Below are 144179 nucleotides of genomic sequence, written 5' to 3' on the forward strand. Positions count from 1 at the left end.
GATGGAAATTTTGGTAGAGATCTCCGCAAGAGTGAAATTCGCGAGATATTTTCCGAAAAATCCGTGTTTCTCGACTTTCCTGACGATTCCCTGAAACGAAAATCGCTAGCAAAATACAAGCCCCTAACATGCCGGATTTTTGCAGATTCCCTGACGTTTTCCCTGATTTTCCTGACAAATATAATATTATATATATATTTTCCTGACAAAATAATTTCCTGACATTTCTCGGTTCTCTCGGTTTCCTCGCGGTCGCTAGACACTCTGTGTTACGTCATTTTACTTGGGCGACGACTAATTGGACCGCGTTAAACAGAAAGGAACCAAGACACATCAGCTACTGCCAAATTTAACAGGGAAATTTTATTTTTTACGAGAACACATCTAGGCAGATTCCTTTGAGAATTTTAAGGAATTTACCTTGTATTATGGAGAAAATTCACTGAAATTTTCCCAAAAATCCGCACAGCCGTTTTCATGTAAAAAATTAAATTGCCCGATTACATTTGGCAATAGCTGATGTGGCTTGGTTCCTTTCTGTGTAACGCGGTCCAATTTTGACTAGGTCTCCGGGGAATGTTGTCAGACAACGCGATTTCCCTATTTCCCATTGTCACTTCCGACGAAAAATCGCTGTTTCCTGCGGAAACTGGCTACAGCGGCCGCATGTGAAAGATGAAGTCTCTAATTATGTGCAATTACCCCTTTTCCTCGTTTTTCACCCCCTTCAGCCCCTCAGACTCTCTTGGCTTTGTCGCCTTCTCCGACGGCCAACTTGCGAAGCTCTCGAGTTTTCTTCCGCGATCTGCAGTTTTGGCAGGGTAATGAATAAGTTGAGCCTTCCCGCGAAACTCCACGGCGCACAGTGGATCGAGTCAATTAGAAAGGTCGGATATGAAATTTTTAACTAAAACTGCAAATTTCGATGTTTATTTCGTCACATTTTAAATTTCGAGGAGTGCTTCTAGAAGATAATTTCACGAAAAAACTAACGAAACTACTTTTAGAGCCTTAAATGACCGTATAAACGGAGTTATAAGCGTTTAAAGTTTTCAAATTTTGTCCGACCTCACCTATTGACTTGATCCACTGTGCGGCACGGGAAATAAGGAAACGTGGCAAATCTACGACCACGCAATCATAACTCAACACCAGTGGCGTGGCGTGCTTTGCGATATATCAATTGATCTGCCACTTAAACCTATGAAAAAGATCGATTATCAGGGTGTTCGCAGCGAACGCCTTAGTAATCGATTCTTTACCATAGCTTCAAATGGCGAGATATCGATGATCGATTATTCACGCCGCGCCACTAACTCAACACGGAAATCCTACGAGAGGGGGAATGAGCGGGGGCAAATTTGAGATTTTGGGGCTGGGCCTCTAATTTATAAAAAGGGGGAAAACAACAGCTGAAAACCTTGGCAGTGGATATGCGAATTTTCGTAATTTTATTGATGACATTGCATGGGACGCGACAATAGTACTGCAAAGGGGCTTGGAGGACAATCCGCAAAAGTACAGTTTCTGCTATTTCGATAAAGTTTTGAAGTTTCGAAACGACATGGATCCTCATGACGGAAAGAAAGTTCAAACTGATTTTTTGATGCTTAAAAATTGGAATTGGGAAGCAAATTTTTGTCGAAGTCTGCATTGGAACTAGTTTCACTCGGATTCATTGATATCTCAATTTTTTCAAAAACTGCACTTATGCGCGCCTTGTCTTCCAGGCTCCTATACTGTGCTCGTTATTAGGATAGATGAATTCACTGACTTCCTGTCACATTTCCTCAACATTCCTTGATTTTTCATTGATTTTTCCCAGTCGTTGAAAATTCCCTGACAATGGACCAGTAGACAAGGCATGAATTTCTGCATTCTGATACACGTTTCATAACCAACATTTCACGTAGAACACGATGCACACAACGAAAATTACCGAAACCAACTCCTCACGAAGATACTTAATGATTCTTGATGCGTGAATTCAAACCACCCGTTCATGAAAACTCAATGCATTACGTGATTCACATCGCGCGCTAAACGTTATCATGACAGTCTCTGCGATATAAAAGTTTTGGCAACCTCAATCTTGACGCTTTGGCCTAGCTATAGCAAATTACTTATAGGTTGAACAACATATGGTGGGAAATGAACATTGCTCTATTGAGAAGCTTGCTGAAACCGTTGTGGTCTACAATTTGACTCACGGAGAGCTTTGAGTTTCTTGTGAGCGGGCAGTCCAAATTCCTCGTAACCAATGTGAAAAAAAAACCGTTAATATCTTCGTTAGGAGTTAGTTTCAGTCATTTTCGTTGCGCGAATCGTGCTCTACGTAAAATTCTGACTAAGAAACATGTATCAGAATGCTTAAATTCGTACCTCGTCTTGTGATCCATTGGAAACAAACACAATATGGAAATAGTGCAAGAGAAAAGAAGCGCTTTGATGACGGCGCAGAGATACAACTATTCGTACTTGATGGATGTCCGTATTGCATTCGCAAAATTGAAGGCACGATGGCATGATACGTCTCAGTTCTATTCGTACCATGTCTAGTGGTCCATTCCCTGTTCGCCAGACTCTTGCCTGGTGAAGATAAGGTCGCGGGCACAAAGCTTCCTGCCTCATAATCTCGCTGAGGTCGCAGGGACCTTTTCAATCGTTCCTTTCACAGGCGAATTCCTATAACTTATTAACACTGCTTCAGAATGACGTCAAATGAAGGCCTTTCTCGTTTTGTTACTTTCTTTTGTTCATCAAAGAACGAGCTCCGCTCGCAAAGCCTCTTGGTTATTGCCAAGGGCGTCTTGCTCGCCCAATCCCCAGGGATTCTTTCTCCGAATCTCAAGACCGGGTTATACTGCCGTGCTAAGGAAAAACGACGTATGAACCTTCAGACGTTGCCAAACTTCCTTTGATAGAACACGAGTGTCCTGGTAAGCTTATGAATTTTTCCCCTCCAATTTTTCAGATAATTTTGTTCGCAATGGAGATGTTACATGTGTGAGGAATTTGCGATTTGACCATTAATTCTTATGTAAAAGTTTGCGAGAAACACGATGGTGCCACTGGTTTTCTCTGAAATCATCTCCCATGCTCAAAAAAAGCTCTCAAAGTGAGGCCAAAATGGAGGGGATATCCCACGCTATCCTGAGAGTCCACCTCTACATCAAAACAAACTCTCCAAGCAAAGATAGGGAACAAATACATTGACAGGGCTGCCACTTTATTTGGGACTCCAAGACTGAAAACACGGCAACCCTGCTAATGTATTTGCTCCCTATCTTTGCATGGGGAGTTCGTTTTGATGTAGAGGAAGACTCTCAGGGTAGGGTGGGATATCCCCTCCATTTTGGCCTCACTTTGAGAGCTTTTTTTGAGCTTGGGAGATGATTTCAGAAAAACCAGTGAGACCATCGTGTTTCTCGCAAACTTTTACATAAGAATCAATGGTCAAATCGCAAATCCCTCACACACGCAACATCTCCATTTCACCTGAAGTTCCTGGAAATTTCAAGGGAAAATATTCATAATTTGCCTCAAAATTAAATATTTTATCCAACGAAATTTGGCAACTCTCGAATGTTCATACGGCGTTCTTCCTTAGTACGGCATTCCGCGTGGAGTTTTCGGGACTTCATATTTCCCTTGATACTAGCAAAAGGTATCACAGAACACGTCGCCGTATTACCTTTACGCAGACCTTAAACCTTAAGAGCGAAGAAAGAGCAGAGGCGTTTCGTGATGGAAAATTTAAGAGATGCTGAATTGACGCTCGGAGGTATGAGGGCCATACGCACATTTTCATTTCGCCTTCAATTTCGAGGTAGACAAAATAACATACCCAGTATAGCACTAGCTCTCCACTCAAGGATCTGTGCCTGTGAGCATCTTTAATTTATCAAGCTCAATTTGCATCCAACGAACGAATCATACCTGTGTTGAGAATTTTGTAAAATGATCTGTGTCCAATACTGGTGCCCAGATCGAAAACTCCGTTTTAATTCTCTCCCGAAATCGACTCTAATGCGCTAAACAGGTAGGCTATTTTTAAAACTATATAACTGCTTGCTTAACGGTACACAGTAGGATAAAGAAACCAAATTTTGTGTTGATAAGGGAAGAAAAACACGAAGTAACACAAACTGTTGGTTTTTTTTATGTGATAGTTTGCCCTAAGTCAATTCGACCAAATCGTTTTGTTTCCGCATCAGCTTTTCCACCTGAAATCCCGAAATTTTTGTTTGATGTTATGTTCTATTGTTGTGAACCAAACGACACATCAAACCACCATCAAATGCGGTCCATAATAAATCACTCTAGATAATTAAAATTCATATGGATTTCTTTTTGCAATAAGGAACCAGAAGCATTCCAATGTTGTTAAGATTGTGCAGCTTTCTTCATCCTGGAAGAAAAACACGATGATCTATAAACAATTTCTATTTTAATCGCTAAAAACTGTAAATTTAGGATAAAAATTATCATGTAAATTTCGTATTTTTTCACGATTTCAATAGTTACATTGAAATGGATGAAGTTGTACAATCTTACCAACATTGCATTGCCAGTGGCGTGACGTGAATTGCGATATATCGATTGTTACGCCATTTAAACCTATGGTAAAGAATCGATTATTAAGGTGTTCGCTGCGAACACCCTGTTTATCGATCCTTTTCCATAGGTTTAAATGGCGTAACAATCGATATATCGCAATTCACGCCACGCAACTGCATTGCTCCTGGTTCCTTTTTGCAAAATGTAATCCATATGTAGTCTGGCCATTTGGGCCCTAAAAGCTGCATGACCAAACCTCAAAATTACCGACATTCCTATATAGGTACTCTAGATAGAGGGGTTTAAAAATCTGAAAAATGACCCCACATTTTTCATCGACGGCCGGGCCTTCTCTATTTCTGCCGTGCTAAGGAAGAACGCTGTATGAACATTCGAGAGTTGCCAAATTTCCCGTGATAAAACATGTATTTTTGATGACATTCTTGTACAATTTTCTTTGAAACTTTCAGATATTTTAGATTGAATTGCGTACAAAATAGTCTGAAAATTTCGACAAAAAATATTCACATTTTTCCCGGTAAATTCGGTTTTTATCGAAGGAAACTTGGCTACGTCCGAATGCTCATACGCCGTTCTTCCTTAGCACGGCAATATTGTTCCAACACACTGAAAAAAAATTCTCGACGTTTTTACCAAGGTCCATTGATACCTTTACCATCTCACTTGTTTTACCAATTATAGGTAATTTTACCAAGACCGACTGGTAAGCTTATACCTAAAAACCGGCATTTTTACTGTTTTTTCATGTTAGAATACCACTTTTATCGGTAATCAATTCCCAGTAACTTTGCCATTTTATCTCGGTAATTCTACCACAGTCAATAAAAAATATTGGCGTTTTTACCGAGATCCAGTAAAATTACCGAGAAAGTTCGATAATTTTACCAAGATTTCTCGGTAAAACTACCAATTCCATAAATGGTAATTTTACCAAGAAAAAACTGGGATCAAATAGAACCCTGAATTCTTGGTAATTTTACCCTTTTCTTGGTAAATACACCGAGATTTTTTTTCAGTGTAGCGCAGCAATATTGTTCCAACACTGCACCGAGGTTTGCCAACACCGGCGGCGGGGCTACGGATAGCGTGCAAGCTCGCTTTCATCCATGCGTGATTAGTCAAAATTCCAATTAACCGGAGCTTTTTCCGACCCTTTCCCCGCCCACCGGCCCCGCAGCACAACCTCAAGGCAGGAAACCTCCACTCCCGGCCGTCGAGGGGCACCCCCCCCCACCCGCCCCCGCCCCGATGGAAATGTCACTGAAATATGTGTCAATGTCACGTGCCCGCTGACATGCCGACTTCCGTGGCCGGTTTCCGGCATCTGTGTTCCCACTTCCCGGGTATAATTTGGACGTACAAATATTTCTGCCGAACGGAACTAAGTGCATCATGACGTGAGCCCTGTTATGCATGTATTCTTATGGGTCTCAGGGCTCTTGTCTTAATGCACATAATTCCGTTTGGGGGAAATACGTAGGTACATTTCGGGGGCATAGCCGCCCCCGCCCCCACCCACACTCCGCCGGGGACGAATCCCCCCTCGCACCCATGCCCCCCCCATCGGGGCGAATAGATTTACTAGGTAACGACCTGCAGACACCCTCGAAGTTGACGAAATTAGAGACCGCACGAAAGTCGTAATGACAACCGCTGGTGCCGTGCTGAGGAGGAACGCCGTATGAACCTCCAGGCATTGCCAAATTTCATTCGATAAAACACGAATTTCCTGGTAAACTTATGAAAATTTTCTTTCCGAGTCTTCAGATGATGGACCACTAGACAAGGTGCAAATTTGAACAATCTGATACATGTTTCTTAACAAGAATTTCACGTAGAGCTCGATGTTTCTTTACAAGAATTTCACGTAGAGCACGATTCGCGCAACGAAAAATACTGAAACCAACTCCTCACGGAGAGATTAACATTTTTATTTCACATTGGTTACGAGGAATTTGAACTGCCCGCTCACAAGAAACTCAAAGCTCTACGTGAGTCAAATCGCGCACTACAACGGTTTAAACAAACCTCTCTATCGAGCAACATACATTTCCCACCATGTGTTCCGCAAACTATAAGCAATTTGCTATAGCTAAGCCAAAGTGTCAAGATTGAGGTTGACAGATTATTATATAGCAGAGACTGTCATGATAACATTTAGCGCTCGATAGGAATCACCTAGAGCATTGAGTTTTCATGAGCGGGTGGTTTGAATTCACGCATCAAGAATCATCAAGTAGCTTCGTAAGGAGTTGATTTTTGTAATTTTCGTTGTGTGCATTGTGTTCTACGTGAAATTTTGGTTGCGAAACGTGTACCAGAATGCCGAAATTCGTACCTTGTCTAGTGGTCCATTTTGCTCGCAATTTCACCTAAAATTCCTGAAAATTTCGAGGGAAAATATTCATAACTTGCCTCGAAAATGAGCATTTTATCTGAGGAGATTTGGCAACTCTCGAAAGCTCGTACGACGTTCTTTCCTAGCACAGCAGCGCTGGTGGTTTGCATGGAAAATTGCCCGACGGACGTGGATTCATGACCCTCGATGGACATTGATAATGCATCTACTTGGACATCATGGGTTGGACTGCATTTTGTTGGAACTGTAAATTCTAGCTCTTCTGGAAAAACACTTATGTTCACAGGGAAACTAATGACACATACGTTGTTTTAAAACCGGGGTAGAATTTATACTGCCTTGCTAAGGAAGAACGCCGTATGAACATTCGAGAGTTGCCATATCTCTTTCGATAAAATGCTTATTTTTGAGGTTTGCTATCAATATTTTTCCCTGATATTTTCCGATATTTTAGATTAAATTGGGAACCAAATAGTCTGAAAAATTGGAGGAAAAATATTCAGAATTTTCCCAGTAATTTTTTTGGTTATTAAAGGAAATATGGCAACGCCTGAAGGCTCATACGGCGTTCTTCCTTAGCACGGCAGTATAGTTCCAAATTGCAAAATGCAGTCCAGTTGGTATTCTGCCGTGCTGAAACGCCTCATGATCACTCGAGAGCTGCCAAATTTACTCTGATAAAATGCTCATTTTGGAGGAGAGTTGTGAATATTTTCTCTTCGGATTTTCAAATTGTTTAGATCTGGTGCGAATGAAATATTCCGAAAATGGGAGGAGGGGTTCTTCACAAATGAAAAAAAAAAAAAAAACAAACACTTAGAACTGGCCCAAACTGTATTTTACAAGGTGGAGGAATGGTGCTGGGTCCACACCATTTCGCGAGGGAACAAAGCCAAGAAGTTCCAAAAATTATAATTAGAGAGACTCCAACTTAATATTCCAATGCAAACTGCCTGAGCTGAACACTCTTCCCCCCTCAATGCTGGTTTACCTTTTAAAAGGAAAGGTCTATTTTTTATTGGTCTCATTTGCGCGTGGACTTTGGGGGGAGGAAACTTCCTATATTTATAGGCTGTTTAAAATTGTCCACGGTGAGTTTACTCTCTAAGCGGGCTCCATCATGACTGCGCAACTATGATAATATTAATATCCCAATTGCTGTGTTAAATAACTCTGTTTGTATAATATTCCTTTGAAAGGGTGCAAGGTGAAACAATACTTCCACATTTTCAGTTACTTACGACTTACGAGAGCAAATAATAGTAATAATATTCACGAAAGAGGCTCAAAGCTGTAAAATTAACTACCTTGGAGGATTTTGAACGTAGTAATTGTGGGGACTTTTTGACTCCAAGCAATTTGGATAAGGCTTAATAACTTAAGGGGAATAATTAGTCACGAACTGAAGCCAAATTACCTAAAATTTCTCTGCCAATTAACCGCTTTGGGCAGGGGTATTGCACAGTTCACAGTTCAATCTCCGCCAAATTCACGCAAGAAAATGGCGGGAAGCTTCACTTTGACTGATTTGCATAAATTACCAATCAGTAAGTCTTTCTCAGGTCGGCAATTATAAACAAATGGCCAGTGAGTAATAATATTCCGGAAATAATTTTGAAAGGCCAAACCTTGCTTTTTACGAGTTAGCCTCGGGAATGAATGGGAAAAGTCTACTAATTTTTCATAACATCGTTGGCTTAGACATTATCTTGTGAAAATTTCAAGCGAGTAAGTTGGTACGTTGCCCTTAAAACCATAAAATAGGAGCGGAAATTAAGAATGGCCACATTAGAAATACGCAATTTTTGAGTTTTGATATAATTGGTTTGAAACCGACTTCTATATCTTAAAATCCACTGAAAAATTGGAAGAAAAATGTTAATAAGTTTACCAGTAAATTTGTGTTTTAGAAATGGAACTTTGGCAACGCCTGAAGGATCACACCGCGTTCTTCCTTAGCACGACAGTACAGCGGGCTGATTATCAAAATTGATAGACAAAGCTATAGATGAAGAGGAAAAACGGAAAATGGATCGATCCTATTTGGTTGTTATGGACTGAATCATAAGAAGGCCGTCCCTAAAAATGACGTCAGAATACATTTTTGGACTGTTTCTCTCCCATTTTAGCGGGTTGATTGTTGAATTTGGATCAATCCGTTGTGGATTGAGGTCCCTACTTTTATGTGCTTTCACATATTTTGAGACTAAGGGCGGATAACCTGCTGTCATTTTAAGAAGTGGATTTTAAGATATAGAAAATCGGTTTCGAACCAATTATATCAAAACTCAAAAATTGCGTACTTCGAATGTGGCCATTCTTAATTTCCGCTCCTATTTTATGGTTTTAAGGGCAACGTACCAACTTACTCGCTTGAAATTTTCGCAAAATATTCCTCGAACACATAAGCAAATATGACACATAAGCAAATAAACACATAATCAAAGCAATTCCTTGCTAAAAAGCAAGGAATTGCGTTGATTTGGCATCAGTGTCATCGTTTGACAGTGCAGCCTGGCCGTTTAACTCTGAAACATTCTGTATTTCAGCCTTTGTCCTTCGATTTGTGAACTTTTTCAAACCTTTATTTCCTCAGATCAATCATACCTTTCACTGCTCGCCTCCTGTTCACAGTTTCACCCCACCGTTTTTCATGTCAGTGTCCTTGTCGATAAGTCGAGTTAAAACGTATCCGCAATTCGGATCCGTTGCCGGATAAAACCGATATACTGCCGTAGTAAGGAAGAACGCCGTATGAACCTTCAAGTGTTGCCAAATTTCCTTTGCTAAAACACGAATTTCCTAGTAAACTTATGAATATTTTTCTCCCAATTTTTTAGCTAATTTTGCTTACAATCCCACCGAAAAGTTCGGAAAATTTCAAGGAAAAATATTCATAACTTTCCTCAGAAAAGAACATTTTATCGAAGGAAATTTGGCAACTCTCGAATGTTAATACGGCGTTCTTCCTTAGCACGGCAGTATACCGATGCAATCCACGCGTGGTGCTCATTCGGTGATTTACACGGAGAGTCGGCAACGCTGGGCCTCTCATGAAAAATGAACTGTTTTTACAGTGAGAGACAGGTGGGGACAGGTTGGTGTCATGAATGCATCCCCTTTTTAATTTAATCATCCCTCGGTTCGACGCCGGAATCCCACACTCGCGTATCGAACTGGGGTCGTGAGGAAGAGGACGCAGGGGTGACCGTATTTTCGCTCTGATTGACGCGGGAAATTGGATGTTGAAAATTGAAATGGACAGACGAGTCCCCGAACTTATACGGTCAGAGAGGGCGTTTTTCAGGGTTGTGATCTCTTAGTTCGTAAATACAGAGCTTGATATGGAGGACACTATAATTTTTTTTAAAACTTCCTTGAATGGAGATGTTACATGTGTGAGGAATTTGCGATTTGACCGTTGATTCTTATGTAAAAGTTCGTGAGAAACACGAAGATGCCATTGATTTTCTCTGAAATCAACTCCCAAGCTCAAAAAAAGCTCTCAAGTTGGGGCCAAAATGGCCGGGGATATCCCACACTATCCTGAGAGGACACCTCTACACCAAGACAAACTCTCCATGCAAAGATAGGGAGCAAATACATCAGCAGCGATACCGTGTTTTCAGTTTTAAAGCCCCAAATAAAGCGGCAGTCCTGCCAATGTATTTGGGGGCAAATAGGCAAAAATTTAGCAAATGGGTGGTTTTTATACGAGGATTGAAAATAAACAAGTGGTACGGAATAAAACTAAAGAATAGGAACTATGCAAAACGATAATCCGGGTATCGGAACTTGGCTGTTTTGAAAACGCCTTCAATTGCGGCGTGATACCTCACGCATCCCGGAGAGTTCAAATAGTTGTATAATTGCGCCTTAGGAATGTGACTTAAGATCAAAATTGAAACCGCCTTCATACACGCTGGCCTTTTGATTTCCTTTGTCATTTTAGCAGTCGTGAATGCATAGCTAAAATACGCTCCAGCTCCAGCCAATTGTATTCAGCAAATGAGTAGTTTTTATACGAGGATTGAAAACAAACAAATGGTAGGAAATAAAACATAATAATAGGAACTATGCAAAACGATAATCCGGGTATCGGAACTTGGCTGTTTTGAAAACGCCCTCGATTCGCAAATCTTCTGGAAAAATTATTGATTTACAAATCTTCCGGAAAAATTATTAATTTGCAAATTTTTTGGAAAAAAATCTCGATTTGCAAATCTTCTGGAAAACTTCTTAATTTCCAAATATTCCGGTAGTTTATCTGGGAGGGAAGAAATTTCCCGATTCCGGATGATGGAGATGTTGCATGTGTGAGGAATTTGGGATTTGACTGTTGATCCTTGTGTAAAAGTTCGCGTGAACAACACGATGGTGCCACTGGTTTTCTCTGAAATCAACTCCCAAGCTCAAAAAAAGTTCTGAAGTTGAGGCCAAAATGGAGGGGATATCCCTTCCTACCCTGAGAGTCCACCTTTACATCAAGACAAACTCTCCATGCAAAGATAGGAAGCAAATACATTGACAAGGGCTGCCACTACTGAAAACACGGCATAACTGCTAATGTATTTGCTCCCTATCTTTGCATGGAGAGTTTGTCTTGATGTAGAGGTGGACTCTCAGGATAGTGTGGGATTTATTTTGGCCTCAACTTGAGAGCTTTTTTTGAGCTTGGGAGTTGATTTCAGAGAAAACCAATGGCACCATCGTGTTTCTCGCGAACTTTTACATAGGAATCAAAAGTCAAATCGCAAATTCCTCACACATGCAACATCTCCATCCCGTCTCTGTTGGCAGAATATTCTCTATAAATTTCGGGGTATTAAGTTGGCTTGTTTCTCTACGAAAAAATAAGATGGGGCCAGGAATTTTGATGCACTGCAATGGAGATACGTGGTTTCTCACTTTGGCCATGGATATACTGATGTACTGGAAGTTCTTTCTTTTAATACGGTCCATTTTGCGCATGAAAGAGAATTTTATATCACCCCGTCGCATAAATTATTCCGCGGTAAATACGTGATTCGATGGATAATAACTACGGTTTTATAACTTTGCATAGCCCGAAATAACCGACATTGTCTGGCTCGGTTCTTCAAACGTAAGTAAACGACAAAGAGACTTCCCCTATTCAAACTTGATGTTAAAAAGTGGAGAATGGAGGAGTCTCACAAGGAAAAATGTCTCTATTTGTGGAATAGCGTTACATGATTGTGGCCGCGCTGAGCTCCACTAAGAGTAGAAAATTAGGTTGGGTAATTTGAATCCGTTTTGTATTCAGGAACCACTAATTGGACCGCGTTTACAGGTAGGAACCGCAAGCTCCATCAGCTATTACCAAAGACTGGGCAATTGAATGTCTTAAAAGAGAACGTTTGTGAGGATTTCTTGGACAATTTCAAGGGAATTCGCTTCAGGCTATGCAGAAAATTCACTGAAATTTGCACGAAAATCCGCACAACCGTTTTTATGTAAAAAATGAAATTTATCTGATGTGGCTTGGTTCCTCTCTGTGTAACGCGGTTCAATTCTGGCTCATCCACACTTATCTAAAAAAAAAAAAAGAAAAAAAAGAAGAAAAAGAAAATAAGAAAAAAAGAAAAGTAGTAGTAGTAGTAGTAAAATAATTTTATTTTAAAGCGGTGCTTTAGCATCTAAGGCCATTTACACCTCTAAAGAGGGCAGTAACAGTAATAAATTTACATGGAAATATCAGTAAAAATACAAAAGGGTTGAGGGGAAAGGTTACATTTTGAGATTAGTGGAGCGCATAAATTCAAAAAGAAAAAAATGAAAAAAAGAAGAAAAGAAGAAAAGGAAAAAAAGAAAACGGGGATGGCTTCATATCGTGACTTTGAACTTTCCACCGCATTCCCGCAGTCATGCGAACTCGGAGAGAGGAAAACTCCGGAACTTCCTAAGATCCGCACTTGCATGCACTTTTGCGTATCTGCATGACCGCGAAGAAAGTTGAACGTATTTCTGCCAAACAGCACGATGCGCATCAAACATGAGCCCCGAGACCATAAGAATATACGCTTAACAGGGCTCGCGTCATAATGCACATAGTTCCTTTCCAGTAAAGGTTCCGCGAGGAGCTCGAGGAGTGTCTCGCTGTCAGATGCCGCCCGGCACGAAGCCTTGAAAAGGCAGAGATTAAATCACGACGGGAACTGGCCGAACTGGAGGGGGCATTGCTCGGGAAAGTTCGTTACTGGGGAAAAATACGCCCCCCATTCTTTATCGCGAGGGATCGTCCATGTTCGTGGCAGTTTTTCAAACGTGTATGAGAGGGGGCGGAAAAGTTTGTAAAGTTGCCAAACGGCGGCGTTGCCACTTCGGTCAATTAAAGTTTTACTGCATCCGCGCCAGAGGATCTATATGGACGTATTTCTATTAAACGGAACTTTGTGCATTAAGACATGAGCCCTGAGACCCATAGGAATGCACGCATAACAGGGCTCACGTCATAATGCACATAGTTCCGTTTGATAGAAATACATCTATATGCCACAGGCTATTAGTCGAATCGGGCATTTTATCAAATACCTAGACAGATAGTCAAACGTTGGCAGTTTATGAAAATTTGTAAATTTTTGGCGAAGTGCTAACGGGTTTTCAATATTTTGAGAAAAATAACTCATCAAATATACGAACTCTTAATCTTGTTTCTTCCTCTTCGAATGCCTCTCATATATTTAAATGTTAAAATGTTAAAGAATCTGTCTTTTATGACATGCTGATAACTTTAAGATGAATGTTCATTCAGGAACGAAAAATTGTTTAAAATATTATTGCACGATCCAAATTTTTACAGAAAATCCTTAATTACTGGGAAATTACATATTTTTCCTAAATTCAGGAAAAAAATCAGAATCACATTCCACGGAAGAATATTTGACTTTTTTCTTGGCGTTTGACAAAATACTTGATTTTACTATTTGCCTGCGACATATATAGGTAAAGTACTGCAGAAAATAAATGATGATAGAATTTTTGTTATATATAAGGTGTCACCAATACTTTTAAATCGTGGAAAAATAGAAGGGAAATAAAGATTGGTGAATTTACTTCTCTTCTTGATTTTAGATACAGTGATTCAGTAATGTACGTCTTTTGCAAGTAAGTCTACGCATATTCAAAGCATTTCACTGTCGCATTAAAGTCGTCCGTTGAAATAAGAAAACTATCACGGATCGAATAAAATCTCCTGACAGTCACAAAACTTTGCTGAAGAAATACATTACTGAATCACCAAAGTCTAAAATCAAGAAGAGGAGGAAATTTTACCAATCGTCATTTCCTGTGAAAAAAGTAACTCAGAATTCCTTTACTTTATCATCCTTGAGACTCTTCGAAGACGTAACAGGCATTTTAGACGTCCAAATTCTGGCTTTTCCGTGAAAGTCGCACAATGCGACAGCTATGGTCGAATAAATAATCACAAAAGCCAGACACTGCGATACCAGTTGGGAATGTTTGATTTATTTTTAGACATTACGAACGGGTGTATGAAACTGTAGCGATGAGTAGGGGTGAGTACTTAATGGAATCAAACCCGAACCAAAATAGGAGAGTTATTGCACTGCCAGAAGTCGAGATAAGTGATATTTCCGAGGAATACGCTCGAACGATTCATAGCCACATTTCTGGAATCAATTATAAAGTTTGGACCGTCCACGGAAAAATTAATCTGACCGAATTCTTCAAAAGAGCGATTATTTTTTATTTCGCTATTTTTGTTGCAGGCGTAAAACGCTTGTCGGTATCCGAAGTTGGGTGTGTTTCAAGCGCTTAATGGTGGAAAGAGCTTTTTGATTTCGACCTGCCTACAGAATTTTAGTGGACTAGTACGTGAAATAAAACTGGTGAGGTTTGCGATTGAAAAGATGCCGTTTTGAGGAAAATGGATTTTAAGTTTTAATCCAACACTAGAAAAAAAAAAACACATTAGATCTAGAGTCCAGACTCTTAATAACACCGACAAGAAAAAGTACTCTTGATTCGATAAGAATCTAGCTCAAATCAAGAACCAAGCCTCTAACGATAATTTAAGCGGATTTCGTTTTGAATCAAGTAAAAATCCGATTGAATCAAGAGTATTTTTTCTTGTCAATGTTTTCAAGAGTCTGGACTCTAGATCCACTGTGTTTTTTTTTCCAGTGAACATGTTCAGGGTTGAAATTGTTGAACTAGAGTGCAATTATTTTCAATTCTCATCGGCACAAAAAAGTACGAGTGACGTCATTTGTTACTTATTCTTTGAGATAATGAAGAGAGTTTTTTTTGACCAAAAACTCAAGCTCCGTTTTTTCATATCCACTCGAAAAAACTAGTTATTTTTAAATATGTGCTTCGCTTTACTATAAACAATATTTTTGGAGGTAGACGGTCACATTTCATTTATTTTCTGCTTTCACAAGGCGATTTGTGAGAGTTGTTGTAAATATTTCCTGTAAGCGTAGAAATAATTCAAATGATTTTTATACAAAAAAATTCCTCAAAGATTTTGTTTACACAAAAAATTAAATTTAAATTGGACTTAAAACATTTTTTTGCAATTTAGTTACATATCATTCCTAAATCCGGCGGTTTGAATAATGACAGCGAGACTTCAAAATCACGGGCAACCGATTCTACTGCTTCAATATTCCCGTTAAAAAACTCTAATTGGTATGCAAATAGAATCTTATATCGGAGTTCGCAACTTTGCGAAACAAAATATGCCAGAGGCGTGGTAATGATCTATTATCGATATTTCCCCATTTGAAGCTATGGTAAAGAATCGATTATTAAGGTGTTCGCTGCGAACATCCTGTTTATCGATCCTTTTCCATAGGTTTAAATGGCATAACAATCGATATACTGCAAAGCACGCCACGCCACTGAAATATGCGCTTCTCTTGTTTTATCATCGATATTTATGCACTTCGTAAGACGGGCAGATGTTTTCAAATTATACATCCACCTGAGACCTTTGATTTGCATGTGATCAATATGCACGTTAATTTGCAAGTAAGACGAGAGCTTGGGCAATGCGATGCAGCATTGCAAATCGAGCATGAGTTTCGAAAATTAACAAAAACTGTCAGAAATTGAGCTCACTCTTCCATGAAATAATGTAGATCTCCGTACAAGCTTTTCGAAGGTGAACTAACCGAACCACCTACCTCGACGTCGCACAGTGGACCGAGTCAATTAGAGAGGTTGGACATGAAATTTTTTACTAAAACTGTAAATTTTGATGTTTGATTCGTCACATTTTCTATCATACGAGGAAATTTTACGAGGAAACCGATGGAACCACTTTTAAAACCTCCAAGTTTTTTTATGAACGGAATCGTCAGCTTTTAAAGTTTCTAAATTTATTTAAGTTTATTTTCTCTGAATTTGATGTTAAGGTGATTCGACGGACGCCATATTTTGTGTCAGAACGGCATGCGATATATCGCATCAAGTGGTTCCATTTTTTCAGCTACTCGTCATTTTTCTCCAATTTTGAGATCGCAATTCTGTCATCAGGAGACTAAAGCACTCACTTGCCAATTTTAACAAAGGAATTCAACATAATAAAGGCGTGGTTTTTTTTAGAGAGAAAATATCGCATTCGAATGCAGTTTCGATATCAGCATCGAATGAGATGTTTTCTCTCTAAAAAAACCACGCCTTTATTACGTTGAATTTCTTTGTTAAAATTGGTAAGTGAGTGCTTTAGTCTTCTGACAACAGAATTGCGATCTCAAAATTCGAGAAAAAACGGAGCCAATTGATGCGATATATTGCATGCCGTTCTGACACAGATAAAGACCGATCAATCGATATATCGCAAAGCACGCCACGTTACTGAGTCCGACGTGCCTCTCTGATTGACTCGATCCACCGTGCGGCGTAAGTTTTTTTTTCGATGAGACCCGAGGCGGAACGGGAAGAGGAACAGGGTGGAATCAAACTCACCGTTGTTTTTTTATTCCGGTGCAGGGGTCCGGAGCAGTGGAAACCGGAACACTGGAACACAAAACAAAACAAACGTGTATTACAATTACGCCGGGATGCAGCGCCAACGCGACGCTCAAAGAATGAACGGCCGCCGAGGTTACGCTTACTAGTTTTTATGTCCGGATTTATATTTTGATAATGTGGGGTACGGCAGGTTGCGCATTAGATACCTCCAGGTTACAAGAAAAAAAACAGGCAAAAAAACATGAACATTCTTTCATGGGAAAAGGGGCTCGCTGTGGGAACCAAGGGGGAAAATTTTGAAACCGTATGGAGCCCGAATGTTCAAGGGCGATACATTGATAGACAAAGCTACAGACAAAGAGGACAGATGGAAAATAGAGCAATCTAATCGGTTAAAACAGGTGATTCTTTTATAGCCTGAGAGGGAAAATGATTGCTGTTTAATGAAAGGATATCTTGTGGGTTGCCGTTAGTTAATCTATTGCTTACCTCCTTTGTCGATTGCATCCACCCGCATCCACAAATAGGATCGCTCCGTTATTTCCTAGTCTTCTTTGTCTATCAATTTGTCTACCGATTTCAATAATCAACACGCAGGCTCATTTTCCTGAAAATTTTAAGCTAGTCTATCTCTGCAGAGAATGGTTATGTAACCACACATGAACCGCGTTTACCAGAGAGGAACCAAGCCACAACTGTTATTTCAACATTTAACCTAGCAATTTAATTTTTCACAAGAGAACGTTTTTTCGGATTATTTTGAGAATGTCAAGGAATATGTTTCGTACTATGTGGAAAATTGATGGAAATTTGCACAAAAATCCGCACAGCCTTTTACATGTATACAATTAAAGTACCCGATTATTGGCAATAGCTGATGTGGCTTGGTTCCTTTCTGCTTGACGCGGTCCAAATGAGACTCGAGTCTCATGAAATTCTGAGTTACTTTTTTCATAGGAAATGAAGATTAGTAAAATTCACCCCTCTCCTTCATTTTAGACTTTGGTGATTCAGTAATGCATTTCTTCATCAAAGTTTTGTGACTGTTAGGAGATTTTATTCGATCCGTGATAGTTTGCTTATTTCAACGGACGACTTTAATCATACAAACCTACTTGAATGAAACATTAAAATAATGTTTCTAGTTTCATCGCGGGAAAATAACGGCAGATTACAGTCAATGTTCACATTGGTTTATCCGAATAAGACAGGCAACGTCGCAAATTGAAGTATGAATGTTTTTAACCTCACCGTTGGTGATGCGAACATGTGTAACACGTGCAGTGAGCACTCGCTAGATAATTTCAATGGAAATCGTTATCCTCCGCCATGAAGTCGAAGCGATAGCGTTGAAGGCGCTGTGAGCAACTATTCCGCCACGGAAGTGTTGCACAGTATCAGACGAGATTGAAGGCGCACTAACGTGTGTGACTCGACTGGGATCGTTTACCAATGGGTTGAGTCCTACTTATCGTGCGATACGCGGCTCCTGTTCAGAGGCGTGGCGTGAAAAGATTAAAATCAGTAGAAAATGGCAACCGGTAAAGTTTGGCTCCTTTCTGAGGAGTTCGATCCAGGCGCCTTTAACGAGGATAATCGGGTGCAATAATCTCACCCGACAAAAAACGCGGTGGGGCAGCTGGCGATAATTTTTCAAAATTTCGGCCGGCGCGCCAGTTGGCCGGCCAAGTCGTCGAGGCGCTTTTATTAAATTTCTCGACGCTTTTGACGCGCTGCCATCTCCCACTTCGCATGTCCGGTAAAACCACCTAAACCAGAACGGAAAACCTATGTAGGTATGCTGTTTTAGATAGTGTTCTTCGGCGCGGTAACAACTGGCCTGTTATTGCACCGCCCCGCCCGCAACTTTCCTGAGAGCTTGGAAACGAGGACTTTCAGATGGGTTTCCAACCATGTGCTGTAAAAGTTCGCATACGTGTTCGGGGTTCATTATTCTGTCGGGATCAGGGTGTAATGTGAGACGAGTCAAGCAAGAATATGCATTGATCTGGAAACTCAGATTGTGCGGTGCAGCAATACACACTGAACAAAAATTCTCGGCGTTTTTACCAAGGTCCGTTGGTACCTTTACCATCTCACTTTTTTTTACCGATTATTGGTAATTTTACCAAGACAGACTGGTAAGCTTACCTAAAAACCGGAATTTTTACTGTTTTTTACAGGTAAGAATACCACTTTTATTAGTAATCAATTCCCGGTAACTTTGGCATTTTATCTCGGTAATGGGCCTGTTGCATGCAAGAGATACAGCCGCGCGAATAGACTTTATAGATGTTAAATGACACGAAAATTACGATGGTCACATTAAAAAAGTCTGAAATACACTCCTTATTGCGCAATTTGCGTTGTTAGGAACGCGCTTTTTCAAATTTCCCGCGTCTGGGGGCAGTTTTCTAATCACCGGAAACGAGCAAACGGCGGCTCGGTGATTTCCGGAAGATGCCGAATTATTGTTGCTGTTGTTATTTTTTTCTTCAGTTTGTTCACAAACCCAACGTGATCTCTTATTGTGGTCCATATACGCTTTTTACGGTCACCAAATCGATCAACTTTTAAATATCCAACGCAATCCTACTACATTTCATTTCACGATATCACGAGCTCCGATTTTTAGGTTATGTTGTCAGTTTTAGTTGACCGGAAATAGCCGCGAGTTGCCGTTAATTGTTTCCGTAAGAAAACTGCCCTCCGACGCGGGAAATTTGAAAAAGCGCGCTCCTAACAACGGCAAATTGCGCAGTAAGGAGTGTATTTCAGACTTTTTAATGTGACCATCGTAATTTTCATGTCATTTAACCTCTTAAAAGTCTATTCGCACGGCTGTATCCCTTGCATGCAACAGGCCCATTCTACCACAGTCGATAAAAAATATTGGCGTTTTTACCAATGTCCAGTAAAATTACCGAGAAAGTTCGATAATTTTACCGAGATTTCTCGGTAAAATTACCAATTCCATAAATGGTAATTTTACCACGAAAAAACTGGGATCGAATAGAACCCTGAATTCTTGGTAATTCTACCCTTTTCTTAGTAAATACACAGAGATTTTTTTTTCAGTGAGTGGCGATTTGGCAAGTTAGCAACCCAGTTTTTCCTCCATTTACATACATCGGAAATATCGGGCTCCAGTGAGGCAAGATGCCTCACCAAGAATCGCTTGCTTTTCAGACATTTAGATAGAACAAAAACTGCGTTGAGAGCAATTTTCTTCGGACATTATTTTGACTTAAAACGTGGTTTCTTGTCGACAAAATTGGTTTTTTTTTTTAGTTAAATCCGTGCGAATTCAACTCAATGTCGTTTTTTCAAGTTCAAAACCGTTGGTATGTTATCGTTAAGATTAAGTTAAAAAAAAAGGACATAGCTAAACACCATTTCTTTAAATAAAATACGCTGACTTTAAGTTGACTCAAAAAACCAAATTTCGTCGACAAGAAATGACGCTTTAAGTAAAAATAATATCTCAAGAATTTTTTTTTTCAGTGATTGTTGCCAACTTTATAGAATCTCTGTATCCGCGGTTATCGAGATTAGACTACCGGAGCCACCGCGGATAAGCAAGATTCGCGGATAAGCAAGATTCGCGGATAAGCAAGATTCGCGGATAGTACGGAAGTAAGCGATTTGGCTGGAAAAGGAATTGGAAACGATAAAAAAATCTACTAAAACACTCGTCAAATTATAGATAGAAATTAGTAGCGTGGCGTGCTTTGCTGTGTATAGATGGACCTATTTTTTAAACCTATGGGAAAGGATAGATAAACAGGGTGTTCGCAGTGAACATACCTTAATAATCGATTCTTAAACACAGTTTCAAAAAAGGAAATGTCGATGGTTGATCATTACCGCCTCGCCACTGACAAGAATGTTAGCATCGGTTAAAAGAAATAAATGCTATCTCGAGGAAGTAATAACGTTAAAAATAATTTTAGGTCACATCCATCATCTTGGATTTTCGAACTTTCAAAGTTCGAGTTGAAATTCAAGTTGCTCGTCGGAAAATGGCACCTAGTACCAAGTTTCCACAGTGGCGTGGCGTGCTTTGCGATGTATCGATTGTTATACCATGTAAACCTGTGGAAAAGGATCGATAAATAGGGTGTTCGCAGCGAACACTTTAAGGATCGATTCTTCACCATAGGTTTAAATGGCAGAACAATCGATAAATCGCAATTCACGCCACGCCACTGAACAGGAGCCGCGTATCGTACGATCAGTAGGACTCAGTCGAGTCACACACGTTCGTGCGCCTTCAATCTCGCCTGATACTGTGCAACACTTCCGTGGCGGAATAGTTGCTCACGGCGCCTTCAACGCTATCGCTTCGACTTCATGGCGGAGGATAACGATTTCCATTGAAATTACCTGGCGAAAGCGCCAGCACGTGTTATTACACATGTTCGCATCACCAACGGTGAGGTTAAAAACATTCATACTTCAATTTGCGACGTTGCCTGATTTATTCGGGTAAACCATGTGAACATTGACTGTAATCTTATTTTTTCCGCGATGAAACTGGAAACATTATTTCAATGTTTCATTCAAGTAGATTTGTATGCGTTCGTGTTTTGTATACTTAGCTGATAAGGCTAGACCACCCTGAGCTTTCTAGGTCAAACATTGACCGAGTTACACCGTTTTAAAATCGAGCTGACCCCTCCAAATTTTCAGTAATTTTTCAAACAAGGAGACAAAAATGACATTTTTTACTCATTAGCTAGCGCGTGAAATTGCAATCCTTTTAAAGTACAGATGGACCGTCAGTTTTTAAAATAACTAAATAACTACGGCTACGAATCTCAAATGGAGGCTTTCAGATGTATACACGTTTTGTAAACCTTTCGTTGAGAAAATCCATTCGTCCGCGGCAAACTGATCAACCTGACGAATTCGCATCCGTGGCGGACAAATAAATTCATTTGTTTGCTCTTTATTGGGTTCGGTATCAATTGTCAAAGGACTATATCACGTATGTAGGTGTTGCTACGTTGCAAATCTTTGGTCACATTTTACTTTCCTGAATAAACCAGGGGGGTCTGGCAGTGGGTGCCGGAGCGAGAGGGGGGGGGGTGTCAAGCCAAGGATGATGTAAGCTTTCCTGAAAGCCGAGAGGCTGACGATGCTTGCTTGAAATATGACCATATCCACTAATATTTATCGATTTTCTGCGTTTCCCCCAAAGAGGGAGGGAGGGGGGGACCTCAAAATATATTCTATAAAAAGAAAATCTCAATAAAAGAAATGGTCATGTTCTTAGCGCTGCGGACTATACCTACGGATTTTTATCGATTTTTGCGTTTTCCCCCAAAAACAGGGAAGTATACACGGAGAAAAAACCTCGTGCGTGGGACCCGCAGTTTAGGTCATATGGATTTCTGAAATTTTTGGATTGAGCATCTGAACACTTTAGGTGTAGCTGTCGAGGTTCGGATCACACATCTGAAACTACAGTTCGCACATCTGAAGTACTTCAGATGTGAGAACCGAAGTTTTTTGGATGTGAGAACCGAAGTTTTTCGGATGTGAAAACCGAAGTACTTCAGATGTGAGAACTGAAGTTTCAGATGTGTGATCCAAACCTCAGCAGCTGGGCCTAAAGTGTTCAGATGCTTAATCCGAAAACTTCAGAGATCCATATGACCTAAAATTCGGGTCCCACGCACGAAGTTTTTTTCTCCGTGTAGTACGCTACGATTGACGTAATTTTTAGAGAGGGTCTAGCAAAGGAAATCAGTTGGATACGGTGTGGGGAGAGGGGGGAGTCGAAAAATTGGGGGAAAAATGGGTGACGTGATTCATGGACGGCCCTGTAAAACATTTCCCAACACCGAAATCAAGATCCACGTCTCTGTACTTTGACCAGCGGTACACTTCAACGTTTTCGCGCTGCAGAAACGAAGCTATCGATTCTGGCGCTGCGGTGGGGTGGCATCGGCGGAGGCGGGAAATTTACGGGTCCGCAGCCCGGGAGAGTCAGTCGATCGCCGTTCTGCACACACCGCCGGAGCCGATTAACAACCTCCCCCGCTCCCCCGCCCGGCTTGATAAGTTCATCAACGACAAGGAAAGTTCCGCAATTTATCGCTCAATCTCATCGGTCCCGCGCCACCGCCGGCCAAAACACACCGCTGACCGGTGCAGCCGGGGGTGGCCTGCCCCCCGCAAAATCCACGGCTGCCAACTTGCGGTCGATTGTTCGGATTTTGTTTCTGTCGATTGGACTAGAGTACCTTTCACTGGAAATAAAAACACATTGGATCTAGAGTCCAGACTCTTAAAAACATCGACAAGAAAAAATACTCTTCATTCAATCAGATTTAAGCTTAAAGCCCTGTGCCGTGGGATTGTTTTTGAAGCAAAAGGCGTTATTCTGCTGATTTCTTACGCAGATTGTGAAGTTAAGAGTGTAATTCAAACTTGCCCGATACGCTTATTGTGATTTTTGAGTCATTTTCTATACGAAACAAATCTTAATTTTGCTCTCGCAAAACTTTGCAACCGACTCACGAACACTGGAAAAAAAAACACATTGGATCTAGAGTCCAGACTCTTAAAAACATCGAAAAGAAAAAGTACTCTTGATTCAATCAGAATCAAGCTTAAATCAAGAACCAAGCCTCTTAATTTAAGCGAATTTCGTTTTGATTCAAGCAAGAATCCGATTGAATCAAGAGTATTTTTTCTTGTCAATGTTTTCAAGAGTCTGGACTCTAGATACAATGTGTTTTTTTTCCAGTGTATGGACAACTCGATTTATGTAGGTCTTAGGGCCCAAAAGGGCGACAACGTGAAAAACGAAAATCACTAGAAAAGTTCCGCTGCCAACCTGTGCATTTGAAATAATAATCAGTAGGACCGACAGCGCATTCTAAACAAGCGTTTAAAGGATCAAGACATTGAAGCTGAGAAAATTAATGCAAATTAAAGTTTTATACGTGCTTTTATAATTTTTAACCAGTGTAAATGGTTGAAATGAGAAAATTAGTACCACTGGATAACTCGGGTTCATAAGTTGGCTGCCCTTTGGGCCCCAAGAGCTACATGACCTGATCGAACCTAACCTCCAAATTTTCCAGTTGTCCATACTCTCGACAAAAGTGACACAACTAGAGTTCCTATGTAGGAGGAGTACGAACATGTCGGTTATTTTGAGGTTGAGTCATGGAGCTTTTAGGGCTGAAAAGGGCGAGCAACTATTGATGCAAGGCAAAATCCAATTAAACCGTCGAACGAGTGATACATTCAGCTTTAATGTGAGCTGTAGTTTATGAAATTTGAAGAAACAGAAAGCTCAGGAGATCAATTTTCCCGTGCCGCCTTCACCGCGTTTTCCGCCAACTCTAGGCGCCCGATAATTGGATTGCATTTTGCAAAAAGGAACCAATAGCATTCCGATGCAGCTAAGCTTTTGCAACTTTGTTTACCTTGCAAATATAAACTGATGGTCTGAAGAAGATTCATCTTTACTCTCAATAAACTGTAAATTCGTGACGAAAATTACCTTTGTAAATTTAATTTTTTGCATGATATCAGTACTTGTGTTGCAAAGCATGTAAGTTGCAGGATCCTAGCAACATTGGAATGCTCTTGGTTTCTTTTTGCAAAATGTAATCCAACTGTGGGTATAAGAGAGATCCTCTTATCCAACTTTTTGCCCCGCGATTAAACGCTGCTGATCGCATTATGGCGGCCAGAGGCGGATCCAGCAATTTGGCAACCCCGGATTTCCTCCATTTAAACCTATGCTAAATAATCGATTCTTGTCGGAGCACCTGGTCCCTCCAAAAATCGATAAATTTCCATAGGTTTAAATGGGAAAAAAACAATGCTGCCAATTTGCTGGATCCGCCAAAGATGGTGGCACGCGGTACGACCTAGTGTGCAAGGTTTGGATTGAATGACTCCTCCAACGGAATGTTCACCTGTGCCTGGATTGTTTTTGAAGAAAAAAGTGTAATTCTGCTGATTTCTTACGCAGATTGTGAAGTTAAGAGATTATTTCAAACTTTCCCGATGCGTTCATTGTGATTTTTGAGTCATTTTCTATACGAAACAACTCTTAATTTTGCTCTCGCAAAACTTTGTAATCGACTCACGAATTTGAATAGAGAGGACTCTTCAAGGGAAATTCTCCCATGAATAACCTTAAACCAGTAGAACGGTAGAACGAATTGTGTCAAGAAGTGAAAATTTATGGGGCGAGAGAGATTATTTGTTGTTGCTTCGAGATTAAGCAAACCGCACGGCGCGCCTTCAAATTTTTGCACGCAACGCGGACATCCATCGAGCATGAATAGTCGCATCCTCGCGCCGTGATGATACGACATCGCACTTTTTCACAACGGCATTATGTGTTATGTGTTGTTGCTCCGGAATTGAGCAAGCCAGCGCTCCTTCAATTTTTTGCACGCAACGCGGACATCCATCGAGCACGAATAGTCGCATCCTCGCGCCGTGATGTAAGATTGGACAGCGCTCTTCTTCATTAGAGCATTATGTGTTATTGCTCCGGAATAAGGCAAACCGGCGCGCCTTCAATTTTTTGCACGCAACGCGGACATCCATCGAGCACGAATAGTCGCATCCTCGCGCCGTGATCCAAGTTATGACAGCGCATTTCTTTACTGCAGCATTATGAGACAACTATTCTTTTCGATCTAGCTGAAGTTTGCGACAGGACCATTTTCGAAGCGCGTAAAGGGTTTATATTAAACGCACGAACTAGGAGTTCTAACGAATTCTATATTTTTTGCTGATCTATTAGCTTGAGCCATCAAAATGCAATTCCGCGAGCAACGCAGCTGAACCTCCTAGTCCTCCGAGCCAGATCCTTTTTTAATCTACAAAGCAACGCGGCTTTAAATTATTCACGAGCCATCAAAAGAGTGACATCATTACGGCGGCGAAGTAACTCGAGCGAAAGAACAGGACAAGTCAAAAGCAGCGACAGCCGGGGGTCCCAACAGGCCCTTGCCCGCTTTGAATACGTTCCGCGTTGCCAGATCCCCTCGAAAATTCGCGAGAGAGGCCTAGGTTTTCGATTTGGAGCAAAATTTGGCAATAGGCAGGAATGGTTTAAGTGACGGTCCTCCGGGATCCGTCAGGGATGAGCGTCACCTGCGAAATTCATCCGTTCGAGCACTCGCGCGCAAAATGGCGGGAAAACGTTCTCTTGCGACTTGGTTGTGATAACGAGCGATTTGATAAGCGGGTCTTGGGTATCCGACGGGCCTCCTGTTCTCGGGATAATTATCCAGAATCGGGAAATGGAGATGTTGCATGTGTGAGGAATTTGCGATTTGACCATTGATTCTTATGTAAAAGTTCGCGAGAAACACGATGGTGCCACTGGTTTTCTCTGAAATCAACTCCAAGCTCAAGAAAAGCTCTCAAGTTGAGGCCAAAATGGAGAAGATATCCCACGCTATCCTGAGAGTCCACCTTTACATTGAGACAAACTCTCCATGCAAAGATAGGGAGCAAATACACTAGCAGGGTTGCCGTGTTTTGAGGTTTCCCCAACCTTTTGTGGAGTGTCATGCGCTTTTATGGTGGTAATTTCATTCCGCATTTATTTAACTCGAAATTATTTGGTGACATAGACTCCGGCACCGAATTTCACTCCTTGATTTTTAAAAGTGTACTTTAATACATTATTTTTTTGGTGGAAAGTAAGTTCAAGCTGACTTTTTAATGGTTACGAATTGGAATTCGGGAGCAAATTTTTCCCAGAATATACATTAAGACTAGTTTCGCTCAAAATCATTAATTTCTCAATTTTTTTCAAAAACTGCTTTTTAAAATCAACTCCAAGCTCAAGAAAAGCTCTCAAGTTGAGGCCAAAATGGAGAAGATATCCCACGCTATCCTGAGAGTCCACTTCTACATTGAGACAAACTCTCCATGCAAAGATAGGAAGTAAATACATTAGCAAGGTTGCCGTATTTTCAGTTTTGGAGTCCTTAATTAAAGTGGCAGCCTTGTCAATGTATTTGCTACCTATCCTTTGCATTGAGAGATTGTCTTGATGTAGACGTGGACTTTCAGGGTAGCGTGGGACATCCCCTCCATTTTGGCCTCAACTTGAGAGCTTTTTTGAGCATGGAAGTTGATTTCAGAGAAAACCAGTGGCACCATCGTGTTTCTCGCGAACTTTAACAAAGGAATCAACAGTCAAATCGCAAATTCCTCACACATGCAACATCTCCATTATCCGGAATCGCGAAATTTTCTCCCTCAGCGGATAAACTATCGGAATATTTGCAAATTAAGAAGTTTCCCAGAGGATTTGCAAATTGAGAATTTTTCCGGAAGATTTGCAACTTAATAATTTTTCCGGAAGATTTGTAAATCAAAAATTTTTTCGGAAGATTTGCGAATCGAGACTTTTTCTAGAAGATTTTGAACAATATTTGCGGAGGATTTGGGACAGTTTCCCGGGTAATTTTGTTGTGACTTGCGGGGGCCTGTTGGGTAGGTTACGGCAAAAGACGATGCATTTCCGAGACCTTGCAATTACTTGCAAGAACTTCCTGCTTACACGAGTAGAAATCCTACTCATATCACTAGAATATTCTGCTCATAAGAGTAGAAAACTCATAGAGGAGTTCAACTCATATGAATTCAATTTTTTCATTTTTCAGAAGTGTGTTTGTGACCAGGAGACACCGACATAGCATGTAAATTTAAAAAATAAAAACATTTTGTTCTTATAATTTTTTTGATGCGGTGACTATAGTTTCTGGGATATCGGACACGGTAGATTCGACGCTGAACTCGTGTGAGTTGAAACCTCTCCAGTTATATGAGTTGGAATCTCTAATCATATGAGTTTGCGAAAACTGGATGGAGAAATTCTGCTCATATGAAGCGAATTTTCGCGATCGAATATCATTCACCGTTGAATGATATTCGACGATTGTGCATTTTCTTAAAATGATAGTCGACTTTTTCGTTGGTCTCCCCAGAGACCGTTGAAATTCATCAATTTGAAATTTCGAATTCACATCGGGACTTGAATTCGATTTTTGAATTGATGCAACCGATGCCAGAAACTTCATCCTTCACCAGAATTTTTGTTTCGTCATTTCTTTCTGTTTTTAAGTTTTGTCAATTCAAGTCTGGTGTTTTTGCAATTTGCTATGTTTTAGTGTTCCGCGTTTTCTTATTTTCTTAATTTCATTAAAAAAAAAAATCTGAACTCTGATTGGCTCCTGCTATCACCGAGCATCGGCATCACTCAGCAATTCTTTTGATGAATGATATTCGATCGCGAAAATTCGCGTATGAGTTAAATTGTATTCATATAAGTTGAAATTCTATTCATATGAGTTGAAATTTTATTCCTATGAATTTAAATTCTATTCACATGACTTTGATTTTCTTCTCATTTGTACTCACCATTTTTATGTAGCGGGGAGTTATATAATATGGTTTAGTTATAGTTCTGATACACTCCCGCAGTTTCACATGCATCCATGGATAATACATAAAAGTGAGTGCACCTGAGACAAGCCCGGAGCGAAATCCTCGTGGATGACTTATTACCGTAGCTAGAGTTTCTGTTTGGCCTGTTCTAATTCAGCGGAGTGGATTGAGTGTGACTAAGCGCATTCGTGCCACGGCGAGTCCCGCGTCCCGCGTCCCGGATTCCGGGATTGTGCGATCGGGAGCCGGAGTTGGGAAAGGTCAGGATTGCGGGTAGGACACGAGTACGTGCTTTTACGGTGGATGAATAGGGTCTCCAGCGTTGCCGCTCCAGCTTTCTTGATTGCATCCAGCTTGAATGGTTACGAGCCTGCGCCTTCGATAAAGAGAGATGCAAACATGTATGCGTACGCGAAATGGAACCGTTGCGAGCTACAATGGAGATGTTGCATGTGTGAGGAATTTGCGATTTGACTGTTGATTCTTATGTAAAAGTTCGCGAGAAACACGATGGTGCCGCTGGTTTTCTCTGAAATCAACTCCAAGCTCAAAAAAAGCTCACAAGTCGAGGCCAAAATGGAGGGGATATCCCGCGCTATCCTGAGAGTCCACCTCTACATCAAGACAAACTCTCCATGCAAAGATTGGGAGCAAAATACATTAGCAGTGTTGCCGCATTTTCAATTTTAGAGTCCCCAAATAAAGTGGCACTACTAATGGCTAAACTAATTAATTCAAATTATCTGAAAAATTGGAGGAAAAATATTTACAAATTTTCCCAAAAATTCTTGATTTACTAATTGAAATTTGGCAACGCCAGGAGGTTCATACGGCGTTTCTCCTTAGCACGGCAGTATACGGAGTTTCCAGGCATTTTGCCTCATTTAAACCACTTCAAGTTTTGTTAAAAAGAAACTACTCAGTTCACCAGTGGCGTGGCGTGAATTGCGATGCATCGATTAATATGCCATTTAAGCCTGCGGTAAAGAATCGATTATTAAGATGTCCGCTGCGAACACCCCGTTTATCGATTATTTTCCATGGGTTTAAATGACAGATTAATCGACACATCGCAAAGCACGCCACGCCACTGCAGTTCAAATTGCACTCTTCAACATTAGAGTAAAACGCGTAGGTAATGAATAACGGTATCGTTAACACGCAGCACTTCCTATTCGCTCGCAGCATACCTCGCTTTACAGTATCATTTGTATCATTCTCTTGAAACAATATTGCTCTTGGAGACAAAATGGACTTTCGCTACCCTTTGGCGACGCGTCACCACCCCGGAAGTCTCTATTTTAGGGACCTAACTATTTACTTTTGAAATTACTTCCTACGGTGCTGTTGAGTGACGTTTGTATGAACAATGAATTTAACGAACGAACACACAGTAGTTAGTTTAATTTGCCGAGTATCCTACGCTCAGCAAGCCGTTCAACACCAAGAGAAAGTAATTTTATTGGTGGGTATGCTGCCCACGAGGAAATATGGAATCCGCAAAATCGGCATTAAACATCAATGCCAAATTACTATTGGAAAGTCTGCATCTCTTGTTGTCACTATCTCCCGGCCATTCACCACTCATTTTTTCTAGGATGTCGTGCGATACACACTCTGTGCAACAACACAACACTTGGTTTTTTATCTACTTTGGTACCGCTCTTACCAGCTCTTTGGTTCTGGTTCTCATTCCTGGCGCCAGAGACTCCTTAAAGTTTCCCTGAGAAGAGGAAAAGGTTGTGCTGTTACGCGGCCAGGGAGCACACCTCCTATTATAATGGATCAATAAAATTTGTATTTTATACTTGGGTTTAAGAGTATCAGGTGAGTATATTACGTAGTGATGCATTTGCGTATTTTTGGAGCCAAAATCCCGCACAAGCCCGCTTTTGAAAATTTCATAGACTCGAAGGAATATCAAACACGCCGGAATGGCGGGGAAATGATGGAGAAGATGTACCACGGCAGTGAAATCGCTATCTCCTTTCAGAGGCGGATCCAGCAATATGGCAACACCGAATTTCCTCAATTTAAAACCTATCCTAAATAATCGATTCTTATCGGAGCACCTGGCTCCCAAGAATCGATACATTTTCATAGGTTTAAATGGAGGAAATTCGGTGTTGCCAAATTGCTGGATCCGCCAATGTCTCCTCTCATTTTCCACTAAAACTTGTTAAAATATAACTCATTTCAATGTAGAATAATTGCTTGTTAACTACATAGATAACATGAATGCGATCAAATTATTTGATTCTGAAGGTATACTCTCGGCTTCTCTGTTGTTTTCATATACAAGGAGTAGAGTGACATTTGACGGAGGTGATGGAAACCCGGGCTCGCTTCTGATTGGTGGCGGATGACATCATTCGGTTCGGCGCGAATCCGGGGCGTTTTAAATTTGCAGAAAAGTTGCGCTTTTGAACTGCGTGTTTCTCGGTTTCTGAGTTACTTTTCCGCGTTTTTCAAGTGCGCACCGTGTATATCCACCTTCGGAAAAATGTATTTGCAAGTCAAAATTCGTTCATGGTTTATATGGTGACCCATTGATTTGCACAGATTGGCAACTCACAGCGAGTTAATTTGGCGCGGGCAATAGGACGGGACGCGCTGGCCGACGGGTGTTTTCGTTGCTGGTGACCGGTGAGCGGCACACCGTGGATCGAGTCAGCGATAGAGTTCGGACAAAATTTGGAAAATTTAAAAGCTTACGACTCCGTTTATACAAAACTTTGAGGTTTTAAAAGTGGTTTCGGCTGAATGTATGTATGTATGAGCCGCTTTTACGGCGCGCTAGGGCGCTCTGCGACGCCTATAGACGCTATTAGTGCCACGTCACAGTCGGTATCGATTGTATCGAACTGGATCCAAACAATCAAACATAACCTCATCTTGACACCTCCCTCCCAGAATTTCACTGTCAAAAGCCAAGAAACTGGAGTGGCATAGGAGTGGCCTAAATCATGGTGGCCCTCGTGGGTATTTTCACCTTTCTGAAACTGCTTTATCCCGTCAACTTAACAATGCGGGAACGTTCCGCGATTAAAAGAGCTGTCTCTAACACAACTTTTTTCTCAAACTGGGCGAATTATCTCTGAAATTCTTTAGTTTCATATTGAATAGTAAGGTTATGTTTGATTGTTTGGATCCAGTTCGATACAATCGATACCGACTGTGACGTGGCACTAATAGAGTCTATTCTCCACAGGAATCTGTTATGGTAGAGATCCTCCGGAAGTTGGCATCTCTCCATCTCTTCGTGGATGCCCTCTACCCACCGTTTGGCTGGACGTCCTCTCCGTCGCCTACCTGGGGGAACCCACTCCAACACCTTCTTCGGCAACCTGGTATCAGCCATTCTCTGCACATGCCCATACCATACCAATTGCTTGGTCATGATATCGTGCACAATCGTCCCTCAACGCCCATTATCTCTCGGACACTTCTTCTTCGGCTGAATTCTAGGCTAATAACTTACAATTAGCCCTGGTAAAGACAAGTAAGACCCTGCACAATGTTCCTAGTATTTTTATCATGTCTCTTTATTTTTAGTGCCTCTCAATTGATTTTTCTTATCTCACTCACATAGTTTTAAGACGTTTGCATGTAGTCTGAGTGTTGTGCGTGAATGGGTTATACAAGTTAAAGCTAGAAATGAAAATTAGACGTTATTGAATTTTAAAGTTGTTATATTTGTAAAAAGAAGATAATTAACACTTCGTAAAAGGTGGTTGTATCATATTCTGAAAAATAAAAAATAAAAAAAAGTGGTTTCACTGGTTTCCTTGGGAAATTTTCTGCTAGCGGCACTTCTCAAAATTTAAAATGTGACGAAATAAACATCAAACTTTGCAGTTATAATTAAAAATCCTAAGACCGACCTCTCTGATATACTCAACCTACGCTGTCGTGATAGCGAAGAGAGCAGTAAGTGCAAAAAACAAGTTTTGAGAAAACGGGCTCAGAAGCTTCTGACCGAAAATTGTATTGAAATAAGCCTCCGTTCTTTGTCAAATTGCCAATAATCATGCGAAAGACTCCTAGAAAATCGTTTGGATGTTTAAAAATCGACCGATTTCATATTGATTACGAATACGGCAATGTTAGATCCTCCAAGACTACGTGAATACTTCTCGCATTGCGCATACTTCACGGTGCGCGCTATTAGTGCCTGCAAGACTGCATGGATACTTCACGCATTGCACGTACGCCACTGCGCTGCCGCGATAGCGAAGAGAGCAGTAAGTGCAAAAAACAAGTTTTGAGAAAACGGGCTCAGAAGCTTCTGACCGAAAATTGTATTGAGAGAAGCCTCCGTTCTTTGCTAAATTGCCACTAATAAGCCGAAAGACTCCTAGAAAATCGTTTGGATGTTTCAAAATTGACCGATTTCATATTGATTACGAATACGGCAATGTTAGCTCCTCCAAGACTACGTGAATACTTCTCGCATTGCGCATACTTCACGGTGCGCGCTATTAGTGCCTGCAAGACTGCATGGATACTTCACGCATTGCACGTACGCCACTGCGCTGCGCGATAGCGAAGAGAGCAGTAAGTGCAAAAAACAAGTTTTGAGAAAACGGCTCAGAAGCTTCTGACCGAAAATTGTATTGAGAGAAGCCTCCGTTCTTTGCCAAATTGCCACTAATAAGCCGAAAGACTCCTAGAAAATCGTTTGGATGTTTCAAAATCGACCGATTTCTTATTGATTACAAATACGGCAATGTTAGCTCCTCCAAGACTACGTGAATACTTCTCGTATTGCGCATACTTCACGGTGCGCGCTATTAGTGCCTGCAAGACTGCATGGATACTTCACGCATTGCACGTACGCCATTGCGCTGCCGCGATAGCGAAGAGAGCAGTAAGTGCAAAAAACAAGTTTTGAGAAAACGGGCTCAGAAGCTTCTGACCGAAAATTGTATTGAGAGAAGCCTCCGTTCTTTGCCAAATTGCCACTAATAAGCCGAAAGACTCCTAGAAAATCGTTTGGATGTTTAAAAACCGACCGATTTCATATTGATTACAAATACGGCAATGTTAGCTCCTCCAAGACTACGTGAATACTCTCGTATTGCGCATACTTCACGTGCGCGCTATTAGTGCCTGCAAGACTGCATGGATACTTCACGCATTGCACGTATGCCGCGATAGCGAAGAGAGCAGTAAGTGCAAAAATGAAGTTTTGAGAAAACGGGCTCAGAAGCTTCTGACCGAAAATTGTATTGAAAGAAGCCTCCGTTCTTTGTCAACTTGCCACTAATAAGCCGAAAGACTCCTAGAAATAATTTTGATGATTAAAAGTCGACTGATTTTATTTCTATTACATAAAAAGGGTATTTTTCATTTTCATGCTAGGTTATTGTCAGGCAAGACAGCCGTAAGTGCCATCTTCTGCATGCTTTCGTGGTTGCGTTTTGGACGCACAACAAACGCATTTTTAGGTTAGAAATTGGCAGAGAAGGGCGGCTCTTACTTCAGAGCACTGATTTCATTGAATCTCAGGAGGTATATTGTCACTTACTGCTGTCTTGCCTGAAACTACGTCATTGTTTGCGAACTTACGGCTTTCTCATTTGTCTCGTTTTGATACAATGGACCACTAGACAAAGTACGAATTTCAGCATTCTGATACAAGCTTCTTAACCAAAATTTCACGTAGAACACGATGCGCACAACGAAAATTACCGAAATCAATTCCTTACGAAGATATTCAATAATTCCTGATGCTTGAACTCGAACTACCCGCTCATGAAAACTCAATACTCTACGTGATTCACATCGCGCGCTAAACGTTATCATAACAGTCTCTGCGATAAAAAAATCTGGCGACCTCAATCTTGACACTTTGGCTCAGCTATAGCAAATTGCTTGAAGTTTGAACAACACATGATGGGAAATGAACATTGCTCGATTGAGAAGCTTGCTGAAACCGTTGTAGTGCGCGATTTGACTCACGTAGAGTTTTGAGTTTCTTGTGAGCGGGCAGTTCGAAATTCCTCGTAACCGATGTGAAATAAAAACGTTAATATCTTCGTTAGGAGTTGGTTTCAGTAATTTTCGTTGCGCGAATCGTGTTCTACGTGAAATTCTGGTTGAGAAACTAGTATCAGATTGCTTACATTCGTACCTTGTCTGGTGGTCCATTGGAAACAAACACAATATGGAAATAGAGCAAGAGAAAAGAGGCGCTTTGATGACGGCGCAGAGATACAACTATTCGTACTTGATGGATGTCCGTGTTGCATATGCGCAAAATTGAAGGCACGATGGCACGATACGTCTCAGTTCTATTTCATTGCAGATACACTGCAATTTTTATCGAAACGACCGAAATCCGATTCTTTGTTATATCTTCCTTAGGAGTTGGTCTCAGTCATTTTCGTTGCGCGAATCGTGTTTTGCGTGAAATTTTGGTTAGGAGTCACGTATCAGAATCCTTTAATTCGTACCTTGTCCAGTGGTCCATTAAGATGAATTGGACTGCATTTTGCAAAAAGGAACCAAGAGCATTGCAATGTTGCCAAGATCGTGCAACTTCTCTTGTCTTCGAGGAAAAACCTGGTCATCTATAAACATGTTCTATTTCACACACTGAAAACTGTAAATTTATACAAAAATTACCATGTAAATTTCATATTTTTGCATGATTACAGTAATTTTATTGCTAAGGGTGAAATCGCACAATCTTAGCAACATGGCGATGCTTCTGGTTCCTTTTTGCAAAATGCAATCCAATTTTCCTGTTTTAGCAATTTCAGCGATTTCATCTAAAATGGTCCAGACGAATTTCGAAGGAAACTTGATATCCAAAATTCGACACTTACTGCTCTCTTCGCTATCACGGCACTACTGTGCGGCACTGGGGTCCTCCGCGGAGCTCGCTCCCACATAAATTTTCGGCGCACAACACAAAGCTGGACCATTAAAGCGGATAGCGACACTGCGCGTGGTCCCTGCCATCCCTTTATCAGTTTCCAGCTGATTTACGGCTCAGTGTTGCGGGTTGCATCTCTCCAGGCGACCCCCGAAATACCGGACACGGTCGGTCCCCACTCTGGTGACTCCGCATGCAATTCGATGGTATCTGCTCGGCCGTTCGGAGGAGAATTATCTGCACCGATCTAGTTGACCGCTATGGATGGAGTAGCAGTGGCGTGGCGTGCTTTGCGAGATATCGATTGATCTGCCGTTTGAATCCATGGAAATGGATCGATGTGCAGGGTGTTCGTAACGAACACCTTAGTAATCGATCTTTTACCGTAACCTCAAATTGGGAGATATCGATATCGATAATCGATCTTTCGCGCTTCGTCACTGTGAAGTGGATGCATGAATGGTTCTCGAGGTTTGAAGAATGGAACAATGGACCACTAGACAAGGTGCGAATTTAAGCATTCTGATACATGTCTCTTGACCAGAATTTCACGTACAGCACGATTCGCGCAACGAAAACTAATGAAAAAAACTCCAAACGAATATGTTAACGTTTTTATTTCACATTTGTTACGAGGAATTTGAGCTGCCCACTGACAAGAAACTCAAAGCTCTACGCGAGTCGAATCGCGCACTACAACGGTTTCAACAAGCTTCTCAATCGAGTAATGTTCATTTCCCACCATGTATTGTTCAAACTATAAGCAATTTTGCTATAGCTGAGCCAAAGCGTCAAGATCGAGGTTGCGAGATTTTTATATCGCAGAGACTGTTATGATAACGTGTAGCGCGCGATGTGAATCACGTGGAGTATTGAGTTTTCATGAGCGGGTGGTTTGAATTCACGCATCAAGAATTATTGAATATCTTCGTAAGGAATTGATTTCGGTAATTTTCGTTGTGCGTATCGTGTTCTACGTGAAATTTTGGTTAAGAAGCTTGTATCAGAATTCTGAAATTCGTACCTTGTCTAGTGGTCCATGGACCAATTGATAAGTTACGAGTTTAAACATTATGATACATGTTTCTTAGTCAGAATTTCACGTAAAACACGATCTGCGCAATGCTAACACAAAGTAACACGGAGTGACATCAAACACGGAAATTTTAAACTGTGTCATTCTGGCGCTCCGCAACACCCGAACGCCACTCATGCGTCCCGAAAATTATCAGGCAACAATAAGCATTCTTTGGCAATAACCTCACTATTATCATACAGAAATTATGTTTAACCAAACTAGCGATACAGTCCTTCTCGCGGGCTGGTTGTTGAAATTGATGGACAAAGCGATAGACAAAGAAGACATGGAGAGTATGGTGCGATTCTATTGGTTGAAATGGGTGGTTGTTGTAGACTCAGTAGACATGGATTTCCACATGAGCAAGGCTACAAAAATTGTGTATCGTGGGGAATGAGAGCCCAATGTCTGAGCCTTTCTGCGGGCTGATAATTGATAGACAAAAATATAGAGAAAAATGGAAAAATAAAAAATAACGCAATCTTATTGGTTACACGGAAAAAATTAAATGTTGATTCAGCATTTTCATTGTTGAAACATGTCCGACAAGTTTCAAATTCTGATTTTACATTTGAAGAAATGCTAACTTAACTACGCCCACTGTAAAACGAACAAATTCAAATGTTGTGTTAGCACTTTTGTATTGTAAAATTAGCATTTGAAACTTGACGGGCTTTTTTTTTAACATTTTAAATGCTAAATCAGAATTCAATTTTTTTCCGTGTAAAATGGGTGGTTCCAGGTCCCTATCGACTAAGGCAGAAAATAATGGGCTGACTATAGGGCTAATATGGGCTACCCTCTCCTGGGTTCACGTTAGTTACTCTATACCTACCTCCTTTTTCCATTCCAACCATCCGCTTCCACTGACAGGATCGCTCCATACCCTTTTTGTCTTCTTTGTCTATAAATTTGTGTACAGCTTTGTCTATCGAGTTTAATAGTCAACCCGCTGTTCTCGAATCACTCCCAAGAGCGATAGTTCAGTTCAACCGTCCCGCTATTGATTTTCAGCGACTTTAAGACTCTCCCGAATCCAATATCTCAAAGCGATCGGATCCGAAAGTGATTGAATTAGCGGTCTTAAGTTGACGAGCGCCGATCACGGAAAAATCGGCCTCAATTGGCTCCATCGGGAACTCGCTGCGACCGGAGGGGAGTCGAAGGGGGGGGAGAGGGGGTGAAACTCCGAGTTGGTCAACACTGACCTCGCTAGCCCTGCTCGGTTGCGGTCCGAGCGGCTCGAAGTCAATCAGATCGAAACACGCAAAACGGTGAAGGTCCGAAAACTCATGAGCCCTGCTCGGTATCGTCGAGGATACAACCCGGAGCTCACGAGTTGAGTGGGGATCCGTCGTTAGCGGGAGATCGGAAGTCGGGGATCCGGACGGACATTTCCCGGAGCCGTCAAACTTCGGCTCCGGATGCGGAGAGGGGGCGAAGTTTGGTCTCTCGATTATCCGGGGACAAGGAAAATATTTCACGGTAATTTAATTATCCTCCACGGTGGATCGCTTGACCCTCCCCGCTCCCCGTCCCCCGACCCTTTCGATGGTTGGCAACTTCTTCAAGTGGGCTCGTTCTTATCTGTCGGTGGTTTGGAGCTGTGTTAACTTAGTGTTCCCGTTTTCCGGATCTTATTCCGGATCTCGATGGTTTTTTGTCCGGAATGAATTTCTACGAGGAAGGGTGATTGCACTGACTAAAGTCGAAAAACGTATCGACAGTGTAAGTCAGCAATCACATAACTTTGTTTGCGACGTCGCAGACTTCCTATTATACTTCATTTTTTAAACGGAAAACTACTCAACGACAATTCTTTAAAACTGTCGTGATTTTTCTTTTCTATGTGAAAAAAATTCTGCAAAAAATTCAAGAAATGTATATGTAATCCCTGAATGTATGTGGACACTGATGGAGATATCAGGATTGCCTCCTGATATCTCCACTGAAACGTCGTAAAATCTCATCGTTAAAAAATTTATGTTGGTAATATCGGGTTGATCTACGCTTCAGGACGGAAGATTTTTGCTCTTAATGGAAAGTTGAAAAAGAAATCAATAATGCATCAGAATATGTGCGGTATCTAGACGCTTGTTTACTTTCAGTATTGGCTCACTTCAATTAATGATTCCGGTCAGGTTCGAATCAGTCGCAAAGGCGTGGAGCTGCCACTAAAGACTCGAATTAGGTCAGATTAGGTCACGCAACTCTATCAACTTCGTGGCAATGCGGGAGGTGTCACACGGAAATGAAGGCGCGCGGCCCGCCACTGCAAATAAGTCGCACTGATTTCTCTTCAGCTGAAATTATAACAAAGGGTTTCAAGTTTCTCTTTTCCTCTCTGTGGAACACAGTAACCATAAGCCAGGGCGTTTTTTAATATCCCTAAACTGTCAACAGCAGATGAATGACATTTTTGCGATTTAAATTACTTCTTAAGTTACATTTTAAAATTTAAGTTAAAATTTCGTTACTAATAATTCTCATTGTTACTAACTGTATACTTTGACATGTGCCATAGTCCCAATCATGAGGCTCTTTTGTTCGTATGTAAAATACATAAATACTTGAAAGTAGCTTCCTCATATGTCTCGTTTTTATAAAAATAATATGAATTTTGCTGTTTTACCTATTTCAGTGATTTCATCTGAAAGAGATTAGACGAATTTTGAAGGAAACTCGATTTCGAAAATTTAACACTTGCTGCTTTTTTCGCTATCACGGCAGAGAAGTAATCAAGATTCGGTTAATTCGAAAAGAAGTTTAGGGCCACCGGGGGAAGCTGGAAGCAACAACGTTTCACTCGCAAACCAGCGAGATAAAAATGGCTTCCCGCTGAAACGAAGAATTTAAATGGTGCTATTACGCTGGAACACGGTTTTAAAGCAGCGATCTTCTGATTTTCCACCCTCGTTAGCCTATCTTCGTTGCTTTCGCACCCGAAGTGAGAGAGCTAAGAGTTAGTGAGGGTCGACGCTTAAAATTACGCCAGCGTCCAAGACCACGTCTACGATGCCAGACTTCATCACAAAAAAACAGGTCCTTCAAGTAAAGAAAGGTAAGAATGGAGATGTTGACTGATTTGACTGTGATTCTTAGGTAAAAGTTCGCGAGAAACACGATGGTCCCACTGGTTGTCTCTGAAATCAACTCCCAAGCTCAAAAAGAGCTCTCAAGTTGAGGCCAAAATGGAGGAGATATCCCACGCTATCCTGAGAGTCCACCTCTACATCAAGACGAACTCTCCATGCAAAGATAGGGAGCAAATAGATTGACAGGGCTGCCACTTAATATGGGGACTCTAAAACTGAAAACACGGCAACCCTGCTAATGCATTTGCTCCCTATCTTTGCATGGAGAGTTTGGCACTGAGAGGCAAGACAATGTGAATCCATTTCTGATTGGTTCCCGTATTTTGGGCCCTCACAGTGTCACAAACGGGAATAAAGATTACATTTTCACCGATTGCAAAGATTATAATCTGGAATGGACCAGGGCATTACAGGTTCGGCAAGGAACAAACGGAATGAGAGAAGGAACGGAGAAGGGAATTTGAGAATGGGCCGATCAAAGATTACAAAAAAACGTTCAATTTCTGTAATCTTTATTCCCGTTTGTGACTCCATGAGGGGGTGTTGTCTTGACTCCCAGTATAAAGGGACTCTAGTGTGACTGGCAGACCTATATACAGAAAAATTGGGCCCGAGTGAGATTTTCCTCTCTTCCATGAGAAAACTAATCTTTATGCTAAATTTACCGTGGAATGGGGAAAAATCATATCTGTCTCCGCTCTTTCTAGCCCAAGCAAAACTTTTTAGTAGTCTCGCTTTTTTTGAATGGGCAATGGCTTCCTCTACAGTCTACGCAGAATAATGCGCCATTGTTCCAGAGCAGAGAGGGATGTACTAATTTTCGCAATATGTTTTTATTAAAACGGAAAATCTCGTCATGCAGTGCATAATGAAAGACTTCAACTCGCAACATGGAGATAATCAGTGCGTCGGAGAATTCGTGCAAGTGCTGAATGGACCCAGTAATTCTCAACGGCCCACCCTTGCCAAATGTTGCTATTTTTATCCTTATGAGGAATCCCTTCGTTTTAAAGAAGACGGACAGTTGGAGTGCGTTAAGCAGAAAGGAACCAAACAGTGTTCGAAACTCCTGTTTTTTTCCAGTATAATTTACGTCCACGCGTTTTTTTGGCACGGGAGTTTTGGTCCACGGGCCAGTCGAGACCCAAAGTTAATTGACCCACATGCAAATACAAACGACAATTGCTCAAGACGTTTTTGGATGAAAATGTATAATGTCTTGGAAGAATGAGGGTTTGCTTCTTTTTTTGGTTTGTCTGTTTGGTCCAACGGAGAATAATATATAGTTGAGAGTTTTGGTAAAAATGGGGGAGCGTCAATTCCATGAGACAAAACTCACTAAACCAACTCTCGACCAACTCTGTACACCTCTTTGATGTAACAGGACTTAATTATCTTTCAAGAAATTCCCACCTTGTTATACCTGAACCGGGTAAACCTCTATATTTGCCTCAGCTGAAGGCTCTTAGATTTTCCTGTGTACGAGTACGATAGGTATCTTGATTTATTTTGCGAGGAAAGATCTGTGCTTTTAAAGGATGCCTGTCATTCTTAATACGTTCAATTTCGTATAATACTGTGCAACACCTCTATTGCGAAATAGTTGCTTCAGGCGCCGCCGCACGGCGGGCGGGCGGCCAGCGCGAAACGCGCATTGGCGCCTACAAACCTAAGTGGATACTTCAAGCATTGTGCAATGCGTGAAGTATCCACTTAGGTTTGTAGGCGCCAGTGAGCCTTTCTGTTAGGCTTTAATATTTATACTCGCATAGTCAGCGTTTTTTAACTCATGATTTTGAAATGTTTGCACACTCTGCATTGATTATTCTCATTTAAATTGATGGGAAAAAAATGTGTATCAATTTAACAAAAGGAGAATAATAATATAATGTGTGTTTTTGTTAAATATTGGTGGTTCCGTGTCAAATTTAATAATTTCCAAAGCACATTAATTTATTCTTTTACATTTTGTGCTTTTATTGTGCCGCAGCAAGGTGTACGCGCAACCAAACGCTCAAAATTTGACGTATTTGACTCTAAAAGATCGATGTACAAATGGGTTAAAACTAAAGATTGCGTGCCTCTTGGTTTTTTTCCTCTTTTATTCATTTTTGCAGTTTCTGTCGGCACAACTGCGGCTTATTGAGATGAATGTCGCTTGGAAAAGGTTTTACAAATATTTGTCACGTTTTAAAAATAGAAATGTTTTCAAAATGAAGTAATAATTTCGTAAAAAAAAAAAATTAAAAAAATAATAAAAGTACCTATACATATATAAGGTATATTGTACATCGAATATTTTAAGGATAGAAATAAAACCAAAAATTCACCAATGGCAATTTAAAAAAATGATTCACAAGGAGAAAGTAATAACATTTCATTTAGAAAATGAGCAACCATAATAACACCTCTTTCTCTCTCAAGTTCTTATTTCCATATTGTCAATGTAATTTTGAACACCGACTAAAATATAACGCTTGGACCAAGTCACTGTTGCTTATTTTGCGTGTGGGCGTAAACTACTGGACAAAAAAGGTGCGCGGACAAAAAATCGTTGACAAAATGTCCTGAAACCTTTGCCCCTCATCGCAAGATTAACTGATTTGATTTATTTTTGTTTTTCATTGTTTTCTTTTGTAACTGTATGATAAAAAATTAACAGAAAGTATATTCTTTCGCACACAGTTGGTTTCATTCATTGTGTCAAGATCACGATAAAACGTAACAAAATTAATCATGACTTGTGAGTTAATATCTACATCGATCCTTGAATTACATAGTGATTTAGACTGAATGAAGACTTTCCGTTAAACTGTACGAGTCACGCAATACATGCACGAAAAACCGCGCATTATTTAACTTCGACGCACGTCAGTAAACACACGATGTTTACACGTAAGAGGTATTTATTCTATAGATACAAATCTATGCGCACGAGTGTAGTTAAGATTGCATACATCATGATCTGAGGGCATTTTCGAATTAGAATGCATCAGCTTGAGGACATACGTATGCTTCGTCACCAGATCGTTGAAAATCGAGTTTTAATGATTTTTAATGTTTGAAGGAAAGTTTGCAGGAAGCATCAGCAAAAAGTCGCTCTATCCTATTAAAATGATTTGTTGCTTCTCAAGTAGTTACGCAATATTCACATAAACTATCCCCAAAATAGAAAAATCCCCGATAGACATCAGTATTTCCCTATCTTTTTTCATTCGTGAAAAAGATTAACTAAGGAGAGAATGAAAACAGAAAAGGAAAGTTTGCAGGAAGCATAAGCAAAAAATCGCTCTATCCTATTAAAATGATTTCTTGCTTCTCAAGCAGTTACGCAATTTTGACATAAACTATCACCAAAATAGAAAAATCCCCGATAGACATCAGTATTCCCCTATCTTTTTTCATTCATGGAAAAGATTAATAAAGGAGAGAATGAAAAAAGAAAATATAACAAAATTAGTGGTCGAATAATTTTACGATTTTCAAATTCGAAGAGGAAAGTTGATAGAAACAGCAGTTAATCCAATAAAGAGTACGAAAATACAACAATAAATGTTATCTAACGCGATTTTACCGCCAATACCCCCCCCCCCTCACCCCTCCGGCGTTATGTATTTTATGAATGGCCCCAAAGCACTCTTAAAAACGGTGAAATTCCACCGCGCTATACGGCGAATACGGAGCACAATGCTGGGAAGAGAACGAAGGTTAAATTTGAATTGCATACAACCGCGGAACGAGAGAACAATCACGTTGCCAGACCGTGCGAAAAATCTCCGTTCACCGCGGCATTTCTGCCGCGCTAAGGAAGAACGCCGTATGAACATTCGAGAGTTGCCAAATTTCCTGCGATGAAATGTTCATTTTTGAGGAAGGTTATGGATATTTTCCCTTTAAATTTTCAGAATCTTTACGTAAAATTGTGAATTAAATTATCTGAAAAATCTGGAGTAAAACATTCATAAATTCGCAAGGAAATTCGGGTTCTATGAAAGGAAATTTGGCAACGCCTGAAGGTTCATACGGCGTTTCTCCCTGGCACGGCACTTCGACAAAAAATCGTCATATTTCCGGACAATCGGCAGCCGCGGCGCGAAGCGAATGCAGGAACGAAATGGGTCAAGACTCAAAAGTGAATGAAGACGGGGACTCACAAAGGGTGCTGAGGGGCCCTGAAACATTAATCTTTGCACAGAAAGAGAAGAAATGGAGAGCGAGGGGTGGGGGAGAGAAGAGGGGACGAGGATGGGGGAGAAGGGGGGAGAGGGGGGTTTACACGAGCATAATTTACTTTCGCGGGCTCGATTTCGCGAGGGAGCGAGGAATTGGGCAAAGACCAGATGCCACGTTGCCCCCCCCCCCCCCCCCCCCTACTGTGCGGGGAACCGGTGGGAATGTGGGGACCCACGTGTCGTTATTTATTACGTCCCCTTATCGGGGTGGTGAGAAAATCCGCTATGGGACGAATATAACTAGAGGAGGTATGTATGTAAGCAGTGATGAAACTGAAAGTCTTTGAACAGTTTTACTCGTGCGCTGCACTGGAAAAAAACACATTGGATGTAGAGTCCAGACTCTTGAGAACATTGAAAAGAAAAAATACTCTTGATTCAATCAGATTTAAGCTTAAATCAAAAGGAAATCCGCTCAAATTAAGAGGCTTGGTCCTTGATCTGAGCAAAAATCCGATTGAATCAAGAGTATTTTTTCTTGTCGATGTTTTTAAGAGTCTGGACTCTAGATCCAATGTGTTTTTTTTTTCCAGTGTGATAAGTAACTATGGTTAACATTGACAATTGCATATTGAAGATGCTCCGTATGAACTCTTAATTAATACTCTTGACCATATTTTCACCACCATCACGTTGATAGTTTTATCACTTGGTGACAGTGTTCGAAACTCAAAGGCGCCAACGCGCCAAATGCGCCTGAGAAATCGGTCATGGCGCCTAAAAAATGAAAGCTCTGCGCCAACGTGGCCCCTAAAAAATTACCCCCTTCCCCCTAAAAAAACCCCTAATTTTTCTGTATGGTGATTTTTCGAAATTTCCCCAAAGTTACGGCTACTAGTTTTGCGACTTAAACATCTTGCGTCTAACTTTTCATACTGAATGCGCTGTGATTCATGGGCAAACAGTGAATATGGCACCTAAAAAATCTTCAATGGCCCCTGAAAATCATGGTTTTCCATATCTTGTAAGTATTTAGTGATCATTTTACTGACGTCGTGAAATTATGGCTCCTATATTTCACGTTTTAAGAGTGCATGTGGAATGCAAAAATACCACCATACTTTTTGCATGCGCGGGGTCAAATTCGTAGCAATTGGTATAAAAAAAAATCAAAAATTCCAAAAAATTGAATCTTTGAAAGCACCCCTAAGCTTGAAAACGAGGATTTGCAAATCAAAAAGAGACGATATTTAAGGTTAAAGAATTCCAGATATAAGTCAGATTAAGAAAGTAAGATACATATTCAAACCTCAGCGATTGTTTTTCATTGTTATGAGCAAGAGAGCAAGACCAAACACTCACCTGTGAACAGAAAAGAATAACATTTATTTAATTATCTTTTACATTGTGCCATTACACGGAGTATTACACGAAATAAGTCTCCATACTGTCACCAATAAGTTAAGCTGAAGGCTTCGTGAGTCAACCGGCCAAGTAGGTTGGCAAGAAATTAAACGTTATGCTCTACAGCAGTAGAGCGATTGTAAGGGTAATTTTGAACCCAGGTAGTCCTTCATTTTCTCTTCACAAAAAGAGCGAGTCGGTAAAGAATATGTATCATCAGAATTTTAAGGCGCTCCAAGTCGAGTTCGTGCTTTAAAAGTTCTTTGTCAACGAAACTTCGAATTATTGCAGTTTTAGGAGTTAACACGCATGCCGCCTGCAAGTTGCCAGCGATTGCTGACTGCTTGTGACATCTACACTCTGACTTGGGACACTCAACCAGGGTGGCATGAAACGTAAGGAAGAAATGAAAGATTGGAAATTGCAGTGAAATATTTCATATTTTTCAGGGGCTAGAGTATGCAATCTCACCACACAAAAATAGAAGAAATTCACAATTTTTAAATTCTGCGATACATGAAAAGGAACCGGTATTTTTCAATATCTTTCATAAATTTCTGAAATTTCATGAAATATTTCACGCGAAATATCAAGATTTTATTTTTCATGAAATTTTGCCACCCTGCACTAGAAGCTTCGAATCCTAACAAGAATCTTGCGGTATTTTTTCAGCCACAAAACGGCAACATCAGTTCATTTTGCGGGTGTTTCCCCCCCTTCCCTCACTTATCCGCACACCCCCTTGCGTTCATCCCTGCTATCCTATTTCTTTCTCCTGTCAATTGGAATGTTTACATATAATTACCGAGTTGTGAGTATCGTAACAGTCATAGCCTTGTCGGGAAAAGGTTTCAATTACCGAGATGAGCAAAGCTCATCGATCCTTCGTTTCCCGTTCAATCCATCCATTATGAACAGGATTACCAACTTTACAGCAAAACCGCCTTCATTTTTCCTCATTCAAGGGAGCTTGTATAACGAAGTTATTCAACCATGACTTGTGAGCGGATGAAAGTTACGGGATGATTTTGAGTGGCTCGTAAGGAAATAAAATTTTTACCTATTCAGAGCTGAATTTACCATTTAGACGACACACAGTGCATCGAGTCAACACTGGAAAAAAACCACATTGGATCTAGAGTCCAGACTCTTGAAAACATTGACAAGAAAATGGACTCATGATTCGATCAGATTTAAGCTTAAATCAAAAGGAAATCCGCTCAAATTAAGAGGCTTGGTTCTTGTCTTGATTTAAGCTTAAATCTGATTGAATCAAGAGTATTTTTTTTAAGAGTCTGGACTCTAGATCCAATGTGTTTTTTATTCCAGTGAATAGGAGAGGTCAAACAAAATTTGGAAACTTTAAACGCTTATAAATCCGTTTACACAAAGGCTTTGGGGTTCTAAAAGTGGTTTCATTGGTTTTCTCGTGAAATTTTCTTTGAAAAGTAGCCCTTAAAATTTAAAATTTGACGAAATAAATACCGAAATTTGCAGTTCTAGTAAAAAATTCCATGTCCGACCTCTGCAATTGACTCAATCCTCTTGCCGGCCACTAGGCTCACGTCACTAAGTTTTCTCTCTCATTTCTCTCAACATGAATTTTAAATCATTTTCAAACATCGTATTTTCCATTTTTTCTGATAGACTTAGAATCAAGTATTTAGAGAAGAAGGGGAGGGGTCTCTACGTCTTATTTATTACAAAAATCTGTGCTGGGTATTCCTTGAAAACGCGTGTTTTATCAAGGGAAAATGGGCAACTTTTGTATGTTCATACGGCGTTCTTCCTTAACGCTGAGCAGTCCTCTTGTAACATCGTCATCGATATATACGTGCTCTGCGACTTTTAGCATCGACACGTCCTCTCACGGCTGTAATGATCATCGGGAAAAGTTGGAGATACTGAAACGACACAACAACAATTAGAGCCGTCTGCTGCAGGAACTTGAGCGACGCGAACTGAGGAAATAATTTACTTAGTTTTGGGAAGTTACGGAGCATCAATATTCTAGTAGCTGACTCCGAGCTACCCGTGGCGCATTGTTCCAGTAACTGGATGACGTTCGGATCAGCCCTGTGTATTCGAATTTGACCTGGTTTCAAACATCTTAAACGTCACTTCATTTCATATTCAGGTGAGACATTCTCTGTAAAGTTTCTGCGATTCCTTAAAAAGCGCTTTATGTATTTGAAAAAAGGACGGTTTGAGATAAATATATAAGGCTAAATTTACTTGACGATTCATAAACCAGAATGAAACTATACTCAGCGTCAGTACACCGAAAAAAAGTTGATTTAACACCCTGGACGTCAAAAAAAAGCGCGAGAACTTATAAAATGCTGAATTACCCGCCACAGCAGTTAGTTTTACATCTTGGCACTGCTAAAGTAACTGCTGTAGCGGGTAATTCAGCATATTATACTTGTCGCACACTTTTTTTTACATCCAGAATGTCAAATCAATTTCACTTTTTTTTCGGTGTGAAAACTTCCATGTTTTTCCCTCTATATGCGAAGAAAACTCAGTGAAATTTTAAAGAAATTACATTGATTTGTTCTCCTTCAAGAAAATAAAACGGGAACGAAGATTTTCCCACACCGCAAACGAATTACGAGGTCTGGTCGTTTCACCGCCGATTTGGAATAATTTGCAATTGGATTACATTTTGCAATATCTCTGACTCTTCCATAAAGGCACGTATCTGAATAGGGAAACCAATGGCATAAGTGTTGTTTCTGTAATGAGCTAGAGATGGTGGTTCCTTAGTGCAAAGTGTAATCGAATTGTTCTTTGAATTTCAAATTGCCAGGCATCTCTCTGATACACGGAACTCGTATTATTCGTAGTTAAAAATTGGGAATCGACTCAAACATTCAAAAATAGTATAAATAATTAAAGTGGATAAAATGCAATGCTTTTTTCCCTTTATTAAATCGCAACTTACTCCAGTATTTTCGTTCCACTCTGCTTTGTTAGTTTTCCGTTTAAAAAATTAGTTAAGTATGACAGGAAGTCTACAACGCTGCAAATCGAGATACGCCGTCTGATAGTTTCACCGTCGAATTTTATCGCAATTCATTCCAAGAAAGGGTGCACCTTCAATAATCAGGTAAGCAATAAGCAAAAATTTGCAATTCAGTGGCAATACTCTCTCCATCCAATGAAAATTCATTAAAACTGAGGAATTTCTATAATTTTAGTGGAACTATCGAAGAAGCTGCTGATTCCTCTAAAACGATATAGTATCATTTCTCGCTTAGTACACAATTCCAACAATTTAAAGGAGGTTCTATGGCACGCGCGACACACTCATTGCAGCGTTGCCACAGAGTTTGGAACATTAAATTCCCTGACATTTCCCTGATTTCCCTGACACATTTTGTTGGGATTCCCTGACGATTGAACAAATGCCGGATTATGAAAAAGACATAGTTAGAAATAGTTTTTAGGCATTTGCTGTTCAAAACGTCAAACCCACTCGAGAAACGAAATGAAGGTGATTTGATGATGTTTCCCTGACATTTTTAAAATTCCCATTTTTTTCATTTTCCCTGAATTTTTAAAATTCCCTGACATTTCGTCACCTTCCGCCACACATCACAAGCGCCATGCGACGTTTAAAAATTTCCGCCGCCTTTTTATTTTTTTACTGAGAAATTGTTCAACGAAGCTGTCCGAAAATTTCACTGAATTTTATCGGCAGCGCAACGAAAAAAAGTGAAATTTTCGGACGGCTTCGTTGAACAATTTCTCAGTAAAACAATAAAATGGCGGCGGATATTTTTCAACGTCACATGGCGCATGTGATACTTTGACCAGAAGGTGACGATTTCCCGGTTTCCCCTGCATTCCCTGATGGCGGCAATACCCTGTCATCATAAAAAGCGACCGAATAACAAAAATTCGCATCGCTACAAACTTACGGACGCGACTGAAGGTGCGTTCATTTCTGAGAAACCTCCGCAGCGAACCCTCGCAACTGGGACAAACTCCCATTCCGCGACTCAATTTCCGTTGAGAGCAGACAAAGAAAATAGCGCAAGTTTACTCTCCGCAGATTCATAATAAGACTCCGTTGTCTATGAAATTTTAAGACTCAAAGCTCGAGTTTCCGATGCAGTTCTCAACTTGACAGTTTCTCGCGCTCTCCTGGAGAATATCGTCGCTATGAGCGTACACGTAAGACGAGCCCTCAAAAGCATTAAATTGTATGGACGACAGGGTTCATTTCTAATTGTAGTTACCTGTACGTCCTTATGTCAGGTAGGCGACGAAATTATGTTTACGTTTACGCCTCCGTCGTAAGTGATCGATTCTCTTCGATCGTGTCATCCGCCTACATCGCGTCGCACAGTGGATCAAGTCAATACGAGAGTTCGGACAAAATTTTGAAACTTCAAGAGCTCCTAATTCTATTTGGACCGCGTTAAACAGAAAGGAACCAAGCCACATCAGCTATTGCCAAATTTAATTGGGCAATTTTATTTTTTACGTAAAAACGGTTCTGCGGATTTTCGTGGAAATTGCAGTGAAAATTCTCCATAGTTTGAAGCAAATACCTTGAAAATTTCAAAGGAATTCGCACAAACATTCTCTCGTAAAAAATTATATTGCCCAGTTAAATTTGGCAATAGCTGATGTGACTTGGTTCCTTTCTGTTAAACTCGGTCCATTTATCGAATATTTTGAGGTTTTAAAAGTGGTTCCATTGGTAATCCCTTCGAGTTGTATAAGGCCGGATTAAGGGGGTGGCCACATGGGCCACGGCCCATGGCGGCAAATTTTGCAATTTTTTTAAATATAGGTACAAACAAAATCGGATTCAGAAAAAAAATTACAAACGAGTAAAGCGTCTTTCGGTGTTCGGTGACATAAGAAAACACGCAATTTGGCATGGAGCGACGCGGCGCAGAGAGCAATGATGATGAGGACTTGAGATGAAAAGGAGAAGTCCTCAGCGCGGCGCGGCGCGGCGCGGCGGTTGGCATGTATAACACATATTAGCACCTGCAAGACTGCATGAATACTTCACGCATTGCGTCAAATACAGTGCGGTCAGCAGCGTAGCGGTTGACGTGAAACACATAGCGCCTACCAGACTTCATGAACACTTCCCGCATTACGTCAATCACAGTATGCGTTCAGGGGCGGTCGGCGTGAAATGTATAGCGCCTACAAGACTGTAGGCATACTTCACGCATTGCGTCAAACACAATACGGTCAACGCGGCGCCGCGGCGGAGGTAAAATTATTATTAAACCACATTTATTTTTGTTCTTGCATAATTTTTACGTTTATGTCTTACAAATGTAAGGCCTTGTTCACATAGAGAAACGTTTACGGAACTTAACTTGCCCGCAAAGTTTCGTGAACTTTTGCTAGTAAAGTTGACAGGGCTTTCGCAAAAAATGTGTGCAACACGAGAAAACGCGTCATATGCACCCTTCCCCTCTCCCGGCACGTTCACTTGATGGTTTTTATTGATTTCAAAATGAATGAGAAGGGGGCGGCAAAATACAGACGGCCTATGGGCGGCAAGTAAGTAAATCCGGCCCTGGAGTCATATAAATGCGACCCTCTAGTAGTACGTGAAATAGTATCTTAAGAAACTTTTCAGGCCCAAATTTTTTGACCAATTATTTCAAAGTACCACATTTTGTTTGACCATCGTAATGAATTCTAGTTGGATGTAATGCAAGCGCGGGGTTCCTCCTTTTTGTAATTTTATTTTACAATAAAAGAGAGAAATGGGGAAAAATGGTTTCCTCGTGAAAATTCCTTCAAGAAGCACCCCTTAAAATTTGAATGGGCCTGTCGCAAACTTTTGCTAGAGTAAAAATAAGAGTTGTTCCTTATAGATAATGTCTCAAAAATCACGATGAGCCCATGCACTCCTAACTTCACGATCTGCGTCAGAAATTTGCGTTTTTTTAAGCTTCCCGCTTCGATAAGGATACTACAGCACAGGTAAATATTTCGTTAGAGGAGTCGTTCCTTCGATCCCTGCACAAGATGGCCGACACTTCCGCGCACAAGTTGAGGAGAGCACGAGGTCAATCAATGAGCAGGGGTTGGATGGAATGACTCCTCTGACGAAATGTTCACCTGTGCTGCAGTATCCTTTTTGAAGCGGGAAGCTTAAAAAAACGCAGATTTCTAATGCAAACGGTGAAGTAAGGACTGCATTTCAGACTTTGTCGGTGCGCTCATCGTGATTTTTGAGACACTTCCTGAGAGTATCAACTCTTATTTTTGCTGTAGCAAAAGTTTGCAACAGGCCCATTGTGACGTATTAAACATCGAAATTTGCAATTTTAGTCAAACATTTTATGTCCGCCCTCTCCGATCGAATCGATCCAGTGTGCGTCGGTACACAGAGCGACACCGTGAATTTTCCCGAGAACTTTCGAACGTGACGGAAAATCTTCCCTCGGAGACTAGCGTAGGCAGCTTAAAGTTAAAACTGAGACCTTTCTCCCACCCCCACCCCCGCCCCTCCACCGAGCCGGGCGTTGTTATTCGAAATTCCGTTGTGAAAGAGACGGTGTAAAATGTTCAGACGCCTCGGAGCAACTAGCGAGCGGCGCTTACACACGTTTGCATGTACTCGGATTCCTGCATGTTTTCCGCCTTTTGTTGTCTGATCCTTTCGAATTCTTCCCGAGAGGAAATTGGATGTATTTCTGCCAATCGGAACTATGTGCAGTGAGACATGAGCCCTGAGATCCGTAAGAATGTATGCGTCGCAGGCAAATAGTAAAATCAGGTATTTTGTCAAATGCCTAGGCACAAAGTTTTGTGAATTTATGGCGAAGAGCTGAAGATTTTTCACTTTTTTTGGAAAAATAACTCATCAAACCTACGAACTCTTTTCGTCTCTTCCTCTTCAATTGCTTCTCATATTTTGAAATGTTGAAATTCTAAAACTTCTGTATTTTACGACTTGCTGAAAATTTCAAGATCAGTGTTTCTTCAGGAGCTAATAATTGTTTAAAATACTATAATAGTAATATAACTATAACTATGTTATATAATATAGCTATGTGCAGTGAGACATGAGCCCTGAGACCCATAAGAATGTATGTGTCGCAGGCAAATAGTAAAATCAGGCATTTCGTCAAATACCTAGGCAAAGAGTCAAATATTCTCACTTAGATTGAAATTCTGATTCTTTTCCTAATTTCAGACAAAATAATTTATTACTCCTGCAAGAAAAAATTCTCAGTAAAAATTTGCGCACACAATAGTATTTTAAACAATTTTTAGCTCCTGAAGAAATCCTGATCTTGAAATTTTCAGCACGTCGTAAAATACGGAATTTTTAGAATTTCAACATTTCAAAATATGAGAAGCAATTGAAGAGGGAGAGAGACGAAAAGAGTTCGTAGGTTCGATGAGTTATTTTCCACAAAAAAGTGAAAAATCGTGAGCTCTTCGCCATAAATTCACAAAATTTTGTAGACCGTCAAAATTTGACTATCTGCCTAGGCATTTGACAAAATGCCTGATTTCACTATTTGCCTGCGACATATACATACCAGGGCTCAGGCTCACGTCATAATGCACGTAGTTCCGTTCAGCAGAAATACGTAAAATTGAACTTTCCCGGAATATTACATTTAATTTGCCTCTCAATTTCAATGATCAGCCCGCTAGATCAAACCCCTCAAAACTTTGAAAACCCCCCTTTTACAGCTTCGAAAATTTCATGAAAAATTTAACGAAAATCGATGGTTAACGAACAATACCGCCTATCTGCAAACTTAACGAATAGAAAACTTCGTGATTTCTCGTCATGGAGGTAAACGCTTGAAAATATCTGTAATTATGGTTACTTTGGGTTACTTTACTTTACTAGATCAACCAAAAAGACTTGGTTGAGCGATCAAATTTTACTCTGAGACATCTAGGGATGAGGAAATTGTCCTGCTGAACTAACGTACTCTTGTTCCTTTTTATATCGCTAGCAGTGCTAGGACATTGGGCCATCGCTAATGCGATCCAGCGGGCTGATTGTTTAAATTGATAGACAAAGCTATAGACAAAGACGATTAAAGGGGTATAGAGGGATCCAATTGGTGGAAGCAGGTGGTTGCATGAACAAAGGAGATTGGTGATAGACTGACTTGCGGTAGCCCACGGGAGACTCTATTGTTAGTCCATCATTTCCTTCCTTAGTCGGTAGGAACCAATAATGCACGTAATACGGACATCGATCGAGTACGAATAGTCGCATCCTCGCGCCGTGATGTAAGATAGGACAGCGCACTTCTTCATTAGAGCATTATGTGTTATTGCTTCGGAATAAGGCAAACCGGCGCGCCTTCAATTTTTTGCACGCAACACGGACATCCATCGAGCACGAATAGTCGCATCCTCGCGCCGTGATGTAAGATTGGACAGCGCACTTCTTCATTACAGCATTATGTGTTATTGCTCCGGAATGAGGCAAACCGGCGCGCCTTCAATTTTTTGCATGCAATACGGACATCCATCGAGCACGAATAGTCGCATCCTCGCGCCGTGATGTAAGATAGGACAGCGCAAAAAGGAACCACTAGCATTGCAATGTTGCTAAGATTGTGCAACTTCTTTTGTCTTGGAGGAAAAACCCGATTATCCATTAATAGTTTCTATTTTACTCGCTAAAAACTGTAACTTTAAGACAAAAATTACCATCTAAATTTCATAGTTTTTCACGATTTCCGCAATTTTATTGCAAAAGATGAAGTTGCACAATCTTAGCATCATTGCAATGCTAAAGGTTCCTTTTTGCAAAATACAATCCAATTGAGTGATGAACAATTGCAACCAGTAGGATCGCTCCATACTCCCAAAGCCCTCTTTGTCTATCGTTTTGTCTATCAATTTTAATAATGAGTTCAGAGTATGGCACCCGGCAACCGCGCGAGACGAAGAGGAAGATGCAGGGCGACGGAGAAGTTGCGGGTTGCAGCTATGCAGCGTAGTTTTAATCTGGAGCTTGAACTTTGCTGCAGCGGCGAACGCCAACAGACATGCGGGGGCGGCCGGGGGAGGCGGGAGATGACAATAAACGCCCGGGTATTTTCAGACGGGGCAAATCACGCGCCATATTCTACGCTTGTTAGCGACAAACAACGCGTCGCCTGTCGCCTCGCCTCAGTTGCGCGACGGAACTCCGAAACTCAAAATTCAGATTTTCGCAAGGTATTTAAATTTAAGGACGGCGCTTGCTGGAATTTATTTTTGTTGATTTTCCTTTTTATCACAATGTCGGTTTCGGAGATGCCCGACTGATACCCTTCGTTGTTTGCTTTTCAAATGAGCTGCGTCGTCCTAGAGTCCATTTATACTGAGAGCCAAGACAACACCCCCTCATGGAGTCACAAACGGGAATAAAGATTACACAAATTGACAGTTTTTTGTCATCTTTGATTGGCTCATTCTCAAATTCCTCTCTCCGATCCTTCTCTCATTCCGTTTCATCCTTGTCGAACCCGTTATTCCCCGGTCCATTCTAGATTATAATAGAGTCCCTTTATACCCAGAGTTAAGACAACTCGATTATCAGCTGACTGGCAGCCGGCCTTGGCTGGCCATGGAGGCCGAAACGAGTGCACCCAAACGAACGATATTGAGGGATAAGGATCAGGAATCCTGCGACGTCTGTCACACAAAAACAACAACATCAACAAATTGACCAATTAAAAAGAAAATGGGATTGGTTTGTGAATAATTTCTTAATCTATATTCATTTTGGACCGATCGAAATAACAATTTACTCTTGATAAACCACAAGTAGGTAATATTTTCATTATTCTTGTTCACATTCGAGGTGCCGCCATCTTGGTGCACTCGTTTCGGCCTCCATGAGCGAGAACCAATCAGAATTGGATTTTTTTTTAGGCCACTTTCAGCCCAACCCTGGCCCAACCAAAAGTGAGTTGTCTTAACTCTGGGTATAAAGAGACTCTAGATTATAATCTTCACTGGATAAAAAAACACATTGGATCTAGAGTCCAGACTCTTAAAAACATCGACAAGAAAAAATACTCTTGATTCAATCGGATTTTTGCTTCAATCAAGAACCAAGCCTCTAAATTTGAGCGGATTCCCTTTTGATTTAAGCAAAAATCTGATTGAATCAAGAGTATTTTTTCTTGTCGATGTTTTCAAGAGTCTGAACTCTAGATACAATGTGTTTTTTTCCAGTGTTTGCAATCGGTGAAAATGTAATCTTTATTCCCGTTTGTGACACTGTGGAGGCCTAAAATTCGGGAGCCAATCAGAAATGGACTCACATTGTCTAGACTCTCAGTATAAAGGGACTCTACGTCGTCCCAGCTTCCTTCGCCTCATCTCCCCTCCCCTCGCCTACCAACTCTCTACGTTCAGTAACAACTGGGATTCGGCGCTATGAAAAATTCGGATCGCAACGTCATCTACCACGATTTTGACACCCTTGGTTTTTTCACCCATGCTTTCATCAGTCGGGGAGACACATACTTGCACTAGTTACTCAATGTGAAACTCAAGTGAAAGCAAGGTGGAATGAAACCAAGGGTGTCACTACCGCGGTGAATGACGTCATAAAACGAATTTATCAATGCGCTGAATCTTAGTTAATAATGAACGTAGAGTTGCTGCTCGGGCAGATCTCATTATTTTTAGTTAAACCACAAGAATTAAGCTCCAAAACACGATTCTGTGACCAGCGCAACTGCCCCATTGTTTCAGTCAATTATTTTGGAATTTTGAAATGAACCGCGTTTAGCAGAAGGGGACCGAGCCTTATTAGCTATTGCCAAATTTAACCGGGCAATGGAGATGTTCCATGTGTGAGGAATTTGCGATTTGACTGTTGATTCTTACGTAAAGGTTCTCGAAAAACACGATGGTGCCACTGGTTTTCTCTGAAATCAACTCCCAAGCTCAAAAAAAGCTCTCAAGTTGAGGCCAAAATGGAGGGAATATCCCACGCTATCCTGAGAGTACACCTCTACATGGAAACAAACTCTCCATGCAAAGATAGGAAGCAAATACATTAGCAGTGATGACGTGTTTTCAATTTTAGAGTCCCCAAATAAAGTGGCAGCCCTGTCAATGTATTTGCTCCCTATCTTTGCATGGAGAGTTTGTCTTGATGTAGAGGTGGACTCTCAGGATAGCGTGGGATATCCCCTCCATTTGAGAGCTTTTTTTGAGCTTGGGAGTTGATTCAGAGAGAACCAGTGGCACCATCGTGTTTTTCGCGAACCTTTACGTAAGAATCAACAGTCAGATCGCAAATTCCTCACACATGCAACATCTCCACTTCATTTTTCTTACGGAAGAACGTTTGCACGGATTCCTTTGAAAATTTTAAGGAACTTGCCTCGTACTATGCAAAAAATTCACTGAAATGGACCACTAGACAAGGTACGAATTTCAGCACTCTGATATATGTTCCGTAACCAAAATTTCACGTAGAGCACGATGCGCACAATGAAAATTATCGAAATCAACTCCTCACAACGATATTCAATGATTCTTGATGCGTGAATTCAAACCACCCGCTCATGAAAACTCAATGCTCTACGTGATTCACATCGCTCGCTAAACGTTATCATGACAGTCTCTGCGCGATGTAAAAATCTGGCAACCTCAATCTTGACGCTTTGGCTCAGCTATAGCAAATTGCCTATAGTTCGAACAACACATGGTGGGAAATGAATATTGCTCGATTAAGAAACTTGCTGAGACCGTTGTCGTGCGCGATTTGACTCACGTAGAGCTTTGAGTTTCTTGTGAGCGGGCAGTTCAAATTCCTCGTAACCAATGTGAAATGAAAAGGTTAATATCTTCGTTAGGAGTTGGTTTCAGTAATTTTCGTTGCGCGAATCGTGTTCTACGTGAAATTTTGGTTAAGAAACATGAATCGGAATGCTTAAATTCGTACCTTGTCTAGTGATCCATTTGCACAAAAACCCGCACGACCGTTTTCATGTAAACAATTAAATTACCCGATTAAATTTGGCAATAAAATATGTGACTCGGTTCCTTTCTGCTTAACGCGGTGTAAATCAAGTTACGTTCCTCTTCGTCCGGGGAACGAGTAAATTTTGAACTAACTGTTCCGCTCTCGAAAAATGTATGCACGAATTCATTACACTGGTCAAACACCCGTCATGGTGGATTCGGACACGGCGCACACTAATTATGATTGCGTTCGGCTCAACAGTTAGAGCACGGGCATTTCTGACGAGAGCTCTCCGCCTGAACGGCCCGGCGCCGAGCGTTTTGAAGGGTCGTGTTACAATCTGGGGCCGAACCAACACGGGCCCTCGACCAAAGCCGGCCGGACACCATTACAGACCCGCAAAACGAGATTAAACCGTGTAGAAATGACGGAGCAGCCCCTCGCAAACACGAAATCATCCCTGCATCCGGCGATGTCGCTTCGTGCAAATATTCTTGGAATTTCCTCGTTTGATTCGGTCATTTTGGTCACAGTGCAAAGAGTACGGACACAATGGTAATTTTAAAGGTTATTGCCGCAATCACACGCTGAATAAGAAAGCTGAATGTGGCTTGAATGTGGAAGTCATCGGCCCGATGCCTGAATTTTGCGCGTCACGTGCAAAATTCAGCAACGATTCTCAGCAACCATCGGACCAATTTTGAATTTGTCTGAACTATTCGAGTAGATTTGATACACACCTGGATGAAAATAACTCGAATTTGCTAGATTTCAGCCGTTGGGCGATGACTGTTGACTTCCACATTCAGCTGCTAAATTCAGCGTGTGATTGCGGCATAAGTTGTGGAGATTTCAGGGCCCAAAAGGGCGCAGCAAACTTATGAACTCCAACTATCCAGAATGATTTTATCATTACCATGAATCAGTCGCGCTGGTTATAGAATTGTGTTTTGATGCTTGATTCTTGCAGATTCGCTAAAAATAATAAAATTCGTCTAAACAGCAACTTTCTACGTTCAATATAACAGAGATATCGCGCTTTGAAAAATTCGTTTAATGACGTCACTCACCGCAGTAGTGGCACTCTTGGTCTCTTCCACCTTGCTTTCGCATGTCAGAAAGGCACATATTTTCACTGGTTACTCAACAAGAAACTCGGATGAGAAAGTCCCGGTTAGTCTTTGTCTTCTCTCGCAAACCAATAGTTAGGCTGATCAGCAGATTGACTTCTGGTCAGAGTCTAACCACTGGTTTGGTAACCAGAGCTTGACAAGAGATCTTACGAACGACCCTTAGCAGGCTCCTTAATCGAAAATGCCCCTTCAGAGCTTTGCATTGTTCAAAGTGTCAACAACATGCAACAGCTGAGCCGAAGGACCGAGACTCAGGTTGCCAAATTTTCATACAGCAAAGGCTGTTACGATAGCGTTTATGGATAATGAAATTTGCCTCGCGTAAATCTTTGTTTCTTCAAGAACGAGAGGTTTGAATTTACCCATCAAAGAACGTTAAATGTCTTCGTTAGGAGTTAATTTCAGCAATCATTGTCGCGCGCAATCGTGTTTCAAGTTATATTTTGGTCATTTTCACACAAGAACAACTGAATCACATTTCGCAAAAAGGAACCAGCGTGATTACAGAGTTATAAAAGTGTTGTTTCTTCATAATTATTAAAAAATCAATAGAATAGCGAATAGTTTCCCCTTCCCACCAAAAAATTGTTAATTTTAAAGAAAAAAAATCATGTACATTATAATACCGTACACATATTAAGGTGATTCGATGGACGCCATATTTTGCGTCAGAACGGCATGCGATATATCGCATCAATTGGCTCCGTTTTTTCAGCTACTCGTCATTTTTCTCCAATTTTGAGATCCCAATTCTGTTGTCAAGAGACTAAAGCACTTACCAATTTTAACAAAGAAATTCAACGTAATAAAGGCGTGTTTTTTTTAGAGAGGAAATATCGCATTCGAGTGCAGTTTCGATATCAGTATCGAATGCGATGTTTTCTCTCTAAAAAAACCGCGCCTTTATTACGTTGAATTTCTTTGTTAAAATCGGTAAGTGAGTGCTTTAGTCTCCTTACAATAGAATCGCGATCTCAAAATTGGAGAAAAATGACGAGCATTTGAAAAAATGGAACCAATTGATGCGATAAATCGCATGTCGTTCTAACACAAAATATGGCGTCCATCGAGTCACCTTAAGTATTTTTAAAAGAAAAGAAGAAGTCGGAAGATTTCGAAAACACTGTAATCGCGCTGGTTATTTTTTGCTAAATGCGATCCAACTCTTTTGTTCTCTCTGGCAAAAATTTTCAGGAAATCCATCGAGATTTCCGTTAAGTTTGACGGCGTCGCGTCGTTTGTTTGCCAGAAAGTTGGACTGTAATCTAGACCGATGCACCGCTCACCGTTTGCACCGATGATTGCACCGTGCCCCTGGATTACAGCTTTTGTGAAAAACCCCCCTAGCGTAAATATTACCTTGCGGTGAGCTAACCATCACCTTGCGGCAAGGTATCGGCCTATCCACCCTCACCGAGCCCTATCCGAGCCCTCGCCGGGTCAGTTCGTGGAACTTAACGGCTGGAATAATTATGCATGGCAACGCTGGAGACGAAAATCGTACCCAACACGGGGTATTTCCCGTGCAATGTCGCCTTTTTCAAGCCCTGCGTCTGGATTTGGGTCTACAGTGTTGTCATACGGTTTTAATCCCGATCGTCGAGTTCCTTGAACTGGCTCGGCGAGGGCTCGGATAGGGCTCGGAGAGGATGGATAGGCCGATACCTTGCCGCAAGGTGATGGTTAGCTCACCGCAAGGTAATATTTACGCTAGGGCCTCCGACCGGATCTTTATTTACCGTGAGATGCACTATCCCGGGCAGCAATGATTGCGATTCCATCGCCGGACTATCGCGATTTAATCGGCGGGGATTTATTGCAATGTTATCGGATCCAAAAATCGCGATATGTTGAGATTTAATGCGTTGAAATCTTTGTGTATGGACCATCAATTTTTGGGGATATTTTTGTAAGTATATCGGCACCTTCGGACCATGGTATTACACGCGCCATGCAACACGTTGAAAACTTCCAGCCACCATTTTATTTTTTTACAGAGAAATTGGTTGAATCTGTTTGAAAATGTCCCTGAATTTTGGCGGCGGTTATAGGACATTTCGTCAGCGATTTTTCGTCCGAGCACTTGTTTTTTCTGGTAGTTTACGTCCACGCGATACTGTGCAACACCTCTGTTGTGAAGTAGTTGCTTGAAGCGCCGCGCCATGGCGAGCGAGGGCGGTCAGCGTGACACTCGCATTGGCGCCTACAAACCTAACAGAATACTTCACGCATTGCGCAATGCGTGAAGTATCCATGTTAGGTTTGTAGGGGCCGGTGCGCGTGCCGCTCCACTCTACGTATATAGCTCGAATATTTAAACTCGCGCGCGGAGTCAACGTTTCTCAATTCATGATTTTGAAATGTTTGCACACTCTGCATAGATTATTCTCATAAAAATTGATGGGAAAAATATGTATTAAAAGAAAATGTAATGCATGTTTTATAAATATTTAGGTAGTCTCGTATCAAACTCTAAGATCTCCTAAGAACGTAAATTTTTTCTTTCATATTTTGTGCTTTTACTGTGCTACAGCGTGGTGTACGCGCAACCAAATTCTCAATATTGGACTTATTTGACTCTAAAAGATCGATGTAGAAATGGGTTGAAACACAATTACGACTAGTTGAGTTTAATATCGATGCTATCGCTTGGAAACGCTTTTACAAATATTTGCCAGATTTTAGAAATTTAAATGTTTTTAAAATGAAGTAATATTTTCATCAAGAAGAGGCAGAAGAAGCAGAAGAAAGAGAAACAAGATTTATAAGGCATATTTTGTGTTAAAAATTTTAAGGATAGAAATAAATCCTAGTATTCACCATTGACAATTTGAAAAGATAAATCAAAAGAAGAAAGTAACATTTCATTTGAAAACTGAGTTACCATAACAACACCTCCTCCTCTCTCAATTTTCTCATTTGATATTGTCAACATAATTTCACATACGGACTACAATACATATCGACGGTGAAACTACCAAACCACGTATCTCGTTTGCGGTGTTTAAAAATCTACGCTCACATTTTATTTTTTTGAAGTAGACCAAATCAATACCATTCCTTGAAATTTTCACGGAATTTTCTCCGCACAAAGAGGAAAAATCACAGAAATTTTCAAGACTGGATGTTAAGTAGTTTTTCATTTAAAAAATAAAGTATGACAGGAAGTCTGCGACGTCGCAAACCGAGATACGTGGTTTGGTAGTTTCACCGTCGATATAAGGCTTGGACCAAATCACTATTGCAGCCTGAGACGCTGAATGTCTTAAAATCATACTAACTAACTAACTAACTGTTCTTACGCGTAGACGTAAACTGCTGGACAAAACAGGTGCGCGGAAAAAATTCGTTGACGGATTGTCCTGAAACCTTGTCGGCAGCACGAGGAAAATCTAGTAAAATTTCCGGACAACTTCTCGCTACAAATAATATTTGTTTTTTTGTCGCTTTTTATTATGACAGGGTTGCCACAGTCAGGGAGTACAGGGAAAACCCAGAAATCGTCACCTTTCGGCCAAAGTATCACATGCGCCATGCGACGTTTGAACATTTCCGTCGCTATTTTATTCTTTTACAGAGAAATTGTTATTTGAATCCGTCTGAAAAGTTTTACTGAATTTTCTTTGCGCTGCCGATGAAATTCAGTGAAATTTTGAAACAGATTCAACCAATAATTTCTCTGTAAAAAAATAAAATGGGGGCTGACATTTTTAAACGTGTTGCATGGCGCGTGTAATACCATGGTCCGAAGGTGCCGATATACTTGCAAAAATATCCCCAAAAATTGATGGTCCATACACAAAGATTTCAACGCATTAAATCTCAAGATATCGCGATTTTTGGATCCGATAACATTGCAATAAATCCCCACCGATTAAATCGCGATAATCCAGCGATGGAATCGCAATCATTGCTGCCTGGGATAGTGCATCTCACGGTAAATAAAGAACCGGTCGAAAGGTTTTTCACCGTACACCGCGTACACCACGCTGTAGCACAGTAAAAGCACAAAATATGAAAGAAAAAATTAACGGTCTTAGGAGATCTTAAAGTTTGATACGAGACTACCTAAATATTTATAACATGCATTATATTTTCTTTTAATACATATTTTTCCCATCAATTTAATTGAGAATAATCTATGCAGAGTGTGCAAACATTTCAAAATCATGAATTGAGAAACGTTGACTCCGCGCGCGAGTTTAAATATTCGAGCTATACGTAGAGCGGAGCGGCACGCGCACCGGCCCCTACAAACCTAACATGGATACTTCACGCATTGCGCAATGCGTGAAGTATTCTGTTAGGTTTGTAGGCGCCAATGCGAGTGTCACGCTGACCGCCCTCGCTCGCCATGGCGCGACGCTTCAAGCGACTACTTCACAACAGAGGTGTTGCACAGTATCGCGTGGACGTAAACTACCAGAAAAAGCAAGTGCTCAGACGAAAAATCGCTGACGAAATGTCCTATAACCGCCGCCAAAATTCAGGGACATTTTCAAACAGATTCAACCAACAATTTCTCTGTAAAAAAAATGAAATGGCGGCGGAAAGGATGTGTCCGATTTAGGAGGGTATTTTGGCCCTAACTTTGGTCGACAATTGAAACAACTTAGAATAATGTCATGTATGGTCAAATCGGCTCTTAATCATCTACCCTGTGAGAACTTGTCCTTACTTGAGGTGTTTTTGAAAGGTTTTTGCCTGATTTACCAGCGCAAAGTAGTGAAGTTTTGCAGTTTTCTTGAAATAACTGCTCATTTTCACTGCTAAATTAAATAGTTTATGTATAAGCATAGGCGACTACCAATTTTTCCTTTGAAAATGTTGTAGTGGGTGTACTAAATATTAACTTATTTAAAGAAGAAAGTGGTAGTCGCTTGTGCTCATACATAAACAATCTAAAGGGCCGAAAATGAGCAATTATTCGAGAAAACTGCAAAACTTCACTACTTTGCGCTGGTAAATCAGGCAAAAACCTTTCAAAAACACCTCAAACAAGGACAAATTCTCACAGGGTGGACACGAAAAAACCCAATTTTATCCTGATATCAAAAAAATCGGAGTTTAACATAGGAGAAAAACATAGGAGTATCAAACTCCTATGTTTCTGATATCACCCTTGTCACGGGCTGCTGTTTTAGAAATTTTAACCTACATCTCACCCTGACAAGAGTAAAGTTTAAGCAGTTTAATTGTGAGAAAACTTCAATAATATTGCAACTGTCCCATTCAAAAATGCCTCTTGAGATAGTGCAAAGAACGGGTTAATACTTTAGTTCTCAGTGGTGTGGTTTTTAACCGAAGATGATTACCGAGAAATTATGCCCTCGTGCATTAATTGGATTACATTCAAAATATAAGGACCATGGTTTCTGGCTCAATATGGAGACAGCAAATGTGCTACCAATAAGAACGTGCGACAGCATGAGTGAAGTTACTGAGTATGCGGCAAACTGGCGCGCCTTCAATTTTTTGCACGCAACACGGACATCCATCGAGTGCGAATAGTCGCATCCTCGCGCCGTGATGTAAGACAGGACAGCGCACTTTTTCATTAGAGCATTATGTGTTATTGCTCCGGAATAAGGCAAACCGGCGCGCCTTCAATTTTTTGCACGCAACACGGACATCCATCGAGTACGAATAGTCGCATCCTCGCGCCGTGATGTAAGATAGGACAGCGCACCTCTTCATTAGAGCATTATGTGTTATTGCTCCGGAATAAGGCAAGCCGGCGCGCCTTCAATTTCTTGCACGCAATACGGACATCGATCGAGTACGAATAGTCGCATCCTCGCGCCGTGATGTAAGACAGGACAGCGCACTGCTTTTACGAAGGAATTCAATCGTTCTTAAACACATTACTTCTATGGAGTTTCACTTAAAATTCGTAAGAGATACAGCTAATTTCGAAAACATAGATTCAGTGAGCTATTAACGTGGGTTGTTTACATTGAAATCAGTAGATTTGAAGAGGAAGAAGAAAAGACACCAAAGCCAAAAGCCACTTAAGCCTAAACATGTACGAGTCAACTTAGTCATTGAAAATAAACTCATTATTCGGCAAATAATGACTCGAAAATTCACCCCTTTTTCTGATGTATATGGTAATTACCGATGTAAAGTTTGATGAAGATACAGCACTCTATGACCCTGACCCCTTCGTGAAGGCCACTAGGACAAATTTAGTACCCATTATGATTTGGGTTCACTTTGATTTTTGATTGAATGTTTGATTGTGAGAGCAAGGAAGGAAAGCGCTAAGTTCTCTCTTGCGACTTAGATTTAGTTAAGTTCGAGCTTTTGATCGTAAATTGTGTAAAATTTTCATTAGAATATAATACAATGTACTTTAGTGTCCCGCTTCAAAAGAAGAACGACAACCATAATTCCAAAGCTTTATAATGGCGCGAATACGGTTTTTTCTTGAATTGCAGATTTTGAAAACGACGAAACGCCACCAATGGCGTGGCGTGAATGGTTCATTTTCGATAATTCCCCTTCGAAACTATGGTAGAGAATCGATTATTGAGGTGTTCATTGCGAACACCCGGTGATCGATCCTTCCCCATAAGTTTAAAAGGCAGATCATTCGATTAATCGCAAACCACGCCACGCCACTGACCGCCACGGTATCAAGCATCCATCTCAACTCAATACCCACTCACAGGTACACTCTGCCATGCTAAGGAAGAACGCCGTACGAACATTCGAGAGTTGCCAAATTTCCTTCAATTAAATGTTTATATTTGAGGAAAGTTATGAATATTTTTCATAGAAATTTTCAGGGAATTTAGGTGAAATTGCGAACAAAATTATCTGAAAAATTGGAAGGAAAATATTCATAAGTTTACCAGGAAATTCGTAATTCATCAAAGGAAATTTGGCAACACCTGAAGCTTTATACGGCGTTTTTTCCTTGCACAGCAGCACTGGCTACAGATCTGTTTGTGTGCTCGTGTTTGCACAATGCATAAAACGAGTGGGAAAAATGAGATGGACGGATAACTTGATCACGGGCTTTACATTGCGTCTACCTGAGAGAATTATACCCTCCGGTTTTTGAATAAGTAAAATGCACACATAACGTAGTCCGAAAATAGGATCACAACCTAGTAAGAACAAAAAAAAATGAGTAAACAAATATGAAAAGGTCAAAACACTATACCGATGTTGCCAGATTTTTATATCTCAGAGATTGTCATGATAACGTTTAGCGCGTGATGTGATTCACGTCTTGCATTGAGTTTTCATGAGCGGATGGTTTGAATTCACGGATTAAGAATCATTGAATATCTTCGTAAGGTATTGATCTCGGTGATTTTCGTTGTGCGCATCTTGTTTTACACGTATTGGAGATGTTGCATGTGTAAGGAATTTGCGATTTGACTGTTGATTCTCATGCAAAAGTTCGCAAGAAACACGATGGTGTCTCTGGTTTTCTCTAAAATTAACTCCCAAGCTCAAAAAAAACTCTCAAGTTGAGGCCAAAATGGCCGGGGATATCCCACGCTATCCTGAGAGTCCACCTCTACATCAAGACAAACTCTCCATGCAAAGATAGGGAGCAAAAACATTGACAGGGCTGCCACTTTATTTGGGGACTCTAAAATTGAAAACACGGCAAACACTGCTAATGTATTTGCTCCCTATCTTTACATGGAGAGCTTGTCTTGATGTAAAGGTGGACTCTCAGGATAGCGTGGGGTATCCCCTCCATTTTGACTCAATTTGAGAGCTTTTTTTGAGTTTAGGAGTTGATTTCAGAGAAAACCAGTGGCACGATCGTGTTTCTCGCGAACTTTTACATATGAATCGATAGTCAAGTTGTAAATTCCTCATACATGCAACATCTCCATTCTGGTTAAGAAACATGTATCAGAAAGCTGAAATTCGTACCTTGTCAAGTGGTCCATTATATCCGCTCCTTTTCTGACCAAGGTTGTAACTAGCTATCCACATGAATCTTATTCCCCATATAACTCCATGCTTCTCGGGGCTCATGTGCAAATAAAGACACGCTTCACACGAGAGGAGCGACGATATATCGTCTATCCATCTCATCCCCGATCAAACGCAAATGATTATTCCCGGTAAGATCCTGCAACCCGCTCAATCGCCCCGCTTTCGAGGGGAGGCGTGCCGCGAGCGGGTCGCTTCAAAGACGGCGCTATTCCCCGGGGCGCGCCGCGCCTCGTATGCAACCCGCGGCACACGCGTATCGGAATCCCACCCCGAGCAGCTTCGCTCCTCAAGGAACCGCGTTAACTTTCATCCGCCTCTGCCTCCCCCTCCCCCACCCCCTCCCCCACTCCCGTGCCGCCCTTTGACACCTTCTCCCCATCTCGGAACTGGGTCGAAGTTGCGCTGTCCACACTCCTTTTTCCGGTTTCAGGTTCGGCACGGCGAGCGCGGCTGCTGTTGATTCCGCTATGGTGTTGCCTTCCCTCGCGACTGCCGCGTGTGGCTTTTCACTCGTCGTGGAGCCATTGTTTGGAAGCAACGCTTGCAATTTTTCATGGAAATAAAAGCTTGAAATTTCACGACACACTACACGTGAAATTTTGGAAGAATGGACCACTAGAAAAGGTACACTGGAAAAAAAAACACATTGGATTTAGAGTCCAGACTCTTAAAAACATCGACAAGAAAAAATACTCTTGATTCAATCAGAATCTAGCTTGAATCAAGAACCAAGCCTCTTAATTTAAGCGGATTTCGTTTTGATTCGAGCAAAAAATCCGATTGAATCAAGAACATTGACAAGAAAGGACTCTTGATTCAATCAGATTTAGCTTAAATCAAAAGGAAATCCGCTCAAATTAAGAGGCTTGGTTCTTGATTTAAGCTTAAATCCAATTGAATCAAGCGTATTTTTTTTCTTGTCAATGTTTTCAAGAGTCTGGACTCTAGATCCAATCTGTTTTTTTTTCCAGTGTACGAATTTTAAACAATCTGATACTAAATTATTATCCAGATTTTTACGTAGAACACGATTCCCACAACGAAAACGACTGAATTAAACACCTTACGAAGAGATAAACGCTTTTATTTCACATTGGTTACGAGAAATTTGAACTGCCCGCTCACAAAAAATTCAAAAGCTCTACGTGAGTCAAATCGAGCACTACAACGGTTTCAGCAAGCTTCTCAATCGAGCAATGTTCATTTCCCACCATGGGTTGTTCAAACTATAAGCAATTTGCTATAGCTGAGTCAAAGCATCAAGATTGAGGTTGCCAGAGTTTTTTATCGCAGAGACTGTCATGATAATGTTCCGCGCGCAATATGAATTACGTAGAGCATCGAGTTTTCATGAGCGAGTGGTTTCAATTCACGAATCAAGAATCATTAATTATCTTCGTGAGGAGTTGATTCCGGTAATTTTCGTTGTGCGCATTTTATTTTACGTGAAATTTTGGTTCAGAAACATGTATCAGAATGCTGCAATTCGTACCTTGTCTGGTGGTCCATATGAAAGACATTAAAACATATATTTTTGAAATTTAATGCAAATTCAAATGAAAAGCTAATGGTTTTTGGTATTCGGCGTTGATTGATGAGTGTTGCAGTTGCATACCAGTCATTGAAATAATGTCTCATATTTTTTACAGCTTTGAAAATTTCATGAAAAATTTAACGAAAATCGATGGTTAACGAACAATACCGCCTATCAGCAAACTAAACGAATAGAAAACTTCGTGATTTCTCGTCATGAAAGTAGACGGTTGAAAATATCTGTGTTTATGGTTACTTTGGGTCACTTTATTTTTCTCGGTCAGATCAACCAAAAAGACTTGGTTGAATGATCAAATTTTACTCTGAGATATCTAGGGATAAGGAAATTGTCCTTGTTCCTCTTTATGTCGCTAGCAGTGCTAGCACATTGGGCCATCGTAAATGCGATCCAGCGGGCTGATTGTTGAAATTGATAGACAAAGCTATAGACAAAGATGACGAAAGGGGCATGGAGGGATCCATTGGTGGAAGCAGGTAGTTGCATGAACAAAGGAGATAGGTCGTAATAGACAAAAGACGGTAGCCCACGGGAGACTCTATTGTCAGTCCATCATTTTCCTCCTTAGTCTGTAGGAACCAACAAGAATTTCAACCAATAGGATCCCTCCATACTTCTTATGTCTTCTTTGTCTATCCCTTTGTCTATAAATTTCAACAATCAGCTCACAGGTTCGACTCTGGCGGCTTGCGCTTATCTTTTAACGAGATTGCAAATTTTTAACCCAAATATGTGGTTAATATAGAAGAAAGAAAAGAAAATAATGATATAAAGTGTAGTAATACAGTAAAACAACATTTTAATCTAAAATGATAAATTTAATTCACAGGAAAAAAAACACATTGGATTTAGAGTCCAGACTCTTAAAAACGTCGACAAGAAAAAATACTCTTTGATCCAATCGGATTTTTGCTTAAATCGAGAATCAAGCATCTTAATTTGAGCGGATTTCCTACTGATTGAAGCAAAAATCTGATTGAATCAAGAGTATTTTTTCTTGTCAATGTTCTCAAGAGTCTGGATTCTAGATCCAATGCGTTTTTTTCCAGTGTTGAAACAATAAAACAAAAAAGTGAAATGAAATAAAGGAATAAGATAAAATAATAAAATAAAAGGAATAAATATAAAAGAATGGACTGAAGTACAAGAATAAAATTTAAAAAAAAGGAATATAAAATACGGGCGCATCTGAAACACGTTCGGACACCGCATAAAAACACGCATCAAAAGGGATGGGAACAGAGAAAGAGGAGGAGGAAACACAAGTAATAAACTGCTGTAGCTTGAAACCGTTTTAATAGTATTTGTATGCACTGGGCCCGGGCGTCCGTGTACCGACTCGTTTGTTTTCCGCCCAGATTTGTTTTTAAATGACGCTGTAATTTGAGTTTAATTAATGGTGTGACTGAGTGGGCGATGAAAAAACGCATTAAGAGGGAGGGGGCGAAAAATTTATGGGGCTAGAATTTCATACGGTGGCCAGGACCTGCGTGGGATGTTATTTTTTCACCGGTGAATAATGTTCCGTCTCCCAAATGGCCGGTGTTCGGGTGACGCTCAAAGTTCTGTGACGTGGGTGATTGAAAAATTTCCAGATAATAAATGGAGATGTTGCGTGTGTGAGGAATTTGAAATTTGACTATTATATTGATTCCTCTGTAAAAGTTCGAGAAAAACACGATGGTGCCACTGGTTTTCTCTAAAATCAACTCCTAAGCTCAAAAAAAGCTCTCAAGTTGAGACCAAAATGGAGGGAATATCCCACGCTATCCTGAGAGTCAACCTCTACATCAAGACAACTCTCCATGCAAAGATAGGGAGCAAATACATTAGCAGGGTTGCGTGTTTTCAGTTTTAGAGTTCCCAAATAAAGTGGCAGCCCTGTCAATGTATTTGCTCCCTATTTTTGCATGGAGAGTTTGTCTTGATGTAGAGGTGGACTCTCAGGATAGCGTGGGATATTCCCTCCATTTTGGTCTCAACTTGAGAGCTTTTTTTGAGCTTAGGAGTTGATTTTAGAGAAAAACCAGTGGCACCATCGTGTTTTTCTCGAACATTTACAGAGGAATCAATATAATAGTCAAATTTCAAATTCCTCACACACGCAACATCTCCATTCACCGCCTCTGAAAATATGGTATACGAGGGGGTACACGCCCTGGTCGCTGTGCGGCCCAGCCTTCGGAGAACGCTTCGCCCTCTCTAAAGCCCTCTATGCCGGTTCCTGTAAATGGGCCCGTTGCAAACTTTTGCTAGAGCAAAAATGGACCAAATTTATCGGAGAGAAACCAGCCCACATTTTCGAAAAAATTGAGTTAAGAATGTTTTTGAGTTCCACGAGCCGTATATTTCCTCATGCCAAAAACGGGAAGTCGAAAAACAGAGATTAGTTTGTGAGAAGAGGGGTTGAAGTTTATTTTCTCCATTGAGCCTAATGTAGAGATAAAACTTCAAACCTTTCTTTCTCAGTTTCAACTCAATAAGGGTTGGTTCCTTTCTGATGAACTCGGTCCAAATGAGAGTTGTTTCTTGTAAACATGGCTCAAAAATCATGATGAATGCATCGGCAAAGTCTGAAATGCACTCCTAATTTCACAATCTGCGCAAGAAATTTGCGTTTCTTAAGCTTCCCGCTTCTAATAGATACTACGACACAGGTGAACATTCCGTAAGAGGAGTCGTCCCGTTGTTAATGCGCTCATCGTGATTTTGAGCCATTTTCTGTGAGAAACCAATCTTATTTTCGCTTTAACAAAAGTTTGCGACAGACTCACGAATCTGAATAGAGCGGAATCGTCTAGGAAAATTCTCCTATGAATTGTCTGAAACCATTAGAACGAATTGTGACAAGAAATGAAAATGTCGGGGGCCAGAGGGATTATTTCTTGTTGCTTCGAAATCAGGCAAGCCGCTCGGAGCGCCTTCAATTTTTTGCACGCAACACGGACATCCATCGAGCGCGAATAGTTGCATCTTCGCGCCGTTATACAAGATAGGATAGCACAATTCATTTACCTAAGATTTGGATCGTCCTTTACAAATTGCCCCGTTGGAGTTTCATGTGGCACGCGTTAAAGGCATAAACAAATTTGAAAACATGAGTTAAGTGAGACATTGGCGTTGATTTTTTACATTACATCACCCCACCGAGTCTTAAAGATGTCATTCAATTATTTTGCAAAAAGACCCTGAAATGGTTTCACATTGTGTCGTTTATTTTCATCGCTCTCATGAAAATGATTTCTTTTTCTCCCTTTTTTTCTGACATATTATATCTTTTTGAGAAATGGTTTTTTTCCATTCAGCACGCACATGCGTATAAAGCAAACATCGCGAGGAGACGATAATGAATTATTATAACACCGATTGAACAGACACTCAATACTTACTACAAAAACCTTATTCATCGAATCAAGATAGTTATTTGAATTAATGGCTGAGCAGCACTTACCTGAAACAATGAGAAAAAGAGAAAACATTAGTCAAGCAATGGGAAAAAAAAGAGAAAGAAATGTCAAACCACACAATGGAGATGTTGCATGTGTGAGGAATTTGCGATTTGACTGATATCAACAGCCGGATTAACGGAGTGGCCACGATTATGTAGTATCGCGTCCAAGATATTGGACTCCATGCCCACCCGTGATTATACTTGCTTGCTCATCTCGTCAAGATCTTGGACTCCATGCTCATCGCTAAATTTCTCACTTTTTGCTTGAGCATGGAGTCCAAAAGCAAGTAGACCTCCCTTAGTTTTAAAGTTCATCATGATAGAAAAATCGTATATTCGCTTATCCAATCTAACTTGAACTAACCTAGCTTGAACTAACCTAACTAACCTAACTTGACCTAACCTAACCTTACCTAACCTAACCTAACCTAACCTAAGCAACGTGCAATTTTTTTCGAGAACACATTTTTTCGTCTTTATTTCACAAAAATTGTCTTCATAAATTTTTGGACCATGCTCGTGTATTGTCAGAGAATACCTGCGTTCACACTTTGGACGCTATGCTCACTCGATTTTTCGAAAAATTATCCCTAATTAAAGTGAGCATGGAGTCCAAGATCTTGGACGTGATAAGCAACTGAACATTATGTAGCTGAGCATGGAGTCTAATATCATGGACGCGATGCTACATTACCAGTGGCCACATGGGCCGCGGCCCATGGCGGCAAATCTAGGGGGCGGCAAATTTTGCAATTTTTTTAAATGTAGGTGTAAAAAAAATCGGATTTAGAAAAAAAAAATTACAAACGAGAAAAGGCTACAATATCTCTCATTTCCTGGAGAGTATAGTAATTTCTAATTTTGTCGTCTTTCAGAGATTCAAGAGACAGCACCTTTAATTAGTCCAGTTAAGAGAGAAACCAAACACACAATTTGGCCTGGAACGGCGCGACTTCGGGAGAAATGATGACGAGGAATTGAGATGAAAAGAGAAGCTGTCGGCGCGGCAATCGGCATATAACACATATTAGCGCCTACAAGACTGCACGAGTACTTCACGCATTGCATCAAACACAGTGCGGTTATTGTGGTCACCGAGAAACGGATAGCGCCTACAAGACTACGTGAATACTTCACGCATTGCGCCAAACACGGCGCGGCGCGGCGGCGGAAGTTAAAATCATTAAACCAAATTTGGGTTTGTTCTCTCATAGTTTTTTGTTCATTTCTAATGAATGGAAGGCCTTGTACAATAGAGATAGGTTTACAAAACTTGACTTTCGCGGAATGATCCGTGCCTTTTGCTAGTAGTGTTGACAGGGCTTTCCAAAAAAATGTGTTCAACACGAGTAAACGCGTCTTATGCAAGCTGGCACGTTCACTTGATGGTTTTTATTGATGTTTCAAAACGAATGAGGAGAGGGCGGCAAAATACAGGCGGCCCATGAGCGGCAAGTAGGAAAATCCGGCCCTGCCACGTTTAGCAAAAAGGAACCAAGCCACATCAAATGAATCGCCCAATTCAATTTGGCGACATCCGATGTGGCTTGGTTCCTTTCTGCTGATTGCGGTCCATTGGCTGTATCTTCTGCTTGAAACAGACCCGTCATGCATATTTTTTCAATTAAATTGTCAAATACAAGAGATGAAATTATGCCTAAATTTCTAAAAAAGGAAATTCGCATTTTATCGATGGAAAGGCAGTATCTATTCATACGGCATTTCCACCGTGAGTGCGGCGTATAGCCTCTTATGCGCAACCTCGAAGCGGAAAGAATCACTAACTAAAGGTACATTTATCCCAGCAGTATCCGCGACAAAACGCGACACGGTTGCCAAATCGTGCGACTAAATTCAGATATTTTACACAGGTTTAAATAGAAAGAATCATGATTTTTCAGGGATAGCTGGCAACAATAAACGGGACGAGACGGTGAGCGGGGGGTCGCGGGGGCGTTTAGCCGTTGATTGGTTTTAATTTATGCAATCGGAGAGTTGAGCGCGGACAATGGAGGGAAAAGGGTTGACGAACGAGGGGGTGCTGGGGGGCGGGGGGTGGAAAAAATGGAGCCCCGACGCACACAATCCATTTCCGCCGGAAACGAGGTGGGTTCTGCCCTGCCGTGCTAAGGCCGAAACGTCCGATATTGTCAAATTTTTCCGATTAAACGGTTTTTTTGCGAGAGGAGCTATGACAGATTTTCCTTGCGCATCTAAAAGACCATCAGGGTGTCTACTGGTGCCCTGTCATAAAATCTCTTGCTTTTTTAGTACATTTTCTTTGCTTTTTCCTTACCTTCCTGAAAATTCATTTTTTGACGATTCTAAAAAAATCCTTGCCTGATCTTGTCTGTTCCTTACTTTTTCCTTACCTCACGATAATTTTTGACTGATTCGGATTGGGAAAGTAACAGGGCGTCTACTCTTGCCCTGTCACTAAAATTCTTTGCTTTTCTTTCAGTAGACTTTCCTTGCTTTTTCCTTCCTTTCCCGGAAATTCCTTTTTTGACGATTCTAAAAAATCCTTCCTCTCTCCTTGCCATTTCCACACTTTTTCCTTGCCTCACGATTATTTTTATCAATATTTGAATTGGAAGATGCATCGTAAAATGCGAGGAATCGAACCGGGGACTTAATAATTAATTGATTGTGTTCGGAAATTGCACATCCCGAAGGCTATCTTTTAGAGTTCATCACAAAAATATCGAATTTCCGTACTTTCTCACTGAAAATCCGTACCTTTTCCGTACTTCCAAGTCTACTTTCGAAATTCGTGCTTTCTCAGTGTAGCCGTACTTTTTCCGTATAGTGGACACCCTGCCATATTCATACTTGTTTCAGCTGAGCGCTTTCTGTAATACGAACGTATTGGAGCTTTCACGCTTACTTTTTCTTTGGAAAACCAGCCGATGTATTTTCTTGAAAAAGTCCTTCGTTTCCTTTTCTACCAGTAGAATATTCCCTATGAATTTCAAGCAATTAAATTAGCTTGTTTCTCTTCAATAAAATAGAAGAGGAACGGAGATTTTGAAACATCGCGATGGAGATACGTGGTTCTGCCTTTTTTCATCGATAGCGACGGTGAAACTACCAGACCACGTATCTCGGTTTGCGACGTTGTAGACTTCTTATCATCCTTTATGTTTCAATCGGGAATCTAGTCAACATCAATTCTTGAAAATTTCGGTGTATTTCCTTCGAAATGCGAAGGAAACTCTGTGAAAACAAGGAAAGATGATGATTTGTTCTTCCTCAGAAAAATAAAATAAGAGCGGAGATTTTTCAACATCGCGAACGAGATACGTGGTCTGGTAGATTCTTCGCGAATATCCCTTTTACCGGGGTGAAAACGGCAACTTCCGAGCGTCCTTACGACGTTGTTGCCCATCGCAACGGGGCTCCTCCGGGCCCGCTTTCCCGGGTAATTGATCCCATTTTCTTTTTCCGCGCCCCTCCCCCGGTTTCCCCGGTCCCTTTCTTTCCTCGGCCGTGCCGGGCCGCGAGCGCGGGATCGAATTATCCGATGATTTCACTGCGCCGGGCCGGGCTCGAATTCCTGCGGCTTTGATTCCACCCCCCCCCCCCACCCCCTACCCCACCCTCCTGGAGCCCCCCGTCGTTTGCGTTTCCGGGGGGCCTCGCGGAGTGATCGGTGCTAATTGCTCGTCGCTAAATGGTCTCGCCCGGATGCCGGAGCTCTCAGTTTGCGTGATTGGGGTCGTTGATAAAATGCCGTAAAATACGTACAAGGAAAAAATCCAAAATGTTGTGGCTACTATTTTGCTTAACCCAAGCATTTTTTTCAGTACGTTCGCATTTTTTAGCTAACGTGCATTGAAATTCAGCATAGAGCCGAAAATCTCAATACATTGGGAAAAAGCTCATATGAGCACAATTTTCCCTCGAATAAGAACGCTGTTGGGTGCAACACTAGTAACGACCATACAGGAGCACTAGAAAAAAAATTGGATCTAGAGTCCAGACTCTTAAAAACATAGACAAGAAAAAGTACTCTTGATTCAATCAGAATCTAGCTTAAATCAAGAACCAAGCCTCTTAATTTAAACGGATTTCGTTTTGATTCAAGCAAAAATCCGATTGAATCAAGAGTATTTTTTCTTGTCAATGTTTTCAAGAGTCTGGACTCTAGATCCAATGTGTTTTTTTCCAGTGTATGACTGTGCGTTATGAAAATGAATGGTAGGTTCGAGTAAACAAAATGATTTCCCTAACCTTTTCTTTACCTCACACGCATTTTTAACAGTATTCGTATTAGGAAATTAAAATGATGCACTGGAAAAAAACACATAGGATCTAGAGTCCAGACTCTTAAAAACATCAACAAGAAAAAATACTCTTGATTCAAATCAGATTTAAGCTTAAATCAAGAACTCAGCCTCTTAATTTGAGCGGATTTCCTTTTGATTTAAGCTTACGTCTGACTGAGTCAAAAGTCCTTTTTCTTGTCAATGTTTCCGAGAGTCTGGACTCTAGATCCAATGTGTTTTTTTTCCCCAGTGAGGGCAATTGCAGACGCGTTTCGGCCTTATTGGGCTAATCTTCACAGAGGCGCATTTTTTATTGTTTTCAGAAATTTCAGCTTGAATTAAGGAAAAAAAACCTCTTGGCAGCAAATTCAAGAATAAATTTAAAAAAAAAAACGAATAGTAAAATAAATATTCAATTTTCTTGATTTGAGTCGAGTACTTGTTTTTAGTGTAACGCCCTAGGAGTAGAGAAAATCAAGAAGAGCGTAACGTCATCTCCTTTTTGTGTGCTAAATGGACTGCATTTTGCAATTTGGAACTATAAAATCCGACCCGGTTTAAAAACAACGTATGTGCCATTAGTTTCCCTATGCACATAAGTGTTTTTTCAACGAGCCGGAATTTATAGGTCCAAATTGCAAAATGCAGTCCAAATGATAGGGGACCTACGTCAAAAAAACGTTACAAAACGCCGTTTTTAGATTGTTTTTATTATTATTTGCTTTTACTAAATCAAAATGTATATCCACCAAACAATCCTTGCCCCCTCCTCAGACGGAATCAAAATAACGCTCTTGAGATTGTGCTGAAACACGTTTTGAAAACTCGATCGAATGCCTTCCTCAAAAACTTTTTGTAGTTTTAGTCACCTAGACAGGGTGTGTCTACTAAAACAAGCTGGCCAAAAATAAGTGCCTCTTCAATACATCCTTAAGAAATTCAGAGCCTCCTCAATAGTAAAATTCAGTAAGTTTTAATTACCTTCATTTGACGAAATTCGAAAAATTTCGGAAATTTGAAATTCTCCCTTAAATTGCGACGAAAATGACTTTGGCATGAACTTTCATCGGTGGCTTGAAGATTGACTGACTGCACAATCGTGATCTTGCAAGTAAGTACTTCTTTAAAAGAATCAACGCCTGGAAGATTGCATATTTTCCAGGCCTTATTAAAAAATACGTATGGTATGAAAGAAAAACATTGTGGACATTCTTCCGAAATTTCCGCACTTTTTTAATACTTCCGGACTGCCCTTAAAAAATCAAAACTATTTCCGGACTAGTAGACACGCCGCTATAGACACAACGGAAAAAGAGATGGATATTATTCGGACGTATTATTGCTGAAAAGATCTCCGTTACATGCGAACCCTACACAAATAGTTCCTTTTAGCCTAAATACGTCTATTCAGAATTGAAAACATAGAGGCGTGGGTTAGCAAGTATTAAGGTTTTGACATTGACGCAATCACAATCGCTTAAGTATTCGATTCCCCGAAATTCGAAGGTGGGAAGCAATTCTCGCCTACGGAACGGACCATCATCCCGCATCAGATCCCATTCACATCACTATCAGTTGCCCACACTGCCGAGCCATGGAAGAACGCCGTATGAACATTCAGGAGTTGCCGAACTTCCTTCGATAAAAAGTCAATTTTTGCGATACGTTATGAATATTTTTCCTTGAAATTTTCAAGAACTTCAGGTGAAATGGAGATGTTGTATGTGTGAGGAATTTGCGATTTGACTGTTGTTTCTTATGTAAAAGTTTACGAGAAACACGATGGTACCACTGGTTTTCTCTGAAATCAACTCCCAAGCTCGAAAAAAGCTCTTAAAGTGAGGCCAAAATGGAGGGGATATCCCACCATACCCCGAGAGTCCACCTCTACATCAAGACAAAATCTTCATGCAAAGATAGGGAGCAAATACAATAACAGGGCTGCCACTTTAATTGGGGACTCCAAAACTGAAAACCCGGCATCACTGCTAATGTATTTGCTCCCTATGTTTGTATGGAGAGTTTGTCTTGATGTAGACGTGGACTCTCAGGGTAGGGTGGGATATCCTCTCCATTTTGGCTTCAATTTGAGAGCTTTTTTTGAGCTTGGGAGTTAATTTCAGAGAAAACCAGTGGCACCATCGTGTTTCTCGCGAACTTTTACGTAAGAATCAACAGTCAAATCGCAAATTCCTCACACATGCAACATCTCCATTATCTGAAAAATTGGAGGGAAAACATTCACAAGTTTACCAGGAAATTCGGCAACGCCTAAAGGTCCATACGGTGTTTCTCCTTAGCACGGCAGTACATGTGGGCATTCTATTTTCACCTGACCACCACTATCGAGGGGCGTAGACCGCCCTCGGTCGGACGAACAAATTACACCGGGCGCTACCTGTAATGTCAAAGTTCAACTGCCAGTTGCAGCGAAAGGTCGGCACTCGCAGTGACCACATGAAAGAGGAGTATCCGGTCGGTTTAAAACTGATAAATTGCGGGAAAGGTTTTAAAGTTTTAGATGCATTAATCATTGCAGTAAATTGGCTGGGACACCGAGGGCCCAAATTTTCGAAATTTGGCGCACAACTCCAAAAACGTCCTGATCAATGAAAGCTTCTCAATTAGTTTGATGATTTTAAGACTCACAAATGTCATTAAAGAGGTTACGCTAATAGCGGCTCAGGTACAATAACATAACGACAGTGTAAGTCGGCAATCACATAACTCGGTTTGCGACGTCGCAGACTTCCTGTCATACTTTATTTTTTCAACGGAAAACTACTCAACGGCAATTCTTTAAAACTGCCGTGATTTTTCTTCTGTGTGCGAAGAGAGTTTAGCCAAAACTGCAAGGAATAGTGTCAATTTGTTCTCCTTTAAAAAAATAACATAGAAGCGGAGATTTTCAGACACCGCAGCTAGTTAGTAACTGGTAACTTGGGGAAGACAAAAGCGCAAAAGATGATATCGTGAAGAATAGAAAAAGCTTTTAATTGTAGTGCTGAAAATTTCGAATAATCACCTGATATGAAAATTGAGATTTTTAGGGGGCAATTTTTAGGGGCCACGTTGGCGCAGAGCCCTCGTTTTTTCGGCGCCATGTCCGATTTTTTAGGCGCATTTGGCGCGTTGGCGCCTGTGAGTTTCGAACACTGGTTTCAACCAATACAATCGCTCCATGCATGTCGATGCATGTCTTTTTTGTCTATAGTTTTGTCTACCAATTTCAACAATCAGCTCACTGTGCCACTTTTTATGGATTTTTAATGCCCTCGCTGTTTGTGTGAACTCTTCCTTTTCCATCCTCAAGCACGGCGAAATTTTCCTGGAATAAAGTGACCTAGTAAACGTACACACCCGACGCGTAACCCGCGCTTCCTTGTTAAAACTTCCCCCATCAAATCTCGCATTAAAAAAAAAAAAAAAAAAAAAAAAAAAAAAAAAAAAAAAAGAGTACTCGGACGGGCCATAAACCAAGGCAATAGCTGGATACGGTTCTCCATCACGAAAGGCCCTCGCGTTGTTGTCAAACGAGCGAGGAAATCCGTTCACCGTCGCGGGGTTTTCCTGTGTTTCCGGGAAATTTCGCACCCCTGTTTACTTCATTGTTTAGAGATGTGATAAAACTGTCGGATTTTTCATCGATATTGAAGTTCGTGTCATCGCACGAATATGTGAGTATCATCGGGCTTTCGCAATGGTGGTGGTGAATGATCGATTATCGATATGTCCCCGCTTTGAATATGTGGTAAAGAATCGATTATTAAAGTGCTCGTCGCGAACGTCCAATTTATCGACCCTTTTTCATAGGTTCAAATGGCAGATCAATCGCTAAATTGCAAAGCACGCCACGCCACTGGTAGTTTGGTGGAAGTAAAAGACGTTTGCGTGTAAGAATAGCCGATATTGTGTTTAAAATACATCACAATTCAGATGTTTTTCACAGATAGACCGCTGTTTTTCATTTATGTTGGAGCAGCCTATAAATATTACACGCCAGACGTTCAGTCCAAGAGATTCAACGTCTGTTTTTGATGTTTCGGATTTGTGGATGAGCGGGCTTTCAGCGATGAAATGGACGTCTTTCTGCCAAACGGAACTGTGTGCATCAAGACATGATCCCCGTTATGCATATGAATCAGTGAGTTCGAAAACACACCAACTCGGGTTTTTTCGATTTTCACTTTTCTACGGTTTAGTAACACTTATGGGTAGAAGCATCTGCACGCAAAAGGGTTTCGAAATTGCAATCGGAAGTGCTCGAAAGAGCGACGGGAAAAGGGAAAAATCGAGGTATTTCATTGGAAATACCAATTTTTGGCCATTTCAAGGGAAACGGGTGACCATCCGATCTTGCGGTTTTCTTTTTTCGGTTCAGTATACCTTGTGCCAACAAGTTATATAAATATTCAAGCGTTATTTAGGTTGAAAAATATAAATTTATCAGGGTAGACTATGAAAAATCAGTATCTGAAAGTCGGTGAGAACGAAAACATACCAACTCGGAAATTTTTAAGCGCTTAATTCTCTGTCATCAAACATGGTGTATCGATTTCAACTTGCTGCTTTACAAAGTCTCTAAGTACTTGTCCTTCGGCACCAAAAAGGTCTTTCTTAAACTAACTTCTTCGCCCGCTGCGCAGTTTTAGGTGTTTCCTGAACAATTTTTTTTTCCGAGTTGGTGTGTTTTCGAACTGACTGATTCATATGTAACTGCGTACGCGCTAGAGTGTATGTCAGCGGCAATCGTGATCTTCTGCCATCAAATCAAAGCGACAATGTAGAAGGCGCTGTGAGCAACTATTCCGCCACGGAAGTATTGCACAGTATCAGGCGAGATTGAAGGCGCACTAATGTGTGTGACTTGACTGGGATCGTTTACCACGGGGTAGAGTCCTTTTGATCGTACAATACACGGCTCTTGTTCGGTCAATTTTTGTGGAACTTGGTATCACGAAACATTTTTTGACGAAAAACCTGAATATTGATTCAAATTTTCGAACTTCAAAAATCCAAGATGGTGCATACGGCCTAAAATTCTTCGCTCCTGTTTGATCAAGTTCGTGAAACTTGGTTCAACAGTGCTCTTGTCGCGGCTCATGAGTTAGCATATCGTCACCTTCCGGCCAAAGTATCACAAGCGCCATGCGACGTTTCAAAATTTCTGCCGCCTTTTTATTTTTTTACAGAGAAATTGTTTAAGAAAGCTGTCCGGAAATTTCACTGAATTTTCATTGTGCTGCCGATAAAATTCAGTGAAATTTCCAAACAGCTAGATTCAACCAACAATTTCTCTGTAAAGAAAAAAAAAAAAAAATATTAATAAAGTGACGGCGGAAATTTTTAAACGTCGCGTGGCGCTTGTAATACTTTACCTGGAAAGTGACGATATGTTGGCGATATAGTCCCTTCCGACTTGATGCAAAATCCCTTTTTTGCATTGTTCCTTATGCAGCTTGCACAAGCACATCCCGTCTTCCCCGCACGTCTCTAATTCCTTTTAGCATAAATTCTCCAAATGTGACGTTAATTTTAGCTATATTGACTGAAAGCTCAACCGGCAGGCACCCACCGAAATACATGGTGTCTACTGGTGCCCTGCCATTATAATTCCTCGCTTTTCCAGTACTTTTTCCTTAATCCCCCTTATTTTCCCGAAAATTCCTTTTTAGGCAATTCTCAAAAATCCTTGCTTTAGCGATGGCTTTTCCTTACCTCACAATCACTTTTAACTGTATTCAGTAATGTAACTGTAACAGTAAAATGCTGGAATGATAAAAGGATACGCCGAAAAATACGAGAAATCGAACCGAGAACTTAATAAATGGATTGTGTTTGGAAATTTCATATTCTTCAGTCTACCTTTTAAAGTTCATCACAAAAATATCGAATTTCCATACTTCCTCACGGAAAATCCGTACTTTTTCTGCACTTCCGCACCGACCTTCGAAATTCGTGCTTTTTCAGTATATCCGTACTTTTTCCGTAGAGTAGACACCCTGTAACTCTTCGGTTTTCCTCGACGACACGCCTCAACTAGGCAATTCCGAGGTCAACAAACACACTTAAACAGACAAATGGAGATTGAGGACCTCCAGCATTCCAAAAATTAGATTTAAGATACTTTTATGGAAAAAAATTTACAGGGGGGAAACACACAATACAAATGTAAGTAAGAAATCAATATAGGCTCGTATTAGAATGTAAAAGAGGCCTTTGGGTTAAGTTCTGCCCAACTTAATTCCACCCTGTGATTATCAAAATAAATACTAAGTTGAAAAAAAAAAAACAAAAAAAAAAAAACAAGCGGGAAAGTTCTAATACTGTCGTATTAGAAAAGCGCTCAGGTGTTAGTCAATGTATTTAGTGAAGAAAGGAAGTATATAAACTCCGTCGACTTGGCTGGGAAATGGAAATAAAACATCAGCTAATAGCAAACAAAGGTTACCAAGGAAACCGTTAACGCGTATTTTTGTTTCCCGAAAATGAGCTCACCGTTGAGCTCATCAGGCGCGTTTTTTTTTAGGCTTCATTTGAGTTCAACGATCAATTTCGATAAGAATTACTCTACCGCTAGGAAATTTTCCTATAGACAAACGATCGAAACTACCTGCGCATTACGTTAAAAGCATAAAATACAGTTTTCACAGCTATATTTATTTTAAAAATGGATCCCCCCCCCCCCAAAAAAAAAGCCTACACATAGATGAGCTGGTGCGCCATTTAAACGCATTAGCACTAGTATACTAGTACTCAGAGGCAAGTCGAAATCAAAAAGCGCTGCCTATCGGCTGAGCGCTTAAAACTCTTCGGTTTGTGAAACCAAAGTTTACCCTCAATGCAAGACGATCCCAACTGCCGGGCTAAATGAAGACATTTTAAAAGGGTGAAGGTCGAACTTTCGACGCTGTTCCTTTTCCGCCTGGGGTCCGGAGGGCCGGCAACCTCATGAGCTTTTATTAGCCGGCATAAATAGCCCGATTTCATGAGTTTCCCTGCCCGGGCCGACGTAATTTGGTTCCTGGAAGAGAGAGCGAACAAAGAAAGAAATAAAAAACCGAATAAATATACGTCATTCGATCCTTTCTAATGATCGGAAACCGGCGAGGCAGTAAAGGCTCTCGAGTGTTCTGCTCCCGCGGCGTAGCCCCGCCGCGCCGGGAGCCAAACGGCGTAACTCAAGCTGGAACCCGCGAGGAGATATGCTGTTCTTGCTCGGAACGGATGGCTCGTGTGAAGTAACGGCCGCGTCTCGGCGATGATTGAGTGGTGATTAGTTTACGAGCGCCGGCCAGCGTGTTGTGACCTCTTTTTAACAACTCTCCAGATGAGGGGGAGGGAATTTGGGTTAAGTTTCACGGGGATGGAGAAAACACGGAAAGAGGTGCGAGCAGAGACAAAATGGACTCCATTTAGCACAAACACTCGGAAAAATTTCCCGGAAAATCGAAAGGAACCTTCGTGCAATATTTCCCCCAAAAGGTCTCCAATGAAGATGTTGCAGATGTGAGGAATTTGCGATTTGATTATTGATTCTTATGTAAAAGTTCGCGAAAAACACGATGGTGCCACTGGTTTCCTCTGAAATCAACTCCCAAACTCAAAAAAAGCTCGCAAGTTGAGGCCAAAATGTAGGGGATATCCCACGCTATCCTATGAGTCCACCTCTACATCAAGACAAACTCTCCATGCGAAGATAGGGAGCAAATACATTAGCATGGTTGCCGTGTTTTCAGTTTTAGAGTCTCCAAAGAAAGTGGCAACCCAGCTAATGTATTTAGCCTTGTTTCCCGTTTTTTCTCCTATGTTTTTGATATCACCATTGTCACGGGCTGCTGTTTTAGAAATTTTAACTTTTCAAGAGTTGACACAATCATGAAATTGGTGTAAATACTCTTTTTGGGATTCAGATAACCCTAAATTGAGTGTTAACTCCACTTCCATGTTTGCATGTCACTCTGAAAAGTATTATCAACCCAAAAACTCAAGACTGGAAAAATGGACATTAGCTATTTTCGCACGACACGACTCAATCACAGTCGATTCGAAAATAAATTTAGTAGTGTTCAATTGTTTGAAAAGAGATCATTGAAAAAAGAAAACAAAATTGAATTAATTTTGTAAGGCTGGCTCATGAGTGTCGGTCAGGGTGCTGTGCAGCGGCAATTCTTGGCTTTGGCAACACTGTTTTTTCTCCATTTAAATGTACGTAAAACAATCGATTCTCGGTGCTCACCTAAAATCGATATTTTTAATTGATTTAACTGGGGGAAAACAGTGTGCCAACGTCGAGGAATCGCCACTGGTGCCGCGGTATCATTTCAACAAGACTCTAAATGAAGGGAAAGGAAAGCTTCGACTTTCACGGGGAACGTAGAAATACAGAAAATAAGCGAGGGCAGAGAAAAAATTGACTCCATTATTCAAATAGTTTTTGTTAAAATCCGAAGAAATGGATTCCGGTCGTTTCGATAAAAATTGCAGTGTATCTGGAATGGAATAGAACTGAGACGTATCGTGCCACCGTGCCTTCAATTTTGCGTGTATGCAATGCGGACATCCATCAAGTACGAATAGTTGTATCACTGCGCCGTTATCAAAGCGCTTCTTTTCTCTTGCTCTATTTTTTCCATATTGTGTTTGTTTCCAATGGACCACTATACAAGGTACGAATTTCAGCCTTCTGGTACATGATACTTAACCAGAATTTCTCGTAAAACACGATTCGCGCGACGAAAATGACCGAAACCAACTCCTAACAAAGATATTAACGTTTTTATTTCACATTGGTTACGAGGAATTTGGACTGCCCGCTCATAAGAAACTCAGAGCTCTACGTGAGTCAAATCGTGCACTACAACGGTTTCAGCAAGCTTCTCAATCGAGCAATGTTCATTTCCCGCCATGTGTTGTTCAAACTATAAACAACTAGCTACAGCTGAGCCAAAGCGCCAAGATTGAGATTAAAAGATTTTGACGCTGACACATTCACGACCGCTTAAGTATTCGAATCCCCGACTTGAAGGTGCGTGTTTCACGCGTTAGAGGGAAAAAATTCCGGACCTTCTCCTGGAACTTATGCACTTTTTCAGTAATTTCGGACCGTCTATAAAAAATCAGCATTATCTTCGGACTAGTAAATATGGACTAGTAGCTATGATCTTTCTCGTCTTCTCCTGCTCCTCTCCCTTCTCTTCTTCTGTCCTCCTCCATTTAGGAGTTCGCTCTTATTCTGTTCCCTCATCTCCTTTTTTAACCCGAGGCGATATACAGCGTTACAATAAGTTTGACGCTCCCTGAATGGCGGCCGCCCATGGAGTTGATAATCCCACATTATCCAAGATTTCCTGGCGGATCGAGAGAACTCCGCTCGCGGAAATCGGCCAATCCGACGCCGCCGCACAGTGGATCGAGTCAATCAGAATGGTCAGACACGGAATTTTCAATTAAAACTGCGAATGGAGATGTTGCATGTGTAAGGAATTTACGATTTGACTATTGATTCTTATGTAAAAGTTCGTGAGAAACACGATGGTGCCACTGGTTTTCTCTGAAATCAACTCCCAAGCTCAAAAAAAGCTTTCAAGTTGAGGCTAAAATGGAGGGGATATCCCACGCTATCCTGAGAGTCCACCTCTGCATCAAGACAAACTCTCCATGCAAAGATAGGGAGCAAATACATTGACAGGGCTGCCACTCTATTTGGGGACTTCAAAACTGAAAACAGGGCAACCCTGTCAATGTATTTGCCCCCTATCTTTGAATGGAGAGTTTGTTTTGATGTAGAGGTGCGGACTCTCAGGATAGCGTGGGATATCCCTTCCATTTTGGCCTCAACCTGAGAGCTTTTTTTGAACTTGGGAGTTAATTTCAGAGAAAACCAGTGGCACCATCGTGTTTCTCGCGAACTTTTACATAAGAATCAACAGTCAAATCGCAAATTCCTCACACACGCAACATCTCCATTTTGACGTTTATTTCGGCACATTTTAAATTTTAAGGGGTGCTTACGGAAGGTAATTTCACGAGGAAACCAATGGCGCCACTTTTAGAACCTAAAAGTTTTGTATAAACGGAGTTATAAGCTTTTGAAGTTTCCACATTTCGTCCGCCCTCTCCTATTGACTCGAACCACTGTGCGCCGGCGAAGAAGAGCGAAGACGGTTGCCTCCCCCGCGGAACCGGGAGGGGGGTGGGGGGGTACGAAAGCAATGACAGGTAAGAAGAGTAAACGACGGTGGAGGGGGTGAGGGTGCGGAGAGAGGGGGGCGGCACGGCGGGACGGAAATTGGATTTCTGATGATGTTCAATGTTATCGGGTAAAAGCCTTCACCTTCCACGAGTCCCGCCACGCCGGGCTCCCAGCAAAAGTCCACGATTGTTGCCGGGCAGTGCTGAAAAATGTGAATTATTTGCATTGAGTCCTATTAGGAATACGCTGATTTTTAAGCGAAATCTGGCGACTGAGGAGTCCGACCGTGCACTCCTCTCCGCTTTTCCGTCTTCGGCCCCGTTGTCGGCTCGGACGTTCCTTTAGCGGGGTCGGGTTGGGGCTTTGGCGTGGGGTCAAACAGGGGAAAAGGGGGGTCCGAATGCTGCTGACCCCGTCCTATCAATCTGTGTTCAACTTCAACACATTTTTGTTTGATTTTGGAACGGTTCGATCGAGGTAATTTTTCAAGAGGAACTAAACGTAGTCTCTGAAATTTTGTCTGGTCTGACTTTGTGGGAATTTTTATCGATTTTTTCCTCTTAAAAAAAGAGCAAGAAGAAAAGAGAAAGAAGAGCAGGAAGAAAAGAGAAAGAAGGGCAGGAAGTAAGGAGAGAGGAGAAGAAAAAGAAGAGAAGAGAGAAAAAGAGAAGAAAAAGAAGAGAGAAAAAGAGAAGAGAAGAGAAGAGAGAAAAAGAGAAGAGAAAGAAGAGAAGAGAGAAAAAGAAAAGAAAGCAGAACAAAAAAAGAACAAAAAGTCGATTAACTTTCGTACTTTACTTTCAGTCCCTCCCCCTCTCAATGGAGATTTTGCAAGGGTCTAAAATTTGATGAATTTCGTGTTTAAGTAAAATCTACTGAGTGAACTGAAGAAAAAGAAGAAAAGAGAGAAGAAAAGAGAGAAGAAGAAAGAGAAGATAAGAGAAAGAAAAGCATGAAGAAAAGAGAAAAAAGAGCAGGAAGGAAAGAGAGAAGAAAAGAGAGAAAAAAAGAGAGAAGAAAAGAGAAAAAAAAAGAGAGAAGAAAAGAGAAAAAAAGCACAAAGAGAAGATAAAGGAGAGCATAGAGAAAAGAGAAAGAAGAGCAAGAAAAAAGAGAAAAAAGAGCAAGAAGAAAAGAGAAAGAAGAGCAGGAAGAAAAGAGAAAGAAAAGCAGGAAGAAAAGAGAAAGAAAAGCAGGAAGAAAAGAGAAAGAAGAGCAGGAAGAAAAGAGAGGAGGGAAAAGTAGAAGAAAAAGAAAATAAGAGAGAAAAAGAGAGGAGAAAGAAAAGAGGAGAAAAAAAGAGAAGAGAAAGAAGAGAGGAGAAAAAAAGAGAAGAGAAAGAAGAGAAGAGAGAAAAAGCTAACATAGATCCTTTCAGCACAAAAACCACACAATGACCACTCATCTAATCTCGATTTGGAACAGTTCAAAGTGGCAACAAACGTCACGGTGAACCCGGTCCAAACGAGTCGCTTAGGCCAAATATATCCTATTTCCCATCACTTGTCAAAGCGGCGAGGCAAAGACCGCGCTCCGGCAACTTTGAGGTTATGATACGCACAAAGGAGAGTCGGCCCCGGAACGGGGAAACTTTCCCGGGCCACCGCGAAAGAAATGTCTCCTGATAAGGAAAGCGACCGCCGAGCTTGAAAGTATAATCGAATATTTTCTTCCTCTCCCGGACCGAGACGCGAGGAATTAGCTTCGGGAAAAGTTTCGTCCAGAGTTCGCCCCGCGACGTTGATGAGCTGTCTCTCGAGTTTTTTAACGGGGAAAAGCGGTTTCGTCGTGAATTTGTACGGCTATACGCGCAGGGATATAATTTGTCCCTTTCACGCTGACGAGGTGGATTTTCCGGCGCTTTTTGAATCTTCCCCGGACGGAAAGACATTGGATGGAAAAGAAGTGTCAAAGGCATTTTTGCAGACTTGGACGTACACTGAAAAAAAATTCTCGGCGTTTTTACCAAGGTCTGTTGGTACCTTTACCATCTCACTTTTTTTACCAATTATTGGTAATTTTACCCAGACAGACTGGTAAGCTTATCTAAAAACCGGTATTTTTACTGTTTTTTTTTCAGGTAAGAATACCACTTTTATTGGTAATCAATTCCTAGTAACTTTGCCATTTTTTTTTTTTTTTTTTTTTTTTTTTTTTTGTAGTTCTTCCGGGAGAAAAAGTGGCGAATCTTATCGAAGATATGACAATTTAAGCATCTTGTTCCGCCGGCTGTGTGGACAAAGTCGGGGGTTTCGATTTCCATCCGTTTCGCACTACCACCCCAACATGGGGTGGGTTTCGGCCAGATGGTCATCTAGATGGTTAAACTATCATATGTTGGTTTAGGCTCTAATTTAGAAAGTTGCTCTGATCAGGAGCTGGCTAGGGAGATCGGGGACCGAGGTCGAGCCGACCAACTGAACCAAACTCACGGCTGCGTGTCTGCCCGGATAATGCCGGAATCATCCCTAACTTTGCCATTTTATCTCGGTAATTCTACCACAGTCGATAAAAAATATTGGCGTTTTTACCAAGGTCCAGTAAAATTACCGAGAAAGTTCAAAAATTTTACCGAGTTTCTCGGTAAAATTACCAATTCCATAAATGGTAATTTTACCAAGAAAAAACCGGGATCAAATAGAACCCTGAATTCTTGGTAATTTTACCCTTTTCTTAGTAAATACACCGAGATTTTGTTTTCAGTGTATTATCGCTAGCTAAAAAGAACTATGTTCCACGCAAATCCTATGCGTATAGTTCCTTTTAGCAGAAATACGTCCAGTTGTAGTCTGCCAAGTTAAAGGAAAATGCCGTATGAGCCTTCCGACGTTGACAGATAAGACAGCGCGATGTGTATAAGACCTCATATGTGTAGTTGCCGAGAGTGAAGAAAGCCAGTGCGCCTTCAATTTTTCACATAAGCAACGCGGACATCCATCGAGCACGAATAGTCGCATCCTGGCGCCGTGATGTAAAAAAGGATAGCGTGGATATTTCCGTCGTATTTCTGCATCTAACCACCATCATATATGACTAATTGACTAGACTTTTACAGTGCTTTAAAAACATAGTGTATGTATTACACTGTAGAATCTAATAATTTTTTCAATACGTTAAAATCATTTCTGACATCGAAACTAGCTGGGAAAGACAACTTCAAAGACTTTTTTACTCTGATTCAACCTCGCAAGTCTTATCCTTTTATTTCAGTGTTCGAAACTCACCTTTGAGTTTAAGGAGCCAAATGGCGCATCATGCCCGATTTTTAGGCACCATTGAACATTTTTTAGGGGCAAAATTTACTTTTTGCCTAAATATTACGGTGCATTTAGTGAAAAGTTAGATGCAAGATGTTTTCGCAACAGAACTAGTAAGTAGCTGTAACTTGGGGAAGACAAAAGCGCAAAGGATAAAATCGTCAAGAAGAGAAAAAGCTTTCACCTATAGTGTTGAAAATTTCGAATAATCACCTGATATAAAAATTCAGATTTTTAGGGGGCAATTTTTAGGGGCCACGTTGGCGCAGAGCCTTCATTTTTTAGGCACCATGGCCGATTTTTTAGGCGCACTTGGCGCAGTTGGCGCCAGTGAGTTTTGAACACTGTTTGTTATCCTCCTCAAGCTACCCTTATAGAAATGTCCCACGGGCCAAAGGGCGTTTTCCCCCACGATTCCCCGAAAAGCGCTTCCCGACACCAATCGTTTTCCGTTATCAGCCGAATTATTATACTACACATGTAAGTCAAATTCTAACAAGCTCCTTGGTGAGTGTGAGCGTGTAGCAACGTTTATTGCCTAACTTTCGGGCGTCACCACGGCTCGACTCCGCTGATCTTTGAGGCTCGGTAGATTTTATAAGCATATAGCCCACTCGATAAGCTGACGATTCGCACATCGTTGCTTATTCGCTCGAAAACTCGCTCGTTTATGCGATGAAATCGACCGGAAAAAGGTTTGGATTTTCCGAGGCGCGGCAACGGTGCGTTTAAGGCCTCTCAATTTCGGGGCATAAAAATCCCCCCCTCCTCCCTCCGAAAGTCGAGAGGAAACGGGAAGCGCCAGCCAGCCGACGAGGTTTCGATGAGAATGAGGAATCAATATTTTTATGGGATTTTCGATGACAAGGGTAGCGCGCGCCGCTGCCAGAATGTGCGTGCGACAAACGGATTTTCGATATCGGAATGGAGATGTTGCATGTGTGAGGGATCTGCGATTTCACTTTTGATTCTTGTGTAAAAGTTCGCGAGAAACACGATGGTGCCACTGGTTTTCCTTGAAATCAACTCCCAAGCTCAAAAACAGCTCTCAAGTTGAGGCCAACATGGAGTGGATATCCCACCCTACCCTAAGAGTCCACCTCTACATCAAAACAAAATCTCTATGCAAAGATAGGGAGCAAATACATTAGCAGTGAGGCCGTGTTTTCAGTTTTGGAGCCCCCAAATAAAGTGGAAGCCCTCTCAATGTATTTGCTCCCATCTTTGCATGGAAAGTTTGTTTTGATGTAGAGGTAGACTCTCAGGGTAGGGTGGGATATCCCCTCCAGTTTGGCCTCAAGTTGAGAGTTTTTTTGAGCTTGAAAGTTGATTTTAGAGAAAACCAGTGGCACCATCGTGTTTCTCGCGAATTTTTACATAGGAATCCATAGCATTTTTTGTAAAAATTTCAGGCTAAATAAATGGCTTGTTTTTCGGAAAAAAAAATAAAATAGGAGCATAAATTTTGAAACATCGCGATAAAGATACGTGATTTTGCACTTAGGCCATCGATGCAGAGACATTATATGATACTATCGTATGTTCTCAATTTTGTCTAAAAATGAACATGAATTCCTTTGATGCTCTATGCTTCACTTAACCTGGCACTATTTCTATCCACCTCTTTCAGATGTATTTCACTGGAAAAAAAAGCACATTGGATCTAGAGTCCAGACTCTTAAAAACATCGACAAGAAAAAATACTCTTGAATTAATCGAATGTTTGCTTAAATCAAGAATCAAGCCTCTTAATTTGAGCGGATTTCCTTTTGATCTAAGCAAAAATCTGATCGACTCAAGAGTATTTTTTCTTGTCAATGTTTTCAAGAGTCTGGACTACAGATCCAATGTGTTGTTTTTCCAGTGTTAGGTAAAACTATTTCAATACACGCTATAAAGAAGGTGCTCCATACTACTGTCTTTCTGTTTTGACACACGACGTTCAAATCACAATCAATCAGCCACATACATACGATTTAAAGCGAGTCATAAACCTTTCATGGAATGATATCATGTCGGTCGTTCAATGTTGCAACCGGCAGAGGGAGTCTCGGTTGAATTCCGGGGGACCAATGATCGGGGATCACACCTTGATGCCACATTGTTTTATTTAAACCTCAAACTCCGACGAGGGAAAATCGATGAAAACTATGGCACAGCTCCCTCCTCATTGCTGACGATAGCAAGTTCAGGGGAGAGAAAGGAAGTCATAGGTGGCCTAGTGTTTGGTCGATTGAGGACAAATTGATGGGCTCGGAGGACAAGGCGCAAAAGTGCGATTTTTGAAAAAACTGAGAAATTAATGATTTTGAGTGAAACTAGTCTTAATGTATATTCTGGGAAAAATTTGCTCCCGAATTCCAATTTGTAAGCATTAAAAAGTCAGTTTTAACTTACTTTTCACCAAAAAAATAATGCATTAAAGTACACTTTTAAAAATCAAGGAGTGAAACTCGGTGCCGGAGTCTATGTCACCCAATAATTCCGAGTTAAATAAATGCGGGATGAAATTACCACCATAAAAGCGCATGACACTCCACAAAAAGTTGGGGACTCCAAACCTGAGAACACAGCAACCGTGCTAGTTTATTTGATCCCTATCTTTGCATGGAGAGTTTGTCTTGATGTAGACGTGGACTCTCGGAATAGCGTGGGATATTCCCTCCATTTTGGCCTCAACTTGAGAGCTTTTTTTGAGCTTGGGAGTTGATTTCAGAGAAAACCAGTGGCACCATCGTGTTTCTCGCGAACTTTTGCATAAGAATCAACAGTCAAATCGCAAATTCCTCACACATTCAACATCTCCATTGGAAACAAACACAATATGGATATAAAGCAAGAGAAAAGAAGCGCTTCGATGACGGCGCAGAGATACAACTATTCGTACTTGATGGATGTCCGTGCTGCATATACGCAAAATTGAAGGCGCGATGGCAAGATACGTCTCAGGTCCATTCCATTCCAGATAGACTGCAATTTTTATCGGAACGACCGGAATCCGTTTCTTCGGATTCTAACGAAAACAATTTGCTTGAAAACCAGTGGCACCATCGTGTTTCTCGCGAACTTTTACATAAGAATCAATAGTCAAATCGCAAATTCCTCACACATGCAACATCTCCATTTCGTTCGCAATTGCAACTGAAGATCCTGAAAATTTCAAGGAATATCTAATATTCATAAATTTCCTTCAAAATGAGCATTTAATCGAAGGAACTTTGGCAGCTCTCGAATGATCATACGGCGGCGTTCTTCCTTAGTAAGGCAGTATAGTCTTCTGTAACTTGCGGCAACACTGTGACCTCGCTGTTCCATTGGCGTGCGACTCATGTCGAACGCCAAAAGGGTGAACTCGTCGGTTTTGTTGATTTGTTTTCCTTGTACGTCGTTTGTTCCAGTCCCGAATTCTATATTAGTACTCCCCCGGCACACACTGCGAAGCTATCCTCAAATACATTGTCGCAGGTCCTTTATTTTGTGGAAAGGTAGTCTTCCCTATACGCTTACTTTCAATTCATAAAGAGAAAACTTGACAAATAATTTATCCTTCGACAAAAGGCATCTCGAGGCCACATAGACTTATCGTCCGTTGTTCTAGATTCAGTATACTACAGTCCCTTTATACCCAGAGTTGCGACATCTCAATTCTGGTCGGGCTGAAAGTGGCCTAAAAAAATCCAATGCTGATTGGTTCTCGCTCATGGAGTCACAAAAGAGTGCACCAAGATGGCGGTGGCGCGAATGTGAACAAAAATAATGAAAATATTACCTAATTGTGATTTATTAAGAGTAAATTGTTATTTTCCTTGCACCAAAATGAAAATAGATCAAAGGCTTGGTTACACGATCAAATTCCCGTGAAATTCCGATCAAAATGATGACCAAGATGGCGGTCGAGAGTTATCTAGATTGATGAGCAAAATTAATTAAAACAGCGTGTTGATTGAAATAAGCACGGTTGTGTGGAAATCAGATGAAGGATGAGCCCCAAAGGTCCATCATCTACCATCAAATTTTTGCAGGCCGCAGAAATTTGACGGTAGATGGTGCGCACCAGTCACCATTTGATCGGAAATTGATGGGAATTTGAGCGTGTAACCAGCACATTAAAGGCTGATTTAAAAAAGTGATGGAGGAAGAATCCACGCAACAATTTCCTTTTTGGATAAAAAGAGCCGAGCAGACATTTTGAAAAATTTGATGAGTCTTCGAAACGATGAGCTAACGCTGAGTGGATTTCGGGTAAAGTTTAATTTGATCCTACCATTAATATCTACCGTTGGAGTTGTGCAGCATCATTTCATTATGAAGTGTGTTTACACGCACGGGCTTTGACTTTGAAGCCTCGTTTCTGGGAATCGGTTCCGCTATGGTTGCATCCTCCCCTTTGAATTTCGATCCCATTTCAGACTGCCATCCTACCGAGGTACGGAATAACGTTCAAAGTTGCCAAACTTCTCCTAATAAAACACGGAATTCTCAAAGAACTTTTGAATTGATATATTTAATGTTTTCTAAATTTTTCGAGAACTTTTGGTTTACTTAATTGAAAGTATCCTTAAATTTCAGGGAAAAAGTATCGATATTTGAAGGACCTTTCCACTCAAAGTAACCACTAGCAGATTTTTTTCTGGACGGTATTCCTCATTCAGTAACAGAAATTGTTTTCTTTTAATTATGAGTTTTTCAGTTATACTTCTGTGTTCAGTGTTCGAAACTCACAGACGCCAACTCGCCAAGGGCACCTAAAAAATCGACTATGGCGCCTAAAAAATGAAGGCTCTGCGCCAACGTGGCCCTCAAAAATCTGAATTTTCATATTAGGTGATTATTCGAAATTTCGACGCACGGCACCGGATTGGACTCGCGAAAATCGAGCAATTGCGCCGTGTTGAGCGCTCAATTTCGTCGCGGCGCGGCTGTGTTTTTATCTTCCCAAGTTACAACTACTTACTAGTTCTGTTACGAAAACATCTTGCGTCTAACTTTTCACTAAATGCGCCGTAATAAATAGGCAAAAAGTCAATTTGGCCCCTAAAAAATCTTCAATGGCGCCTAAAAATCGGGCTTGATGCGCCACATGGCTCCTAAAACTCAAAGGTGAGTTTCGAATACTATCTGTGTTTGCTTCATTACCTTTACCATTTTCATTACCTTTTTTTACTTAACCACCCGCTGTTTCTTGAATTCCTGTCGTCTTAACTTTTTATAAATTTATCCCTACATTATTTGGAATAATCGTGAGCCCATTGCTTTTATGAAATTAATTTTCAATTGCATTGATAGTGGGCTGGCATTGTCCGAAACGCATCAGGAATACTTGAATGACTTAAGGCATTTTAGCTTTCATGTGCTATTATGTCCTTGATACCAAAGGAGAGGTGTCGATAAGAGCGATTTTGCGCCCACTCTAAATTTCCTCAACTCTTAGATTTGTTGGTCATTTAAGGTCTTTACTCGACAAAGTGCATCATGATTTGGTAATTTTCGGTTTCTTTTCCGGTCTAATACTGCCCTGGACATGATTCTGAAGACCGCTCTGGCGAAAAATGTGATTTAAAAAATGAAGTTAAAAAACGAGTGGAATGCCGAAAAATGTAGATTTTGCGGTGAATTGCGCATTTTTTGCCGCAATCGGCCTCAGACCCATGTCTAGGCCAGTATCAGACTCGAAAAGATACAGGAAATGACCAAAGCATGGTGAATTCCGAAAATAACAGACCATAAATGGTCAAAAACTCATAAAGTTGAGGAAATTCAGCAGAGGGGTGAGCCCTCTTCAGTACCATTTTTAAAAAAAAAAAAATATGCAAAAATAATCGAAAAAATAAATACTATTAAAGGGGAAATTTGGCAGGATGCGAACGCTCATCTGGCGTTTCGGACTCCTCAACTAAGTAATTAGAGGTGTTTTCCTAAAATCTATGTCCTCGTCACGGTGTTTCAACATTCTAGCTTTCTAGGAATTCAAGAGGATAGAGCTTGACTGGTGAAGTGAATTCCGGGAGCTTATGGACTTCAAAGAATTGACTCCCGTTTTGCGATAGAAGGGATGCAGTTGACGGCAATGAGAATGGTATTTCCTTCCTGTCATGGTCTTTTGAGAGTGCCTTTCCAGGACTTTAAGAGCGCCTCGTTTCTGTTATTTTAATTACTTCCGGTAGGATTTTGAGAAGTGTAAATTTAATTCTGTCGACTCGCTGCTTTATTTTTGAATGATACAAAAGTTATTCTGCGTGCTTTCATGATATTTCCTAGACAGCCGACCGACCAGTTTCTTTTATTTTTTTTACAAAGTTAAAGAGCATCGTATTAAAGGAGGAAGTAAAAACACAAACTATTATTTTGTCAGCCGTATAGGTTGATTTTAATGTCTTAATGGAGATGTTGCATGTGTGAGGGATTTGCGATTTGACTGTTGATTCTTATGTAAAAGTTTGCGAGAAACACGATGGTGCCACTGATTTTCTCTGAAATCAACTCCCAAGCTCAAAAAAAGCTCTCAAGTTGAGGCCAAAATGGAGGGGACATCCCACGCTATCCTGAGAGTCCACCTCTACATCAAGACAAACTCTCCGTGCAAAGATAGGGAGCAAATATATTAGCAGGGTTGCCGTGTTTTCAGTTTTAAAGTCCCCAAATAAAGTGGCAGCCCTGTCAATGTATTTGCTCCCTATCTTTGCATGGAGAGTTTGTCTTGATCTAGAGGTGGACTCTCAGGATAGCGTGGAATATCCCTTCAGTTTGGCCTCAACTTGAGAGCTTTTTTGGAGCTTGGGAGTTGATTTTAGAGAGAACCAGTGGCACCATCTTATTTCTCGCGAACTTTTACATAAGAATCAACAGTCAAATCGCAAATTCCTCACACATGCAACATCTCCATTCTGGTACACGGAAAAATTCACCGAAAAAAATAGTGCTGTTCACAGGGCTCCTGCAATTCTTTTGTAACACTCACAGAAGCTTCCGTTATGAACAGAGTACTCTGTTCCCACGACCAAAGTTCTGCTCTCACGACAGAAAAATTCTATAAGTGTAACAAAGAATCTGCAGGAGCCCTGTGTACAGAAGGTTCTTTCGACAGTACCATCTATTTTTTTCCGTGTTGGTCCGAGTTTCTCCACGCATTTCTAGTTTCAACACGGCGTGTCGGATCGATCCGGGCGAACATTCGGAATTACATCTGGCTCTCAATCGCGTCTTTTCTCGCTCGCGCGAGCGCAGAAGATTCGCACGCGAGAAACATCTTGATTGCTCCTCGGAGCCTCGTCTGTGCTTTAATTCAACGCCCTAAGTTCAAAGCCAAACACTCTCCCTCCGCGGGCGGAGAGTGTTTGTTGACTCCCGAGCTTTTACGCGCGCGCCAAAACCGGGATGTTGACAACTTTCGCGACAGCTCGGAAAAAAGCTTTTTCCTGCGCACTGAAAAAAAATCTCGGTGTGTTTACTAAGAAAAGGGTAAAATTACCAAGAATTCAGGGTTCTATTTGATCCCAGTTTTTTCTTAGTAAAATTACCATTTATGGAATTGGTAATTTTACCGAGAAATCTCGGTAAAACTATTGACTTTCTCTGTAATTTTACTGGACCCCAGCAAAAACGCCAATATTTATTTATCTATTTTTATTTTATCGACTGTGGTAGAATTACTAAGATAAAATGGCAAAGTTACCGGGAATTGATTACCAATAAAAGTGGTATTCTTACCTGAAAAAACAGTAAAAATACCGGTTTTTAGGTAAGCTCACTAGTCTGTCTTGGTAAAATTACCAATAATTGGTGACAAAAGTGCGATGGTAAAGGTACCAACGGACCTTGGTAAAAACGCCGAGAATTTTTTTTCAGTGCGGTTGGATGGGAATATCTTGGAGGAAGAATGGACCACTAGACAAGGTACGAATTTAAGCATTCTATTTCATGTTTATTGACCAGAATTTCACGTAGAACACGATTCGCACAACGAAAATTGCCGAAATAAACTTCTAACGAAGATATTAACTTTTTATAACTTCACATTGGTCACGAGGAATTTGAACTGCCCGCTCGCAAGAAACTCAAAGCTCGAGACGTATCGTGCCATCGTGCCTTCAATTTTGCGTATATGCAATACGGACATCCATCAAGTACGAATAGTTGTATCTCTGCGCCGTCATCAAAGCGCTTCATTTCTCTTGCTCTATTTCCATTTTGCGTTTATTTCCAATGGACCACTAGACAAGGTACGACTTTAAGCATTCTAATTCGTGTTTATTAACCAGAATTTCACGTAGAACAAGATTCGCGCAACGAAAATTAATGAAATAAACTTCTGACGAAGATATGAACATTTTAAAATTGCACGTTGGTCAAGAGGAATTTGAACTGCCCGCTCACAAGAAACTCAAAGCTCTACGTGAGTCAAATCGCGCACTACAACGGTTTCAACAAGCTTCTCAATCAAGTAATGTTCATTTCCCACCATGTGTTGTTCAAACTATAAGCGACTTGCTATAGCCGAGACAAAGTGTCAAGATTGAGGTTGCCATATATATCGCAGAGACTGTCATGATAACGTTTAACGTTTAGTTACGCGTCAATGTAAGAGAATTGAGTTTTCATGAGCGGGTGGTTTGAATTCATGCATTAAGAATCATTAAATATCTTCGTAAGGAGTCGATTTTGGTAAATTTTGTTGTGCGCATCGTGTTTTGGTTAAGAAAAATGTATCAGAATGCTAAAATTCGTGCCTTGTTTAGTGGTCCATTCGAGAGCAAAAGCACAGTGACTAAAAATAATAGTGTTATCCGTGTAGTAGGTGTAGTTGCGGAGAATGAGAAAATTTGGCTCGCCTTCAATTTTTGCACACGCAACACGGACGTCCACTGAGCACGAATAGTCGTATCCTCGCGCCGTGATGAAGAGTAGAATAGCAGAGGTTTCGGGACGTTCCGTCGACGATTTTTCGTCCCGCACTGGAAAAAACAATTTACTGTTTTAGCACCTAGGATGTCAAAAATATGCCTTCATGGTAATCCCAAGATGCTGCCTTTGCCCCCGCAGTTAACTTTACATCCTGTGAATGCAAAAACTGCGCGAGCAATCAAGGCAGCATCTTAGAATCACCAGACACATTCTTGATATGCTAGCTGCTAAAACAGCGTACCACTTTTTTCAGTGCGCGCACTTGTTTTGTCGAGTAGAATAAGTCCACGCGTTAAATAAGCACCAAATACTTGCTCTAAGTGTTATGTCTTAGTCCTTATGAAAAATTATATTTACAATATCGCAAAGAGAAAATTGAGAGAGAAATAGAGGTTTTCTTGTGTTAACTCATTCTTTAAACGAAATTTTCTTCTTTTGATTCATCCTTTCAAATTGACATTGGTGAATATTTGGTATTATTTCCATCCTTAAAATTTTCGGTACAAATTATACCTTATATATACTTTTTTTAACGAAACTATTACTTCATTTTAAAAACTTTTACATTTTTAAAACGCGGCAAATATTTGTAAAACATTTCTAAGCGATGACATTGATATTAATCACAATGAGCCGTAGTTACCACCTTAATATTTACTAAAGACACATTGTTTTTTCCTTCAATACATTTTCCCCCATCAAGTTAAATGAGAATAATCCATGCAGAGTGTGCGAACATGTCAGAATCATGAGTTGAAAAACGCATACTCTGCGAGTATAACTATTAGAGCCTAACATAGAGCAAAGAAGCGTGCTATTAGCGGGAAACGCGCACTGGCGCGGGGCGCCTACAAACCTAAATGGATACTTCACGCATCGCGCAATGCCTGAAGTATCCACTTAGGTTTGTAGGCGCCAATGCGCGTTCCGCTGCAGCGTGCGACGGCGCCTGAAGCAACTATTTCACAACAGAGGTGTTGCACAGTATCGTACGAAATTGAGGGCGCTCCAACACACTAAGAATGACAGGCAACCTTTAAGGACGGAGCTTTTCTCGCAAAATAAATCAACATACTACGGCACAAAAAGAGAGCGGCAGTCCAAAAATTATTTTTCTCACGCTTTTATTGTGATTTCTAGGAAAAATGTCTCCTCTCCGCTACGGGAAAAAATCGCAACAGCTCCCGTTTGGGAAATGGACGAAACGCTGAAAATGCGCGAACTTATTAGATACAAAAATTGTGAAAAAGGGTGAACTGAACTTTTCTTCACGCTTTCATTGCGATGTCTGAGAAACATTCCTTCTCTCTGCTATGGAGAATAATCGTAACAGCTCGTAAAGCAGACAAAATTATTAGAAAAATGATAGAAATTGTGAAACAAACAGAGTGAATTGAAATTGTTTTCACGCTTTTATTGTAATTTCTAAGAAACATCCCTCCGCTTAGCATTGGAAAGAATCGCAACGGCTCCATTTGACAAGTGGACTAAACACGAAAAAAATAATCACTGAAAATGCGCAAAATTAATAAAGAAATTGTGAGATATAAAGAGTAAATTGAAGTTTTTTCACCCTTTCCTTGTGATTCCTAAGCAACATCCCCCTCCTTAGCTACGGAATAGAATCGCAACAGCCCCATTTGGCAAGCTAACTGAACGCGAAAAAAATAAACACTGAAAATGCGCAAAATTACTAAAGAAATTGTGAGATATGAAGAGCGAATTTAAATTTTCTCACGGTTTCATTGGTCATTCTATGGAAAATTCCTCCGATGGAAGATGATCGCAACCGACCTCCTTGGAAAATGGACGAAACGCGAAAAATGTAGACGCCGTAAAAGCGCTAATCCACTCCAAAAATTGTGAGATGTAAAGTGTGAATCGAAATTTTTTCACGCTTTCACTGTGATTCGCAAGCAGAGTGGCAAAATTTCATGAAAAATAAAATCTTGAAATTTCACATGAAACATTCTATGAAATTTCAGAAATATATGAAAAATATTGAAAAATACCGGTTCCTTTTCATGTTCCGCAAAAAGTAAAAATTGTAACTTTCTTCCAATTTCGTGTGTTCAAGTACGGGTTGCATACTCTAGCCCCTGAAAAACATGAAATACATCACAGCCTCGTGAAATTTCACGAAACATTTCATTGAAATCACCAATCTTCAATTTCTTTCTTACGTTTCACGCCACCCTGTTCCCAAGCAACATCCCCTCCTTAGTTACGGAATAAAATCGCAACAGCCCCATTTGGCAAGCGGACGAAACGGACGAGCGAAAAGATTGGCGAAGAGCGTTGAACTAGCGACCAACCCCTCCCCGCTCACCCTTCACGCCACCCTCCATCCGCGGAGAGGACTTCGGAAGCCATTATAATATGAACATCCTTAAGTCCCTCGAACGGGTCGAAGTCCGGGGTGGCGGGGGGGGGGGGGGGGGTAAGCTCCTCCGAAACAAAAGAAAAACAGGGGCAGCGCGTGTGGATGGAAAGACGTCTGGCGCAAAAACAAAGAATTTATACTCTGTTTCGAAATATCAATAACATTAGAAAACGCTCTCTCCCTCCGCCGGGGTCGCGGGGTTCGTAAGCCCCCCCCTCCCCATCGAACCCTCTCAGCAGGGGGCGCGAGACGAGAAGAGGGACTTTTTGCGACAGCATGCAAAGACTGCAGTTTTTCCTTTTTTTTCTCTCTCTCTTCTTCGGCTCCACAACCGACGACGATTGATCGAGTCTGCATTCAAGATGCCCCCCTCGCACAGTGGATCGAGTCAATCAGAGTGGTCGGACATAAAATTTTTGACTAAAACAGCGAATTTTGATGTTTATTTCCTCACATCTTAAATTTTAAGGGGTGCTCCTGGAAGACAATTTCACGAGGAAACCAATGAAGCCACTTTTAGAACCTCAAAATTTTGTATAAACGGAGTTATGAGCTTTTAAAGTTTCTAAATGTTGTCCGATTTCTCCTATTGACTCGATCCACTGTGCCTCGGCTCCGGGCTCGAGGGTGCGGGGGAGGAGGGGGGAGGGGGGTGCCTTCAAACTTGAGACCCCGGCTACGCAAACAAACTTCCCGTTCGCCCTTTGGCATTATAAATTGAAATGCAACCGCTGGAGATCGACTCGGGGTGGTTTTTTCTCTCCCCGGAGCGGCGCGGCGCCCTAAGTAGGTACTTATTGAGTGTGTGTTCCCGCTCATAGCGCATGCTGTTTCGGGACTTGTCGGCCAACAGAGAGTCAAAAGCGATGCCGCTCGGCGGTTGGAAGTTGGCGCGACGACCCCCTTGCGGGCGCGGAACTGTCTCGCGGATCGAGAACTTGGAAGCGACTGTCGTAGCGGTGCCGAGACCGAAGTTGGACGAGGTGGGTTCTGGATCGTGTTGAGAAGAGAGAAAACTGAGATGCGGCTTTATTATGTGCTTTGACGCAACACGTGCGTGCAGAATCAAATGCAGTGCATGCAAATAAAAAAAATGGAGAATTTGCATGCAAATTTTTTATTGCGTTATCTGAAAGCGCATAAAGAGCTGATTTCACGGTATTTTTTATAATTTTTTGCTGAAGTGGGAAATAACATAAAAATAGATTTAAAAGTGAGGAAATACAGCGCCTGGTGACGTCGTCTGGCGGCATTTCCCATTTAAACACGTGTATTTTAGAAAATTAGATATAATTTCGTCATATCTTCTCCAAATTGTGCAATTCATGAACCAAGGGTATCCTAGGGTTCAGTTCACTCAAAAGCCCATTAAAGTTCCCATTAAGCCATGAAATTCATCAAATTTCAGACACCTGCAAATTCTCCATCGGACCACATTTTGTAATATACCAAAATAAAGGCACTCTACCATCTACGCGTCATTATTTGTAAATTTTGCATGGGCAAGACGCTTTTAAATTTCTGTACGTGCAATGGAGGCCATTTCGTTGAGAAAAAAAAGGATGAAGGTGTTCACATTGAACCGAATTTTGCGGTTAGAGACTACAATTTCTGAACGACTTAGAAACGACCTAATGGAGATGTTGCATGTGTGAGGAATTTGCGATTTGACTGTTGATTCTTATGTAAAAGTTCGCGAGAAACATGATGGTGCCACTGGTTTTCTCTGATATCAACTACCAAGCTCTAAAAAAGCTCTCAAGTTGAGGCCAAAATGGAGGGGATATCCCACGCTATCCTGAGAGTCCACCTCTACATCAAAACGAACTCTCTATGCAAAGATATGGAGCAAATACATTAGCAGGGTTGCCGTGATTTCAGTTTAAGAGTCCCCAAATAAGGTGGCTGCCCTGTCAATGTATTTGTTCCCTATCTTTGCATGGAGAGTTTATCTTGATGTAGAGGTGGACTCTCAGGATACCGTGGGATATCCTCCATTTTGGCCTCAACTTGAGAGCTTTTTTTGAGCTTGGGAGTTGATTTCAGAAAAAACCAGAGGGACCATCGTGTTTCTCGCGAACTTTTACACAAGAATCAACAGTCAAATCGCAAATTCCTCACATATACAACATCTCCATTTTCTGTACGTGCAGTGGAGGCCATTTCGTTAAGGAAAAAAGGATGAAGGTGTTCACATTGAACCGAATTTTGCAGTTAGAGACTACAATTTCTAGTTTACTTTGGAAACGACCTAATTATCATTGGTTTTCCTATGTAAATAAGCGACTATACGAATGGGTGAGCGTTTGCAGCTTCTAATAAAAGAGTTGCGCTGGTCGCACAATCGTGTTTTGATTTTTGATTCTTGTACATCAGCTAAAAATGATAAAATTCCGTATGAACCTTCGGGTGTTGTCAAATCTCTTTTGATAAAACACAAACTTTCTGGCAATCTCATGAATTTTTTCTTCCAATTTTTCAGATAATTTTGATCGCAATTGCAGCTAAAGTTCTTAAAAAGCCCAAAGAAAAATATCCACGACTTTTTTTTGAAAATAAACATTTTATCGAAGGAAATTTGGCAAGTCTTGAATGTTCATACGACGTTCTTCCTTAGCACGGCAGAATACTGCTGTGCTCGGGAAGAGGGCGGAACGTGTAAAACGACCGCACGTGCACGAGCTGATCATTATTTCTGTAAACGTGTAGGAGGAAAGTATGTCGTAAAAAAACTGTTATTGCGATAGTCCGCGAAAACACGATTTGAAAATAACAAGAGAAACGGAACCAATCGCTTCGCTGGTAAAACACATTGGATTAAAAACCCACCCCAAAATTTGGGAGATAATTTGACTTTCTTTCTATTTTTCGAATCTTACTTTCCTTAATTTTGAACGACCGAGAACCAGTTTCCGTCGGTGGTAATCGATGTATAGATCGAATTTCAACCCTGCACTTTCAGTTTTGTTTCTCATCGACGCCATGGCATTTTCAAGATGAAAGTCGGAAAAACACATCTCAACTGCAATGTAGAAAAGTCTTCTCTGTTGCTTCATATTGTCAAGGATTAGTAAAAGCTACATAATACATATTAGTTACATAAAAGTATTCATTAGTATTCATTTCATCGAAGTCTTCATTCTTCCCTAATACAACACGCACGACCACGGATCAAGAAACGTCAAAGCGCCTGCTATTTTTCCAAAAGATTTAAAATGCGCACTTTTTTGCTACAACCCTTCTCCTCTTAGAGTCTTAGGCATGGCAGTGCGAAGATGCTCGGCAAAGAGGCCCGTTTCACCCCATTTCCAAGAAATGTTGAGGTGCCTTCATTCTTCCGTAATGCAACACGCACGACCACGGATCAAGAAACGTCAAAGCGCTTCCTACTTTTTCGAAATAAGTGAAATGGGACTTTTTTGCAACAACTCTTCTCCTCTTGAGCACGGCAGTACGAAGGTGCTCGGTAAAGAGGCCCGTTTCACCCCATCTCCAAGAAACGTAAAAGTGCCTCCTAGTTTTCCAAAATAGTTGAAATGCGTATTTTTTGCAACAGCCCTTTTCCTCTCGAGCACGACAGTACGAAGGTGCTCGGTAAAGAGGCCCGTTCCACCCCATTTCCAACGCGCCCCAGCGGAGAACAAAGGAAAGGACTCAAGAGGGAATGGGATCCGAGCGTTCGGGCGCGGGGTAATCACCGTCTTAATGCTGTAAAACGCCGGGAACAGGAATCAGAGCGATGATAAACGTGACACCCATATCGTAAAAAGTCTAATGGCTTCCACGGGGAGGATTCTCTCGGTTCGGGCGGAGCGGAATCGACTGCACGCTGGATGATTGTCGTGCCGAGGTTCCAGGATAAGCCGTGCAGAAATGCATCGCAGTCCCGGTCGCGCGGCCACCAGCACAAGGAAGAGCGCCGTACGAACATTTGAGAGTTGTCAAATTTCCAGTCAAGTTCAGACATTGTTGCCAAATTTCCTTTGACAAATCACAAATTTTCGGAACATTTTGTAACTATTTTTCTTCCGCTTTTTTAGAGAATTTTGTACATAGTTTTATCTGAGGGGTCCGGAAATTTCAAGGAAAAATATTCAAAAGTTTCCTCAAAAATTCATTTTTCCCGAGGAGAAATTTGGCAACTCTCAAATGTTCATATGACGTTCTCCGAACTGCCGTGCTAAGGAAGAACGTCGTATGAACCTTCAGGCGTTGCCAAAGTTCCATTGATGAAACGTGGATTTCCCAGTAAAGTTATGAATATTTCTCTTCTAATTTTCCAGATAATTTTGATGGCAATTTCACCTTAAATTACTGGAAATTTCAAGGAAAAGTTTTCATAACTTTCCTCAAGAATAAACATTTTATTCAAGGAAATTTGACAGCTCTCGAATGTTCATACTGGATGATTATCGTGCCGAGGATCCCGGATAAGCGGTGCAGAAATGCATCGCAGTCCCGGTGGCGCGGCCATCAGCACCGCCGTGCTGAGGAAGAACGCCGTATGAACATTCGAGAGTTGCCAAATTTCCTTCGGTAAAATGTTTATTCTTGAGGAAAGTTATGAAAATTTTTCCTTGAAATTTCCAGGAATTTGAGGCAAAATTGAGATCAAAATGGAGATGTTGCATGTGTGAGGAATTTGCGATTTGACCATTGATTCTTATGTAAAAGTTCGCGAGAAACACGATGGTGCCACTGATTTTCTCTAAAATCAACTCCCAAGCTCAAAAAAAGCTCTCAAGTTGAGGCCAAAATGGAGGGGACATCCCACGCTATCCTGAGAGTCCACCTCTACATCAAAACAAACTCTCCATGCAAAGATAGGGAGCAAAAACATGAGCAGTGAGGCCGTGTTTTCAATTTTAGAGTCCCCAAATAAAGTGGCAGCCCTGTCAATGTATTTGCTCCCTATCTTTGCATGGAGAGTTTGTTTTCATGTAGAGGTGGACTCTCAGGGTAGGGTGGGATATCCCCTCCATTTTGGCCTCAACTTGAGAGCTTTGTTTGAGCTTGGGAGATGATTTCAGAGAAAACCAGTGGCACCATCGTGTTTCTCGCGAACTTTTACATTAGAACCAACAGTCAAATCGGAAATTCCTCACACATGCAACATCTCCATTTAAGGTGAAATTGCGATCAAAATTATCTGGAAAATTAGCAGAGAAATATTCATAAGGTTACTGGGATATTCACGTTTCAGCAAAGGAAATTTGGCAACGCCTGAAGGTTCATACGACGTTCTTCCTTGGCACGGCAGTTAGGGAGAACGTCGTATGAACATTTGAGAGTTGTCAAATTTCTTCTCGGAAAAAATGAATTTTTGAGGAAAATTTTGAATAGTTTTCCTTGAAATTTTCGGACTCCTCAGATAAAACTACGTACAAAATTCTCTGAAAAAGCGGGAGAAAAATAGTTGCAACATTTTCCGAAAATTGTGATTTGTCAAAGGAAATTTGGCAACAATGTCTGAAGTCTCACACTGCGTTTCTTCTTAGCACGACAGAACAGGATCGTCGAAATGGTTTCTACCTCCGCATTCTCCGAAGCAGACAGCCGGATCGTTTTTGTTAGCAGTGGGAGCAGTAAATGCCAAGGGTAACAAGGGCAAATAACAGAATTTGTTTTTCGGCAAATTTTGCCGAAGCACCGTCTGTGTTGTTTGAAAATATATGAATCAGAAATAAATCATATCAAACGATTTAAAAATGGATCGCGCTGAGCAAAATGGAACCGCAAGCCACATCAGCTATTACAAATTCAATTGGGCAATTATATTTTTTACACGAATACGGTTGTGCTAATTTTTGTGCAAATTCCAGCGAACTTCTTGCATAGTGCGATGCAAATTCCTTAAAATTTTCAAAGGAATGCGCACACACGTTCTCTCGTAAACAATTAAATTGCCCAGTTAAATTTGGCAATAGCTGATATGGATTGGTTCTTTTCTGCTAAACACGGTTCAAATACTTATTTAAAAAAAAAAACCCAAATAACCTACAAAATTCTTGACGCCTAAGCTTGACATGGGCACAAAGCTGGCACTTTTCTCCTGAGGATGATTGAACTTTTCTTTGCCGTGTTTGTTTGATCAATTTGACGAATCCTTAATATTTACCGATTTTATGACTTCATCTTTTTTTGGTCTCGTATCTCCGTTTGTGACGTAGCAGACTTAGCGGCGATCGGCATGTAACACATATTAGCGCCTTACAAGACTGCACAAATACTTCACGCATTGCATCAAGCACGGTGCGGTCATTGCGGATAGCGCCTACAAGAATGCATGAATACCTCACGCATTGCGGCAAACACAGTGCGATCAGCGTGAGACGAATAGCGCCTACAAGACAGCGTGAATACTTCACGCATTGCGTCAAACACAGTGCGGTCTGCAAGGCACGGTGGCGGAAGTTAAAATCATTAATCCACATTTATGTTTGTTCTTTCATAATTTTTTCGTTCATTTCTTATGAATGGAAGGCCTTGTCCACACAGAGATAGGTTTACGAAACTTAACTTTCGCGCAAAGTTCCGTGAACTTTTGCTAGTAGTGTTGACAGGGCTTTCCCAAAAAATTTGTTCAACACCATTCAACGCGTCTTATGCACCCTTCCCCCGATGGCACGTTCATTTGATGGTTTTCATGGATGTTTCAAAACGAATGAGAAGGGGGCGGCAAAATACTAGCGGCTCGTGGGCGGCAAGTAGGTAAATCCGACCTTAGCAGCACTTCTTTTTTTTCGTTGTAACATCAACATTTGAAATTTTAGCCAAAAAATTCGTGTCAAACCTCTTCTACAAGCACGTTCTATTGTGCGCCGTTTTTATTTTACACTTCGTATATATAAGTTTGAAAAAGATTAATATACACTGAAACAACGACTGCAGGCGGCAGGCCTCTTGACCTAAGATGGAAAATAAATTTCCCTCCGAGCCAAGAGCTGTTTTCCGAGCCTTCTCTTAATCATTTCCCTTCTTTTTGAAGGTTTCACAGCGTGTAAATTGGGATGTTTATGGAGGGGTTTTGACAAGGCATCATGAGATACATGGCTTTTACGAACTTGGAGTTTACGACGGAAAAACTCTTTAATATCGCAACGAATATCTTGAGGGCGGTTTCCTTCATTTTTTAGGCATGAAAGGCATAAATTAGCATCGTAATTTGAAAGTTGTGAGCCTTCAGGATGACGGATTAGAATTTTAAATAGCTTCACCTTAAAACTATATTTTCTATTTAAAAACTGAGGCCCGTCATAATTTAGGTTTGGTTTGAAATTTTGGGGCATTTTTGGTGTCGAAATGTTCGTATAACTCTTCTTTAAGCTGGAATCCCGGTTTGTAAATTTTGTGATTTTGGTAGGAAAAAAAGAATGTAGGAGCTGAATAATTCCCTTTCCTCCTTCGACTAGTCACCTTCTCTGCTGATCCACTAACATTGGAACCCATTTAGACCTCTCTTATTTCTTTTCCTTAAACCTGCGTCGTCTTAAAACAACCAAAAAGAGCTCTTCGAAATGGGTAAAGATGTTGACCATTGTTTGGTTATTGAACAATTTACTGAGACAGTAACCAATACATCCGAAACCCTTTCATGCCCACCCCTTCGTTATCAATCAGGTTCGTTTTTTAACCATCTCAACCCTTGTGAAACATCTACAGATAAAACCTCTGGATACCTTAATTAACAAGCAATATTGAGCGTATCTCTTCCCTCTTCTCCCGATTTTTAAGAATAAAACCCGACAGAACTTTAAACAAGCAGGAAGCTCCAACGCATTGGCGTCGGAGAGCGGCTCTGGGGGCAGTAGTTGTAGTCAAGAATGAGGGCCTAGACACATTTTGTCATTGATGTACAATCCGACAACTGTCGATTCATGTTTTGTAACTTAGCAGATTTACGTAGCCGGTGTATAAATGTGTATTGGGCTTTGATATGGCGAATACATGGCATTATCACTTGTTGTATACTTTTAATTTTGAAAGCTCTTTGGAGGTCCGCTTCCTAAAAAATCTCTGGTTGATAAGTCGTTTAGCGAGGCTGCAAAAAATTTGCATTTTTATATCTGAAAGTGTAGGTATTGGTTTTTTGTATAATTGTTTTTTTGGATTGCTGGAAAAGTAACGCATACTTCTATAATTTAGGACTGAGTCAGGGAAATATAAGGTTCGTTAATTAGTAAATATTCCTAGTACCGTGTGACACTATTGTTAACGAAAAGTTTTTGCAACTTGTCAAAGAGGTTGTTGAATGATCTTCGAATAACTTTTGATGAGCTAGAGGTAATGGTTCTATCTGCAGCTCGTGGACTTCTGTACGATATTGTCCAGAATCATCTAAATTTTCAAAAAGTGTCCGCTTGTTCGATACCCAATTTGCTCATTCATGCATACAAGGAGAAGCGCATGAAAGCTTTAGCAGACATTTTGGAGATGAATCAAGAATTAGATGAAGAATTTATGACTTAAATCACGGCACCTTAATCACGGGATGACCCTAATTACGGCAACTATTTATTGTCCATGAGATGCAGATGGTTCCATTTCCCTAGCTCATCAAAAGGTATTCGAAGATCAATTTCATCAGCCACCCGTACGAACCACGTTTCTAGTGACCCGTACTTGCTTCGCACGTATGAAACATACAATCAGAGAAAACAGAATTCATCTTACAATAATCAATAATCAGTAGGACATGAATCGTTGCGATGTATAATACGACATTATAATGCGGCATTACTATTGTAATTCATTTTAATGTTTAGGGGCATTATAAATCATTATTGCCACGTCGGAATGAAATGTTGTAGACTGAATTGAAAAGCATGTTGGCAAAATTTATTATAAAAATAGTATAACATGTAGGTATATAACATAAAGGTAATACAAATTAAATGATTAGAGCGTGTATATTTCATTACATTATAGGTATATTACAATCATTTTTGTCATTGTTGGAAATTTTGATAGTTTGAATTTTGATAGTTGATAGTTGATAGTTTGAGAGTTGAAAATTTGGTTATTTTATTTAGTTAAGGTGATTCGATAGACGCCATATTTTGTGTCAGAATGGCATGCGACTTTTCCATCAATTGGTTCCATTTTTTCATTTACTCATCATTTTTCTCCAATTTTAAGTTTCGCAATTCTGTTTTCAGGAGACTAAAGCACTCACTTATCAATTTGTATATTTATTATGAGTTAAGGGTAGAGACGTATTCCTCACCGGAATTGAGGAATGGAGGTGTTACAGTATGTCCGGCATTAGGTTCCATTTCGACATCAGCGACGATCAACGCTGCGATACTGGAAGCCAGTCTTCCGATATTAAATCCCTAGCGGGAAAGAAAAAAAATGCCTAGATTTCGCTAAAAATCCCTAAATCCCCAGATTTGCTCAAATATACTTAAAAAATCCCTAGATTTTGCAAAAAGCGCCATTTTTTTATGAAGAATCATGATGTCATTCGATGTAGCGATTTGCAATATTTAAATCTGATTGGCTCGTTTGAATTTTGGCGCTCTCTGAAAGCAGTGCTAATCCAGACCAATAAAATGAAAGAATATTAGTTGATTTCTTATTATTAACAGGTTGAATGCAGTTGAATGTCAAGTACATCGAAGGACACAATCGTTTTAATTTCCGGCTTATTTGCGGGGAAAATAGTGTTGCCAAAAAGGCCTACAAAATATAGATGAAAAAATGTTTTCGATTGTCGAAGCTATAATTGAGGTTAAAAAGTTGATTTTTGGTAACTTTACCTCATCAAAAAAAAATCCCTAGATTTCCTGAAAAATCCCTAAATCCCTGGAAATTCCGGAAAATCCCTAAATCTAGGAATAAACCCTTAGACATCGGATGGCTGTTGGAAGCATTAGAGTCAACATTTGAAACGCTGCTGCAGAATTTGCCGGGAGTATAATCGAGTGTTGAAAGTCAGTAGAATTGAACAATGTAATAATTGCTTTCCGAAATAAGCGTTATAATAAAAAAACAACGAATCTGAACTGTTAATACTGGAACACACCTTCTGTAAATGTACCTTGCGAGAGATAAGTAAAAAAATAGATGTACTGGAGGAGAAGTGCTTCTCCACAGAGTTTGAAGAAGGAAAAAAAATGCCCAAATTTACTTACTTCAGCATTTTCGGCAAAATCACTGCAATTTCCGAACCTTTTTCTGGCCAGGGGCCAAAATTAAATGATTATGAAGGGCCACTCAGATGTTGTAGATAAAAATAGGACTGTTGAAAAAGTCGCCGTTTTCAATAAATATGTTCCCGGAATGGAAGAGTTAGGTTAAAAAAATTAGAGTTAAAAAATTCCCATGAGCCGAGTGCCGTAGGTTAAGGGCCCGTTCGCCAAAACTAATCGGAACTGTATGAATGAATTGCTCCTTTTAAAAATCAAAACAATATCGAATTGCGATATATTACACAGTTAAGATAGGGCTATGTCCTGTCGTAAGCGGCGACATACAGTCGATATCATTTCAATAATCGCCCCAATGGCCACGATAGTTGTTAGACGTTTACGGTTTCCCTGGTAACCTTTGTTTGCTATCAGCTGATATCGAGTAAATGACTAGGAAGCTCCAACCCAGTGGTTAAAGCTTCCTTAACCGCGAAAACTTTAAAATTCAAATTTTCAAATTTTGAACGTAAAGTACATTTTTTCCATCACGAGATAAAAGCACAAACAAGTTTTGAATTGTTGACTGTATCACCATGATTCCAAAAATACAATACACAACATAGCATTGACTAACAATAAAACAGTATGCAATAAAATAAAGTCATGACAAGGAACATAGCCGAAAATGGCGCCGATTCCCATCAACCAACGCGCGGTCTCTACAATGTAACATGCTGCATTGATACTCCCCAGCTGGGACCGTCCGGAATAGCAGCTCTAGTGCAAGCACCAGAGCCGCTAAAAAACTCTTCTTCTATATTCGGATTGTATTTTGCAAAAAGGAACCAAGAGCATTCCAAAGTTGCTAAGATTGTGCGACTTATGTTCCTTGCAATAAAATTACTGAAACCTTGCAAAAAATTAAATTTACAGTGGTAATTTTCGTATTGAATTCATAGTTTATTGAAAGTGAAAATAAAACTTGTTTTGATGCTCATTTTATATTTGTTAGGTAAAAAAGTTGCATAATCTTATCGACATTGGAATGCTTGTGGTTCCTTTTTGAGAAATGCAATCCGTTTGGCCCTGCTTTGCGCTACTTCTGAAATTTGCGAACGACGAGGTTATGTCAGGCTGGGTTAACTATTTTAAATTAGGCCTCAACGCAGTCTTCATTTTCACAGGCACCTGCTAGACGCCTCTAGAACTTCTCCCACAAAAGTTAGTTGACGTTTATCGACAGCGTTCAACCATCATATCAACTTCCAAGAGCATGCTCTGAAAAATTGTTCTAGGAGGAAGGGGGGGTGGTTGAAATTTTACACGGCCGTTCATAATCTCACGAAGCAATTCGTAATGCATTTCACTCAGAAACCCCCCGAAAACCGAGGTGATACAAATACAGAGAGGAATCTATTTTATGGCGGAGTTAATTTTGCCAATACATCATCTCATCACAAACCGGATTTTACTTTTTACTAGTCTCATTAGGTGTTTTGGAGGCACATTTGGCTCTAAAGTGAACCACACTGCAAATTTCAAATCGAGGTTTCCAACACTGCCGTGATAGCGAAAAGAGCCGTAAGTGCAAAATTTTCAAAATCGAGTTTTCTTCAAAATTCGTCTAAACTCTTTTAGATGAAATTACTGAGACAGCTAAAACAGCAAAATTTATCCTAATTTAATGAAAACGAGACGTATGAAAAAGCTGTAAGTGCACGAAAAATGACATGTTTTTTTTCTTTCAAGAAAGCCGTAGGTGCATGAGAGCCAATGAAAACAGTGCTTTCAAGAGGAATGCCACCCTTATCTGCCGATTTCTAACCTGAAAATGTGTTTGTTGTGTGTCGAACACGCTACCACAAAAGCACGCAGATGATAGCACTTACGGCTGTCTTGCCAAATACTAACCTATTAAGTAACTGAATTTTACCTTTTTCATGTACTTTAAAATAAAATCGGTCGAGTTTTAATCCCCCAAATGATTTCTAAGAGTCTATCGAATGTTTGGTTGCAATTTGACACAGAACGGAGGCTTCTTTTAATAAAATGTTCCACTCAGAAGCTTCTAGGCCCATTTTCTCAAAACTTCATGTTTGCACTTACGGCTCTCTTCACTCTCACGGCAGGGCAGACCATAAAGCCCTGTCCTCACCGGACGTTTCATGGGATTTGTCCCGAGTTCAAATCGTGGGAATGAAACTTTTAGACTTTTTCCGCGTTAAATAAAACAACCAAATTTTTTCTCGTTTTCCCTGAGTCGCTCTTAGGACTCCACAAGGACTGTACTTGGTGCTGTGATTGGTATTGACTAACTCAATATTTTTCCCAACTTCGCAAGTGAGATTTTTCCCTGGGACAAATCCCATGGAACTTTCCGTGGAGACGAGGACTTCGTTGATTCACCGCGCAAGACTTGGACCGCCTTAGCAGAGAAGAACCAAGCCTCATCAGTTATTGCCATATTTAACACGCCAATTTAATTGTTTACAAGAGGACGTTTGTGCGGATTCCTTTGAAAATTTAAGGATTTGCTTCACGCTGCACTGGATAAAAAAACACATTGGATCTAGAGTAGTCCAGACTCTTGAAAACATTGACAAGAAAAAGGACTCTTGATTCAATCAGATTTGAGCTTAAATCAAAAGGAAATCCGCTCAAATTGAGAGGCTTGGTTCTTGATTTAAGCTTAAATCTGATTGAATCAAGAGTATTTTTTCTTGTCGATGTTTTCAAGAGTCTGGACTCTAGATCCAATGTATTTTTTTCCAGTGTGGGCAGAAAATTCACACATATTTTCTTAACCTTTTTCATGTAAAACATTAAATTGCCCCATTAAATTTGGCATTGGCTGATGTGGCTTGATTCCTCTCTGCTAAACGCGATCCACTAAATTATGACCGTGCCCACACGGCTTTACTGCCGTGCTAAGGAAGAACGCTGTATGAACATTCGAGACTTGCCAAATTTCCTTGGATAAAATGTTCATTTTTGAGGAAAATTATAAATATTTTTCCTTGAAATTTTCAGAAGTTTTGGATCAAATTACAGGTAAAATTATCTGAGAGATTATTAGACGAATATTAAAAAAAATTCCTGAAAATGAGTGATTTACCAGGAGGAATTTGGCAACGCCTAAAGGCTCATACGGCGTTTTTCCTTAGCACACTGGGAAAAAAACACATTGGATCTAGAGTACAGACTCTTAAAAACATCGACAAGAAAAAATACAATAGATTCAATCAGATTTAAGCTTAAATCAAGAACCAAGCCTCTTAATTTGAGCGGATTTCCTTTTGATTTAAGCTTAAATCTGATTGAATCAAGAGTCCCTTTTCTTGTCAATGTTTTCAAGAGTCTGGATTCTAGATCCAATGTGTTTTTTTCTAGTGTAGCACGGCAGTTTACTCCAACTTCCCGGATGGCGTTTGGCTACTCACCAAGTGATAGACCTCCTGGTTGAACTCCTGGCGCCTGGGCACCGGCGACGACTGGTCAGCATAGACGACATTCCTGACCGCCACTCGGAACCGGGGCTCGAATATCACACTGGGTAGTGCCAAGAGGGTCAACTTGGTGTAATACCACGCCGGGATCCCTCCGATGTACACATCCGAATTGCTCTGCAACCGCCCGAACTGAAACTCCCTGCCTCGCGAGACCCTCGTCTGCTCCTCGCCGTCCACCCTCAACGTAGTCCGTTCGTTGCGCCTACGCACTTGCACCTTATGCCAATGCCCGTCGTTGAGGTCCCGGCCGATCGTCACGATCTGGGCGCCGCCGCCGAGGTTGTAGCGCAGCCGGAGCGCCCCCTCGACGAGCTTGATCTCGAAGAAGTCGTACATCCCGCCATCGTCCGTGTACAGGAGCAGCCCGTTGGCCTGGTCGGTCTTGAACTCGAACTCCAGGGAGCCGTTCAGCCCGGCGTTCCACTTCCGAAAGCGCGCGTAGGAGGTCGGCGATCCGTCGAGGACGAAGCCGCGGGTCACCTCGATGGCGCACAACACGAGCCACGCGGAGAGCCACCCCATCACTGTATCACCCGCGTGCGGCGGGCGGCATTTATCCGAATGAAGGCGCGGCGCGTGGTGCGGGTTGCATTTATCCGAACGAAGGCGCTACGCGTATCGCGGGTTGCGTTTCTATCCGAATGAAGGCGCGGGCTGCATTTTGGGATCACGCGGAGGCCATTCAAGCGGCTCTGCACTAGGAAGACACGCACTCCCGACGCCCGGCGGCCGCTCGCATCGACTGGGGCGCCCGCCCGGCCGGGGTGGCAGCGCGCCGGTCGCGGGTCCGGGCCGGCGCACCGCGGCCCGGCGCCCGCCCGCCCGCCCGCCGGAGCGCGGAACGTGTTCGCTTTAACTTCGACGCTTGTTCCTCAAGTTTTATATTGGATTGCGACTGTTTGTGCGTCTGTTTCCCGCGGGGTTGTCGAACCTTCGACCCGGCGCTTTTCGATTGGGAGGACTCAATCAAAGTGCCCGGGTCTTTTGGAGGGATTGCGCCCTTAGAGCGGGTGGGCTTTAAAAGAAGCAATTTGATATTTCGACGGTATAAGTCGGCAATCACATAATTCGGTCGACGACGTCGCAGACTTCCTGTCATACTTTATCTTTTAAACGGAAAACTACTCAACGGCAATTCTTTAAAACTGCCATGATTTTTCTTCTCCATGCGAAGAAAATTCTGCTTAAACTTCAAGGAATGATGTCAATTTGTTCTCCTTTGAAAAATTAACATAGAGGCGGAGATTCTCAGACACCGCAAACGACTTACACCGTCGATTTGCCTTTGTTGCACTTATGTATTTTGATCACACAAAGTGCTGAGAATGAGAGAGTAACAGGTGCACCTGGCCATTCTTTGGAAAAAACAACCCATTTTTGTGAAAAACAAAGACTGCCAAAAATGTAAACGGGACACTCTTCTCCTTAAAAAGTTTCTCCCCTCTCGGAACGACTCCTCTCACGTAATGTTCACCTGTGCTGTATCATCGTTTTTGAGGCGGGAAGCTTAAGAAAACGCATATTTTTTGTCGTAGATTGTGAAGAGATGCCGCAATCACACGCTGAATATAGAGCTGAATGTGGAAGTCAACAGTCATCGCCCAACGGCTAAAATTTAGCAAATTCGAGTTATTTTCATCCAGATGTGTATCAAATCTACTCGAATAGTTAAGAAAAATACAACATTAGTCCGATGGTTGCTAAGAATCGTTGCTGAATTTTGCGCGTCACTCGCAAAATTCAAGCATCGGGCCGATGACTTCCACATTCAAGCCACATTCAGCTCCCACATTCAGCGTGTGATTGCGGCATTAAAAGTGTATCTCAAACTTTTTCGATGAGCTCATCGTAATTTTTGAGCCATTTCATCAGAAATAACTCTTCGCTGTGGCTGAAGTTTCCAGCAGACCCATTGAAATAAAGTACCTATATACGGGAGAGTATTGCCATCTCTGTGCCACTCTCTGATTGGTTCATCAGTTGTAGGCTATCATGATGCTCCAAAGTAGGCCCAATGTAAACAAACCCGACCCGGAGGAACGAGTATTATCGGCTGAGATTTGAATGATAATCGCACTCAAAGGTCAATTTTCGGCAAAAATATCTATCGAAGTTCGATCCGGACTCAATTCAGAAATTGGATATAAAACCATTTCTATCATATCCAAAATCACGTCTGAAACTTTAGAGAACTTTGTCGCCATCTTGTTTTTTGACATTGGGCCAACTTTGGGGCTCCATGATATCCGACTAATCGGAGAGCGGCACAATTTTAGGCCTGGATACACGATCAAATTCCGAACCAATCCTGATCAAAGTAGACCTTTCGATGATTGATGTTCACAATGCAAACAGTCCTCTTTGATCAAAATTGGACGGGCCGTAAAATTTTGATCAGAATGGAGTGCCACCAATCGTCATGTCCTGCCACAGGAAACATTTCTGCCAAGTTTTCATTTTAAAATTAAGCAAATTGATGATTTTAAGACTGAGGACGCCCGACATTTTGATGGCAATTGGTTCGGGAATTTGATCGTGTATCGAGACCTTCTCTGTAGGGTGTGGTCACACGCTCAAATTTCCATCAAAATCCGATCAAATGGTGACTGGTGCGCACCATCTACCATCAAATTTCTGCGGCCTGCAAAAATTTGATGGTAGATGATGGAGCTGTGGAGTGTGGGGCTCATCCTTCATCTGATTTCCACACAACCGTGCTTATTTCATGCTTATTTCAATCAACACGCTGTTTTAATTAATTTTACTCATCAATCTAGATATAACTCTCGACCGCCATCTTGGTCATCATTTTTATCGGAATTTGACGGAAAGGACCCTACAACAAAACGGCCAAATCGGCCTAAACACGGAATCGTACGATTTTCTCAGGGATGATAGAGGGTCTTCCCAGACGCTCAAAACTGGTCATATTTTTTGCCTAACCCCCAGGGAAAAGGGGGGAGAGGGGGTCACAGTCAAAACCTTCAAATTAGCATAACTTCTCAACGGTTTGTCGTAGAAAGATGATCTTGGTGTCAAAATTTCCAGAAAAATGAGAGCTTTCAGAATATATGTATGAAATTAATTAAATTTTAAAATTTGACCCATTTTTGGGGCATTTTACAAGGTCCGGGTCCCCCTTTCGTAAATTTTCGTTATTTGAGATTTTCGGTTGTTTGGTTCGCACGGATCAAAACAAAAACAATTTTAAATGAAAGTAGAGCGTTTAAGCTTTAAAACAAGCCCAAGATGATCTTGGGAAAACGATTAGAAGCGGAGTTATGAGTCTTCAAAGTTGACGCGGCGCGCGGGAACCTTGTAGGTTCCGAGTCTCAAGGTCACCTGCGCGCCCCGGATTGCCTGCAGGTTGCAATTTTTTGTGTTTTTATGCTTCTGTAGGTCATTTTTAATGTAAATCATTCAATGAAGATAGAATAATCGACATTTTTTAATTTTACGGGAGGAGCGAGAGGGGGCTTAGAGTATCAACCATTATGTCCATCATACCTCATTGAACATTTGCTGACGATGACGATTCTACTCTTATAATTTAGAAGAAACCATGGGCCCTCAGTTCAAATATACATATGCTCCATACAGAACTGAACCATTTAGAAATTACAACCCATTGATGCCAAATTTTGGGGTACCCCTAATTTTAAAATTTTTTAATTGAGCTATAAGCTACAGCGCTTGACGGAACTCACTTGGTAAAGCCAAATAGTTTCTCGTAGAAGCAGACGAGCTTTGAGCTTCAAGACAAGTCTCAGTTATTCTTGAGGGGGCTATTTAAAACGCAGTTAAAATTTTTTGACGTTAATGTGGTGTACCTCGCCGAAGGCCCATTGTGTAAAATTAAAAAATTCTGATCAAACGATCTTCATTCAATGATTTACATTAAAAATGACCTACAGAAGCATAAAAACACAAAAACTTGCAACCTGCAGGCAATCCGGGGCGCGTAGGTGACCTTGAGACTCGGAACCTACAAGGTTCCCGCGCGCCACGTCAACTTTGAAGACTCATAACTCCGCTTCTAATCGTTTCCCCAAGATCATCTTGGGCTTGTTTTAAAGCTTAAACGCTCTACTTTCATTTGAAATTGTTTTTGTTTTGATCCGTGCGAACCAAACAACCGAAAATCTCAAATAACGAAAATTTACGAAAGGGGGACCCGGACCTTGTAAAATGCCCCAAAAATGGGTCAAATTTTAAAATTTAATTAATTTCATGCATATATTCTGAAAGCTCTCATTTTTCTGGAAATTTTGACACCAAGATCATCTTTCTACGACAAAACGTTGAGAAGTTATGCTAATTTGAAGGTTTTGACTGTGACCCCCTCTCCCCCCTTTTCCCTGGGGTTAGGCAAAAAATATGACCAGTTTTGAGCGTCTGAGAAGACCCTCTATCATCCCTGAGAAAATCGTACGATTCCGTGTTTAGGCCGATTTGGCCGTTTTGTTGTAGGGTCCTTTGATCGTGTAACCAGGCCATAAAAAAAGGATGGAGATGACAATATTCTCCAGTGTATAGGTACTCTACATTGAACCCTGTCTGGTGGCTCATTTTGAAAATCCGAATGCATACATTTCACAACACGGGGATTCTTTTGGCGCGCGAAATGAAATAAATTATCTCGCGTCGCGTTTTGCAGCGGAGCGAACGGGATTTCGTTAGAAGTTGACTTGGCTACGCTTACGAGGATAACAAAAGGCTACTTTTTTATACTTACCAAACGAAATAAAATGAAGAAAAAGACTGCTGTCCACGCTTTTCCGAGCCGGAGATTCCTCCTGGCAGACCCTCCAGCTTCCTTTCCCTCTTTGTTAATCCCCTAATCCCTCTTATCCTCACTCAGCCCGCTACGTGCTTCCCGGCGTGTTTTGAATATTTTCGCGCCGTGTAATTAAGGCCCTAACTCGGTAGTTCAAATACCTCGACGGGCGCTTTGTGCGAGCCTAAAAAGGCAAATTTTCCAGGCTCTTTGTTTTTTTCAATGGACCCTCAGTCCTCCTCGTGTTAATTTTTCCCCCGACATGTTTGCAGTTCTCGCGCTGCAAATTAAGGTAATCTCGTGGCAATACTGCCGTGCTAAGGAAGAACGCCGTATGAACATCCGAGAGTTGCCAGATTTCCACCGATGAAATGTTCATTTTTTAGGGAAGTTGTGAATATTTACTTTTGAAATTTTTAGGACTTTTCGGTGAAATTACGAGTAAAATTATCTGAAAAATTTGAAGATAAATATTCATAAGTTTACCAGGAAATTCGTGTTTTATCGAAGGAAGTCTGGCAACGCCTAAAGGATCATACGGCGTTCTTCCTTAGTATTGCAGAATATATACGTGCACGTGGTGTAAAATTTATCAAAAGTGCTTTAATTTCCCGGAACTAGTACGGAATTCCGGAACTTTTCAGATTTTCCCTGAATTTTTCCCGGGACTTTTGAAATCCCCGAGATGTTCAAATCAGGCAAAAACCGCGGTTAAATTCAAAAGTGATCGTGGACAACTGCAATTCACAGAAGGATTCTATGACGCACATCATTTCTATTACGAACCCGGATTCACCTATCCTTCTTATTTTTGCAAAGAGAGCGTTTAAACTGTCAATTGAAGTGAATGATTCAAATTGAGAATTATAGTAATTATAATACACTGACTACTCTCAACGGTTTTCGGATGGAGCCAAATGAGAGAAAATATTTTTTACAGTATCATCATTCAAAAAGCAAGAACATCGCTCGCTTCTTGACATTCCAATATCAGCTCATAATGAAAACCTGCCGAAGAAGAATGTACTGAGAATGGACCACTAGATAAGGTACGAATTTCAGCATTCTGATACATGTTTCTTAACCAAAATTTTACGTAAAACACGATGCACACAACGAAAATTACCGAAATTAACTCCTTACGAAGATATTTAATGATTCTTAATGCGTGAATTCAAACCACCCGCTCATGAAAACTCAATACTCTACGTGATTCACATCGCGCGCTAAACGTTATCATGACAGTCTCTGCGATATAAAAATCTGGCAACCTTAATCTTGACGCTTTGGCTCAGTTATAGCAAATTGCTAATAGTTTGAACAACACATGATGGGAAATGAAAATTGCTCGATTGAGAAGCTTGCTGAAACCGTTGTAGTGGGCGATTTGACTCACGTAGAGTTTTGAGTTTCTTGTGAGCGGGCAGTTCAAATTCCTCGTAACCAATGTGAAATAAAAACGTTAATATCTTCGTTAGGAGTTGGTTTCCGTAATTTTCGATGTGTGAATCGTTTTCCACGTGAAATTCTGGTTAAGAAACATGTATCAGATCGCTTAAATTCGTACCTTGTCTAGTGGTCCATTCCAAGCAAACTCTTTTGGACGAGATGGTAGACGAATTTTTACGTCAAAAAAATTATTTCCAGTCATTATCCACACAGCAAGATTATTGCTGACATTATCCATACTTAGGAAATTACCCGTGACACGGACAGAGAAAGAATGAGGGAAAGATTATGCGAGCTGTGCTAAGTAATTAATGGCTGTCTAGGGTGAGATGGCAAGGGGGCCAACGGCGACAAGAAAGAGAAACTGAGGGTATGATAAGTTGCTGACCCCATTTTTTATCCCCCTTGTCCCCTGGGCAAAAACTGTGCGTCGCCAAAGAGAACTGCAGACGCTATGCTCCACATTTTTCCCCCCAAGGAGATACCATGAACCACTCGGTAGAGGAAGAACTGAGGTACTTCGAGACCACTTCCTAAACGTCTAAAATTCATTTATGATTGGAAAATTGGCGTTCACAAACGCTGGTTTCGCATTCGTGATTTCAATATAATTTCCACAAAATCGTCGTTGAAAAATGTCGTTTTAAATTTAAGGGTTCCTGACATTCAAATTTTTAAATTGTTTTCGATCAATTCAAATTTTCCGCCAGAAAAAGGAACCCCATCAGCGTTGTGGACAGGGCTCATGAGTTGAAGCGCCAAACGAACGGCAGCGGGCGCGGTTTCGTTGCCGCTGACGTCACTGCACTGAAAAAAAAATCTCGGTGTATTTACTAAGAAAAGAGTATAAAATTACCAAGAATTCAGGGTTCTATTTGATCCCAGTTTTTTCTTGGTAAAATTACCATTTATGGAATTGGTAATTTTACCGAGAAATCTCGGTAAAATTATTGACTTTCTCGGTAATTTTACTGGACCTTGGTAAGAACTTCAATATTTTTTATCGACTGCGGTAGGATTACCGAGATAAAATGGCAAAGTTACCGAGAATTGATTACCAATAGAGGTGGTATTCTTACCTGAAAAAAACAGTAAAAATACCGGTTTTTAGGGAAGCTTACCAGTCTGTCTTGGTAAAATTACCAATAATTGGTAAAAAAAGTGAGACTGTAAAGGAACCAACGTACCTTGGTAAAAACGCCGAGAATTTTTTTTTAAGTGTGACGCTTTATTATTCTCATTCCTTTCTTACGGCCAGAGAACTAACGAGCACACCCCATATTCCTCACCTGCACATACATTTGTTTGATAGAAATACGTCCAATTGGACCGAGTTTATCAGAAACGAACCAATCCACATTTTTGAAAAAAATTGGGTTGAGATCGTTATTGAGTTCCAATAGTCCTATATTTTCTCCTGCCAAAAACTGAAAATCGAAAAACAGAAATTAGTTTGTAAAAAAGGGGGTTAGAGTTTATTTTCTACTTTGAGCCCTATGCAGGAATGAAACTTCAAACCTCGTTTTCTCCGTTTCAACTTAATGTGGGGTTGGTCCCTTTCTGATGAACTCGGTTCAATTAAAGTTGAAACATGAGGCCCAATAACGTATCTCATATCTTCAGCTTGGTTGCTCATGTATAGCTCTAGAAACACCATAACGAAAGACAAACGGAAACAACACAACATGAAAATAGAGTAAAGGTTGGAACGTGCGTTGATAACGGCGCAGAGATACAACTATTCGTGCTTGATGAATGTCCGTGTTGCGTCTGACAATTTGAAGGCGCGATGGCGCAAGTCGTAAGCTTGCAACGCTTTGCTCTTAGCTGCTAACAATATGTCGCTAGATTCGAGAAAAAAGTTGAATAACAACAAAAAAATGCTACTTTAACCACCCCCGTGGTTAAATTGGCTTACAATAAGTGGTTAAAGTAGCTTTTTTTTGTTGTGAAATCTACGTTGAAATATTGTAGTCACTTTTTTTAGCAATTGAATTGTTAAATCAGCAATTTCATTTCTTCCGTGTGAAAATGAGCTGGTAACAGCTCGAAACGTCCTGCTTTTTTAGGTTTTCCATGTTTTAGCCTTGTTTGCCCATGTTTTAATTCTCTCCTTCTTCATCTGTATAGGTTAGACACACTGATTTTATGACAGATTCTTCCTGGAGACGCTACGGTAAGTACTTGCTCATTTGTGGATGACACGCGCGAATAACTTAAATTTAAGCGTTGTTCGTCTCGGCCGGAGACGCGCAACACTCACTCGCCTGTTGTATTTATGTCAATGCACTCGGTGAGACATTGAAGAGCTCTCAAGCATCAAGGGCTCTCAGTGTCAAGGTGACGAATAAATAATCAGCCGCTGGTCCCGCATCCTCTCCTCATATGCCTCCTTCTCCCCTTCGCTTGCAAACTGCAACAACGTGAAGCTTTCTTCGCTTTGCTAACGTCTATCGGCTCTCCTGTGGTAGAACGTAGGGGTAGAATATAGGTCGCAGGCGATGGGCCACTAAACCATGAAAGAATTTTGACTTGAGAATACATTTTTCGAAAATATAATGCACTGTAAAAAAAAAACACGTCGGATCAAGAGTTCCGACTCTTAAAAACATCGACAAGAAAAATTACTCTTGATTCAATCAGATTTAAACTTGAATCAATAGCCAAAACTCTTAATTTGAGCGGATTTCCTTTTGATTTAAGCTTAAATCTAATTGAATCAAGAGTCCATTTTCTTGTCAATGTTTTCAAGAGTCTAGACTTTATAGCCAATGTGTTTTTGTTTTCCAGCATAGGGGTTTCTACGACTTCCGTCAAATATCTTTCTAGTACTCGTAAATGAAAACAAAAGGAGAACAGAATCTATATCTTCAGAATCCAAGAATCAAATCTCATCCAAGTTAGCTGTATAGTTAACAAGCAGCAATTCCACGTTGAGAGACGTTTTATTTTAACGAACATCAGTGGAAAATGCGATTAGCATAGATAGCCATTTGACTGCTGTAGTGCATCACTTCCATCATTGCCCCGGCATTCCGGTGCGTTTGAAATTCCTTAGAGTCTTTGGACTTTTTTAAAGCGAGCTTTTCCGGGATTTTGGCTCCAAAAATACGCAATAAATCACCACGTAATCTACTCACTTGGTGCTTTCAGAGTACATATTAAATAAAAAGCACGAGGTTTGGCGACGCAATTCAGATCTTCCTGATGGATTGTGATTGTTGAGACATTTACCACAAAACACGACTCTTTTGCCGTAGTAGCTAAGAGAGCAATAAGTGCAAAAATGAAGTTTTGAGAAAACGGGCTCAGAAGCTTCTGAGCGGAAAATTCTATTGAAAGATGTCTCAGTTCTTTGTCAAATTGCCGATAATCATGCGGAAGACTCCTAGAAAATCGTTTCGATGTTTAAAAATGGACCGATTTCATATTGGTTACAGATACGGCAATGTTAGCTCCTCCAAGATTACGTGAATACTTCACGCATTGCGCATAATCCACGGTGCGCGCTGTTAGTGCCTGCAAGACTGCATGGATACTACACGCACTCCACGTACGCCACTGCGCTGCCGTGATAGCGAAGAGAGCAGTAAGTGCAAAAATGAAATTTTGAGAAAACGGGCTCAGAAGGTGACTGGAAAATTGTATTGAAAGAAGCCTTCGTTCTTTGTCAAATTACCACTAGACTCCGAGAGACTCTTAGATATCGTTTGAATGATAAAAAATCGACCGATTTTATTTCAATCATATAAAAATGTCATGAGTACGGAGTCGATTTACACATGCTCTTCGTAGACTTCAAGGAAGCATTCGACAGTGTCAATAGAAAGGCACTCATAAAGGCCCTGGATGAAATGAATGTACCAAGAAAGCTCATCAAACTTATAACAATGACCATGAGTAGCACCAAAGCCAAGGTTAAAATAGGAAATAAAGTGAGCAATGTTTTCGACTTTAACAAGGGCGTGAAGCAAGGGGATGGATTGTCAAGTACGCTATTTATAATAGCGCTGCACATGGCGGTCAAACATGTCGACCAAAGAGGGACAATATTCACGAAATCTAGTCAAACATGTGCCTATGCAGATGACATTGCCCTAATTGCGAGAACTAAAGAAAAATTAATAGAGATCTACAAAGAATTGGAAAAAAGAGCAAGAGATTTAGGACTAGTGGTAAATGTAATTAAAACCAAGTACATGATATTATCATCCTCAGAGTCAAGAAGAAAACCGCAAAACTTAATAATTGATGGCAAAGAATTTGAAGGAGTCAAAAAGTTCAAGTATCTGGGAAACCTAATCGATAATGAAGCCAGAACAACTACGTCAATTAAAGATAGAACAAGTTGGTTTTTGCAATCGCTAGCGATAGCAATATTCGTCATGGGAACTTTAGCTTCTGGGATATGAAAATTTTAAGGTACAGTTCGTTTGTAGTATCTTCAGAATTGAAGGGGCTATGTAATTTTGTGTCAACATCTCTTTTTTAACATTTTTAATTTTTTTTTCTTTGCATACAAGAAAGCTGTTATTTACCAATTATTTATTTTCGTTGGATTATACATAGTTTTCGGAAGTTAACGCATTTAACTTTCAGTTTCGCTTTTTCGGCGTAAAGTATGATATTTTTACTCTACACATATGCCCGAATACGCATCATAAGTGACCTATGTGCCTCCTAAGTTGCCGTTTTTTCATTCAAATAGATGTAACTAAAATGTTCGATGTGCACTATACTACTTTCATGTCATTGCTTTATTTATTTTTGAAAAAAGAAAATACCATCATTAATTTGGGCGAACAGAGAAAATATACATCAATATTTGGGTCAATATCTCCCTGATTATATAACGGATGAATATATCAGTATTTCTGTATCAAAAAACTTAGCTTTTGTCTTCAGAGATACACTGATTCTAGTCTAAGTCAATTTGTTTTATTGAAAAGACAAAAAAAACAAAAATAAAAAAAAAAAAAAAAAACAACTGAAATGTTAGACATACTATTTTCATGTCTTTCTATTTGTATCAATAGGTACATCTTGCTTAACTTACGAACGTTGAATGCAAATAAACTTTATTGAAAAAAAGAAAATAACGTCATTAATTTGGGGAAACATGTGGCTGATTATATGAAGGAGGTATATTCCAGTATTTTTGTTTAACATATTAACTCACGAGAAAATATTCGTACATTTATCATCTAGTATTAATTATTTTTTGATGATTGGTCTAAAACATTCAATACAACCATTAAAAATTAACTCCCATCGCCGGGTATCGAACTCCCAATCACCTATTGCCCGCACCTTAACAAAATAATGGGGCGCCTCAGTCAACTAGGCTACCACAGATCCACGGCTGACCGAAAAAAAATAGCATTTAAAAGACTCGGACGATGGGCGGGACTTATCACAAGAGTTGTCCTTGAGCGATTCGCGTCTTCGATATGAGAGAAACGAGCTAAGCGCCTTTCTCTGTGAGACATTGTTTGCCTATGCTATCATGTCTCTCGGGGTTCATCTCAACATGCATTTGTCATCGCGGCAGTGAGCTGAGGCAATATTTGTTTATCCATGAATTAAATCAATCAATCGAGCTCTGATTTTGACTTCTTTGTCCGTAACGAGTCCTCCAGAACAATTTTCCACCTTGTACGATGGTTATTATTTCTTTACTTCTATTTTTCAAATTTGAGGTGGGATAATGGCGGCTTCTCAAGAGCACCGAGGTAGGCGATCTTTTGCACCAACGAACAGAAAACTGATGGCGAAAAATAACCAATCGGAACCTCCCAAAAAAAAGAATTTGCCCAAAATCGGAACTTCGTGGTTCTGCGCAGATTTACCAGTCAGACACGACATCTCAAAGTGGAAAAAAACTCGCTGAAAGCGAATTTTAGCAATCAACACAACTTGACGTAGAGACATGATTGGCTAAAAAATACAACGGTTTTTGATACATCGGAAAATCAACCAAAAATCGGAGACTGGGCGAAACGCTCAAGGTCGCAGAGGTATAGGGAATCCCATAGCGAAAGCAACGGAACGATTCTAATATCATGGGGAACTCCGTTCCCATGACAATACAAACAGGTAATGCAGCATATTATGCCAACTTGAAGCTAATCAAAAGCAGACTGATATCTCGGAAGACCAAGTTACAAATATATAAGACCCTTATTAGACCAATTGTTACATATGGCGGAGAAACATGGACTATGACAGAGAATGACAAGAGCATGCTGCGAAGATTTGAGAGAAAAATCATAAGAAGGATCTTTGGAGCCATCAAAGAAAATGGAGAATGGAGAATTCGAAACAACGGCGAAATCGACAAGATACTGGAACAAGAAGATATAGTTCGATTCATCAAATCGCAAAGAATTCAATGGCTAGGGCACGTTAGCAGAATGAAGGAGGAAAGAATGCCAAAGAGAATCATGAAAGCCAAAGTTCTATCGAAAAGAAAGAGAGGAAGGCCAGGGCTGAGATGGCAAAATGAAGTAGAGAAAGATCTTAGAGTAATGAACGTATCAGGATGGAAGGAAAAGACCATGGACAGAACAGGATGGAGGCGCGTTGTCTTGGAGGCCAAAGCCCACCCCGGGCTGTAGCGCCAGTAGTAAGTAAGTAAGTAATTATTCACTTTCATTGTAGGCTATTGGTAGGCAAGACAGCCGTGAGTGCTATCTTTCTGCATGCTTTCGTGGTTGCGTCTTGCACACACAGCAAACACATCTTCAGGTCAGAAATTGGCTAAACAGGGCGGCACTTTACTTGAAATCACTGTTTTCATTGACTATCTAGAGGAATAATATCACTAATTGCTGCTCTGTCTGAAACTACGTCGTAAATTGCGGGTAGATGGGTTACACCTCAAAACACGGTGTCTGGTACACTCCAGCAGGCGCAGTGTAGGCAATTTGCGCATCGGAATACATGTGCCACGGTGTAGCGTTTGAAGTATCTCACGGATGTCGAAGGCGCTACATATGGTGCGCGGCTGTTTAACCTGAAATCACGTCATTTCTTGCGCACTTACGGCTTTCTCATATCGACAATGTAAGTCGGCAATCACATAACTCGGTTTGCGACGTCGCAGACTTCCTGTCATGCTTTATTTTTTAAACGGAAAACTACTCAACGGCAATTCTTTAAGACTGCCGTGATTTTTCTTCTCTGTGCTAAGAAAATTGAGCAAAAACTTCAAGGAATGATGTCAGTTTGTTCTCCTTTAAAAAGATACCATAAAGGCAGAAATTTTCAGACACCGCAAACGAGTTATGTGATTGCCGACTTACACCGTCGATATGTCTCGTTTTCATACAATGGACCACTAGACAGGGTACGAATTTCAGCATTCTAATACGTTTCTGAACCAAAATTTCACGTAGAACACGATTCGCACAACAAAAGTTACTGAGACCAATTCTTAGCGAAGATATTAACGTTTTTATTTCACATCACTAACGAGGAATTTGAACTGCCCGCTCACAAGAAACTCAGGTACAAAGAACAACTTCACAAGAAGCTCTACGTGAGTCAAATCGCGCACTACAATGGTTTCAGCAAGCTTCTCAATCGAGCAATGTTCATTTCCCACCATGTGTTGTTCAAACTATAAGCAATTTGCTATAGCTGAGCCAAAGCGTCAAGACTGAGGTTACCAGATTTTTATATCGCTTAGACGTTTATGATAACGTTTAGCGCGCGATGTGAATCACGTAGAGCATTGAGTTTTCAAGCGGGTGGTTTCAATTCACGCATCAAGAATCATTAAATATCTTCGTAAGGAGTTAATTTCGGTAATTTTCGTTGTGCGTATCGTGTTCTACGTGAAACTTTGGCTAGGAAACATGTATCAGAATGCTGAAATTCGTGCCTTGTCTAGTGGTCCATTAAGATGAATTTGGTTATTTTAGCTATTTCAGTGATTTCATAATAAGAGAGATTAGGCGAATTTTGAAGGAGACTCGATTTCGAAAATTTGACATTTACTGCTCTCTTCGTCATCATGGCAGTTTTCTCTTTGACCTATCAAAAGTTTGCAATGTACCCATGAGGCATCAAGGAGCTGAATTAGAGGAGGGTCATTCTGAACGGTTGGACGGTGCCAGGGCCTTAGCATAATCCCTGGAAACGTCTGGAGTGTCGGAAACAATGACTGCGGACCTCGAATCTGCGGCCGCCGAGAAGCAAACTGCCAAAGGATGGTCTTGAATCTCAATTGCGACCACAAGGATCTTAATGTTTTGGCCGTTCCGCTGTAGTCGACCTGCGTACCGAGATCTCGGCAATTTTGTGGGACGCGAGCATATGCGTGGAATCCAATGCGGCCGTGCTAAGGAAGAACGCCATATGAACCTTCAGGCGTAGTCAAATTTCCTTTGATAAAACACGAATTTCCTGGTTAACTTATGAATATTTTTCATCCAACACGGAGAAAGGAGCTTCGTGGGTGGGACCCGAAGTTGAGGTCATATGGATCTCTGAAGTTTCCGGATCATGTATCTAAAAACTTGAGGTCCAGCTGCCGAAGTTCGGGTGAGACATCGAGGCACTTCGGTTTGTACCGGAGTACTTCAGATGTGTGACCCGAACCCTTCGGTATGTATCGAAGTACTTCAGATGTCTGACCCGAACTTCGGCAGCTGGATCTCAAGTTTTTAGATACGTGATCCAAAAACTTCAGAGATCCATACGACCTCAACTTCGGGCCCCACGCACGAAGTTTTTTAACTCTTCTCTGAAATCTGAGCGACACCTAATTGGCAGTATAGAGCGGAGCATTGCGAGTTCACGCCTTGCGCCATCGCGCCTTCAATTTTGCAGATGCAGCACGGACATCCATCAAGCACGAATAGTTGTATCTCTGCGCCGTCGTCAACACGCAATGCATTTGAACGCAGTGAACTTTTCGAATAGATTTGCTCCCAGCTCCACCGAAAAGTCCTGAAAATTTCGAGCGAAACTTTTCATAACTATCCTCAAAAATGGACATTTCATCAAAGGAAATTTGACGACTCTCAAATGTTCATACGGCGTTCTTCCCTTAGCGTGGTAGGATGGTACTCGTATCCTTATTCTATGTGAGTCAAAAATACACTGATAAAAATATTTGTGTTATTGTGTTACTTTTGGTTAATATAGGAAGTGAAACACAAACCAACACTTTTGTGTTGATTCTGGTATACAATTTGCGGTGAATTTAGCGTCGAAAACAATGAAAAGACGGGAGAAATGCATTCTTCCTATTGCAACGTTGGTGTTTACCACTCGTTTTTTATTACATTTCTACGAGAAAACTAGCTGACATTTTCTTTCGAAATTATCAACCAAAGGCCAAAGGTTATTATGTGTTTTACTGCCCGTTTTAAACATACTTGCGTGTTGAACTTTCTATATGTTTACACGGATTTGTTTTGTAAACTATTCGAATTTCATAATTCATACTTAACTAAGCTGAATGATTCTCTTGACTTTTGCCTGGATTTTCAAGAATTATACGCGTATAAGATATCCAGCACAAAATTCGGGTCCTGCCTATGAAAAAGACAGGTACAAGCAGAACTAGCCAAGAGTTTCGGGAAAAAACAAAGATTTAAAAAAGAAAAAGTAGATATCAAGGTCAATGACAAAATACTCTGTCTTGGAAAGAAATGCTGGTGTTAAACACTAATAGGCTGCTAATTTAGAGGAAGCTAACTCAGTCGGTGCTATGCGCCAACCTAATTGGTAATGCACACTGAGTGGTTGCAATTGGGCACTTACCACCACTGAACTGCAAAATATCATTGGATTAAATTATTAAGTTAGTTGGCAAATTACGTAAATTTGTTAATGAAGAACACTTATTTGGTCAGTAAACAAAAGTATATAACCTTCTGAATTACTTGGCTACAAATAATCAGTATGTCAGTAGACAACACCGTTTTTAAATTATTTTGGGGGTGAACTTAACAGATTTTTCACGGTGGTGTGGGGAAAATTCATAAAATTCCAAAGTTTTTCCAGACTTCAAGAATTAGTCAGCCTATCAACTAGTAAAACTATCTGGTAAAAAAAACCATTTGCGAAATATTCAAAATTTCGTTTGTTATTATTAACAGACGAAGTATGCCAGTACTCCTGCGTATATCAGTCCCGCACAAACTAAAAGGAAAATGAGATAAAAAGTTGCATTCAAAACATGAGTCCCGAGGGAACTATTTTACCACGGCACTGATTCGATGAATATATTCGAATCTTCAAGTTACAACTTCAGAGCAAGGAACATGACATAGTGCGCCTTCGGATCAAGACGAACTTTGCATCGTAAATGGACACGGTGTTGCCAAAAAGAGAGGTACGTAGAATATTTCAAAACTCTGTAAAATTTTATGGTTTTATTTTCAAGTTCGTTGTAATCATTCATTTCATAAAATCAAGCTTTCACCAGAGTACCCTCATGAGGAGAGTGCGGACATGACAGTAATTTAGAGGTTAGGTGAAGGAGATTTTAGGGCCCAAAAAGGCAGGCAACCTACATGAGACTACAAAGAGGTATATCCTAGGATGATTGATTACTATTTTACGACCGACGTCAGGATGATTGATTATTACAATTTTTACGACCCGACGTTTAAAAAGACGCATTTGACTTAGTTTTTGCATAAATATACTCATTTTTGCGGAAGAATGCTTGTTCATGATTTCCTTGGTCATGTTGGTTTGATATTGGAATCTAAGGATTGACAGCGGCAATTCTTGGTGTTGTGCGTGTTGAAGGGTTGAATGTCGTGCAGGGCCTGAGAGCTCCATATTTTGACATGTCCATACTTTCCTCATATAGGTAATTTAGCGTCCACCTTCTGGAGTTGTTTAAATTTGCTGGAGGGTGACAAAGAGGAAAGAAGTAACTCGTAGGAGATTGGGCATAGGGGGTCTAGTCAAACCTAATGGGTATGCGTGCTGTAAAGACTAAGGGGATACGACTAAAATTAAAGTTGTTCAAACGATTTGATAGAAATATCGACAAAAATGCGAATTTTTTAATACATAGAATAAAGGAGGGGAGCTCTAGCAAAGCGATATGTTAGTTTTAAAAAGTTTGAGGAGGCAAACTGGGGTGCGAACTCTAGTTACGAAAGCCTGAGAGGTGATTCGCATTCCGCTTTCCAGCGTGACTTAATTTAAACATGGTTTTATACATTTATACATTTCAGTATCAAGATATTTCCTTAAGAGCAAGATTCTTTTGTTGAGGTTCACCCTAAAATCAACCAAGGATGAGGTATGCTTATTAATTAACTTAGCTGAACTTGAACTTTAGAACTTTTTAATGGCGTAGAAAAACGAGAAACTAAGTTTTTCTTCCACTCCTGAGGAGCTTCTTTGAATCTTAACAGCGACGAATAACATCAAATTTCAGTGCTCACCTTTTATTTTTAGTTTTAATGTTAGCATGGTCCGGTGGCGTGGTGTGCTTTGCAATACATCGATTGATCTGCCATTTCAACCTATGGAGAAGAATCGATAAACGGGGTGTTCGCAACGGGCGCCTTATTGATCGATTCTCTACCACAGCTTCAACTTAGGGATTAGGATTATCGATGATCGGTCTTTCACGCCTCGCAGCTTGCATCGTTTATCCTCGAAATCCTTCACTTTATTGAGCAACCCTGGACTTTTTCGCGTCTTTTAAACAATTTAATCTTCTTCATTTGTCCGTCTATTGACCAGTTGTGGAATCGTAAAGTTTTCGCCGTTTGATTTTTGGCGCGTATGCGTAGTATACCTACTGGCTTTGCGATCGTTTCGACCCCCTACTCGATACAATACATGACCGAGTCCCTTAGTTCCTTACCGGAAAGTGACTGGCGCGAATTTCTTCGGTTTTCTAAAGCGTGTAAAAAGTTTACTAATCCGTCAATAATTATGATTTAAATTTTTTCGTCATTCTGGGGCTTTCTAGTTCATGTGGAATGAATACCAAGAGTCTACGTTACTTGGTTTTTTTTTTTTTTTTTTTTTTTAAAAAAAACCTAAAACTGCTCCGCGCTAATTTAAAATATGCATGTATAAGCAGAAGCAAAACAGGGACATATCGTATCTCATTCATGTTATCTGTGAAAAACATGCAATAATTTCACATTGAAAGACGTTTCATTTTGGTGTGTTAGACATCCCTTTGAGTCTTCGGACTTTTTAAAAGCGGGTTTGTCCGGGATTTCGGCTCCGAAATTGCAAAATAAATCACCACGTACTTCACTCACCTGGTACTTTCAGAATATTAAATAAAAAACACGAGATTTTGTGACCCGTTCAAACGAGTTTTCAGGCAGTTGGCCGTATTTTTCTTCATCTGAACAGAAACTCTTTATTATCATTTCAAAATTTTTTTTAAAACTCGCAAATTGGCAACCGTTTTCACCCCACGGGAACTTTTCCGACCTTTGACTCCCACACCAAGCCCACACATCGTTGCCTCTCCAACGTAGGGGCGTACTTCGATTTCCTCACGAGCCCGAGAAAACATTGATTTATATGTAAAACAGGGCTCACGTAAGAATCGAGGTACACCCTTATATCAGAAGGGCGACGACATCTCACTCCACAAAACCGTTTTCGACGGGAGAATTACAAGCGAGTCTCGCCGCCAAACCGGGCCACATACGTCGGCCTCCGGGGCCAAGAACCAAACTTACCGGTGGCCAGGCCCGGCAGCGAGGGGAGGGCAACTTGAGGTTGCAGTCGTAACTTTTTTGAACGCACCTGCTGGAAATAAGCCGAAGTTGAGATGATGAGGTGAATTATTCTTATAAAGTACGCAAGCCGTGCTGCGGGGGAATGTCACATGAGCCTTTCAACGTTGGCAAATTTTCTTCGATTAAATACAAATTTTCGGGGAAATCGGCGAATATTTCCCCTCCAATTTTTCACAGAATTTTAATCGCAATCGGATCGAAATGGAGATGTTGCATGTGTGAAGGATTTGCGATTTGACCATTGATTCTTATGTAAAAGTTCGCGAGAAACACGATGCGGTGCCACTGGTTTTCTCTGAAATCATCTCCCAAGCTCAAAAAAAGCTCTCAAGTTAAGGCCAAAATGGAGGAGATGTCCAACCCTACCCTGAGAGTCCACGTCTACATCAAGACAAACTCTCCATGCAAAGATAGGTAGCAAATACATTGACAGGGATGCCACTTTATTTGGGGGCTCTAAAACTGAAAACACGGCAACCCTGCTAATGTATTTCCTCCGTATCTGTGCATGAAGAGTTTGTTTTGATGTAGAGGTGGACTCTCAGGGTAGGGTGGGATATCCCTTCCATTTGGTCTCACGTTGAGAGCTTTTTTTGAGCTTGGGAGATGATTTCAGAGAAAACCAGTGGCACCATCCTGTTTCTCGCGAACTTTTACATAAGAATCAATGGTCAAATCGCAAATCCCTCACACATGCAACATCTCCATTTAGACAAAGTTGATAAGCCTGTGGCATAAATAAGAATTAAGCAAAGATAGGGAGCAAATACACTAGCTGGGTTGCTGTGTTTTCAGGTTTGGAGTCCCCAAATAAAGTGGCAGCCCTGTCAATGTATTTGCTCCTTTCTTTGCATGGAGAGTTTGTCTCAATGTACAGGTGGACTCTCAGAATAGCGTGGGATATGCCCTCCATTTTGGCCTCAATTTGAGAGCTTTTTTTGAGCTTGGGAATTGATTTCAGAAAAAAACCAATAGCACCATCGTTTTTCTCGCGAACTTTTACACAAGAATCAACAGTCAAATAGCAAATTTCTCACACCATGCAACTCATTCTTGCGGTCCTCGACTAACGAGCACACCCCTTCTTTCCCTCCTGTCTCTGATCCCGTCTAGCAAACATGCGTCCATTTGAACTTCATTTTCGCTCCCACCGCTTCACCGACTTCGCAGAAATAAGTAACTACCACCCTTGATCCATACGCGTGCATCACGGATAGATACAAGAGCATAATTATCACTGCATCCATCACTGCACCTAATGATGAGCGGACGGCTCTTGGACTCCTCGACGGAGATTGATACATTTCTAAGACGCCGTTTTCACCGCGATGCGTTGCTGGGCGCCCCCTCTGCCCCCCCCCCCCTCAGCACCGGGGCCCCCGCTCCCATCGATAACGACCCCGGTCCCTGCTGTCAGGGACTCCTTCCCGTTTACGGGCTGATAAATCGCTTTCTCCCGGCATGCTTCGGGCGCACAAGGGGCTCGGATAGGGATGACTCGAACAGCACCGAAAAAAAAGTGAAGTTGATTTTACATTCAGGATGTAAAAAAAATGTGCGAGAACTCACAAAACGTTGAATTAATCGCTGTAGCAGTTACTGTAGCAATGTCAAGATGTAAAATTAACTTCTATGGCGGGTAGTTCAGCAATGTGTGAGTTCTTGCACACTGTTTTTACATCCAGAATGTTGAATCAACTTCAATTTCTTCTCGGTAAGTGTTCGAAACTCACAGGCGCCAACGCGCCAAATGAAAAAATCGGCCATGGCGCCTAAAAATTGAGGACTCTGCGCCAACATGGCCCCTAAAAATTGCCTCCTAAAAATCTGGATTTTCGTATGAAGGCACATAAAGAAAGAAAAACAAATCTATTTGAATTGAAAAAACTCAGAATTTTCAGCACTATAAGTTGAAGCTTTTTCTATTCTTCACGATTTCATTCTTAGTTCTTTTGTCTTCCCCAAGTTACAGCTTCTTACTTGTTCTGTTACGAAAACATCTTGCGTCTAACTTTTCACTAAGTGCACCGTTATATATATGGGCAGAAAGTCAATTTGGCCCCTTAAAAATCTTCAATGGCGCCTAAAAATCGGGCTTTATGCGCCACATGGCTTCTAAAACTTAAAGGTGAGTTTCGAACACTGCTCGAACGAAGTGTTGAATACCGAGTATTGTCCCTTTTTTACGCGGAAGGGAGGAACTTTGCTGCGCTAAGGAAGCACGCCGTATCAACATTCGAGGGCTGCCAAATTTTCTTCGATAGAATGTATATATTTGAGGCAAGTTATGATTATTTTTCCTTGGAATTTTCACGGGCTTTGGGTGAGATGGACCACCAGACAAGGCACGAATGTCAGCATTCTGATACATTTTCCTTCGCCAAATTTTCACGCAAAACACGATGCGCACTACAAAAATTACCGAAATCAATTCCTCACAAAGATATTCAATGATTCCTGATGCGTGAATTCAAACCACCCGCTCATTAAAACTCAATGCTCTGCGTGATTCACATCGTGCGCAAAACGTTATCATGACATCCTCTGCGATATAAAAATCACAATAAAAGCGTGAAAAAATTATTTTTTGGACTGCCGCTCTCTTTTTGTGCCGTAGTATCTTGATTTATTTTGCTAGAAAAGCTCCGTTCTTAAAGGTTGCATGTCATTCTTAATATGTTGGAGCGCTTTCAATTTCGTACGATACTGTGCAACACCTCTGTTGTGAAATAGTTGCTTAAGCCGCCGTCGCACGCTGCGGCGGAACACGTATTGGCGCCTACAAACCTAATGGGATACTTCAAGCATTGCGCAATGCGTGAAGTATCCAGTTAGGTTTGTAGACGCCAGTGCGCGTGTCGCGCTGATAGCACGCTGCTCCGCTCTATGTTAGGCTCTAATAGTTAAACTCGCGAAGTAAGCGTTTTTAACTCATGATTTTGATATTTTTGCACACTCTGCATGGATTGTTCTCATTTAACTTGATGGGGAAAAAATGTATTAAAGGAAAATACAATGTGTGTTTTGTAAATATTACGGTGGTAACTACGGCTTATTGTGATTAATATCAAGGCCATCGCTTAGAAAGGTTTTACAAATATTTGCCACGTTTTAGAAATGTAAAAGTTTTTAAAATGAAGTAATAGTTTCATTAAAAAAAGTATATATGAGGTATATTTTGTATCGAAAATTTTAAGGATGGAAATAAAACCGAATATTCACCAATGTCAATTTGAAAGGATGAATCAAAAGAAGAAAATGTCATTTAAAGAATGAGTTAGGTAAGAACACCTCTATCTTTCTCTCTCTCACACAATTTTCTCTTTCCGATATTGTCAATATAATTTCTCACAAGGACTAAAATATGACGCTTAGAGCAAGTATTTTGGTGCTTATTTTAGGCGTGGACTTATTCTACTCGACAAAACAAACGCGCGCACTGAAAAAAGTGGTATGCTGTTTTAGCTGTGTTTAGGATGTTAAGAATGTGTCTGGTGATTCTAATATGCTGCCTTGATTGCTCGCGCAGTTAAATTCGCATTCACAGGATGTAAAGTTAACTGCGGGGACCGCAAAGGCAGCATCTTGGGATTACCATGAAGGCACATTTTTGACATCCTAGCTGCTAAAACAGCATTTTGTTTTTTTCAGTGCGAGACGAAAAATCGTCGACGGAACGTCCCGAATCCTCTGCTATTCTACTCTTCATCACGGCGCGAGGATACGACTATTCGTGCTCAGTGGACGTCCGTGTTGCATGTGCAAAAATCGAAGGCGCGCCGGCTTGCCTCATTCTCCGCAACTATACCTACTACACGTATAACACTATTACTTTTAGTCACTATGTTTTTACTCTCGAATGAACCACTAGACAAGGCACGAATTCCAGCATTCTGATACATTTTTCTGAACTAAAACACGATGCACACAACAAAAATTACCGAAATCGACTCCTTACGAAGATATTTAATCATTCTTAATGCGTGAGCTCAAACCACCCGCTCATGAAAACTCAATGCTCTCACATTGACACGTCATAATTTTGAGGAAAAGTGATTGAAAGTTTTAATTTTTGATGTGCAAGGCTGAAAATGGTCTGACTCGAATGAAACTTATTGCCTTTGATTGAGTGAATAAAATTACCCAACTTATTTGTTGGGGTATTTTCTATTAAAATCTCAATTCGCCCAACTTGGTAACACCTGTGTGGAAATCTACCTCCGAGGACTAAAACCACCTTCCCAGAGGGAGATCGCCATTGATGATTTATTACCACATTCATTGGTTTGGTTATTGCTTAAGTTTTGTCGTATAACTTTCCTATTAATTCGAAAATATGGGCCAATGGACAAAGTATCATTAAAAGCTTAGAAACTAATAAATGACCACAAACCGTTCGTGACCGTTTTAATATCTAGTATAGAATGGTCACCAAAAGTTTCAAGACGAAACTAAAAGGAAAAAAACTAGAAACAGGAGACAAGAGAACAGAGGCGATTATAGTCGATTTAAAAAAAATAGACAGAAAAGTAGAAATAATGATAGCTTACCTGATTGCATTTTGAAATATCTTGATTTCCATGTGGGGCCGAGGATGAAAACTAAGACTCACATCATCGAGACCTGTAACAAGATCATAAAATGAACAGGTTACTGAAGAAGCTTTATTCAAAACCTGAAGAGACAGTGATTCTTTTTCACTAACTGTTGATCCATGCGACTATGACATTTTAATTTTACGGTGCCACAATATGGCCATCTGCCATGAAATTCAAGAGGATGAGAGCTTTTCTGTCAACAATTGAACCACTGAAAATAGCTACGTGCAGCGGCTGTATGTCAATTTCTAATTTTGCACTTGAAACAAAAAAATACGAAAATGCGCACTTGATACGAAAATGTATACTATATGACATTGAAGAATATTTAGAGCAAGAAAATTATGTATATTCGATGTAGAAATGTTTTGACTTCGTAATCTTTTGTGTCAAATCAAAAGAATCAATAAATTGGACGTATTTCTACCAAACAGACCTATGTGGCGATGAGAAATGTGGGGTGTGCTCTAGAAATCTGCATAAGAAGCAATGTAAAAGTGGGCGTGGTTCCTTTTGAAGAATTGGAAAAGCGGGATATTGCATTCTATCAAACAGACCTATGTGCAGCTGAGTGCGGAACTCATGAGCCGCGGGCATGGCAAGAAAGCGTTGTGGACAGGGCTCATGAGTTAAAGTGCCCCGACGACCATCTCCCCGACTCGCATCTCCCCGACTCGCGGGCGTCATCATTGCCGCTGACGTCACTGGCGCTTTATTATTCTCATTCACTCTTACGGCCAGAGACTAACGAGCACACCCCATATTTCTCACTTCCACATAGGTCTGTTTGGTAGAACTACGTCCAATTATTATTATTACAATATCTGGCATTCTCCCCATTGAATTTCTATACTTCCGAATGGTTGCATTCAAGACATCTGGAAATTTTTGAAATTGTAACTCTTTGGACGCATTTTGAGGTTTCCATGATTAAAATTTTAGTGAATACTAACTGAAATTACACGGTATTTTCATTTCAGACTTCTACTTTAAGAGAGATAATCATCCTCGACGAGGTTTTTTCCCACCATCCAGAATTTCTGGAGGATACTATTGATGATACTTTTCAATTCTGGGGGGGGGGGGGGGGGCAGGAACCCTGGCCCTTCTTTCCTTAATTTCTTTTCTCCTCTTCCTTCTTTCCTGTTTTCTGTAATTTAATGTAAGCTTCATTTTATCTTTCCCCGGCTACGCTTCTAGTTCTTTAATTGGGAGGTATGCTTTTTTCGCACAAAAATCTCAGTTTTTGTAATTTCCCCACATACATCGTAATTGACCATCCCTAATGAACAAAAAATGAGTGAGTGAAACTTTTTCCTCTTTTCTTAAAAAATTGGTGTTCATTGTCTAAAAGCTCTTTCAGCAAAATGCAGATCAATAATGGCAACGTTGTTGCCAAATTGGTGAATAAATAAAATTTCCGAAAATGTTTCGAGCGAAAATGTCAAATTCGGAAATGTTGTGCGGAAACGTCAACCTTCCTCACTTTCTCACAATTTTCCGACCAATATTTCCTTCCCTCCTCGGACCTCTCGCGAAGCTGTTCAGGTTGAAACATACCGAGAAACTATTGGACCGCGTTAAACAGAAAGGAACCAGGCCACATCAGCTAGTGCCAAATGGATTGCATTTTGCAAAAAGGAACCAGAAGCATTTCAATTTTGCTAAGATTGTTTAACTTCATCCATTGTGATATGACTATTGATCAGTGGCGTGGCGTGACTATATCTGGTAGGCGTTCGGTAGGAGTGTTAACTTTAGGGGGGAGGGGGGGTCAGAAAGGTTCTACCCCCTTCCTTGAAGGGGGGTTCGGGGGGCCTCCCCCGGAAACTTTTTAAAAAATGAAGCCGCAAGAACACGATTTTAACCCTTCCTGGTGAAAATTGTGCCGGTAAATTGTCATTGAAATTTTGTTCTTTTTACCGATCGTTTTCCTGTAATTTATTTTGTTGAATGATAACGTATTTTCGCAACACGCACCTGCAGAGAGAGGTGAAAGAGGGAGACTGTGAAACTGGGAGATGCGGCCCGCGGGCGCGAGGGGGGGGGGGGGGAGCGGAGGGCGAATCGCGGCATAGGGGAAATTCGGCGGTTCGCAAACCCCTGCGGACCACTGCTATAGGAAACAGCTGGATGATGAGGGCGGTCCGCACTCGTCTCCGAACCCAATGCTCACGCTCCGCTCTGCGCCGCGCGCCGGTGCCTCTCCTCTCTCGTGTACCCTTTGCCCCTTCATCATTGCACCCAGGTTCTCTCTCCTCACCGTACGCAGATCATCCAGGTTTGGTAGCTGGTGCGGACCACGCGTCACTGGATTTTCTCTCTCCGCCGCGCCACATGCCGCTGTCGGAGGCCAAGCGCCCGATACTTATTTGCGATCTACTATTCTGTATTCTGTGTTGCTTCCCACATTCTTAGCCATAATTTATTAATTGTTTCAAAATATTTTAGGGTGTTCGGCGAACACTGCGAACCTATGGACGCCACGCCACTGCTATTGACATCCTGAAAAAATATAAAATTCACATGGTAATTTTGTCTTAAATTTACAGTTTTTAGTGAGTAAAATAGAAGTTGTTTACAGAATAAATCAGGTTTTCCCTCCAAGACAAAAGAAGTTGTACAATCCTAGCAACATCGAAATGCCCCTGGTTCCTTTTTGCAAAATGCAATCCAAATATAATTGGGTAATTTAATTTTTGACATGAAAACGATTGTTCGGATTTTTGTGCAAATTTCAGTGAATTTTCTCCATAGTACGAAGCAAATTCCTTAAACATTTCAAAGAAATCCACTTAAACGTTCTCTCGCAAAAAAATAAATTTCCCAGTTAAATTTGGCAACAGCAGATGTGGCTTGGTTCCTTTCTGTTAAACGCTAGAGTCCTTTTATACTGAGAGTCAAGACAACACCCCCTCATGGAGTCACATACGGGAATAAAGATCACAGAAATCGAACGTTTTTTGTAATCTTTGATCGGCCCATTCTCAAATTCCTTTCTCCGTTCCTTCTCTCATTCCGTTTGTTCCTTGCCGAACCCGTAATTCCCGGTCCATTCCAGATTATAATCTTTGGAATCGGTGAAAACGTAATCTTTATTCCCGTTTGTGACATGTGAAGGCCTAAAATACGGGAACCAATCAGAAATGGATTCGCATTGTCTTGACTCTCAGTATAAAGGGACTCTAGTCGAAACATACCGAGAAACTATTTTACGACCGCAACCTTCATAGTGTCGCGGAAAATTTGGCCTTTTCCCATGAGGAGTTTGTCGGCTCACCCACCGACACCGCTCGAACGAAAGTCCCTGTTAACAATTCAGTGTCTTTTGTGTGTCGACCCGTTCGGAGCAGACGAAATTGCAACGACTCGCAATTTTAACGGTCAAAGTTTACAACTTAAGAGCCCTGTGCGGCGGGAGCGGAGCGCAAGCCTTTTGTCAAGTTAAACCTGCCGTAAATCACAAACTGTTAACAACTCGGGGGACGAGCTCGCGGGGCGACGGAATTAAAAATTCACGGCTTGTTCTGCCGCCTGCCGATTTCATTATGCGTGAGACACTCGTGGCTCGAATAGACGAGCAAAGCTCTCGGGGTCGTAAGTTACAGGTTAATTAGTTATCGGTGCGAAAAGTCGGTTTTTATTACGGATCAAAGTTCAGCACTGTGTCGGTAGTGTAGTGCCGTGTTAGGGAAAAACGCCGTATAAGTCTTCAGACTTGCTAAGTTTCTTTTGATAAAACACGAATTTATTGGAAATTTTTAATGTTTTAAGTTTTAATTTTTTTAAAGTTTAATGTTTTAATTAAGTTTTAATGAATTTTACCAAATAAATAAAGAAATGAAACAAATATCAAAGTAATAATTGTGCCCAAATAGCACCAAAGCAAATTCTGATCTAATGGTGGTGTTGAAACAGATCACCATCTCCCCAAAACTTTCCCCTCAGAGAATTGATTCCTGCTTTAATGATACAGTGAGATGCTAGTCATTGGTGAAGTTGAAAGAGTACCAAAGGATGTTCTTTGAAGGTTTAAGAACTGTGAGCGATACTGTGTCTTAATGGCTGTATGCAGAATTTTCAGAGGATTTTATTTCTGCATCCTTGCAAACAACAACTTCAAAACAAAAAAAAAAAAAAAAATTCACTTCCACTTTGTCAGACAATATTGTTCGCAGTTTAACCTAAAATATCTGAAAATTTCAAGGAAAAGTATGCGCAACTTCCTTCAAAAATAAACATTATATCGGTGGAAATTCGGCTACTCTCGAATGTTCATACGGTGTTTTTCCTTAGCTCGGCAGTAGTGTATGGCACTGTTCCAACGATGAGGTTAGGATTTTAAACAGTCTGTAAAATCAGAAGCAGCTACATGTAAATGGACTGCGTTAAAGAGAAAGGACCAAGCCACATCAGCCATTGCCAAAATTACCGGGGAAATTTTATTATTTTTCACAAGAGAGCATTTGTGTGGATTCCTTTGAAAATGTTAAGGAATTTGTTTCGTACTATGCAAACAATCCTAAGCAATTTACATACAAATCCGCACAACCGTTCAAGTGTAAAAAATTAAATTAATTGCTCCGTTAGATTTGGCAATAGCTGACGTGGCTTGGTTCTTTCCTGCTTAACGCGGTCCATGTGATGTGAATACCGTGTGCTGTTCTATTTTATATCACGGCGCGAGGATGCGACTATTCGTGCTTGGCGGATGTCCGTGTTGCATACGCAAAAATTGAAGGCGCGCTAGCTTGCTGGTTTCGCAGCAATCATTTCTCAATTCGCTTTTACGTCATCTTTTGTACCTCTTTTTGGAGTAGCAGTGCGCCAAAATGTTTCACTAGTTGGTAAGGAGTAAGTGCAGGGTCTTCATCTGTCGCTAAGAATGTGCTATGAATACATATACTTTCACACAAAAAAACGAGCAAAACTGTGGGACGAAACTCCAAATTTTTCTTGTGTAGTTTTGTTGTTACGCAAAATGTTTCGACGGATCTGGGTGTTCCTTGAAAATTTTAAAACCACCTAGTGCGACGAAAAAAAAAAAAAAAAAAAAGTCATGGTGTCCAGGATTGGGAAAAACCGGAATATATCAGGGAATGAACAATTTCAAGGAGAATCTAGGAATCTTTTCCAGAAACCTGGGGATCTCTTATTCTGTTGCTTACATACCGTTTTAAAGTTAAGGTTATTGCACCTGAGCCGTCATCGTTGACCTCTTGAATGTTCAAATCGTCAGAAAAATAGATGAGCTTTGATTGGCCAGATAATATGTATTTAAAAAACACTTTTGAGATTAAAGGTTCTAATAATCGCCAAAGAATCGGCTGAATGTGAAAAAATCTATATTAGTATCCAGAACTCGGAGAATTATAAAGTTTTTCTCGAGAAGTGGGATAAAGTTTTAATTTCTTATTGGGGAATGAGCTCCTGAAAATCACGGAAAAATCAAGGAAATGGTCTGAGTCACAAACTTGATCAAACAAGAGCGAAGAATTTTAGGCCGTACGCACCATCTTGGATGTTTGAAGTTCGAAAATTTGATTCAATATTCAGGTTCCTCGTCAAAAAGTGCCTCGTGATACCAAGTTTCACAAAAATCGACCGAACAGGAGCCGTGCATCGTACGATCAAAAGAACTCTACCGCGTGGTAAACGATCCCAGTCAAGTCACACACGTTAGTGCGCCTTCAATCTCGCCTGATACTGTGCAATACTTATGTGGTGGAATAGTTGCTCAGAGCGCCTTCTACAGTGTCGCTTTGATTTGACGGCAGGAGATCACGATTGCCGCTGACATACACTCTAACGCGTACGCAGTTACATATTATCTCATCACCGGCGGTGAGGTAAAAAATATTTATACCTCACTTTGCAACGTTGCAATTATTTCACTGCCTATTTTGTACGATTAAGGTGATTCGATGGACGCCATATTTTGTGTCAGAACGGCATGCGATATATCGCAACAATTGGTTCCATTTTTTCAGCTACTCGTTATTTTTCTTCAATTTTGAGATCGCAATTCTGTTGTCAGGAGACTAAGGCACTTACCGATTTTTACAAACAAATTCAACGTGATAAAGGCGTGGTTTTTTCAGAGAGAAAACATCGCATTCGATACTGATATCGAAACTGCGCTCGAATGCGATATTTTCTCTCTAAAAAAAACCACACCTTTATTTCGTTGACTTTCTTTGTTAAAATTGGTAAGTGCGTGCTTTAGTCTCCTGACAACAGAATTGCGATCTCAAAATTGGAGAAAAATAACAAGTAGCTGAAAAAATGGAACCAATTGATGCGATAAATCGCATGCCGTTCTGGCACAAATTTTGGCGTCCATCGAATCACCTTAAGAGTCTGGACTCAAGATCCTACACTGGAAAAAAAACCACATTGGATCTAGAGACCAGACTCTTAAAAACATCGAAAAGAAAAAATACTCTTGATTCAATCAGATTTAAGCTTAAATCAAGAACCAAGCCTCTTAATTTGAGCGGATTTCCTTTTGATTTAAGCTTAAATCCGATTGAATCAAGAGTCCTTTTTCTGGTCAATGTTTTCTATTCAAGAGTCTGGACTCTAGATCCAATGTGTTTTTTTTCCAGAGTATCGACTTTTTCCCCTGTGTATGTCCATATAGCCAGTAACTTTTTTTTAGTATTCACATACTATTTATCCCCGACAAACCCTGAAATGATTCAGAAGCCATAAAGAGCTTTATTCAGCTCGCACGAGACCGATATTTTACAGCCCTGGTAAGAAGCAGAGCGGCACTTCACACTTCACACGTGCAGCGGAAGCATCTTGCGTGACGGGAGCGTTGAGGGTTGCCAGAGCAGCCGCCAGGTGCAGATGAATATCAAGGATCGCTTTTACGGTTATGATCCTTAAAACGCCACAACAGTCCAAGTACATTCTCTTGACCT

General features: G+C 40.8%; 1 protein-coding gene across 1 annotated transcript; it reads right to left on the reverse strand.

Moving 5' to 3' along the window:
- Positions 1 to 15342: 15342 nt before the first annotated feature.
- On the reverse strand, positions 15343 to 114432 carry Nrx-1 (Neurexin 1). The gene is made up of 3 exons (XM_072304420.1): positions 113609 to 114432; positions 16898 to 16948; positions 15343 to 15396 (listed from the first exon to the last, which is right to left on the reverse strand). The coding sequence occupies exons 1-3, from the start codon at positions 114197 to 114199 to the stop codon at positions 15343 to 15345; spliced, it is 696 nt and encodes a 231-aa protein (XP_072160521.1). The 5' UTR covers positions 114200 to 114432.
- Positions 114433 to 144179: the final 29747 nt, after the last annotated feature.

This window comes from Bemisia tabaci, chromosome 9 (assembly GCF_918797505.1).
Source record: "Bemisia tabaci chromosome 9, PGI_BMITA_v3".
Classification (NCBI taxonomy): domain Eukaryota; kingdom Metazoa; phylum Arthropoda; class Insecta; order Hemiptera; family Aleyrodidae; genus Bemisia; species Bemisia tabaci.

Excerpts from the sequence above, each read along its gene's own strand:
- Nrx-1 (XM_072304420.1), bottom strand. The coding sequence starts at position 114,199 with ATGGGGTGGCTCTCCGCGTGGCTCGTGTTGTGCGCCATCGAGGTGACC. Across the intron at positions 16,949-113,608 it reads ACCAGGAGGTCTATCACTTG|TGTTCCGGTTTCCACTGCTC; the intron begins GTGAGTAGCCAA and ends TTTGTGTTCCAG. Across the intron at positions 15,397-16,897 it reads ACCGGAATAAAAAAACAACG|GAAATATTTACAACAACTCT; the intron begins GTGAGTTTGATT and ends CTACGCTTACAG.